General features: G+C 36.7%; 1 pseudogene; it reads right to left on the bottom strand.

Moving 5' to 3' along the window:
• Positions 1–55,197: 55,197 nt before the first annotated feature.
• On the bottom strand, positions 55,198–114,441 carry LOC140514683 (MTOR-associated protein MEAK7 pseudogene; annotated as a pseudogene).
• Positions 114,442–144,179: the final 29,738 nt, after the last annotated feature.

Here is a 144,179-nt window from a genome sequence, read left to right as displayed (position 1 = left end):
TGAATTCTTTCAATATTCATTTTACCCTCTCATTCCCAAATATCAGGGCAGGTTTCCTTGACAATTTAATGAAAGATGATGTATAGGCTCTTTTTTGATCATGGCTTTCAGGTAGTGCCATAATTTTTAAATTGTCTCTCCTGGATCTATTTTCTAGGTCAGTTGTTTTTCCAATGAAGTATTTCACGTTGTCTTTTATTTTTTTATTTCTTTCAATTTTGTTTTGTAATTTCTTTGTTTCTCATAAAGTCATTAGCTTGCATTTGTTTCATGCTAGTTTTGAAAGAAGTATTTTTTTCAGTGAGCTTTTGAACCTCCTTTTCCATTTAGTTAATTCTGATTTTTAAAGCATTATTTTCCTCAGTGGCTTTTTGAACCTCTTTTGCTTTTGAGTTACTCTATTTTTAAAGGTGTTAATTTCTTGTGCATTTTTTGGATTTCCTTTAGCAAGCTGTTGACTTGTTTTTCATGATTTTCTTGCATTGTACTAATTTCTCTTCCCACCTTATTTGATTTTCAAAATCCTTTTTGAGGTCTTCCATGGCTTGAGACCATTGATTATTTATTTTGGAGGTTTTGAATGCAGAAGCCTTGACTTTAATGTCTTCCTCTGATGGTATGCATTGTTCTTCCTCATCCAAAAGGATGGAAGAGAGTAACCCTAAGAAAGTAGCCTTCTATTGTCTTATTCTTTTTCCCTTTGGGGTCATTTTCCCAGTCTACTTTCCTTTTGGGTTCTTTGTCAAAAGGCATGTATACTCTGCAGACTTGTAAGTTCTTAGTTCTTCCAAGGTGTCACGATCAAGCGAGAGGAGCTTGCTCTTCTCCTGACCTGTGCTCTTGTCTGGGAACAACTACAAGCACTCTTTTCTGTGAATAGAATTCCTTCTCCAGAGCTTCCATCAGCTCCACCACGTCAGTCATTGCTCCTCCTCACCCCAGGGCCTCCACTCAGGGCCACAATCCAGATCAGGGACTCAATTCCCTCAGGGATTTTAGGCCAGCACTCCAACAATGGAAGCTGCTGCTGCCTGGGCCTGGGGTCACACTACTGCTTTCCCTTCTTATCCAGGAGAAACGGCTTTCTCACTGACCTTTGAAGTTGCCATTGACATTTGTGAGTTGAGGGATCTGAGACCCCATTGCTGGTGGTGGCACCTTGAAACCTGCTCCAGTCCTGTCCCTGTCATGGTGCAACCAAGGCTGGACTAAGTTCTGCTCCATGCCTGATGCAGTAAACCTTTCCTGTTGGCCTTCCAGGCTGCTTTGGGCTGGAAATCTCTTTCATTCTGTTGTTTTGTGACTTCGGATGCTCTAAAATTTGTTTAGAGTAATTTTTTTATGGTTTTTATGGGTTGTGGGAGGACAGCTTCTAGTGGTGTGTCCTTCTACTCTGCTATGTTGGCTCTGCACCCAACATGAACTTTCTAGAGATCTGCCCCCAAGCCCAGCCAAATATCTGTAAAAAATGTCTCTACACAAATTCTGAAGCCACAGAACCCACAGAGTGATGAAGTGAAGCAGATCTCCTGCCCAAGGCAGCCTGGAAGACCTCTGACAATTGTGTATTGTGACACGCTAGGGGCAGACAGCATTACAGTTTGGGCTGCGCTGGCACAGATAAGACCTGAGCAGGCCATGGGGGGACTGAATCTCTCTCATCTGTGGAAGTTTCCAAACTTCAGGACCCTAGAACAAGAAGGACAAATTAGAAGGTCAGTGAACAAAGCCTGTGGGACCAGTGTGAGAAAGTGTCAGCCCCAGGGCAGCAGAGGGGGAAGGGAGAGGAGGAACCTGTAGCATCCACAGCAGTAGCAGGGGCAGAGATAGCAACAGTTTCTAGAGCTCCAGGCCCACAGATTGTCAGGATTTGAGCAGCTGACAGTACACCCCCCACTCCCAATGGAAGCTGAGATCTATTTTGACAAAAGTGCTGAAAAGTCTAGTAAGTGGTTGGCTAAATGAACAAAAACTGAAAAAAAGAATCAGACCATAGAATCTAACTTTAGTGACAAGGAAGACCAAAAAAAGAGAACAGAAGACAACAAAGTCAAAACCCTTCCATCCAAAGCCTCCAAGAAAATTATGAATTGATCTCATGCCATGGAAGAGCTCAAAAAGGATTTTCAAAATCAAGTAAGAAAAGTAGAGCAAATATTGGGAAGAGAAAAGAGAGGGATGTAAGAAAATCATGAAAAATGAGTCAACTGCTTGCTAAAGGAGATGCCAAAAAATGCTGAGGAAAATAATATTGTAAAAAACAGACTAACTCAAATGACAAAAGAGGTCCAAAAAAGCCAATGAAGAGAAGAATGCCATAAAAAGCAGAATTGACCAGATGGAAAAGGAGGTTCAAAAACTCACTGAAGAAAATAATTCCTTAAAGATTAGAATGGAGCAGAAGGAAACTAATGACTTTATAAAAATCAAGAAATTGTATAACAAAACCAAAGGAATGAAAAAATAGCATTGCAAAATATTTCACTGGATAAATAACTGATCTGGAAAACAGATCCAGGAGAGAAAACTTGAAAATTATGGGAGTACCTGAAAGCCATGATCCAAAAAGAGCCTATATATCATCTTCCATGAAATTATCAAGGAAAACTGCCCTGATATTCTAGAACAAGAGGGCAAAATAAATTTTGAAAGAATGTACTGATGACCTCCTAAATGAAAACTCCTAGGAATATTGCAGCCAAATTCCACAGTTCCCAGGTCAAGGAGGAAATGCTGCACACAGTCAGAAAGAAAGAATTCAAGTATTATGGAAGCACAGTCAGGAAAATACAAGATCTAGCATCTTCTGCATTAAGAAATTAGCAGTCTTGGAATATGATATTCCAGGAGTCAAAGGAACTAGGAATAAAACCAAGAATCACTAGCAAAACTGAGTATAATATTTCAGGGGGAAATGGTCATTCCATAAATAGAGGACTTTCAAATATTCTTGATGAAGAGAGCTGAAATCAAAATTTGATTTTCAAACACAAAAATCACGAGAAGCATGAAAAGGTCAACAGAAAAGGGGAATTATAAAGAACTTACTAAAGTTGAACTGTTTATATCCCCACATGGAAATATAATATTTGTAACTTTTGATACTATTCTAAGTAGTAGGGTAGTTGGAGGGATTATATACTTATAGACAGAGTGCACAAGGTGAGTTGAATAGGAATGGATGATATCTAAAAATAAAATTAAAGAGTGACAGAGGAATATATTGGGAGGAGAAAGGGATAATAGAATGAGGCAAATTATCTGTCATAGAAAAGAGACAAAAAAAGCTTTTTTAATGGAAAGGAAGAGAAGGGACGTGAGAGGGAAAAAGAGAACCTTACTCTCATCACATTTGCGTTATGGAGGGTATAACATGCACACTTAATTTGCCACAAAAATCTGTCTTACACTACAGGAAAGCAGGGCAGAAGGGGTAAGTGGGGTGGGACTTGAGGGTAATGATAGACGGGAGAGCAAGTGGGAGCAGTACATGATTAGAAGTGAATACTTTTGAGGAGGGATAGTGTCAAAAGAGGGAATAGAATAAATGCGGGCCAGGACAGAATGGAGAGAATTGTAATTAATATTTCACAACATGAATTTTATGGAAGTTTTTGCATAACTACATATGCATAACCTATATCAAATTGCTTGCCTTCTCAGTGGGGAGGGAGGGAAGGAGAGAAGTTGGAACTCAGCATTTTAAAAATGAATGTTAAAAATTGTTTTTACATGCAATTTAAAAATAAGATATACAGGCAATTGGGGTATAGAAATCTATCTTGCCCTCAAAGAAAATAGGGGGAATGGGAATAAGAGTAGGGAGGATTGTGATAGAATGGAGGGAAAATTCAGTGCAAGGGATAATCATGATATGTGCTATCTTGGGGTGGGCAGAGATGGGAGATAGGGAGAAAATTTGGAACTCAAAGTCTTGTGGAAATGAATGTTGAATACTAAAAATAAATAAATTAGAAAAAATAATTGAAATAGTTTGTTTTCAGTGTTCTACAAAAACTTCCATATATCTTAGATTTTTTTCCACTCTCTCCCGCTTAATCCCCTCTCCCCCCTCCCTCCCTCCCTCTGATGGCCTACAATCTTACATAGGTTCTACACGTACATTCCTTTTAAATCCCTTTCTCAGAGAAGAATCAAAATGAATGAAGAAACTAGTAAACAAAATAAAACATAATACAGAAGAATATGGTCTGTTTCTATATGCAATCCAATTCCATAATTCTTTCTCTGAAGCTAGAAGGCATTTTGCCTCCAGAGTCTACGAGCCAAGATGGAGAAGTAGAAAGACATACATATACTAGCTCTTCACACAGAGCCCATAAAATACTTGTAAAGAAAGGCTCACAAGGAATTCTAATGCAGCAGAAGTGGAGAACAACAGAGTGGAGATTTCCAGCCCAGGGCGACCTGAAAGGGCATGAGGAAACATCTGTTCCATTGAATGCTAAGAGGAGCTCAGCACAGCCTTGGCCGCATGACTTGGCTCTGGGAAGAGGACATTAGCAGGCCTCAGGGGCAGGGGAAATCCCCAGTCCCAGTAGCAGTGGTTTGCAGATACCTCAACCCACAGGCACCAGAGGTGAGTAACAAGGTTTTTTCAGCTGGCCAAGAAGAGAGAAGGACCTTCCCATAAGTACAGCCTCAGGCAGCAGCCTAGGAGGCCACATCAGGCAGGTAGCAGCAGTTCCCACAGCAGCCCCTACAGCAGCCTGCATCCATTGTTGGACTGTAAAACCCCTGGAAGCACTGAGCAGCTGATTCTTACCTCAGTCCTGTGTAGAGGCCCTGCAGCAACTGATCTTTACCTCACAGTGAATGGTGGCCCTGCCCCTGCAGCTTATCTGAATCTCAGCCCCCAGTGCTGGCTTAGCAGAACTGGAGGCAAGGTGGTTGTGAAGAAGAGACTCTACTAAGATTCTTTGCAAAAAAATCTCTTCTTGCTCCCAGACCAGTGTACACACTTGATTGTGCCACGTTGGAGGAACTGATATCTTACAGATCCCCAGAGTATACCCTACTCTTGACAAAGGACCCAAAAGTCAAGTAACTGGTTGGGAAAATGCCCAAAAAAGGGGAAAAATGCCTATAGAAGGTTACTTTCTTGGTGAACAGATATCTTCTCCCATCCTTTAAAATGAGAAAGAACAATGCTTACCATTAGAGAAAGACATAAAAGTTAAGGTTTTTGTATACCAAACATTGAAAATAAATAATCAATGGTCTCAGCCATGGAAGAGCTCCAAAAGGATTTTGAAAATAAAGTAAGAGCAGTGAAGGAAAAATTGGGAAGAAAAATGAGAGAGATGCAAAAAAATCATGAAAAGTGGGTCAACAACTAGCTAAAGGAGACCCAAAAAATGCTGAAGAAAATATCACCTTGAAAAATAGGCTAACTCAATTGGCAGGAGAGGTTCAAAAAGCCAATGAGAAGAAGAAGGCTTTAAAAAGTAGAATTACTTTTTAAACAAATGGAAACAAATGGAAATGAGGTTCAAAAACTAACTGAAGAAAATAGTTCTTTAAAAATTACTGGAACAGATCAAGGCTAATGATTTTAAGAGAGATGAAGATATCACAAAACAAAACCAAAAGAATGAAAAAATGGAAAATAATGTGAAATATCTCACTGGAAAAACAACCGACCTGGAGAATCCAGGAGAGACAACTTAAAAATTATGGGACTAACTGAAAGTCATAACCAAAAAAAGAGCCTAGACATCATCTTTCATGGAATTATCAAGGAAAATTGCCCTGATATTCTAGAACCAGGGGGCAAAATAAATATTGAAAGAATCCACAAAACACCTTCTGAAAGAGATCCAAAAAGAGAAACTTCTAGAAACATTATAGCCAAATTCCGGAGCTCCCAGGTCAAGGAGAAAATATTGCAAGCAGCTAGAAAGAAACGATTTGAGTATTGTGGAAATATAATCAGGATAACACAAGATCTGGCACCTTCAACATTAAGGGATCCAAGGGTGTGGAATATGATGTTCCAGAAGTCAAAGGAACTAGGACTACAACCAACTACAACCTACCCAGCAAAACTGAGTATAATACTTAATGGGAAAAATGATCTTTTTTTTTTTTAATTAAATTTATTTATTTAACTTTTAACATTCATTTTCACAAAATTTTGGGTTACAAATTTTCTCCCCTTTCATCCCCTCCCCCCCAAACACCAAGCATTCTAATTGCTCCTATCACCAATCTGCTCTCTCTTCTATCATCCCTCTCTGCCCTTGTCTCCGTCTTCTCTTTTGTCCTGTAGGGCCAGATAGCTTTCTATACCCCTTTACCTGTATTTCTTATTTCCTAGTGGCAAGAACATTACTCGACAATTGATCCTAACACTTTGAGTTCCAACTTCTTTACCTCCCTCCCTCTCCACCCCTTCCCTTTGGAAGGCAGGCAATTCAATATAGGCCAAATCTGTGTAGTTTTGCAAATGACTTCCATAATAGTTGTGTTGTATAGGATTAACTATATTTCCCTCCATCCTATCATGTCCCCCATTACTTCTATTCTCTTTTGATCCTATCCCTCCCCATGAGTGTCGACCTCAAATTGCACTCTCCTCCCCATGCCCTCCCTTCTATCATCCCCCCCACCCTGCTTGTCCCCTTATCCCCCACTTTCCTCTATTGTGAGATAGATTTTCATACGAAATGAGTGTGCATTTTATTCTTTCCTTTAGTAGAATGTGATGAGAGTAGACTTCACGTTTTCCTCTCACCTCCCCTCTATATCCCTCCACTAATGAGTCTTTTGCTTGCCTCTTTTATGAGAGATAATTTGCCCCATTCAATTTCTCCCTTTCTCCTCCCAATATATTTCTCTCTCACTGCTTGATTTCATTTTTTTTAAGATATGATCCCATCCTCTTCAATTCACTCTGTACACTCTGTCTCTATGTATGTGTGCATGTGTGCATGTGTGTGTGTGTAATCCCACCCAGTACCCAGATACTGAAAAGTTTCAAGAGTTACAAATATTGTCTTTCCATGTAGGAATGTAAGCAGTTCAACTTTAGTAAGTCCCTTATGACTTCTCTTTGCTGTTCACCTTTTCATGCTTCTCTTCATTCTTGTGTTTGAAAGTCAAACTTTCTTTTCAGCTCTGGTCTTTTCATCAAGAATGCTTGAAAATCCTCTATTTCATTGAAAGACCAATTTTTCCCCTGAAGTATTATACTCAGTTTTGCTGGGTAGGTGATTCTTGGTTTTAGTCCCAGTTCCTTTGACTTCTGGAATATCCTATTCCATGCCCTTCGATCCCTTAATGTGGAAGCTGCTAGATCTTATGTTATCCTGATTGTATTTCCACAATACTTGAATTGTTTCTTTCTAGATGCTTGCAATATTTTCTCCTTGACCTGGGAACTCTGAAATTTGGCCACAATGTTCCTAGGAGTTTCTCTTTTTGGATCTCTTTCAGGTGGTGATCTGTGGATTCCCTGAATACTTATTTTGCCCTCTGGTTCTAGAATGTCAGGGCAGTTTTCCTTGATAATTTCATGAAAGATGATGTCTAGGCTCTTCTTTTGATCATGGCTTTCAGGTAGTCCCATAATTTTTAAATTGTCTTTCCTGGATCTATTTTCCAGGTCAGTTGTTTTTCCAATGAGATATTTCACATTATCTTCCATTTTTCCATTCTTCTGGCTTTGTTCTGTGATTTCTTGCTTTCTCATAAAGTCCTTAGCCTCCATTTGTTCCATTCTAATTTTGAAAGAACTATTTTCTTCAGTGAGCTTTTGAATCTCCTTTTCCATTTGGCTAATTCTGCTTTTGAAAGCATTGTTCTCCTCATTGGCTTTTTGAACCTCGTTTGCCAATTGAGTTAGGCTAGTTTTCAAGGTGTTATTTTCATCAACATTTTTTTGGGTCTCCTTTAGCGGGGAGCTGATCTGCTGTTCATGCTTTGACTTCATGTCTCTCATTTCTCTTCCCAGCTTTTCCTCTACCTCTCCAACTTGATTTTCAAAATTCTTTTTGAGCTCTTCCATGGCCTGAGCCCATTGGGTGGGCTGGGACACAGAAGCCTTGATTTCTGTGTCTTTGGCTGATGGTAAGCATTGTTCTTCCTCATCAGAAAGGAAGGGAGGAAATGCTTCTTCACCAAGAAAGTAACCTGCCAGGCCTAGAGGCCTGAGGGCTACCCGAGTCTTCTTACCTTACCTCTCGCAGGTCTTCGGCTGGCCAAACTGGATAGTCGTATGAGAGAAGAGACCTCCCAGAGTCGAACAAGGGTTAAGCTTTTATTCAGGGTTCTGTTTACAAGTGCAGGGGAATTCTTCCTTAGGAGGGAGCGAGGAATCTCCCAAGGAGGCAAAGATCTTACAATAAGAGATTGGAAACAGAAGTGTAAGTGGGGAGAGAGGGGGAGTGAAGAGCGAAGAGAGGGAAACGGAGGAGAGGCCTTCTGTCAGTCAGGGCCCCTCCCGAGCTAAGAGCACTTTCAGGCTTTCCTGATCCTAATTAAGCTCTGCAGCCGCATAGTTTGCACCTGAATACCGTGCCTGTTAGATAACAATAGGTGTGCCCAGATCCGGGACAATCTCGAGGGTGGGGAGAGCTCTCTCCCATCACGTTTCTCAGGGGAAGAGGCAGAAATACACGAGATTGCTCGGTCTCACTCCTCGATTCCCTGGTGTTTATGGGGGGCCTCGTGAGAACACTAAGATTTAGAAGTTCCCACCTTTACCCGCCCGAGACTGTCCACATGGAATTGAGCTTCCATCCCCGGCATCTCCCCTTTTTTGTTTTGCGCAACGCGCACATGGCTCTAGAGCAAATAGTGGCTGGAGGCTGAGTGGATTAGGAAGGCCTTTAGCATATGAGTACCCCACAACAAGAACTTCATTTACACAGAAATCTGCAGCTAGCACAACTGACAAAGAGAGGCATCCAACAAAACAAAGATGAAGCTAAATGGCTGAATTACAACAAGGGGAAGGGCAATCACTAATTCCAAAGCATATTCTAAGACAAGTAGCTAGTGCTGGCGCCTTACACATCACCACCCCCTCAGTCATGCAAATGGATCTCAATGGCCAAGCCTGAATGGCCAAGCCTGTGGTATTCAGGCGAAAGTTGGTCATCTCCAGAAAAGTTGGTCACCCCCTCCCCAAGTGTCCTGGGTTTGTGATGCCAAAGTACTCCTTCAGCCGCTGAAAGGAGATGCCTAGATGGAGTGGGCAGCAATGTCAGTGATTAGGATGAGTGCTGCTTCCTCTCTGGGAAGCAAGGTTAAAGCTGTCAGCAGCAGACTCAGGTGGTGCATGATCCTTCTCCGGGGTCTCCGGGGTCTCCGGGCTCGTCGCCTCCTGCATCTCCGTCGTTTCTGACACCGGTTTCCACCTATGGATCCTTCTAATGGGAATCCACGCATCCCCTTTTCCTGTGGAGACACAAACATACCCTGGACCCCATATTAGTGTCTCATATGGACCTTGCCATTTCCCTGAGGCCATATCCTTTACCATGGCCCATGTGTCCTTATTTCCAGCCTGGGTATTACTTTCCTTGCGGGGTTGTCGTGGAATAGTCACAAAATGTCTCATAGCTGGAGTAGTATGTGAGTTTTTTGAGATATGCAAAAAATTGTGTGTATACACAGCTGTATCAAGCTCTGATTGTATTAGGCAATCTCTTAATCTCCCCCTTTTTTGTTTAGCGAGGATCGCCTTTAAGGTGAAGTTGATAAGAATGCATAGTGGCTGTTTATTTTGGTATAGCTGCTGCCAGGTGCTTACAAATGCTTGATTAACATCTGTAAGGAACCTGAATTTTACGGATTTTCTCTTTATAACAAGCACAGGAGCATTCCAGGGTGCTGATTGCTCCTTAACCAGTATTTGTAATGCCTGGAGTTTTTCTGCAGTCAGGGGCCATTGCTCCACCCAAATTGGAGTGTCTGACTTCCAATTCAAGGGTGGGGACTCCAGTGCAACTGCAATGGCCCTTACTAAAAATTTGATAGCCTCATCCCCAGGCGGCTCATGATGTCTCTGCCCCAGATGTTAAAACTAAGTCCTGGAATCACCAACAGCCATACGGTCCCTTGGCGATCCTCTGGCTCCCACTTTACTGGGTGCATTGTCTCTAAGGTATTTTGGCACCCTCTTATTCCCCACACTGGTCTCTGATTTTCTTTGAGCTTCCAGTGCCGGGGTACTGAGCGACCGCTAAGGCAGGTCCTATCCGCTCCAGTATCAAGGAGGCCAGTCATCGGAATTCCATTGAGCTAGATTGTACACTCAGGTCTATTCTGTCCTATTTCCTTTAGTAACTGGATTTGAACTGAGTGCTTTAAGGGAAGGGCAATAGCTATGGGAAGCTGATCCTGGCCCCTCCCTGTACTTATTTCTTTCTGCCCAGGGGTAAGGCAGGCTCTGGCTAAGCTCTTCCAGTCATTAGGAGTCAGAACGAACTGACTACTGAGAGTCTCAAGCATGGCTATGACAAAGGGTGAATTAGGGCCGTGCTTGGTACAAGCCTCTTTGAGAGTCGCTACTCTCTTCCACTCTATGAGTATGTGGCTCCTCCTAACCCCACCGGGGACACTGGGGTCGGCTATTTCTAGCACAGGGAATGTCCCTACGTCTTCTCCATTCTCTATAGCCTTTCGTATTCCCTTTTCCAAACTGGACTGTGGCCCTAGACTGTCTGACCAATGGAGCATGCTATAAGGAGGTGCAGAGGGAAGACACGGTGTATGCTCCCCTGCCTTGCCTTTCCCATCTGCTAGATGGTGCTCCGAATCTATTTTTTCTCTACACTCCTTAACTTTCTGCTTGCCAGGGTTCTCCCCTCCCCTCTCTCCGCTTCCACTCTCATTCCAATCCTGCCCTGGTCTCTCCAGGCCTTCCAAAAGACTTTTAATCACACCAGATATCAGGAAATCTAAATCCTCCAGCTCCCCGGGGCATTGTTGTTCATAAGCGGTCATTTGTTCTCCGACCACTCCCCATCTTTCTCTTGATATTCCGGTCTGCTCGAGCCAAGGAGAAACCTTCCAAATCCTTTTACAAAATTCTCGGAGGTCGTTTAACTCTATAGTGACCCCCGCCTCCCTGCATTCCCTGTAAAGTATCTCAGCCCAGACCTCTTGTTCCTCTGGCTTTATTACTGGCAATTGATTCCCCATCCCTGCCCTTTTCCTATGGGTGTGGGAAGCTACTCACTCTTTCTCTCCTTCCAAATCTAGGATTCGGGACTCGTGTCTTTCACAGCCCCTTCCGGGTGTTCCCAAGCACCCAGGATATCTGCGGTCCTGTCCCTGTTTGGAGACGCCAACTGCCAGGCCTAGAGCCCTAAGGGCTACCCGAGTCTTCTTACCTTACCTCTCACATGTCTTCGGCTGGCCAAACCGGATAGTCGTATGAGAGAAGAGACCTCCCAGAGTCGAACAAGGGTTAAGCTTTTATTCAGGGTTCTGTTTACAAGTGCAGGGGAATTCTTCCTTAGGAGGGAGCGAGGAATCTCCCAAGGAGGCAAAGATCTTACAATAAGAGATTGGAAGCAGAAGTGTAAGTGGGGAGAGAGGGGGAGGGAAGAGCGAAGAGAGGGAAACGGAGGAGAGGCCTTCTGTCGGTCAGGGCCCCTCCTGAGCTAAGAGCACTTTCAGGCTTTCCTGATCCTAATTAAGCTCTGCAGCCGCATAGTTTGCACCTGAATACCGTGCCTGTTAGATAACAATAGGTGTGCCCAGATCCGGGACAATCTCGAGGGTGGGGAGAGCTCTCTCCCATCACGTTTCTCAGGGGAAGAGGCAGAAATACACGAGATTGCTCAGTCTTACTCCTCGATTCCCTGGTGTTTATGGGGGGCCTCGTGAGAACTCTAAGATTTAGAAGTTCCCACCTTTACCCGCCCGAGACTGTCCACATGGAATTGAGCTTCCATCCCCAGTAGTAACCTTCTATAGTCTTATTTCTTTTCCCTTTTCTGGGCATTTTCCCAGCCAGTGACTTGACCTCTGAATATTCTCCTCACACCCACCTCACCTCCTGATCCTCCCAGCCAGCATTTGGGGTCTGAGATTCAAATGCTCCTTCCAGCCTCAGGGCTTTGGGCGGGGACAGGGCTGCTATTCATTGTGAGATTAAGTTTAGGTGCTCAGGTCAGGGCAGGGCTGCCTCTCAGGCTCAGTTCCCTCAGGAGGTTTATGCACAGAACTTCCACAATGGATCCAGGCTCCTGCCCCCTTGGGGAGCCCCGGTCTGCAGCCTCCTCTCAGCTTCTACCTCCCGGGGAGGGCCTGAGTTTTGGGGGCACCCCACTCCCCTCTCGACCCGCCAAAGAGACTCTTTCACCGACCCCCGTCACCTGTGGGTGGATGGACTTGTGCGGCCGCTGGAGATTCCGTCCCTGAAGCTTGCTCCGATCTTTTCCTCTCGGTGCCACAACCGCGGCAGGGCTGCACTCAGCTCCCAGTCCCGGCGCCCAGTCTGCAGCGCGAAGGACCCCCCACAAGAGGTTTGCAGGTCTCTCCAGAACAGAAATCTCCCTTGCTCCAATGTTCCGTGGCCTCTGCATGCAGAATTCGCCGTGAGTTACTTCCCTGTAGCCCTTCTATGGGTTGTGGGTTCGGAGCTATGTGTATGTCCGTCTTTCTACTCCGCCATCTTGGCTCTGCCCCACCCCCCCCCCCCCGGGGAAAAATGATCTTTCAATGAAATAGAGGACTTTGAAGCATTCATGATGAAAAGACCAGAGCTGAAAAGAAAATTTGACTTTCAAACACAAGAATCAAGAGAAGCATGAGTAGGTAAACAGACAAGAGAAATCATAAAGGGCTTACTAAAGTTGAACTGCTTATATTCCTACATGGAAAGACAATATTTGTAACTCTTAAACTTTTTCAGTATCTGGGTAGTTGGTGGGATTACATACACACACACAGAGCACAAAGTGAGTTCAATAAAATGGGATCATATATTAAAAAATGAAATTAAAGGGCAAGAGAGGAATATATTAGGCAAAGAAAGGGAGAAGTGGAATGGGGCAAATTATCTCTCATAAAAGAGGCAAGTAAAAGACTTTTCTGTGGAGGGAAAAAGGGGGGAGGTGAGAGAGAAAACATGAAGCTTACTGTCATCACATTTGACTCAAGGAAGGATTAAAAAGTACATTCATTTTGGAATGAAAACCTATCTTACAATATAGGAAAGTGGGGGAGAAGGGGATGCGCAAGGTGGGAGGGATGATGGAAGGGAGGGCAATAGGAGGAGGGAGCAATTAGAAGTCAACACTCTTGGAGAGGGATAGAAGAGAATAGAAGAAATGGGGGGAAGGATAGGATGGAGGGAATTATAGTTAGTCTTGCACAACATGATTATTATGGAAGTCATTTGCAAAACCTACACATATATGGCCTATATTGAATTGTTTGTCTTCCCAATGGCAATGGGTGGGGGGGGAGGAAGGAAGAGAAGCTGGAACTCAACGTTTTAGGAACAGCTGTTCAGTATTGTTCTTGCATACAACTGGAAAATAAGAAAAACAGGTAAGGGGGTATAGAAACTTATGTTGCCCTACAGGACAAAAGAGAAGATGTGGATAAGGCAAGGGAGAGATGTTAGAAGGGAGGGATGATTGGTTATAGGGTTAATTAGAATGCTTGGAGTTTGGGGGTGGGGGGAGAGGAGAGATGGGGAGAAAATTTGTAACTCAAAATTTTGTCGAAGTGAATGTGGAAAACTTAAATAATAAAAAAAAAAAGAGTCCATTGGAAATTTTTTAAGTCCATGCATTTCAATGAAATACTAAGTCTACCAGAAAACTTCCTCACACATTGTGGTTTTTGCTGTGTACAAAGTTTTCCTGGTTAAACCTCCTTTCATTCAGCATCTGTTCATATATGTTTTTCGCAGCTTCTCTGAAGTCTTCCTGTTCATTGTTTCTCATAGTACAATAGTATTCCATTACATTCATATACCACAACTTGTTCAGTCATTCCCCAATTGATTGGCATCCCTTTGATTTCCAGGTTTGGCCACCACAAATAGAGCTACTATAAAGATTTTTGTACACAAGGTGCTCTTTCCCATTTTTATGATCTCTTTGGGATAGAGTCCAAGAAGCGATATTGTTGGGTCAAAGAGTATGTACATTTTTGTAGCCCTTTGGGCATAGTTCCAAATTGCTCTCCAGAATCGTTAGATCAGCTCAGAGCTCCACTTTTTTCACTGTGTTCATATTCTTTGAATATTTATCAATTAGTGAATGATTTGTATTCTTATAAATTTGGCTCATTTTTCAACATGGTTGACAAATAAGACTTTATCAGAGAAACTTGCTGTACAATTTCCCCTACTTTCTTTCTAATCCTGGCTCTCTTGATTTTGCTGTGTAAAAATAAAAATTATCCATTAATGCCCATAATGTTCTTTATCTCTTTTTTTGTTCCTAAATTATTCTCTTCTCCATAGATGTAACAGGTAAAGTTTTTTATGCTTCCTTAATTTGTTTAACATATCATCCTTTATGTCTAAATCATGTACCCATTTTGCTCTGATATTGGCAGGTGGCGTAAGATATTGGTCTATACATAGATTTTTACCAAAAAGCTTTCTAGTTTTCCCAGCAGTGTTTTGTATGTAGTGAGTTTTTGTCCTAAAAGCTTGGATCTTTGGGTTTATCAAACACTAGATTGTAATGGTCATTTACTACTATGTATTGTGTACCTATTACATTCCACTGATCAGTCACTATATTTCTCAGTACCAGATTGTTTTGATGATTACTTCTTTGCAATATAGTTGAAGATTTGATACTACTAGGACACATTTCTTCCATTCTTTCATTTATTCCCTTATTAGTCTTAATTTCTTTTTCTTTTGGATTATGTTTTCCTTCATCTATAAAATATTTTTGATAATTTGATTGGTTTGACACTGAATAAATAAATTAGGAAAATTGTCATTTATATTATATTGGTTCAGACTACTCATGAGAAATTAATATTTTTCCAGTTGTTTATATCTGATCTTATTTGTATGAAAAGTTTTGTTTTTCATGGTAGTTTGTTGACACAGTAGATAGAGCAACTGTTTGGGAGTCAAACAACCTGAGTTTAAATCTGGACTCAGACACTTAGTAGCTATGAAACCTGGGCAAGTCACTTAACTCTCTTTGCCTCTGTTTCATCATTTGTAAAAATGAACAGGAGAAGGGAATGGTGAACTACTCCAATATCTTTGCCAAGAAATCGCCAAAAAAGGGACATATGGAGTTGGACCAGGAATGGGGAACCTGAAGTCTTGAGGCAACATGTGGCCTTCCAGGTCCTTGGGTACAATTTTTGACTAAATCCAACTTTTACAGAACAAATCATTTTATTAAGTGGATTTCTTCTGCAAAGTTTGGATTCAGTCAAAGGACACCCTGCCCACCTAGCACAGAGTGAATATAATTACTAAATAGCAACTACTTCTCTTTTACCCAGGAACAGTAAGTGTCTTCCCCTCCCAGTTTGATTTTTTTTTATTAAAGGGGCCATCTCTTGAGTAATTACTTATAGAAGTCTATTCATTGAATGAGTGTGTCTCACTCAAAGGGGGAATGTGATAAGACATTAGTCTAAAAGGTCCACGGTCTCACATTGCATTCTGAGCCACCTCCAGTCATTATGATGAATATCAGGTCACTGAACCCAGATGACTTTGGAGAAGAAAGTGAGTGTGGTGACTGTGTGCAGCCCTCCCTCACTCAAATCAAAGTCAACTGCATGTTTTGTCATCATCTTGATGTCATGTTCATCTTTGAGAAAGAAGAACAAACACAACAACAATACAACAATGGTGTCACTAGCTTCTACTTGTCCAATTCTAAGTTTTAAGGTATTGTTTTCCTCAATTAGCTTTTGTACTTTTTTTCATTTGGACAATGGTACTCTTTAAGAAGTTGTTTTCCTGAGGAGCCAAGATGGAGGAGTAGAAAGAAGTACATATGCTTAAGTCTTACCCATAGCCCATAAAATACCTGTAAAGAAGAACCCTCAAAAAATTCTAGAGCAGTAGAAGCCACAGAATAATGGAGTGGAAGACATTTCTGTCCCAGGGAGAACTGAAAGACCAATGGGAAAGGTCTGTCACAAACCAGATAGGTTGCATTGGCCATGCAACACCAAAAGGAGCAGATCGAACAATCTACAGGGACAGAATCTCCAGGGGCAGTGCAAATCCCTCAACCCACAGGCTCCAAATATCAGTGAGAGGGTCTTTTTGGCTGGCCAAGAGGGGAGTGGGGTGTTCCCATAAGTCAGACCCTATCAGGAGGCAGCAATAGAGGCAGCAGCAGACCAGGCTTCCAGAGTGGGCAATAGCCCCCATCCATTGTTGAGGGTCTCATCAGAAAGCCCCTGAGAGAACTGAATCCTGTGGGGTGGCCCTGCCCCCACCTGAGCAGCTGATCTTAATCTCATACTGAATAGCAGCCCTGCCCCTGCCTAAAGCCCCTGAGGCTTGGGAGCAGCTCATTTGAATCTCAGCCCCCAAATGCTGGCCTGGCAGAATGGGAGGTGAGGTGGTTGTGGAGAGGAAACTCAAAAGTCAAGTAACTGGCTGGAAAAATGCCCAAAAAAGGGAAGAAAAAGAAGGTCACTTTCTTGGGGAACAGGCATCTCCCCTATCCTATCAGATGAGGAAGAACAAGGCATACTGTCAGAGGAAGTCAAGACCTCTGCCTCCAAAGGGAACGTAAACTAGACTCAAGCAATAGAAGACCTTAAGAAACAAGTTATCAGCTTACTAAAGGAGAATCAAAAAAAAAAAAAATGCTGAGGAAAATAACAGCCTTAAAAAGAGGCTAACTCAATTGGAAGAAAAGGCCCAAAAAGCCAATGAGAAGGAGGTTTAAAAAGCAGAATTAGCCAAATGGAGGAGAAGGTTCAAAAGCTCACTGAACAAAATAATTCGTTGAAAGAGAGAATTGAGTTCAGGGAAATGAATGACTTTGAGTTAAACCAAGCAGTTAGTAAACAAAACCAAAAATTTGAAAAAATAGAAGATAATGTGAAACAACTCACTGGAAAACAACTGACCTGGAAAATAGATCCAGGGGAAACAATTTAAAAATTATAGGAGTACCTAAAAGCCATGATAAAAAAAGAGCCTAGACATTATCTTCCATGAAATTATCAAGGAAAACTGCCCTGATATTCTAGAGGGCAAAATAAATATTGAACGAATTCACCTATTACCATCTGAAAGAGACCAGAACAGAGAAACTCCTAAGAATATTGCGGCCACATTTGAGAGTTCCCAGATCAAGGAGAAAATACGCAAGAAGCTAGAAAGAAGCAATTTGAGTACTGTGGAAATACAATCAGGATAACATAGGATCTGGCAACTTCAACATTAAGGGATCGAAGGGCTTGGAATGAGATATTTCAGAAGTCAAAGGAACTGGGATTGAAACTAAGAATCACCTACCCAACAAATCTGATTATAATACTTCAAGGGAAAAAATGGTCATTCAGTGATATAGATGACTTTCAATCATTCTTGTTGAGGAAAAGACCGGATCTGTATAGAAAAATTCGACTTCCCAAGACAAGAATCAAAAGAAGCATGTAAAGGTAAACAGGAAAAAAAATCTTTAAAGACTCTGTAAAACTGAACTGTTTACATTACTACATGGAAAGAAAATATTTTTAACTCTTGAATCTTTTCTCAGTATTTGGGTAGATGGAGAGATTGTACATACACACACATACATGCACACATACACATAGATAGAGAGTACAGGGTGTGTTATATCAGAAGAGATGATATCCATACAAAAAAAAATTAAAAATTAAGGAGTGAAGGAGGAAAGTTCTGGGAAGAGAAAGGGGGAAATGGAACAGGGCAGGCTATAACTCATAAAAGACATTAGAAAAATCTTATTCAATGGAGGAGATAAGGGAGAAGGGGAGAGGGGGTGAAAATACTACTCTCTCTACATTTGGCTGAAGGAGGGAATAACATCCTCAGTAAATTTGATATGAAAATTATATCACACCACAGGAAAGAAGGAGAAGACGTGACAAGTGGGGTGAGGGGATTGTTAGAAGTGATGGCAAATAGGAGAAGGGAGTCACTAGAAATAAACACTTTAGAGAAGGGACACGGTCAATTGTAGGGGGAAAAATAAGGAGGAATAGAATAGAAGAGAGGGCAATATAATTAGTACTACACAACACGATTATTATGGAAGTCTTTTGCAAAACAACACATATTTAGTCTGTCTTGAATTGCTTCCCTTCTCAGTGGGGCTGGGGAGGGAGGGGAGAGGGAGAGAAGCTGGAATTCAAAGTATCAGAAACGCATGTTGAGAATTTTTATTACATATAATCGGGAAATAAGAACTACAGGGAATGGGGTATAGAAATTTATCTTGCCCTGCAAGAAAGGAGAGAAGATGGGGACAAGGGAAGGGTGGGGTGTGATAGAAGGGAGGGTACACTGAGGGAAGGAGTAATCAGAATGAAAAGTATTAGAAGCAGGGTGGAGGGGAGTGATGAGGAGAAAAATTGGACATGTTACAAAGTAAGATAAAAACAATTAATATCAAAACAATTGACTGAATTAATTAGAATTAACTGAGAATAAATCAATGACATCTTTAGTTTGGGGGAAAAAATTTCAGCCTAAATTTCCTAGCAGAGGGTAGCCTCGGGTAAAATTTGGCATTTATGGAAAAAGTTTTAATGGTGAACTTGATTCTATGATTTCTATTTAATCAGGAACTAGAACATGTGTAGAAAGGCATGTAAGTCACTTAAGACTTGTCTCAAAAGCTGTTCCTTAGCCAAAGTGAAATTATAATCATATTTGAAACGTGGTTATTGGAACTTGCCATTTTTTAGATGCTATGGGACTATTAAGTGGCTGTTCTTCTGAGTCTAACTCCAGGTATGGGTAGAAAGAAAGGCAATCTGAGCCCTCAACCCATGACGTCAGTAATCTGGTGAGATGCTGGTATAAACTGTAAAAGGTGATCTCATGGGAAGGGTGAGAGAGCACCTGTTCAGCCTGGGCTAAGATAGGATTCTCCTGACACAATTTCCCCACTGACACCAGGCAGATCTTAAGCTTGACTGAATGCAAGTGGATAATCTAATTCTGCCAGGAACTAACATTAAGTTGAGGAGATATTGTATCCCTGCAATGTCCCTACACTTGGTGGCAATTTCCTATAGTCAAAAGGTTTGCAAGCTTAATACCAGATCTATTCAATTATAGATTATTGGTAGGGGATCATCCAAGGCTATGTCTAAAATTAAGCTATTAGGCATAGGACTTTAGACCAACAACAATCAGTTAGGGTCCTTTCATTCTTAGCAATACTGTGGAGACAATTAGGTCAAGAGCTTGTGAAGTTAGCAACTTAAATATTACTTGTGTCTCAGTTGATTAATGTTTAAAGCAAAAATTCTTTTGTGCTCCATAGTATAAATGCTTTAAAAAAGAAGTATCACCTGACCAAAAGTTTGAATTGTTATATCTATTACAAACTGTGTCAAAAAATGAAAAATTTAAAATTTAAAAAAAAAAATGTGTTTTCTTCTGTAGATTTTTCTATCACCTTTTCCATTGGGCCTATTCTAGTTTTTAAGCAGTTTTCCATTCTGTTGACTCCTTTTTTCATAATTCTCTTGCATCCCTCTCATTTCTTTTCCCCATTTTTTTCTTTTACCTGTCATGATTAACAAGCTCCTTTTTGAGTTCTTCTATGAGTTTATTTATTTTTTTTGTTTTTGAATTTGGGATGACTTTCCATTTTTCTTTGGGATTTTGTCTTATGTGTTTTTACGTTGTTGTCCTCTTCTGATTTTGTGTCCTGTTCTTCCCTGTCACCACAATTGCTTTTCTGAGCAGATTTTGTTGTTGTTGTTGTTGTTGTTGTTGTTGTTTTATGCTTATTCCCATCCCTGTCCCTATTTTAAGTTTGAACTTGCCTCCAAAAGTGGAAGTGGCACTATCTCTGACTTCTTGTACTGGTGACTGCAGGCCCTGATTTTAACCTGACCTGAGGTCCACAGAGGATCCCAGTGTCTGATTCTGCACTGCAGGGAGTGGGGTAGGGTTTGGCTTGTGCTGATAGGGGCTGTAGGGGTCTGGAATCTTGCCTGATGCTTAGCTGGGGTCATAATTCTTGTTTCATTCTCAATCTTTTTGAGAAAGTCTTTTAGTTTACATCTGACTACAGGTAATGTTTGCTGATGGTTTTTTGATATGTACTATTTATTTTAATAAAGACTAAATTTATTACTTTGTTTTCAATTGTTTTTTAACAGTAATGAGTACTGTATTCTGTCAAAAGATTTTTCTCCTTTTATTAAGACAATCATATGATTTCCATTACTTTTGTTATTGATATAGCCAATTATTTTGATAATTTTTCTAATGCTGAATCAGTCCTGCATTCCTGCTATAAACCCTGCCTGGTCATAATGTATAATCTTTGTGATGTTATTGCTGTAATCTCCTTGCTGGTATTTATTAGGGTAGTTCATCTATACTTTTCTTTCTCTGTTTTTGCTCTTCCTCTTTTAAATATCCTCATTCTATTTTGCCATAAAATAAATTTGGATAGGGCCTCCTTGCTTCTGTTTTTTTAAATAATTTATATGATATTGGGATTTATTATCCTTTGAATGTTTTGTAGCATTCACTTGTGAATCGATTTATTCCTATTTATTTTCCCGCCTTAGGAAATCTCACTGATGGCGTGTTCAATTTTTTTTTTTCTTAAGTATTCTCTTTCCTCTTCTGCTGATCTGAGCAATTTATAGTTTCATAAATATCCATCCATTTCACTGAAGTTGTCTGATTAATTGGCTCATAATTTCAAAAAATAGCCCTAATAATTGCTTTAAATTTGTCTTCATGAATGATGAATTCACTACTTCAATCTTTATTACTGGTGATTTAACTTTTTTCTTTCATTCAAAAAATCATATTAGTCAATAGTTTATCGATTTTATTGTTTTGTTTTTCATAAAACCAGATCCTACTTTTATTTAATACTTAAATTATAAAAAAAAATTTCAATTTTATCAATCTTTGATTTTCAGGATTTCTCATTAGATTTAATCGGGTATTTAAAAAAATTATTTTTCAATTAATATAAATCCATGCCCAATTCGTTGGTCTTTTCTTTCTCTGTGTTATTGATGTAAGTATTAGAGGTATAAATTTGTTCTTATGTACTGGTTTGACTGTATCCTACAATTTTTGGAATTTGTCTCACTTCTGTCATTCTTTTTAATTGAATTATTGATTATTTCTATGACTTGTTTTATGACTCATTCATTCTTTACTATTAAATTGCTTAGTTTACAATTAATGTTTAATCTATACTTCCATGATTCTCTATATAACTTAATCACATTATGATCTGAAAAGGGCACATTTGATATATTTCTGCTTTTTTGCATTTGACTGTGAGGTTTTCATGTCTTAATACAGAGTCAATTTTTGCGAAGATGCCATGTACAGCTGAGGAAAAGGTATGCTCCTTTCTATTCCTATTCAGTTTTCTACAGAGGCCTATGATATGCAACTTTTCTCAAATTCTATTGTTTTCCTTAACTTGCTGCTGCTGCTGCTATTGTTGTTGCTGTTGTTTTCGTTATATTTATCTTGTTCTGAGAGAGGAAAGTTGAAATTAACTACTAGCATATTTTTTTCTACTTCCTCCTGTAACTCATAAGAATTTGAATGTTATACTTCTTTGCGCGTATATGTTTAGTATTTATATTACTTCATTTTCTATACTACCTTTTAGCAAAATAATGATTCCCTGCTTGTCTTTTGTAATTAGGTAAATTTTTGGTTTTACTTTGCCTTAGATCATGATTGCTACCTCTGCTGCTGCCTTGTTGTTTAACCTTAGCTAAAGCATAAAAGATTCTGTTTGAACTCTGTTTTTATTCTGTCTCTGTTCCAAGTGTGTTTCTTGTAAACAACATATTGTTAATTTTTTTTAATTCGTTCTATTATTTGCATCCCTTTTATGGGTGAGTTCATTCCATTCATGTTCTCAGTTGGAATTACTATCTTTGTATTTTCCTTCATCCTATGTTTTTTTTTTTCTTATATACTTTTCTCCTTCTCTTTTCTCTGTCCTTTAAAAATATATTTTGCTTATAGCCACCTCTTTCTTAATTTACTCTCCCTTCTTTCAATCCCTTCACTCTCCATTCCCTTTCCAACTCTAATTCCCTTTGAGGTAAGAAATTTCCCCCTGCATGCCTCTTTCTCAAATCATAATTTTATTTTTTAAAATCATCCCATTAAGTGAACTCACATTTTGCCTTCTGTCTACGTATTATGGTAAAGAGTATTCCTTCTAACTGCACTAATAATATTTTTGTAGATTAAAAATATAATTTTTCCATATGAGAGTGTAAATAGTTTTAACTTATTGAATCCCTTATGATTTCTCTTTCATATTTAAATTTTATTCCTCTCTTGATTCCTGTATATGAAAGTCAAGCTTTCTATTCAGATTGTGTTTGTTCATCAGGAATGTTTGAAAATCTTCTATTTCATTAAATATGATTTTTCTCTTGAAGAATTATAATTTTTTTCTGAGTATACCACTTTAGGTTGTAATACTAGCTCTTTTATCTTCTGAAATATATTCTAAACCATCAAATACTATAATGTAGATGTTGCTAAATCTTGTGTGATTTTGTCTGTACCTCTTTGATATATGAAGCGTATGTTGTCCTGGAGTGGACAGTGGGGAGAGATGGAAAGAAAATTTGGAATTTAAATCATGGAAGTGAATGTTGAAAACTGAAAAAATAAATAAATATATACGTGTGTGTATGTATATGCACATATACATATATGTGTGTGTATATATACATATATACATATATATATATGTATATATATACATATATACATATATATATATATATATATATATATTTTTTTTAATTTTGGCCATGACATTCCCAGGTATTTGCATTTTCTGAACAAATGATCATAGGATTCTGTCAATTTCTATTTTACCTTCTGATTCTGCAATATTAGGGCCATTTTCCTTGATAATTTCTTGAAATATTCTCTCTAGGATTTTAACAATTATTATTATTTTAACTTCCTAGTAGTTTAATACTTCTTAAATAATCTCTCTGGGATCAATTTTCCAGGTTAGTTGTATTTTCAATAAGATATTTCACATTTTCTTCTACTTTTTTCATTGTTTTGATTTTGTTTTATTATTTCTTCATGTCTCATGGAGTCATTAGCTTCTACTTGTCCACTTCTAATTTTTAAGGAATTATTTTCCTTAGTGGAAATTTGAACCTTTTTTTTTTTTTTCCATTTGTTCAATTCTGGTTTTTGTGTTTGCTTGTTTTTAGGAATTGTTCCCGTCAGTGGATTTTTGTGCTCCCTCCCCTTCCCTTTTCTTTTGGTGTCATAGGGTCTTGTAGAATCCAACACTTCCTTTCAGGGAGCCAATCAGCCAATCCTCTTTTTAAGCTGATTCCCCCTCTGCATTTCACTCCATCTTTCTAGTTTTTTAGAGTTGATGTATAGACCATTTTTAGAAATGTTTAGGCCAAAAGTTATAGCTCAGGTGTATGAAATAGCCATGAATTTTTTCCTAATCGTGATGTCAAAAATGGTAGCAAATATATAGGACATTTCTCTTGGGATGCAAATCCACTCCATATCATACTTAACTAGCTCCTAACAAATGTATTTATTTTTCATCTTTGGCACAGTAGTCAAAATTAGCTCAAAGCAAATCCATTTAATGAAATAGTATATATAATAGATAAGTCATGGCAGAATGTTTGCCCCATTATCCTACAGATAAATCATCAGCAGAACAAATGAGCACATATAAGACTTAGGAATGAGAGGCACATATGTAAGGAGGATATGTTGTCATAGCACATATTTTCATTACTTTGGGACCAGTCATGTCTTTTGCTATTATGATCCCCATTCATCTTCTAGTGACTGTAGAGTGGTTATTCTACTGTGGTCATTGTTTCCTGCTACCAGTTTTGGGATTCATCTCCTCATGGCCAATTTTTGCCTACCTTAGCCTACTGGAGCAGAATAACCAGAAACTAGTGACTAGAAACTTTCCCTGAATATGGTTGGCTGAAAACTCTTTAATCATAGCTATATACCCAGTGAGCAACAACAAAACAAACAAAAACAGGCAGTGTGCTACCAGGCTAACATGGTTTATTATTTTTCCATTCTTATGTCTGGGCAGGGATCACAGTTCTTTGCTGGGAATAAGTAACTATTTTAAGATTAAACATTGCAAAAACCTCTCTAGTTTAAAACAAAGATCAGTTTAAACAAGATAAGTAATATGCTAAGGAGAAATGGTCATGCTTCTCTACTCATTCATATTCTTGCCTTTATTATGACTGCCGATAGAAAAGCCACTGGTTTTGTTTCTGTCTTTTTGTCATGAAAAATAGCTGTCTTCCTATAGGTACACACTGCTTAGTGAAGTTATTTTTACGAAGATTTATTGGGGCCTAGGGGTGGAAATGGATGTCACCCAAAATAGTATCTATGGGATGAGTACCTACACCAGTGAAATAATATGGATTATTCAGAGATTAAAGCATATGAATATTATTTATTGGCTGTTCTTTGGTCATCTTTGTGCCATTTCTCTTGTTTTCCATCCATCTGTTTTAGCTCTTATCCTAAGATTCTGGATACTGATTGATCAGACTTCTCTGTGAGTCTCTTGCCTTAGTACACAACATATTCCTGTTCTCTCACCTTTTTATTTTATGGTGTTTCATGATGCTCACTATGTACCCTTTCTATTTAGTTCTGGCTCTTAGAAGAGAAATAAATAAACACTACTATGTCTGGAAAGGACATGTCAATCAATTGATCTCTATAATGTCCCCAGTTTCCATTCCCTTCTATGTATTATCTTCCCTTATTAGAATAAAAGCTACTTAAGATCAAAACTAGCTTACAAAAATAAAATTGAATTGAACACTTTTGAGCTTTTGCTTATATGGGTTTATTTTCCTATATTTACTTTAGTAAACATTAAACATATTAGAATTATTGTGAAAATAGTTTTGATCTTATGGACCTGCCTGAAAACGTACTGAGGACCCATAGAAGTCACCAGACCACATTTTGAGGACTGCTGGAAAAGTAATATATTTGAATAAAACAATATGAGTTCACATGTTGGCTAGACACTTTACTTATGTGGAGTCATTACCTATCTTTAGGGTCTCAGTTTATCAGTTTGCTAAAGGAGGGGTTTGGAATATATGTGCTCTAAGGTTCCATCCAGCTCTAAAACTTTTGATCCTATGAATAGGACAGTTTATAATAAGGAACTGATTTTGGAGAGCCAAAAACAATTGCAAAAAAGAGTTGAGCAGGGTCATTTATTTTAAACCATGCTCTGAAACCATTTCTTTGCTGAAAACTTGGTTAAGATTGAGTGTATATGTCAGAAATGAATGGACCATAAAAACTCATCATTCTGATCATCTTCACATGTGATTTGGATCACAACAGTCAAGCTGGAGAAATGCAGAGAATAAAAAAGATCACTTTGTTGTTGCTGATTTATAGATGCACATAGATATAAGCTATGCCAAAGTTTAGTAGGACACATGACAGGACTTCTAGTACAGATTACTCTAAAATGAATTGTTAACACCTCATGTGAGGCTTTAGAAAGGAAGGAGCTAATAATTTAGATTGAAATTAATAACAACTCTTTACTAAATAACCTCATATATTTATTTATTTTTGAAGACAAGAGATGGTTACCAGACATGTTCATTAGCACAAAGCAGTGTGCATAACATATCTGTACTGCAATTATGTATCAGAGAAAATCTCTTATGTTACTCCTGTTGTTCTTTTCATTTGTGCTTGAAGAAGACCAAAGTAACATAATGGTATCAGGGTTGATGTAGAGTGTGTCTGGGTGTGGTTGATCGTGCCAATAAAATTATTGAATAGTAAAATAATAAATAAGTAAAATGGCAAAAGTGATGCCTTTTGACTCACATATAAATTCAATTTATGAGGCAGAGTTGAATGAAGTTGCCAGCCTCTCTCTCTTTTCAGAGTCATCAGAGCACACTGGCAAGTCAAGTCAGGATGACTGGCAATGACTGTGGATGCAGTAGATGATCCTGGGGTCTTCAGTGTCTGATCAAACCCTAAGTATTCCATAGTACCTAATTCACTGCCTTCATGGCCCATTAAAACAAAATGTTCTAATCCAACTATTGTGCCTGGGAAGTCTTAAAGTGCTTCAGGTAGACACCCTCCCTTAACTCAAAAGTGGTTTTGAGGCTCACTGGATACTCTCAATCTCATTTAGCCCATCTGCCAAGATGGTTTAATAGGGTGTGGCCACTGAACATGCCACAATTTCTTGGAGCCTCTGCTCTGGAATTTACATGATAAAATGAAAATTTATGGCAAATTGATCGCAGAGCCTCACTGAAGAAAAAAAAAAACAACTAAGAATGTTTCTTTTGTTTTGGGCTGACTCTCTGATTGTTAAAGTGTCCCACCTGCATAGAGCTACTAAAATATTTATTGCAGCTCTTTCTGTCAGTTGGAAAATGAGAGAATGCTCATCAGCTGGGGAATGGCTACACAAATTGCGGTAAATTCCTGTGATGGAATACAACTGCGCTATTACAAATGACAAAGGAGATGTTTCAGGATAAAAATGGGAAGACCTATATGAACTGATGCCAAATGAAGTGAGCAGAAGCACGACAACATTGTATGCAGTAGCAGCAATATTGTAACAATAAACTGTCAAATAATTAGCTACTCTGATCGATACAATAATCCAAGGTAATTCTGAAAGTGTCAGGATTAAACAAAAACAACAACAGTGCTAAATATCTCCAGAGAGAGAGAATTGGTGAACTCTTGAGTGCAGAATAAGTATATTTTTTACATCTATTTTTATTTGTTTTTTTTTTTACTTTTAAAATATGGCTAATACAGAAATGTGTTTTGTATGACTTTACATGTACAATTAATTTCACATTGTTTGCCTTCTCAGAGGGTGGAGAGAACGGTGAGAGGGAGAGCATTTGGAGCTCAACATTTTAAAAATAAAAGTTCTAAATAAATGAATGATGAAAAGGTTAACTGTCCCAGGCATTTTCATGTTCCTCTTCCATTGCCTCGACAACTCCCCTCATCCCCCCACCCCAAAATTCTCTGAAGCCCTTGAATTTGGCATTTTTTATTTTTAACATGGGCAAAAAGAATGTGCCTGTTGTGCTTTTAATCAGAATGAATAAAAGTGAGAAAAGATAGAAAAGGGTCAGATAATTTTTCCAATTACCATTTGAACTTTGTGCCTCTGATTCTGCTTCTGGTAGCTCTGTTCCTTTAACCATCAATAGGGACTCCTCTCATGACACCCCCAACTTCCTTATCAACCTTCTGTGAAAGTGTAAGGCTCAGAACAGACACAGCAAAGCATCACTGAGAGGTATGCTCTACTGATATTCCTGGCAATAGACAATTCCCACCAGTCTTTATCCTTTCCCTCACCTCAGTCTATAGACCTCATTTCTTTCCAGTTCAACAGGACTCGGTTTTGACTGAGCTTTGATTCAGACCACCACTTTATTAACCGTATTCCTGGTTCCCGTGCTTAGCTCTTCTCTCGATTGCCAAAAACTAGGACTTGTAACCTTTGCCTATCTGAAGTTCATTGATTGAACCTGACACTTCAACCATATCCTCTCTGAGCTACATACGTTTTTCATTCTCTGCTATGTGCCACATAAAACTTTGTGCCACATAAAACTAGAAAGGAGAATAACACATATGAAAGGGATACAGCAATTTGATGCCTAGGGGACTACAGCACAATGATCTCTAGCTCCACTCAACCTTTTTCAGTTTTGTTCCAAATGTGATTTACTTGGACTCAGACTGGACCATGGGCTTCATGGGAGTTGAAAGGAATTTCCTCACCAGAATTCTACCTAACTCTTTTTCATTATTCCTAAATGGAACCACTGGGATGATTTGCAAGGACCCACATTGGCAATTAAGAATATGACAAGAGTTAAAAGGAATTTTGTGATTATAACCCACAGTATATATGGGGATGTCTTTCTTGTTTTTCCCCTGTTATGTTTCATTAAAGGCTCCATTTGTGTTGTTTTTTTTTTTGTTTTATTTTGCTGCTTTGCTTTTGAATTATGTGTTTTCCAGTTAGCTACTTAAAATAAATATATCACTTAACATCTGTGAATCATGGTTTTGAGTAGATGTTGAGCTATATAATGTGCTTCCAATCTGAGGCAACATCTAGGGGATTTGTGGGATGAGGAGTTGGGGAGACGATACACAAGATGGCAAAATCGTGAAGTTTTTAACATATGTTCTCTTTAATTATATGAAAATGTTCAGATACATAAACATATGAGAGGCCATTGAAAAGTGCTATTTCTTGAAGTTTAGAAGCGTCTTTGTTCACTGGAACTAAGAATGAAAAGAGGGAAGAAGGAAGAAATTAAAGAAAAAATCTGTAGCTAAAACTTTGAAGTTGAGAAGGACAAAAAAGTAATATATTTGTTTAAGATATATAACAAAGCTCAATTTTAAAATCTTATGATCCTTCACTAGAAAAGGTCACTTTCCATACTTTACATTCTACCTCCTGCCATAGAGCAAGAGCTATTTGGACTCTTCAGACCTGTCTGACCCCATGCAGGAGGGGAAATCAGACCTTGAAAACCGCACTCCATAAACTGAACACAAACTGGTTCTTATCCTATCGTTGAGTCACAAGAGACCTTTTTGAAGACTGAGATAACCTAATCTTGGAAAGGCATCACTTGATTAGCAGTGCTGCACTGACAAAACATGCACATGCTAGATCCAATCACCTGTTTTCTCCTACTCCAGAATGATTTTTACTATACTACCATCCCACCCCCACCATTGACTGTGTCCAGTCTTTTCTGCTTCTACTCACACAGTTAGCCTACTTACTCTGTGATCTGTTCCATTTTTATTTCCTGTCAAGAGTTTGACCAGCATAATTTTATATAAACTGTATATAAAACCTATTAAATATTTCTGGTGGTCCTCTTCTACCTATCAGTGGCTAAAACAACTTTGCAAACTTCTGTTAAGGCTGACTTCTGCATAACCAGGGCACCCTACTTTGTGCCCCTGCTCACTTTCAAATTAAATCTATCAAATGATAGAGAGCCTTCAACAGTAACAAGTTTCACAGACTCTCTAATATCCTCCTTTGAAATCTTCATTTACTTGGATTTAAAGAGGTGCATTGTGCCATGTTATGTCCCCCACCTCCCAAAGCCCCCAAATAAATTAAATTCCTCTGTAATAGTCATTTCAATGATCCAAATATGTCTGAGGGATTCTTTAAGTAATAGCTCCTGTAGAAAGCAACTTTCACAACTTAAAAAAATCAGGTAGCTGAAACTATATGTCTTAAACATTAGGGAAATGAGTTCATTTAGACTAAGTCCCAAGAGGCTTAAATGAGGAAAACTAGTTAGGGACTGACTAATTTCATCTCCTTTCAATAAACGCAATTGAATGGAATAAGGCAACATCAGTCTTCTTTCGCAGATTGAGGACTTCTTGGCTGGAACAGTCCTGGACTCTGATATTTGAGCTTTCTCTTTCTCTTTCCTCTTTCTGTTTCTTTTACAGGCCGTAACCCCATTTTCCAGCTTTTTCTAATCTACTCCAATACCATTTACCCCTTTTTAACTTTCTTTTAGGTGTTGTCTTCCCTATTAGAATACAAGATTTTTGAAGCAAGGACTGTCTTACTTGCTTGTTTCTCTCTGTTTTCTCAGTGTTTAGCACAATGCCTAGTGCATAAGTGCTTCATTCTTTATCCACTCTCTCTCTGTCTTTATCTCTCTCAGTCTCACTGTCTGTCTTTGTCTCCACAACTCACCCCATCCCCAAGATAGTCCTGATATCCAATTGTGTGAAAAATATTATGGGCGTTTTGGTGAGTTATCAGTAATAATACTGTTAATTCATATTTCTATAACACTGTGCAGTTTAAAAGGTGTTTTATTGCTATTCTACTCTGAGATATGTTGGGAATATAATTCACCTGTGTAAATAAATTTTTTTCTCTCCAAAATAAATTATGTGAAAATTGGGTTTGATGTCATTTTCCTAAAAGTTGTCTTGCAACATTCAAATAGCAGAGTATTAGAGGACATTTGGGGCCTGTTAGATTTTTCCTGTATAATCATTTGCATGTATATGGGGCCATATGTGTCATACCCAATCATTTTAACTCAGTTCACTAATCTAGCAACTCAATAAGGCATTCTGCCTTGTGGTGTGTGTCCAATTAGCTAGGATCACAAAATGATTGAATGGTTATCCAGAAAAATTTAGTATGACAAACAGTTTTGAAAAGAAAGGTTTTATGCTAGAACTATGGGCAAAAAAATAAATAAAATATGATCACTGTCTTTGAAGAGCTTACAGTCTTGTAAGGATGTGTCAATTAGAAGATCCATAATAACTTGCCTTAAGAAGAAAGGTGTTAATGTGAAAGATACCTAAATCGTATCTAGTCCTTGGAATCTGGTCTTGCTCTGACAAAGACTTGCTATAGTGTTGTGAAAAGAGTGTTAGAACTGGAGTTATAGGAATTCAAGTTACGAGTTTGCAATTTACTATTTATATGACTATAGAAAAATACCTTAATCTTTCTGGCACATAGCTTTTTCTTCAGTAAAAGTGGCTACATAACTACTATTGACTTGAAAGTCCGATATTTGTAAAATGATATTATTGGTTAATTGTACTATTATTAACTAGGTTGAAGAGCACCATGCTTGTAGCAATGCTCTACATTTGTACTGCACTATTAAAAATTGCTTTCACATTATTTTTTGAGATGTGACTTTTGTTTTTCTTGCTATTTGGCAGGAAGGTATGCTTTTGTGTTAGGAGAAAATGAATGTTCTGATGGAAATATTCTGCGTTGTTTCAGAAGGATCAAGAAAAGGAGCCTGGGAAAAATTATGACACTGGAGGAGAGAAGATGTTGAAGGGAAAGGGAGAAGGGAAGAGGGGAGGGTTTTGTTTTGCTGTTTCAATCTGGAACAATGAAACAAGAGGTCAGTATGATGCAAGGAAGTTGAAGCTGGGACTATCACACTATGAAGTCTTTTTTTTTTTTAAAGTCAGACATCTTTAGCCACATGAAAGTCACTTTTGATAATGGAAAATGCTCTAAATCATTCTGGTCTCAAGCACTTAATGCTAAAGGCATTCATGCAAAGCAGGGGAGATAAGACTTAAAAGCTTGTGAGTACTAGTGTTGTAACCTTTGGGCACAATGGTGAGGCTGTCAGTAGACTGTAACCTAACAGTTACCCTCAAGTGTCCCTGTCTTGCCCTTTCTTCTTTGCTGCCTCCCATCAGCAACCACACTAAGTGCCTGTTTGAGTTGTGGCTACAGTTACATAAAGCTTTTTAGGAAACTTCACTTCAGACAGATGTTTAACCTCAGGGCCCTAAAGGGATAGCACTGCCAGTTGCTAGGCCTGTCGAATAATTTTACATCTACAATCATGCTAACGTAATCTGACACAAAAGAGAATTTTTACAGCTAGCCAGCCCTGTTAGATAAACAAAGTGCATCAGTCTAATTTGTGGCAAAACTCATTTTTTCACAGGATACAATCCAAGCTGCCACCAGAAAGAGTATTACCCAATTCTCTTGCTTGGCAAGCCCTCAGAAAGGAAAGTCATATAACTACTATTAAATAAACCATTCATTTATTTATGGGTTTTTAGCTTCCTGTTCTTTTAATAATGCAATCAAGAAATTAAAGAATTTCAAAAGAAGGATGATGGTAGCAAATCAGAAGCTATTTCTCACTTGTTATTTTCAGGGTTATTTAAAAAAACAACATTTAAGAACTTACCACTTTGGTGACTTTAGAGGCCATGTGGTTCAGTAGAAAGGGCATTGGTTTTGACCTCAGAAGACCTGGTTTTAAACCTTAGCTCTGCCACTTAGTACCTCTGATCTTTGGCAGATCATTTAATCCTTTTCAATCTGTTTCCTCCTCCACAAATTTTGTTCTCCATATTGCTTTTTGGACAATATTTAGGGATTAGACTAGATGACTATAATGTTAATGTATTTTAATGTATTTTTGCATAGTAAGAAGATCTTTCCCATCCATTAATAGACCCATGGGACCTTTTTGAGTCACATGGAAGCCTGAGACACATAAGCCTGTGGTAGGAGGAGCTCCCTGAATGGATGGAACAGGAATGGACAGAACAAGAAGGGTGGAGCAGGAAGAGATTGAACTAGAGCAGATCTGAGAGGAAGTTGGTCAGACTACTCAGAAAGAGAGAGAAGGCAACTAGCTTGAATGGGAGATCTTGTTTCTGATTTGGGAGCTGATTTGTGATAAGCCTAACAGAGGGAAGGTTTGGGCATGTCCTCTGCATTGTTATTGGACATAAATTTCTGTGTTGCTGTGAGAGATTCAGTTCTCTGGTCTTGGAATTCAGCTTTCTGGTGTTTCAATAAATGTTTTGGTTCTATCTTACATGTGGAAGAATCTGTTGCATTTTGCAATTCAGAACTGTGCTAGCATATTCATGACTGCCATAGGCACTATGAATATCATGTTGGTGATAAAATGACCTCTAAAGTCCTTTCTACCTCTAAATCTATGATATGATTTGGGGGGATTATTGATTCTGTGTATAATTTCAATCATGGAATATTAGTGCTACAATATACTGTAGAGTTCATGGTGTTCTCCAAAGTAAGGACTATGGAATTACCTCTAAGAGACCATGGATTAATCTTTCCAAGGATATGTAAACATCAAATTATAGAATGAGAAGAATCACATTACAGTCCCCCATCTCCAGTAAATCATGAATTTGTTTCCTACATTACCAACCCATTTCTTCAAGATTCTTCTACCTTTCTCTCTCTCATGACTGGTCTTATCTTGCTGCATCTGGAGGGGGACCCTGTGATCAAGAAGGATATATGCTAACTTGATCCAGATACCTGTCCCTGTTATAGTAGGCAAATTGCTACCACTTACTTACCCTTCCCTTACCCCTCAGAAAGCATTTGCCTAACCTACTTCTTGGATCTATTTATATCTTGGCTGTAAGACAGTCGGTATAATGTCCCTCTCCTAAGTGATTCACAAATACATCTTTCCTTTTTCAGTAGGAAATAGTAAATACTAGGAAGTAACTGTTAGAGATGGGCTCTGATTGCAGTATCATTCTCCTTCAAACCTATAGCTTTTCTGAATTTTCCTCTTTCTAGGGAGGGTATAACCATACTTACAGTAGTGTTCAAGGTTCTCCACCTCTTTCTTATCTTAACTCCTAATGAAATTTAAACTATTTCCCTCAAAATTATCAATTAATCTCTTAATTGCCATAGCTAATGGTCTTTTCTCAATCTTCATTCGCTTTAATATTTCTGAAGTATTTAATACTTTTACCACCCTTTCTTCCTGTATATTCATACATTACTTTTTCTAGGTTGTCCTCATACCCCATGTTCAAGGAGGACTGGTACTACTGGTGTAAAAACTTGACAAGACCTTTTCAGGGTTGCTCATGACCTTTATTATCTACCTGACACTCAATTCTCACCTGTGGCTCCAAGAATCTGTAGCATGTGTAGCAGCCACATCCTTGTAAACCATCTCAGCAGACAGGTTAAACCAGGTGGAGGACAACCAATTGGTCTCAAACCCATCGGTGAGTTAGTGGAGTTTCTACCACAAGCATGTGAAGATTGTTCCGAATGCAATGGGTAGATGACAACAATTTGTTCCAATGGCCATGGAGCAGGTGTTGTAGAGTGCTTAGAGCTTGGTCAAACATCAAAAATATCAAGACTGACAAGCCATCACTCCTTGTCTGAACTTTTTTTTTTTTTTTTTTTTTTTGCCACTGGATTTCAATGACTCTGAAAGGGCGAGTGAGGCTGACAACTTTATGCAACTCGGCTTCATTTAAATCTAATTCACTTGTGAGTCAAGACATCATCCCATGATGTTAGAAGTCCTCTTCAGAAAACAAAGGACAAACAACTCCTATCTGATCTTTCTTTCTTTATCTCCTTTGTTGGATAATCATCCATATCATGTCTCCTAGCAATCAAGTCAGGGCCTTCCAAAAAATCTGTACTCTATCCTCTTCTTTTCTCATTTGGTGACCTCAACATATCAAATGGATTTAGAAATTATCTTATTCCTATGACACATAATATATATGTGTTTGTGTACATGCATACATACACACATATACACATGCATATACATATATACATGCTTATATACATAAATGTGTGTGGATGTATGGTGTATATGTGTGTATACACACATACACACACATGCCCTTCAGAAACTATATTCTAGTGGAGAAAGAGCATAAAACAGCTAGGATGGGGTGGAGGGAGGAAAGTACCAACATGAAGGGAGAGGTGGAAATGTTTTATTGGTGAAAGAACGGAAGCTATCAAATTTTAAAATAAACAAATTAATATAAAATCTTGTCTGGCTTTTAAAACCCATCACCTCCTTGCCTTTTCCTACATTTCCAGTCCTTTTATACTTTACTTTTCTCCACATATTCTACATCCAAACACTGATCTCTGTAGTGTTCTTGGCATTAGACTCTCCATCTCCTGACTGTGTCTTCTTGCTGATTGTCTTCTATGCCAGAAATATTCTCTTTCCGTGCTTTGCTTATTGGTTGCCCTGGCTTCCTGACTGAGCTATTGCAATAAGTAATGCATGAGAAAGATGCAAGCCTGAACTAGACTGGTAGCAGTATTAGAGGAGAGAAGGGGAAATATTCAGGAGATGGTCCAGAAGGAAAAGCAGCAGGTCTTGGCAGCAGCTTGAATATGGGGAGTAAGAGACAGAAAGGAATTCAGAATGACTCCTAAAGCTGCAAAAATAAGGGATTAAGTGTATGGTGTTGCCCTCTTCAGTAATAAGGAAGGTGAAAGGGGGTTGAGAGTAGGGGCAAAAGCTTAAGGACAAGGATAATGAGTTCTATTTTGCACATATTGAATTTAAGAGGTTTCCTAGACATCCAATTTGATAAGTCTGAAAAGTAGCTAAAAATGTGCGATTAGAGGTCAGCAGAGAGATTGGGGAAAGAAATCAGATATTTCAAATAAACCAGAGAATCATCAGCATAAAGATGAAAACTAAATCCATGAAAGCTAATGAGATCACAACATGTACAGTGGGAAAAGTATAATGGGGAAAGACTACCTATGACAGCTTCTTGAGGGGCACCTATGGTTAGAAGGCATGACCTGGAGAAAGATTCAGCAAAGAAGACAGAGAAGTAATATTAGGTAGGCCAAAAGCCAGGAAAGAGTAGTGTCCCAAACACCTACAGAGAAGAGAGTAGAAGTATATACACACTAGGTGTAAGGTAATGGGGAGTGAGGATTGGGGTGAGACAAGAGGTACTATCATTTGATGTGGTTCATGAAAGGCTTCTCATGAAAGGCTACGCTTGAAATGAGATTTAAAGAAAAGCCAAATTGAAGAGGAAGAAGGGAGAATGGAGGGAATCCCAAGGATGAGGGAGAGCCTATGCAAAGACATGGAGACAGGAAATGGAATAATTTATGTGGAATAATAAGAAGGCCAGTTTGACTGCATGTTAGAAGGCATTGATGTGAATACTAAATGAATAGCTAGAAAGGTATGTTGGCACCAGATTTTGGTAAGCTTTAAATGCCTAACAGAAGAAATTATAGTAAATCTTGGAAATTGTAGAGAGCCACTGATTTTATTGAATAATAGAGAAAATTAGAACTATACTTGGAAAATGACACTGACAGCAGTATAAAGGAAATGTTTGGGTAAGGAAAATTAGGTAACTAGATGGGTAGATAGTTGTTGCTGTGTTTGTACTTCATCCTTGAAGAGAACCATGACATCAAGATGACATGACATGACTTGCAGTTGACTTTCATTTGAGTGAGGGAATGCTGTGCAAGGTCACCAACTTTCTTCTTCTGAACCATCTGGGTCCAGTGGCCTGCTATTCATCAGAATGACTGGAGATGGTCCAGGATGCAATGTGGGATCTTGGCCATTTTAGGCTAAGGTTTTATCACATTCTTTCTTTGAGTGAAATACACCAATTCAATGAATAGGCTTCTTTAAGTAGTTAATCAAGGGGTGGCCCCTTTAATAAAAAAAAAAAAAAAAAGAATCAAACTGGAAGAAGACCTTCAAGGATTTGGGGTAAAAAAGAAACAATTACTACTTAGTTATGCCTAAATTTGCATATGGATGTACAGATGCATATAGATACGCATATAGCAATGTTAACACATAGAAAATATATATGTCCATTAGTACATATAATATACTGTAACACATATATGTAATTATTGTTGCTTAGTCTGACTCTTTGTGACCATACTTGTGGTTTTCTTGGCAAATACACTGGAGTGGTTTGCCATTTCCTTCTCCAGCTCATTTTATAGATGAGGAAATTCAGCCAAACAGGATTAAGTGACTTGCTTTGACACAGCTAGTAAAGCTCTGAGGCTGGATTTGAACTTAGTTCTTCCTGTCTCCAGGCCAGCGTTCTATCCACTCTACCACCTAGCTACCCTATGTATATGATTCATGCTATTTATAATAAAGTATATAATATGTTCATATATATGCGTAGACATATGTATATGCATGTATGTAGATGGAGATAAAGAGAAGTGGATGAATATTGATATATTAGATGTAGGTAGATATACGTATATGTACATATAGATGTAGATTAACCCATATATGAATAAAATATATAATGTGCACAGGTTATACATACACATAACATATAATATACACTGTTGTTTATAACAAAATATATAACATATACATATATATATGTTGATAAAGTCATAGATCAATTATATACCTCTTATATGGAACCCACTATATTAAATGCTGAGAATACAAGATGCAAAATGATTCAGTCCCTGACATCAAGCAGCTTTCAGACCAATAAGAGGGGATTCTATTTATGTGTGTTTGTCCTTTGCTGCCGAAAAAGACCATGCCACTATATACACAATGAAGTATCATATGAGAGACTGAAATGCAAGAGGAGAGACAAAGTGATGCAGGCTAGATTGCAAGTGAAAAGTAATCATAGATAGTGTAGTGTGTAATTGTGTGTCCTTACCGAGTAAGACATCCCTCCTCGGGTCCTCCATAATATGACAGTTCTCAGCTTGCTACTCTCTGTTCACTACTGGCTCATCTTTTATCCTGCTCCTCTTAATCTCTCTCATCCCAGCCACTTAGTGTTGATAATTTGCACTGCTGCATACTGCCACCCTCTTCCCATGATTCTGAGAACCTCTGTTATTGAATAAATACTGTTCTCCAACCCTCTGGGCATGCTTCCTCATTTCCATCATTTCATTCTCAACATAGTACCTTCATTACCCCAATCTTGATCTACCCAACCTTCGTTCTATGATCTCCAAAATGTCTTCTAAGTATTAACTGACTGAAAGAATCAAAAGCCACAACATTCAATCAACATCATGAACAAGAAAAAGCAGAAGACTGAAAAAAATCATAGAATCTTTCTATGGGGATAAGGACCAAAACACAAACACCAAAGAGGTCAGAGCTGAGACTGTACTTCCATCTGAAACTTCAGAAGGGACTATGAACAACTCGCAAGCACAAGTAGCTCTCCTGGAACAGCTGAAGAAGGAAATAGAAGAAAAACTGGCCAATGATTTTAAAATTATAAAAAAAGAATTCACTGATGAGAACATCTCTTTGAAAAGGAAAATTGTACAAATGGAAAAGGAAGTTCAAAAATGAACTGGAGAAAATAACTCCCTAAAAGGAGCAGTTGGTCAAATGGAAAAGGAAACCCAAATCCTAATTGGGAAAACTGGTCAAATGGAAAAGGAAGCACAAAACCTAAATGGGAAAACTGGTCAAATGGAAAAGGAAATACAAAAATTAACTGGAGAAAATAACAACAACAAAAATTACTCTCACTTGATCCTACCATCTTTGCTAGCTATCATCCTATATATTCCCCCTCACCACTTCCTTGGCTAAATTCCTTGAAAAAGTCATGCACAATGGGTGTCTCCATTTCCTTTTTACTCAATCTTAACTATCTATAATATGGTTTCTGATTTCATCATTCAACTAAAACTTTCTGCTCCTAGTGACCATTGATCTCAAATGTAATGGTTATTTCTCAGTCATCATACTTCCTGACTTCAATTATCACAGTCTGAATTCACCTTTCAATTATCCAGAGACAACATTTACCCATAAAGAATTTAAGGACAAGATGTTGGCAAACCAAATACTCATAACCTCCACGTGGCATGGAACAAAGAACTTTCAAAATATAGAGAACTAGAAGAAATCTCTTCTGAATCACTGTCTTGTTGTAGCAGAGGGCCTTATGGAGCTCAGGGAAACTTGCTCAAGACCTAAAGAATATAGTACAGAGTTGTGACAAATGGAGATCCACTGGAGAAGAAAAGGGCAAACTCCTCTAGAATCTTTGCCAAAACAGCAACACATAAACAGTATTAAAATGATAAAAGATATGACTCCAAAAGATCAGAAGCTGGCCAACAAGATAAAAGGAAGCAGCAGAGGAAAACTAAAGAGCAGCAGTCTTGATGAAGCATCTGAAACAAAAGGAAGCTCAGCTACAGATTTTTCCCATGACAATAGGAAAGTCTGATGGAAAAAGATCAAAATTACATAGGAATGTAAGATTTTTGAACCAAAGTAAGCTGCATGTGGTCAAACAGGAGATGGGCATATTGGATATAGTCACCTTGGGTGTCAGTGAACGTAAATGCATGGAAATGTGCAAATTTAATTCAGGAAATCATTGCACATACTACTGTGAGTAAGAATTCCTTAGAAGAAATGGAGTGACACTCATGGTCAATAAAATGGTGAGAAAAGCAGTTACTGAGGTATAATCTCAAAAAAAAAAAAAATTAAACAATATCTGTTTGAATCCAAGCAAAGTGTAAACATCAGTGCAATACAAGACTATGATCCAACCACTGATGCTGAGGAGGTCAGAGTTAATCAGTTCTATGAAAATATATAATAACTTCTAGAAATAAGACCAAAAAAAATTGTATTCAACATAGTGGATTGGAACACTAAAGTAGGATATAAAAATATAATTTAAATAGCATGCAAGTTTGGTCTTGGAGTACAAAATAATGCAGGATAGAGACTAGTTTACTTTTGTGCAGATAACCTTCTGGTCAAAGGAAACATTCTTTTTCAACAACCTAAAAGGCAACTCTACATATGGACATCACCAGATGGTCAATTTCAAAATAAAATTAGGTATGTATTTTACAATCAGATGTGGAGAAGTTCTAAATAATCAGTCAAAACAAGACCTGGGGACGACTATGGCTCAGATCATGAACTCCTTTTTTTTTTTTTTTTGTAATTTAATTAATTTATTTAACTTTTAACATTCATTTTCACAAAATTTTGGGTTCCAAATTATCTCGCCATTTGTCCCATCCCCCGCCCCCAAACACCGAGCATTCTAATTGCCACTATGACCAATCTGTGCTCTCTTCTATCATCCCTCCCTTCCCTTGTCCCCATTTTCTCTTTTGTCTTGTAGGGCCAGATAACTTTCCATACCCCTTTACCTGTAGTTCTTATTTCCTAGTAGCAAGAACAGTACTTGACAGTTGTTCCTAAAACTTTGAGTTCCAACTTCTCTTCATCCCTCCCTCCCCACCCATTCCCTTTGGAAGGCAAGCAATAAAATATAGGCCATATCTGTATAGTTTTGCAAATGACTTCCGTAATAGTCATGTTGTGTAAGACTAACTATATTTCCCTCCATCCTATCCTGCTCCCTATTGCTTCGATTCTCTCTTTTGATCCTGTCCCTCCCCAAGAGTGTTGACTTCAAATTGCTCCCTCCTCCCATTGCTCTCCCTTCCATGATTCCCCCACCCTGCTTATCCCCTTCTCCCTCACTTTCCTGTATCATAAGATAAGTTTTCATACCAAAATGAGTGTGCATTTTATTCCTTCCTTTAGTGGAATGTGATGAGAGTAAAATTCATGTTTTTCTCTCACCTCCCTTCTTTTTCCCTCCACTAAAAAGTCTTTTGCTCGCCTCTTTTATGAGAAATAATTTGCCCCATTCCATTTCTCCCTTTCTCTTCCCAATATATTTCTCTCTCACCGCTTAATTTCATTTTTTAAAGATATGGTCCCATCCTATTCAATTCACTCTGTGCTCTCTGTCTCTCTGTGTGTGTGCGTGTGTGTGTGTGCGTGTATGTGTGTGTGTGTAATCCCACCCACTACCCAGATCCTGAAAAGTTTCAAGAGTTACAAATATTTTCTTTCCATGTAGGAATGTAAACAGTTCAACTTTAGTAAGTCCCTTATGACTTCTCTTTGCTGTTTACCTTTTCGTGTTTCTCTTCATTCTTGTGTTTGAAAGTCAAACTTTCTTTTCAGCTCTGGTCTTTTCATCAAGAATGCTTGAAAGTCCCCAATTTCATTGAAAGACCATTTTTTCCCCTGAAGTATTATGCACAGTTTTGCTGGGTAGGTTATTCTTGGTTTTAGTCCTAGTTCCGTTGACGTCTGGAATATCCTATTCCATGCCCTTCAATCCCTTAATGTAGAAGCTGCTAGATCTTGTGTTATCCTGATTGTATATCCACAATACTGGAATTGTTACTTTCTAGCTGCTTGCAACATTTTCTCCTTGACCAGGGAACTCTGGAATTTGGCCACAATTTTCCTAGGAGTTTCTCTTTTTGGGTGTCTTTCAGACAGTGGTCTGTGGATTCCTTGAATACTTATTTTGCCCTCTGGTTCTAGAATATCAGGGCAGTTTTCCTTGATAATTTCATGAAAGATGATGTCTAGGGTCTTTTCTTGATCAGGGCCTTCAGATAGTCCAATAATTTTTAATTTGTCTCTCCTTGTTGTATTTTCCAGGTCAGTTGTTTTTCCAATGAGATATTTCACATTATCTTCCATTTTTTCATTCTTTTTTTTGTTTGTTTTGTGATTTCTTGGTTTCTCATAAAGTCATTTTTCTCCATCTTTTCCATTCTAATTGTGAAAGAAGTATTTTCTTCAGTGAGCTTTTGAACCTCCTTTTCCATTTGGCTAATTCTGCTTTTGAAAGCATTCTTCTCCTCATTGGCTTTTTGAACCTCTTTTGCCAATTGAGTTAGCCTATTTTTCAAGGTGTTATTTTCTTCAGCATTTTTTGGGTCTCCTTTAGCAAGGTGTGGACCCGCTTTTCATACTTGTCTTGCATCTCTCTTGTTTTTGTCATGCTAATCTCTCCAAAGATATATCAAATATCTCTCTCGTTTCTCTTCTCAGTTTTCCCTCCACCTCTCTAACTTGATTTTCAAAATCCTTTTTGAGCTCTTCCATGGCCTGAGTCCATGGTATATTTATTTTGTATGTGTGGGATACAGAAGCCTTGACTTCTGTGTCTTTCCCTGATTGTAAGCATTGTTCTTCCTCATCAAAAAGGAAGGCAGGAAATATCTGTTCATGAAGAAAGTAACCTTCTATAGTCTTGTTTTTTTTCCCTTTTCTGGGCATTTTCCCAGCCAGTGACTTGACTTCTGAGTTTTCTTTCCTCCACCACCTCCACCCCCACCCCCAGCCTCCAGATCGACCCAAACAATGCTTGGGGTCTGAGATTAAAATGCTGCTTCCCAGCCTCAGGGCTTTGGGTGGGGGTGGTGCTGTCATTCAGTGTGAAATTAAGTTCAGGTGCTCAGGTGGGGGCAGGGCTGCCACAGGGGACTCAGTTCCCTCTGGGGGTTTATGTGGAGACATTCAACAATGGATCCAAGCTCCTGCCTGCTCTGGGAGCCCCTGTCCACCCCCGCCCTCGCTGCTGACTCCTGAGGGGACCCAAACCAGGGGAAAACCCCACTCCCCTGTCAGCCACCCAGAAAGACTCTCTCACCACTCCTTGTCACCTGTGGGTGCATGGCTGCTGGAGATTCTGTCCCTGAAGCCTGCTGGGATCTGCTCCTCTCAGTGCTGTGTGGCCAACGCAGGGCTGGGCTCCACTCTGAGTCAGGTGCACGACGGACCCCTCTCGTCAGGTCTTCAGGTCTCTCTGGAACAGAAATCTCATCCGCTCCATTGTTCTGTGGTTTCTGCTGTGCCAGAATTTGTTGGGAGTTCTTCTTTACAGATATTTTATGGGCTGTGTGTTTGGAAGTAGCACATGTGTGTCTTTCTACTCCACCATCTTGGCTACTCCCCTCCAAAATCAGATCATGAACTTCTTATTGCAAAATTGAGACTTAAATTGGAGAAAGTAAAGAAATTTATCACACCACAAATGTATGAAGTAAATAACATCCCATATGAATATGACACGGAAATGGTGAATAGATGTAAATAATTTGATCTGATAAATGGAGTGCCTGAAAAACTATGGACAGAGTTTAACAATATTGTATAAAAGGAACAACCAAAAAAATTCCAAAGAGAAAGTAGAGAGAGGGAAAGTAAAATAGCTATCTGATGAGGCATTACAAATAGCTGAGTAAAGAAAGAATATTAAAGGGAAAGGAGAAAGGAAAAGTTATACCCCACTAATTACACAATTCCAGGAAATAGCAAGGGTTTTCTCAAATGAGAAATGCAAGGAAATAAAAGAAAGTGATAGAATGAGAAAGATAAGAGATCTCTTCAAGAAAATTAGACATATCAAAAAAATGTTTAATGCAAAAAAGGGTTAATAAAAGACAAAAGTGCTAGGGTCATAACAAAAGTAGAAAAGATTAAGATGTGGCAAGAATACACAGAAGGACTGGTCAAGAAATATCTTAACATCACTGATAATGATGATGGTGTGGTTACTGATCTAGAGGTAGACACCCTGAATGATAAAGTCAAGTGGGCTTTAGGAAGTACTATTAACAATCAAACTAGTGAAGGTAATAGAATTCCAGCTCAGCTATTTATAATATAAAACAATGATGTTAAAGTGTGGAACTCAATTTGCCAACACATTTTGAAAATTCAATTGTGACCACTGGATTGCACAAGATCAGTTTATGTCCCAATTCTAAAGAATGTCAGTGCCAAAGAATGTTCATATTACCAAAAAATTTCATTGTACATGTCAGAAAGGTAATTCTTTAGATTCTGCAAGCTAGACCTGAACAACAATTGAACCAAGAATTACCAGAAGAACAGGAAGATGCAGAGAAACTAGAGACCAAAATGCCAATATTTGCTGAATTATGGAGAAAACAAGGACATTTGATCTACTTCTGCTTTATTGACTAAACTAAACCCTTTGACTATATGGATGAAAATAAAATTTGATATATCTTCAGAGAGATTAACATGACAAAACTGTGTATTGCCACCTTATTTAACTTATATGCAGAGTACGTCATGCAAAATTCCAGGCTGGATGAATCAAAAGCCAGAACTCAGGTTGCAAAAGAAACAAAAACAATCTCAGATATATAGATGACACCATCCTTATTCCAAAAAGTGAAGATTTAAGAAAACTTTTGTTGAGGGTGAGAGAGAAGAGTGTAAAAGTGTCTTGATGCTTACCATAAAATAAACCAAAAAAGTAGAATCTTAGCAATGATCCTATTACTTCCTGGAAAATAGAGGAAGAAGAAATGGAAGCAGCATCAAATTTTACATTCTTGGGCTCAAAGATCACTACAGATGGTAACTGCAGTCATGAAATTAAAAGACACTTGCTCCCTGGAAGGAAAACAAACCATGGCAAATCTGGACAGCATAATAAAAAGCAGATGCATCATCTTGTCAACAAAGGTCCATTTGGTAAAAACTAAGTTTTTGTTTGTTTGGTTTGTTTTTGGTTTTCAAATAGCAATCCATGCCTGTGAGAGTTGAACTATAAAGAAAGCTAAGCACCACAGATCAATGCTTTCCAATTGTGGTGCTAGAAAAGATTTTTGAGAGTCCCTTGGACAACAAGGAGATCAAGTCATTCAATACTTAAAGAAATATTTGATTCAGATTATTCACTAGAAGGTGAAATACTGAAGTTGAAACTTAAATACTTTGGTCACCTAATGAGAAGATAGGACTCATTGGAAAAGACTCTGATGTTGGGAAAGATTGAAGGAAAAAAGGAGCAAGGTACAGCACAGGATGAAATGGAAAGGAGCAAGAGCCACGACTTGGAGAGAATTGGGGAGAGAGTGGAGGATTGAAGAGCCTAGTGTGCTGTGGTCTATATGTTCCTTAAGAGCTGGAAGTGACTGAAAGAATGAACTATAACAAGTAGAAGAGATGAAAGTCAAGTGGAAATAGGACAAGGTACCAGAGGTGGAGAACCTGTGCCCTTTAGGCTACATATGATCCTCAATCCTCAAGTGCAGTCTTTTGGCTGAATCCAAACTTCACAGAACAAATTCCCTTAATAAAAAGATTTCTTCTGCAAATCTTGGACTCAGTCAAAAGGATACAGCCAAGGACCTAGAAAGTCACATGTGATCTCAAGGCTGCACACCATCTCTGTCATGCTTCTACTGGAGTTACTTTCAAGATGGTTTCAGAAGGCCTATCAAAAAGAGCTTATATCTAAATACTTTTTTAAACTTTGAAAAATTATTGTTTTATCCTCCTGTGCAAATCTGCAGTACATTATTTTTATAACAGAACTTTTCCTGTTTAACTTTTCATAGGACTTTTCATTCTATTGAACAAGATTAAAAACTTTTTTTTTTTTACCCTATGTTAATAATATTTAACATTTTTATATAGTGTCTTAAAGTTTGAAAGTTCTTTTTTATGCACTATCTTTCTTGAGCCTCATGATATCTCTGGGTGTCAGTACTGAAGGTATTATGACTCCTCTTCTACAGATGAAGGAAACACAGTGTAAGTGAGGTGGAAATATCTTGCCTATAGTCACAGAACTAGTCAGTGTTAGTGATTGAATTTGAACTCGTGGTGAATGCATTTAGATAAAGTGTAGCACTTAGTCCGCTGTTCTGGTCTGTCTCTCTGCTCTTTATATATTGCTTTAACATTTTGCATACATTGTCTCATTTGAACCTTATCTATAAAATTAATGAGTTGGACTATATGACCTCTGATGTTCCTTCCAACTGTTAACATTCTGTGATTCACTGATCATAATTTCCCTGTCTGCCAGATGCTTGCCCTTCTCTGAATTCACCTTCCAGGCTACATCCAGAAGTTACTAAACTTCACTATGGTTTGGATATTTCAGACTACTCAGATATGACCAAATGTCAAAAAATCCCAGTAGGAGCCTTTACATCATGAATAGTAGGATGACAGTGTCAAAATACTGTGGTTATGAGACAGGTGATGAAATTTGCCATTACCTTCTACTCCCAACTCACATAGCTTAAAATCTGTGTTGCTCCGTATAAGATTTACCCAGCTGATGTCCAAGTATCAAGTGGAAGATATTATAAAAAAATTATACTGCATTTTGCCTGGAACACTGAAATGAAAAGCTCCAGGGAAATTGGTACATATGCCTCCTAACCACCTAGGAGCAAAACCTAGAGTAAGTTTTTCTTTGCAGAAACTCCAAAGTGCTCTAAATTGAATGTGACAATTTGCTTATGGTAGAGGAAACTACTCTGAAACCTGACACTAATGTGAGTTTTTTTTTTTTTTAAGACAGTTAAACATACATCAGACTACTCACCAATTTCACAGAGTGGGGAACAAATAGTGTAGCATTAGACATCCAATGTCCCCAAGGCTATCATTAAAATAAAACTACAAGACTTAGAACAGTTTTGTAATGAGAAATTTCTTGTCTCTAAGTAGTAGAATGCTTATATTTGAATATACATTAATGCCTCTTTTTTCTGGCATTGTAAAGAAATTAACATTAAGCCAGAGAAGCGAATTTTTCAAGTTGTAGAAGTTTGCACCACATTTTTTAAGAAGTCAATCATTTTTTATCAAAATTTTTCTAAATGTATTACAGACTTCTTTCCCTTCATAAGGGATACTGAACAAATTCTAACCTTTTTTGATGACTCATGGTGGTTATTATGGACATCAGTTCTCAAGATAAGGAATTACAAATAACTTTTTATCATTTCATAACTGAAGAAACTGAGGCTCTGGTTGCAAGGAGCAGAATCAGAGCTCAAACTGAAATCCTCTGACTCCAAGCTGAGTGGTCTTTTGATTACATCATGTATGTAAGCAAATGGTTAAGTATTAGGAGGATAATAGTTATAGCATATGAGAGAGCTCATTTGGTCATCTAGTCAGCAAAAATGGAAGGAATTACATAAGGTCATTTACTTAATAGAAGTTGGGTCTATGGAGTGGGGCTGAGGTTATTCCACATGAATATTCTAATATGCTCTTTACTTTCAATTTAATGAATCACTTTCTTAATAATTCCCCTCTCACATTAATAATAGCAAGCAATTGCATAGGTCCTTAAAGTGTTCAGACCACTTTAATAAGCATCATCTCCTCTGATCCTCATAACAACCCTGTGAGGTAGGCGTTATTATTACACCCATTCTATAATTGAGGAAACTGAAAGAAAGAAGTGAGGTGACTTGTCTAGAATCAAAAATACAGTATCTGAAGTAGGATTTGAACTCTGCCTTTCTTAAGTCCTCCACTTAATCACTATGTCATCCAGCTGCTTTAACCTGCAGTTCCAGAAAAAGAGATACTATCTTTTCTCTGATTCTAATCTCCCTTCCACTCATACTCTGAATCTAATACTTTTCCACCTTACTGGGTCATTTCTCTGATGATCATTTCCTCCTTCTCTAATATCATCAGCTTCTCCCAATTTTTCCTTTTTCTTTTTTCTTGCTTTCAGATGTGGCATTATTTTATGTATTCATTGACTCACTCATTCATTCCTTTATTCATTCATTTGTTTTTTAGTATATCAACAAACAGATATTCCAGTTCAGTGAAGACCAATCATTTTAAATAGAACCATTTCAAACATACAAAATGGTACTTGGCAACACTTAAAATCAAAAGAAATTGACATCATATTAGGAAAAAAATACACACACAGATACTCATACACACCTTATAGACACATACATACACATATGCAATAATTGATTTTTCAAAATTGCCTTGGTGAAAATGATTTGGTAAATACTCAATTTGCTGCACCCTGTTTTTAAAATAAACACCTACATACACACAGTTCTTTTCTGACTCCATGGCATTTCTTTTCCTGTAACTTTAAATTGCATAATTCCTTTTCATTACCCTTGAGGAGCTTAGTACCTTGTGAGGAAAATAAGGTAAAAATATAGGCAAAGAATCAGTTCTTACTTCTGACATTTGTTATCTATGTGACTTTGAGTAAGTCACTTAACTTACTTAGGCTTCACTCTCCTGACATGAAATGAAGGAGTTGGACTACAATGCCTTTGAGATCTCTTCTGGCTATAGAGTATTGATCCTAGGTTTTGTAAAGGGAAGTCAAAACAAATTATATGTAAGATTAGAAGAGATAGAAGACATTTCCATTTGAGGTTGGAAGAGGATCCTTTAAAGACAGCAAGTAATTCAGCAGATATAGAAATGGGAGGAGTCCATTATAGGCAAGGGAATAAGTACAAAAGCAAAAGTGAAAAAGGACAGGATGGTAAGTAGAAATGGGGATTACTGTAATTTGACTAAACTACAGAGTGTGAAGGGAATTATTGTGAACCAAGATGCAAAAATTAAGGTGTGTGGGGAGGAGCCAAGATGGCAGAGTAGAAAGAATCACATACGCTTAGCTCTTGCCCCACAGCCCATAAAACACCTGTGAAGAAGAACTCTCAACAAATTCTAGAGCACCAGAAACCACAAAACAATGGAGTGGAGGAGATTTCTGTTCTGGAGAGAGACCTGAAAAATGGACAGGAAAAGTCTGGTGTGCACCAGACTTGGAGCAGAGCCCAGTCCTGCCTTGGCCACACAGCACAGAGAGGAGCAGATTTGAGCAGCCTTCAGGGACAGAATATCCAGTGGCAGTGCAGGTCCCTCAACCCACAGACGCCAAAAGACATTGAGAGGGCCTTTTCATCTGGCAAAGAAAGGAGTAGAGGTTCCCCATAACTCAGGCCCCCTCAGGAGGCAGCAGTAGATGCAGCAGCAGACAGGGGCTCCCAAAGGAGGCAGTAGCCCCCAGCCATTGTTGAAGGTCTCCTCATAAACCCCCTGAGGGAAAATGAACCCCGTGTGGCCATCCTGCCCCCACCTGAGCAGCTGAACTTAATCTCACACTGAACAGCAGCCCTGCCCCCACCAAAAACCCTTGGGGCTTGGGAGCAGCTCATTTGAATCTCAGCCCCCAAATGTTGGCTTGGTGGAACTGGAGGTGAGGCGGTTGTGGAGAGGAAACTCGGAAGTCAAGTAACTGGTTGGGAAAATGCCCCAAAAAGGGAAACAAAATAAGACATAGAAGGTTACTTTCTTGGGGAACAGGTGTCTCCCCCCATCCTTTCAAATGAGGAAGAACAAGGCATACTGTCAGAGGAAGTCGAGGCCCTTGCCTCCAAAGTGAACTTAAACTGGGATCAGGATGTAGAAGATCTTAAAAAACAAGTTAGAAGGTTACTAAAGGAGAACGAAAAATACGCTGAGGAAAATAACAGCTTTAAAAAGAGGCTAACTCAATTGGAAAAAAATCCAACAAGGAGAAGGAGGTTTTAAAAAGCAGAATTAATCAAATGGAAGAGAAGGTTCAAAAGCTCACTGAACAAAATAATTCATTGAAAGAGAGAATTGACTTCAGGGAAACAAATGACTGAGTTAAACCAAGAAGTTAGAAAACAAAACCAAAAATTTGAAAAAAAAATAGAATATAATGGAAAAATTCATTAGAAAAACAACTGACCTGGAAAAATAGATCCAGGAGAAATAATTTAAAAATTATAGGACTACCTGAAAGCCATGATAAAAAAAAAGAGCCTACACGTTATCTTCCATGAAATTATCAAGGAAAATTGCCCTGATGTTATAGAATTAGGGGGCAAAATGGATATTGAAAGAATTCATCAATCACCTGCTGAAAGAAACCTGAACAGAGAAACTCCTAGGAATATTGTGGCCAAACTTCAGAGTTCCTAGGTCAAGGAGAAAATATTGCAGGCAGCTAGAAAGAAACAATTTGAGTACTGTGGAAATATAATCAGGACAACACAGGATCTGGCAGCTTCGACATTAAGGGATTGAAGGGCTTGTAGTGGGATATTTCAGAAGTCAAAAGAACAGGAATTGAAACCAAGAATCACCTACCCAGCAAATCTGAATACAATACTTCAAGGGAAAAAATGGTCTTTCAGTGATATAGATGACCTTCAAGAATTCATGTTGAGGAAAAGACCAGATCTGTATTTAAAAATTTGACTTCCCAAGATGAGAATCAAGAGAAGCATGAAAAAGTAAATGGAAAAGAAAAATCATAAAAGTTTCTAAAGCTGAACTGTTTACATTACTACATAGAAAGAAAATATTTTTAACTCTTGAATCTTTTCTCAGTATTTGGGTAGTTGGTTATATTGTACATACACATAGACATAGATAGAGAGTACAGCATGTGTTATATCAGAAGAGATGATATCCACACACACATAGACACATATGCATACACACACACACACAAAATAAAATAATATAAAATAAAAAATTAAGGGGTGAAGGAGGAAAATTCCGGGAAGAGAAAGGGAATAATGGAATGAGGCAGGCTATAACTCATAAAAGAGATAAGAAAAATCTTATTCAATGGAAAAGATAAAGGCGAAGGGGTGAGGGGAAAAATAAAGCTACTCTCCCCATGTGTGGCTGAAGGAGGGAATAACATGCTCACTAAATTTGATATGAAAATTGACATTACACTACAGGAAAGTAGGAGAGGAGACAATAAGTGGAGTGAGGGAAATGTTAGTAGGGAGGGCAAATGGGAGAAGGGAGTCACTAGAAATAAACACTTTTGAGAAGGGACAAGGCCAATTGTAGAGGGGAAAAATAAAGGGGGATGGGATAGGTCAGAGGGCAATATAATTAGTATTACACAACATGATTATTACGGAAGTCTTTTCCAAAACAACACATATTTAGTCTGTGTTGAATTGCTTGCCTTCTCAGTGGGGCTGGGGATGGGGTGGGGGGAGGTGGAGAAGTTGGAATTCAAAGTATTAGAAACAAATGTAGAGAATTTTTATTGCAGATAATAGGGAAATAAGAACTATAGGGATAGGAGTATGGAAATTTATCTTGCCCTGCAAGAAAAAAGAGAAGATGGGGATAGGAGAGGGATGGGGTGTGATGGAGGGGAGGGTACGAGTAATCAGAATGCAAGATATTAGGAAGTGGGGGGAGGGGAGTGATGGGGAGAAAAATTGGACACGTTACAAAGTGAGGTAAAAGCAATTAGTATTAAAACAATAGAATGGATTAATTACTGAGAATAAATCAATGGCATCTTTAGTTTGGAGAAAAGAATTTCAGTCTAAATTTCCTAGAGGAAGGTAACCTCAGGTAAAATTTGGCATTGATGGAAAAGTTAAGATTTTAATGGTAAATTTGATTTTATGATTGCCATTTCATCAGGAACTAGAACATATATAGAATGGCATGTAAACCTCTTAAGACTTGCCTCAAAAGATGTTTCTTAGCCAAAGTGAAATTATAATCATATTTGAAACCTGGTTTTTGGAACTTGCCATTTTTAAATGTGATAGGACTATTAAGTGACTGTTCTTCTGAGTCTAACTCCAGGTATGGGTTACAAGAAAGGCAATCTGAGCCTCCAATCCATGATGCCAGTAAGCTCATGAGTTACTGGCATGAACTGCATAGGTGATCTCAAGGGAAGGGTGGGAGAGCGGCTGTTCAGCATGGGCTAAGGTGGGATTCTCCTGACTCAATTTCCCCACTGACACCAGGCAGACCTTAAGCCTGACTGAATGCAAGTGAACAATCTAATCCTGCCTGGAATTGACAAGAAGCTGAGGAGATATTGCATCCCTGTTATGTCCCTACTCTTGGTGTCAATTTCCTATAGTCAAAAGGTTTGCAAGCTTAATACCAGATCTATTCAATTATAGATTATGGGTAGGGGAACATCTGAGGTTGTCTAAAATTAAGCTATTAGGCATAGGACTTTAGACCAACAACAATAAGTTAGGGTCCTTTAATTCTTAGTAATAGTCTGGAGACAATTAGGTCAAGAGCTTGTGAAGTTAGCAACATAAATATTATTTGTGTCTCAGTTGGTTAATGTTTAAAAAAATATTCTTTTGTGGTCCATACAGTAAATGCTTTAAAAAGGAGTACCACCTGACCAAAAGTTTGAATTGCTTTATCTGTTATAAACTGTGTTAAAAAGAAATAGTAAAAAAAATTAGGGTGTGGACTCATTTCTCACACCCTCACTAGGGGTTTTACCAGGGTCAAGTCCAGGGGAAGCAATTTGACAGCTTGTAAAAGTCTTAGCAGGATCATGTGCAGTAAAATTTCCATTAATTAAGGAACAAAACCAGATAGTGATTTGTTCAAAGCAACAGTCATTTCTTACAAGGTAACAACCAGTTAGGGAAAATAGATATGAGAAATATCCAAGATTCAGAGTTATACTTTGACAGTGTTGGAATTAAAGGATTAAAGCAAACAAACATAGTTTAAGGTTAGGCAAAAAACCTAGAAAATGGGTGACTAAATACATCTGATCTCATTTCAGATAAATAGTTTAAAGTATGCCTTGCTTAATGTATTAATTGCACTAAATATTCTTTTGAATCCTAACAGTCAAAACTAGAGTGAGGCTACTGATACTTTGTTCCTGAATACTTCCTTCCTATGTTGGTCCAGAGATGACTCTGTACCTCACAATCCCTTGTCAATCTGTGCCACCCAGTAGAACTTTACTTCTACAATCTGGCCACCAGAATACAATTTTAATAGTGTGTCTTTTCAAGGGATGGTGTCTGGACTGTTTCTCGTGCCACAACACCATTAGAGTCAAAGATTTCTGGAACAAGCCCACTCTGTCCCAGCACAACATCTATCTTCAGATGAACCTCTATCTCTACACAATATCTTCTCTCTTTGACACCTCAGCAAGGCACTAAGTTGGGTGCTACAGAGCTTATGGAGCAGTAGAAAATCTAATCCCTTCATTCAAGGAATTTCTTGTCTCACTAAGGAATAAATATTCCACTAAATATAGAACTAGTAACATATTCAATGAGCTGTCCACCCCTAAATGTATCACCCATTTTGTCATACTTTTCCCCCTTTTCCCTTCCAATTGGAAAGTTTTGAACAGATGAACTCAGTGCTATTTGCACATTTAATAAATGTGTTGCTGGTCTAATTTATTGGCTTGCTTTCTGAAGTCACCCTTGTTAAGCCTTTTCTTTTTGAGTACCTGCTGGGTAACTGTCAGAGACTGACACTGTTGAAATACAGAAGATGTTTGAGACCAGTAACAGGATACAAAATAAATCTACAAAAATCATCACCAGCTGTCTGCTGAACTCCTCCTCTCCAATGCAACATCCAAGAGATATCTCAAGCATAACATGTGTCAAACAGAATGCATTACCTCCCCCCCCAACTTTATAAACCCTTCTCTCTTTACTCCTTGCTATTATTATTCTTTCATTTTTCAAATGATCTTGTATTTATTTATGTTTACCATTGTATTCCTTAGTGGAATGTAAACTTTTGGGGAATGGGCTTTTTAAAACACTATTGGAAGTCCAAAGATGAGAGAAGAAATATTTCATTAATATTATTTTCATTATTTTTGGTGAAGAGGATAGAAATAACAGATGAAAGTGAGAAGCAAGCATCTTATTTCCTTCACTTTTTTTCCCCTTGAGACTAACAAGGGTAAAACAAACAGAAGAAGGGAATGAAAATGGGAAGAGAGACATTAAGAAAATATGCAATTGATCACAATGAGTTTGTCACTAGGACTAGATAAATGATTTCTTAGGATATTGAAATAACTGTCAGATATGATTATAGGGACTCTATCAGTAATCAATGAAAGACTGTAGAGTAAAGGGCATGTGCTGAAGGACTGGAAATAGATAAATCCTATTTTTATTTTCTAAATAAGGGAAGAATGCTGAGTCTGTAAATTTGAATTTATTTCCTAGTAGAGTTAATATTCTGTATTATTCTCTTATGGTCAATCTTGTTGCATTTCCATGTCTGGTTTCCAGGGTTCTGTCAGGGATCTTAAATTTTTCCTCTCGAATACTATTGGCTAGACACTCCCCCCACCATGTGGTTATATTGTCTTCAATGTCAACCTTAGATATACCTACTCATTCAAGATAAATTGGGATTTTTTTAAATATCCAATCATTTTCAGCTCTAAATTCTTTTTCCCATCTTCTCCCACTCCTTCGTGAGAAAGAAAAAAGAAAAAAAACCCAAACATTACAACCTTTTGTAGTTAAGAAAAATAAATTCTAGCATTGGCCATGTCCAAAGAGAAATACACTTCAATCTGCATTCTTGAGTTCACTGCCTCTCTATCGGAAGGTGGGGATATTCATGATGTTTCATTTGTATTAATTGTTGGTCATTATACTGCTCTGAATTCCTAATGCAAAACTAACTGTCTTTACAATATTTTTATTATTGTAAAAGTTGTTTTCCAGGTTGCCTTACTTCACTCTGCATCAGTTCATTCAAGTCTTCCCAGATTTCTTGGAAATCATCCCTTTCATCATTTCTTACATCCATTTCAAATATTAAAACTTGCTCAGTCTTTTCCCAGTTGATGGATACCCTCTCAGTTTTCAATTCTTTGCCACCTCGTAAAGAACTATTACCTTTTTGTACATATGAGTCCTTTACCTCTTCGATCTCTTTGGGCTATAGATCTAGTATCATTTTCCCTATAGCCTCCCAGTAATGTCATTTTCCTTTTTATCCCCTCAAACTTGTCAACCTAATGGATGAAAGGTAGAACTTTATAGTTCTTTTAATTCATATTTCTCTTATTATTAGTGATTTAAAGCATTTTTCCATATGGTCTCATTTTTTTCCCTCTGAAAACTGCCTATTTAAACCCTTTGGACCTCATATATCTTTTAATTTGAGTAGGTGAAATCAGACATCATAGTTCAACAATGTAGACATCTGTATAAAACTATGTCTGGGATTCATAAGTTACAGCTGAGCCCAGCTTATAGGGAAATTCTATTGGTGCTTCTATTAAATGCTTTTGTTGGAAGACAAAACTGATGCTCTGCAATAGGGCAATTTCATGCCTTTGTGAGTCATGTTACAGTAAGGTATCCAATTGTTCTACACCTATGTCCACATTGCCAGTACATAACAATGCGGTATTTTGCCTGATTGACATTTCCCATTTCTAGGACTCAGTGTTTCCATCTGGAAAATAAAAATATTGTGAATAAAATTTTTAAAAGGCATAATTAAAATACATCTATTATGGTTTTATTATAAAGGAAGCAAAAGGTTGGACCCACTGAACTTTAAGGTCACTTCAGGCTCTAATATTCTACCAGTCTCTGAGTAATAAAAGCTTAGGTTCAGGGGCTGAATGAGCTCCTATAACATTTTATTTAGTAGCATCAACCACCTTGACGTTATCCCTAAATAAAGATACTCTAGAAATGCAAACTGTGCTTACTGTACTGAATCAAGGCTTGAAAGCTTGGATTAATGGCAAATATTTTTAGCTGAAATATCAAAATCTTACCATCTAATGGATTTTTTATATACTTAAATATAGCCTATTTATAAAAAAAAAAACCTTCTCTAATTACTTCAATAATTAAGATCTCTATTAGAAACTTCTGAAATAACCATAGGCTATACAGCAGAGATAGAAAGGCTATCATTTTACTCGTCCAGTCGACAATCTTCAATTCCAGACAGTTATCTGAATTTAGATGAGGCAGCAATGGGAAATTTTTCATTACATATTGAATGTAAGATAGAGTAGAATAAAAACTTAGTCACAGGATGACCAGATTCCAGTTATTAAGAATTTGCAGTTAAGGATCACACCTTATTCTTTTGTTTCCTCTTCCAGATAGGGATCTATGGAACATTCATCTTACTGGTTGACTTCTCATTTGTGAAATCTCCAATATCCCATACCTCTAAAGTATCCAACTCAAAGTTTTCCCTGGCTGATAGCTGAGGTCTATTATAAGTAGAACATCTAGGATTTGCTTTGCTGTGTCCTTTCCTAAAATCGTAAATAATCCAAGTCCCAAAATAATCAAAATAACTTCCCATGCCCAATTTATTCAGCAGATTTTATTGCCCATAATTCAAATGCAGGTAATGATCATTAGTGTATGTGTACACTGCAACGTTGGGGGAAATGATAAACAAGCTCCCCTTGAAACTGACCCTTTACCTCTAAGGAGTGAGATGAAAACAACCATATATATATATAGATATAGATATAGATATATATAGATATAGATAGATAGATATAGATATATATATATATCTATATCTATCTATCTATATCTATATATATCTATATCTATATCTATATCTATATCTATATATATATATGTATGTATGTATGTATGTATATATCCATCCCTGTCCTTTAACACTGATTAGCAGAGACCCTTACCTATAATATTCACACAAAGTTTTGTGAAGCTGTAGCCATAAATTTTAGAAGAAAAAAACGGGTTTTCATATGTGCTGTGGTTTTGTAGGCAGGTACGAGTTGATGTATATGATGGCACCACTATTGAAGAGGTTCATGGACTCTTCGCCATTTTTACACTCTAGGATAAAACTGGCAAGCTCTATATGAGAATGCAAAACAAGAAATCCTTGTCTGAGGATCACATTTAAAAATGTGGAGATCTGGGGCATTTTAGGAAACCAGTCTTCAATCAAGCTGTAGTCACAGCACCAACTGTGTGTCTTTTCAACTTGTGTGTGGGGCGGTGGGATCAAGGGGGAGAGAAGAAGAGTGTGTTTTATTACTGAGAGCTGTTGAATAACCAATGCCTTTGCACTGGAAGTAAAATCTGGACTGTTCTCCACATTCCAACCTTTCAGTTCATTGCTGTAGTCCATCACCTGTACTACAGAGGTAATCAGATTCTCTGTAAACTCTTGCATATAACTTACTTTCATATTTTCAATGGATACATGCAATGTCATCACGACTATGTGGCACTTCTCCCCTGAATTTCCTTTTTATAGCTCTGACATCAAAATTACAAACTGTTCTTTGATGACTAGAACCCAGGCTAATCCCTGTCAGGTCAATATTTCTCCTTCCTTCATAGAGCCTGACTGTCATTTTCTCTGTATGCTTGTTATGGAATCTTGAAGCCCCTGACTCACCTCAAGTTGAGTCCTCCAGCCTGGTCAGCAATACTGAGCTCCAATGTAAGACTTTCCAGCCCTAACAGCGGTGCCCAGGCACAGTAGCCTTCCTTTACTCATGCAGTTGCACTGGAGATAAAACAAGAATAAAGGTACAAAGATCTTCACCCAAATGTTCAAAAGTACAATCTCCCATAAACCACCTAAATCTCTGGAGAGTATAGGCTATGACTTAGTATTGTTTCTACCTAATTTTGGTGCCACTACCACAACCACCATCACCAAACAACAACAATAAACAGTAGTTTATATTGCACTTGAAAAAGGACAAGATGCTTTGCAAATATTAAATCATTTTGCCTTTATAATAACCCTGGTAGGTAAATGCTATTATTATTCCCTTTTTACAGATGAGGAAAATAAGGCACATAAAGGTTTAAGTGATTTTCCCAGGATCAAACAATTAGAAGGTATCCTAGGTCATGTTTAAAGCCTTCCTGCCTCTAGGTCCATTCCTCTCTGCACTGTGCCACTTATCCACCTCCAAGTTACACCATCTTCGTATCAAGATAGTGGTTGGACAGCACAATGAGTCTTTATATCAACTACTCCTCACATTGATCCAATGGTCACATTTTCTTCCTTTCCACGTCAATGCTGGACTGACTACAAAATCTAACATGAACTCTGACTCCTGGACTGTGAATTCCCAGACAACAGGAGATTTCCCCTCTTGACCTTTTAGAATTCTCAACCTTAGATCCTCCAGATTAATTTTTCACCTAAAATAAGTAAAAAGCACCAAAATCTCTCACCTAACTGCATTGCCTTTTGAAAAATGTTGTCGGGGGTGGAGCCAAGATACCAGAGTAGAAAGACGCACATATACATAGCTCTGGACGCACAACCCATAGAATATCTGTAAAAAGGAACACACAGCGAATTCTGGAGCAGTAGAGGCCACAGAACAGTCGAGCAAAGGAGATTTCTGTTCCAGAGGGACCTGCAAATCTCTCGCAAAAGGTCCGTTGCGCTGTGGATGCGGAGCCCAGCCCAGCCCTGCTGAGGCTGCAGCACGGAGAAGAGCGGGTCTGAGCTGGTTTTAGGGACAGGATCTCCAGTGGCTGCGTGGGTCCCTCCACCCACAGGTGACGGGGGTCGGTGAGAGGGTATTTTTGGCAGGTCAAGAGAGGAGTGGGGTGCTCCCATAACTCAGGCCCCCTCGGGAGACAGCAGCTGAGGCAGCAGCAGACCAGGGCTCCCCAAGCAGGCAGGAGCCTGGATCCATTGTTGAAGATCTCTACATAAACCCCCTGAGGGAACTGAGCCTGAGAGGCTGCCCTGCCCTGACCTGAGCACCTGAACTTAATCTCACATTGAATAGCAGCCCCGCCTCCACCCAAAGCCCTGAGGCTGGGAAGCAGCATTTCAATCTCAGACCCCAAGTGCTGCCTGGGAGCATCAGGAGGCAAGGTGGGTGTAAGGAGAATACTCAGAGGTCAAGTCACTGGCTGAGAAAATGCCCAGAAAAGGGAAAAGAAATAAGACTATAGAAGGTTAATTTCTTGGTGAACAGGCATTTCCTCCCTTCCTTTCTGATGAGGAAGAACAAGGCTTACCATCAGGCAAAGACACAGAAGTCAAGACCTCTGTATGCCAGCCCACTCAATGGGCTCAGGCCATGGAAGAGCTCAAAAAGAATTTTGAAAATCAAGTTAGAGAGGTGGAGGAAAAGCTGGGAAGAGAAATGAGAGACATGAAGTCAAAGCATGAACAGCAGGTCAGCACCCTGCTAAAGGAGACCCCCAAAAAATGCTGAAGAAAATAACACCTTGAAAAATAGGCTAACTCAATTAGCAAAAGAGGTTCAAAAAGCCAATGAGGAGAAGAATGCTTTCAAAAGCAGAATTAGCCAAATGGAAAAGGAGATTCAAAAGCTCACTGAAGAAAACAGTTCTTTCAAAATTAGAATGGAACAGATGGAGGCTAATGACTTTATGAGAAACCAAGAAATCACAAAACAAAACCAAAAGAATGAAAAAATGGAAGATAATGTGAAATATCTCATTGGAAAAACAACTGACCTGGAAAATAGATCCAGGAGAGACAATTTAAAAATTATGAGACTACCCGAAAGCCATGATCAAACAAAGAGCCTAGACATCTTCTTTCATGAAATTATCAAGGAAAACTGCCCTGACATTCTAGAACCAGAGGGCAAAATAAGTATTCAGGGAATCCACAGTTCACAGCCTGAAAGAGATCCAAAAAGAGAAACTCCTAGGAACATTGTGGCCAAATTCCAGAGTTCCCAGGTCAAGGAGAAAATATTGCAAGCAGCTAGAAAGAAACAATTCAAGTTTTGTGGAAATTCAATCAGGATAACGTAAGATCTAGCAGCTTCTGTATTAAGGAATCAAAGGGCTTGGAATATGATATTTCAGAAGTCAAAGGAACTAGGACTAAAATCAAGAATCACCTGCCCAGCAAAACTGAGTATAATGCTTCAGGGGAAAAAGTGGTCTTTCAGTGAAATAGAGGACGTTCAAGCATTCTTGATGAAAAGACCAGAGCTGAAAAGAAAATTTGACTTTCAAACACAAGAATGAAGAGAACCATGAAAAGGTGAACAGTAAAGAGAAGTCATAAGGGACTTACTAAAGTTGAACTGTTTACATTCCTACATGGAAAGACAATATTTGTAACTCTTGAAACTTTTCAGTATCTGGGTACTGGGTGGGATTACACACACACACATGCACACGCACATGCACACATACATAGAGACAGAGTGCACTGAGTGAATTGAAGAGGATGGGATCATATCTTAAAAAAATGAAATCAAGCAGTGAGAGAGAAATATATTGGGAGGAGAAAGGGAGAAGTTATATGGGGCAAATTATCTCTCATAAAAGAGGCAAGCAAAAGACTTATTAGTGGAGGAATAAAGAGGGCAGGTGAGAGAAACACATGAAGTTTACTCTCATCACATTCCACTAAAGTAAGAAATAAAATCTACACTCATTTTGGTATGAAAACCTATCTTACAATACAGGAAAGTGGGGGATAAGGGGATAAGCAGGGTGGGGGGGATGATGGAAAGGAAGGCATGGGGAGGAGGGAGCAATCTGAGGTCAACACTCACGGAGAGGGACAGGAGCAAAAGAGAATAGAAGTAATGGGGGACAGGATAGGATGGAGGGAATTATAGTTAGTCTTATACAACACAACTATTATGGAAGTCATTTGCAAAACTACACAGATTTGGGCTATATTGAATTGCTTGCCTTCCAAAGGGAAGGGGTGGGGAGGGAGGGATGAAGAGAAATTGGAACTCAAAGTTTTAGGAACAACTGTCGAGTAATGTTCTTGCCACTAGGAAATAAGAAATACAGGTAAAGGGGTATAGAAAGTTATCTGGCCCTACAGGACAAAAAAGAAGATGGAGACAAGGGCAGAGAGGGATGATAGAAGAGAGAGCAGATTGGTCATAGGGGCAATTAGAATGCTCGGTGTTTGCGGAGGGGGAGGGAATAAAAGGGGAGAAAATTTGGAACCCAAAATTTTGTTAAAATGAATGTCAAATAAATTAATTAATTAATAAATTTTAAAAAAAGGAAGAAAAATGTTGCCAACATTTCTGTTCAAAGCATTTCCATGACATTTCACTGTAGATTATTCCACAAGAGGAGATTGCATCAGTCAAGCACACAGAATGTGCTAGTCCTTTTTTACATTGACAAAAATACAGAATTATCAAGATATTAGGGGTCTCCCTGTCTTCCAGAGCTAAGGCCCAGCAAGCAACCTGTGCCTTGAGTTTGGCATTGCAACAATCCTTTCCACTGACCCTCTTCATGATCGCAGCCATAGCAAAATCCCCGAATAGTATCTGGTCAAGAATTTCTGCTATGAATGAAATGCTGTATATTGCTGCTTTTACCCCTTCTTGTCAGGACTTTAGCTCACTGTGTAGCCATGAGTATACATATGGAGATCTTCCCCACTTCCTAGGGCCCCCGCTAGGAGTGGGGCTCCACCACATGTGTCCTTGCTTGCAAGGCATTTCCCTTACTTGGAAATTAAATTTCTGTTTGCTTCCTAACTTTTGTCTCTGGTCTGCTTTTTCTCAGCTCATCATTCCCAGATCAGAGGCCAGTTGACAGAAATGTTTCTGGTTGAGAGAACATATTATAAAGGATATGGCTTAGCAGTATCCATAAAAAATGATCACTAAGAGCAAAACAACAAGAATATATTCAGTCAGACTGTCATTATTTTATATTTTAGACAAGAGATAAAACAGCAAATGAGAGGAAAGTTGTAGGTATAGTATACCTCAATTTTATCAAAGCATTGAAAAAGAAAACAACAAAACTCTCCCATGCTGGGACTGTGGGCAAGATGGAAAGATATGAACTTTGATGACTATACATTCGATTGAAATCTATAGGAAAGGATTCCAGGGTTCCATCATAGGCCTTATACTATTTAATAATTTTATCAGTACATTAAACCGAAGTTCAGACAGAGTACTTTTTAAATCTGCAAATAATATGCAATTAGGAAGAATGAACATTCTGAATCTGAAAAGGATCTTGACAGACTAAAACAGGACACATTTAATATGATACTGCAGGCATCACTATCTCCTTTCCACCACAGTACTTGATTCTGTCCATGGAGTCCCAAGATTTAGTAGGGGAGTTATTATGTTGCTAAAGACCAGCCCTCCCTACAATTTCTCAAGGCATACTTATGCCACTTTCCTTTACCTTCTTTCCATCTCTTATCCATATGTTATCTTTCTTTAGCAAGATATTCATTTCTTAAGGGAAGGGGCTGTGTAGCTTTCCTTTATTTGTAACTCTGGTGGTTAGAACAGTGCTTATACATGGTACACATTTAATAATATTTTTTCTATTTCTATCTCTATCCATCTATCCACCTATCTATTTTTCATTCACTAGGAGTTTACTCCTGAATTTCTGGACTTCAAAACTATGCCTCTTAAAAACCATTCTTTGAAAACCAGCTGTTGTCTCATCCTACAATTTCCCTCAGTTTCTGCAGATCCTTTCATTCTAGACTATCCAGTCATCTTGATATGATAGCCTCTCTCACACAATAATATCTCTCTGCCAGACCAATCTTCTTCTTTCTTTGTTGATTTCCTCTGGAATCTCCATTTTGTGAAAGTGCCTACTGTCAGTCAGTCTCCATCACCTTCCAAGTCTGCTCCTTACTTTCTAAACTTCAAAGCCATAGCAAGTCATTTTTAGTACCCTTTTGTGTATTCTCTTCCATGAAGGGGCAATCTGTTCTTTTGCTTCTATTGATATCCCCAGTACTTGGCATGGTTCATAGCTCAAAGTAAGTAGTTGATAAATTAATGTTTCCTTTTTCCAAATATATACATTTATAAATACACATATACATATGAACATACACATATACATACATACATGTGTATGTATAGAAGTATATACACAAACACATACACCACACAGTTGTCAGTCCATAGATTTTCCCCGTTTGTTTTTTTACAAAGTTATTATTTTACTTGTCTTCAGTTTTCAACATTCCCTTCCAAAAGTCCCAAATTTTCTCTCCTCCCTTACTCCTTCTTCCCCAAGTAGGCATACAATCTTATATGGGCTCTACACATTTTCACAATAGTCATGTTGCATAGAAGAATTAAAACAAATGGGAGAACCCATTAGAAAAATAAAATAAAAAGAAACATAACAAAAGGGAAAAGAGTATGCTTCATTTTGTGTTCTGACTTCATAGTTTTTTTCTGTAGATGTGGATAGAATTTTCCATCATGAGTCCTTTGGGAATGTTTTAGGTCCTTGCATTGCTGTGAAGGGCTAAGTCTATCAAAAACACTCCTCATGCACTGTGGCTGTTACTGTATATAGTGTTCTCCTGGCTCTGCTCACTTTATTCAGCATCAGTTCATATAAGTCTTTGCAGTTTTTCTGAAGCCTGCCCATTCGTCATTTCTTTTAGTACAATAGCATTCCATTACATTCATATACCACATTTCTTTCAGCCATTCCCAGATTGATGGGCAACCCCTTGATTTCCAGTTCTTGTCCACCACAAGAAGAGCTGCTATAAATATTTTTGTACATGTGGATCTGTTTCCCATTTTTATAATCTCTTTGGGATACAGTCTAAAAGTGGTATTGCTGGCTCAGAGGGTATGCACATTTTTGTAACCCTTTGGACGCAGTTCCAAATTGCTCTTCAGAATGGTTGGATCAACTCACAGCTCAACCAACAATGAAGTAGTTTTCCTACTCTCCCACATCTTCTTCAACATTTATCATTTTCCTGTTTTGTCATGTTAGCCAAACTGATAGGTGTGATGTGGCACCTCAGAGTTATAATTAATAATGATTTAGAACATTTTACGTAACTATAGATACCTTCAATTTTTTCCAATGAAAAATCTGTTCATATGCTTTTACCATTTATCAATTCGGGGTTGACTTGTATTCTTGTAAATTTGATTCAATTCTCTATACATTCTGAAATAAAGTCTTTATCACATACGCTAGTTGCAAAAATTCTTTTCCAGTTTTCTACTTCCCTCCTATTCTTGGTAGCATTGGATTTGCTTGTGCAAAACTTTTCAATATAATATAATCACAGTTACACATTTTACATGTCATAATGTTCTGTATTATCTTGTTTGGCCACAAATTCCTCCATTCTCCATGAATCTGACAGAAAAGCTATTCTGTACTCCCTTAATTTGTTTATAATTGCATTTATATGCTGATCATGTATGCATTTGGACTTTATTCTGGTAAACGGTGTCAGGTGTTGGTCAATGTCCAGCATTTTCTGGTTTTCCCAGGAGTTTTTGCAAGTAAGTTCTGATCTCAGAAACTGGGATGTTTAGGTTTATCAAACAGTAGACTGTTATAGTCATTGACACTGTGTCTTATGCAACTAGTGTATTCCACTGATTTACTCCTCTACATCATAGCCAGTTCCAAGTGGTTTTGATGATTGTAACTTTATAATACAATTTCAGATCAGGTGTGGCTAGGCTGTCTTCCCTAGCATGCCTTTTCATTAGTTCCCTTGATATTCTGAACCTTTTTCTTCCAGATGAATGCTGATATTATTTTCTCTAGCTCTAGAAAATATTTTTGGTCATTTGATTGGCGTGGCACCGAATAAGTAAATTAATTTAGGTACAACTATCATTTTATTATATTTCCTTGGCCTGCCCATGAGCAATTCATAATTTTGAAATTATTTAGATCTGTCATCATTTGTGTGCAAAGCATTTTTTAATTGTGTTCATATAGTCTCTGGGTTTGTTTTGCCAGGTAGATTCCCAAATATTTCATGGTGTCTACAATAACTTTATTTTTTCATTATTATTATTTTTTTCTTTTTTGTTTATTTTATTTTATTTTCAGTGCTCTACAATCAGTACAATATAACTGAAAGTTTTCCCCTTCCTTCCCCTCCTTCCCTCCTCCCTTCCTGAGATCGGATACAATTTTGTATCATTTCTACACATACATTCCTATTAAATACATTTTCACCATAGTCATGTTGCACAGAAGAATTAAAATGAATGGGAGAGATCATATAACAAACCAAATGGTAATACAAAAGAAGATTATCCCTTACGTTCTGCGACTGAATTCTACAGTTCTTTCTCTGGATGTCTACCAGAAAAAATCCTCTCACACTGTGGTTGTTGCTGTGCACAAAGTTTTTTTCTTTCTGCTTCTTTCATTCAGCATCAGATCATGTAAGTCTTTCCAGGCCTCTATGAAGCCTTCCTGTTCATCATTTCTTATAGTAGAGTAGTATTTCATTAGATATATATAGCATAGTTTATTGGTTTTTTCATAGAACCAACTCTTAGTTTTATTTATTAGTTCAATAGTCTTCCTAATTTCAATTTTAATTTCTCCTTTGGTTTTCAGTATTTCTAAGTTGGGATTTTTCTGGTGTTTTTCAATTTGTACTTTTTTGAGCTTTTTCAACTGCATGCACAATTTATTGATCTCTTCTTTCTCTACTTTACTTATGCCGGAATTCAAAGATATAAAGCTTCCCCTAAGAACTGCTTTTGCAGTATCCCATAAGACCTGGTAGATTGTCTCATTATTGTCATTCTGTTAAATGAAATTATTAACTGTTTTTATGATTTGTTGTTTAATCTGCTCCTTCTTTAGGATTAGATTATTTAGTTTCCAAATAATCTTTGATATATCTTTCCATGGCCTTTTATTACATATAATTTTTATTGCATTATGATTTGAGAAAAATGCATTGACTATCTCTGCATTTCTGCAATAGATTGTGAGGTTTTTATATCCTAGAACATGGTCAATTTTTGCATATGTGTCATGTACTTCTGAGAAAAAAGTTTATTCCTTTCTACCCCTATTCAATTTTCTCCAGAGATCTGTCATATCTACCTTACCCAGAGATTTATTCCCCTCCTTAACGTCTTTCTTGTTCATTTTGAGGTTAGATTTATCAAATTCAGAGAGGGGGAAGTTGTGGTCCCCCAGTAGTATAGTTTGGCTGTCTATTTCTTCCTGTATCTCCTTTAATTTCTCCTCTAAAATTTGAATGCTATACCACTTGGAGCACATATTTTTAGTAATGAAATCACTTCATTGTCTATAGTGCCTTTTAGCAGGATATAGTTTCCTTCCTTATCTCTTTTGATTAGATTGATTTCTGCTTTTGCTTTGTCTAAGATTAGGATTGCTATCCCTGCTTTTGTTACATCACCTGAAGCACAAAGTATTCTGCTACAAACTGTTACCTTTACCTTGTGTGTATACCCCCGTTTAAAATGTCTTTCTTGCAAACAACATATTGTTGGATTATGGCTTTTAATTCATTCTGCTGTCCATCTCCATTTTATGGGAGAGTTCATCCCATTTACATTCACAGTTATGATTACTATCTGTCTCTTTTCCTCCATCCTCTATCCCACTCTTTGTGCTTTTAGTTCTTGCTTCGCCTCCACAATAGAGTTTTAATTTTTTACCAACACATCCTGCAGTCTTCCCTTTCTTCTCACCTTTAACTCCCTTTTACTCCCCTTTACCCTTACTACTTCTTCTCTCCCTTTTAGCTGCCCCTCCCCTTTCTTTCCCCTTTCCCCTCCTACTGTCTATAGAGTTAGCTAGATTTATATACTTAATTAAGTTTATTGTTCTCTCCTTGTACCAAATCAGATGAGAGTACCTCTCAGACAATGCTCATCTTGCTCCCCTGTCTCCCTCTACTGTAGTGCAATTTTGTACTTCTTCCTGTGATGCAAGTTACCCCTTTCTGCTCCTTCCTTTCACATCTCCTGATACAATTGTTCACATGCTTAAATCACATTTTTATCATCATATCATTTTCTTTATACATGCTCCCACCATCTACGTATATCCCTTCTATATTTCCTAATAGCATACAATTCTCAAGAGTAATAAGTATCATCTGCCCATATTGGGAGGTAAGCAGTTCACCCAAATTGAGTAACACGTTTTTCTTTTCCCCTGTTTACCTTTTAATGCCTCTCTTGAGACCTGTGTTTGAAGACTGAATTTTCTATTGAGTTCTGGCTTTTATTTCAGGAAGGTCTGGAAATCCTTTATCTCATTGAATTTCCATCTCCTTGCCTGAAATGTTATGCTGATCCTTGGTTGTGGTCCCACCTCCTTTGCCTTACAGAAAGTCATATGCCAATTCTTCCAGACTTTTAATGTAGATGCTGCAAGGTCCTGTGTGATCCTGACTGTAGCTCCTCAATATTTGAATGGTTTCTTTCTGGCTGCCTGTAGTATTTTCTCCTTCACATCATAGTTCTGCAATTTGGCAGCAACATTTCTTGGTGGGTTTAGTTTGGGATTGCTTTTTGGGAAGTGAATGGTGGATTCTTTCGATGACTATTTTGCCCTCTGGAGCTAGCACTTCTAGGAAGTTTTCGTAGATTATTTCTTGGAAGATATTTTCCAGGCTCTTTTCTTTCATCATGGCTTTCTCATAGGCCAATAACTCTTAAATTTTCACTCCTGGATCTATTTTTCAGGTGAGTCATTTTGGTCCTTTTCCCCATAGGAAGATTGTATGGTCTTTTCCTTCCTCCTTTGCTTCTTATTCATGATGGTGAGGCTTTGTGTGTTGTGGCCTCTGGTTCTTTCAGTTAGAAGCTAAAGAACTTAGTGCTGGGCTGGCTGGTGTCAGAAGCAAAGGCTGGTGAATTATATTTGTGTTTCCATGGATTCCTTGGATCTAGGTTGTTAAGTGGTGGGGAGGGGTGGTCAGGTCACTGGAGATGTCCTCAGCTGAGCTAGAGCAGAGGCAAGCTCAGCACTTGGTGATACCAGCTGCTGTAGTGTCTTCCCATTTCCCCTGGAGACCTGAGGCACCTGGGTCCTGTTGTTGGTTGCAAGGCTCCACCACCCTGGAGCTCTGTTTCTCTGCCACAGTAAGAGGAATACTCCTTAGCAATTTTTGTAGCCTCGGGTGTTTTGAAACTGTTTGCCCCTTCTGCTGATCCCACTGATCCAGAATTTTTCTGAGGAAATATTTTATGGTTCTTTCAAGGTTAGCTTGGGGAGGAGAAGAGAGCATTTACTGATCACTTGGCGATTTTGGCACCTGGAAGTTCAAGTAGGTGACTTACAGATATTTAATCTGCAGGCTGAAAATGTCAGGCACAGCAACTGCTGATACCGGGGGCTCCTTCCACAGCTTTCATTCCCTTGGCTCTGCTGGACTCTGGCCCGAACCTGCTATCCTGCCATGCTGCCATTTCCTCAGACTGCCCCAGGGCCATACTGCTCAGCCCTGTGCTGGTTGAAACATGCTGCATTATATGCTGTGTGCTCCTCTACCCCTGTGGAACATATTCTTCCCGTTGATCTTCCACTCTGTTCTGGACTGTGAATCTGTCACAGTCTGTCTCCTATTAGATTCTGCACCCCCAAAATTTGGTCAGATTCTCTTTTTAGAGGTATCTGAAGGAGTTTGTCTAAGAGATTAAGTGAGTAGTTGCTCTTACTCCATCATCTTGGCTCCACCCCCTACAGTAACTTTAAATGAGATTTCTCTTTCTATTTCTTGCTGTTGGGTTTTGTTAGTAATAAAGAGAAAGACAGATGATTTATTTGGGTTTGTTTTGTATCCTACAACTTTATTAGAGTTGTTTAGTGCTTCAAGCAAGTTTTTGCCTTATTCTTCAGAATTTTCTAAGTAGGGCAGTTTTCCTTGGTGATTACTTGGAAGATATTGTTTGCATTCTTTTTTTTCATCATGGTTTTGTGGTAGACCAATAATTATTTGATTTTCTCTTCTGTATCTATTTTTCAGTTCACTTGTTTTTACAATGAGATATTTTACATTTTCTATTTTTTCATTCTTTATGTTCTCTTTGACTGATTCTTTATGTCTCATAGATTCATTTCCTTCTACTTGCCCAATTCTAATTTTTAATAGATTTTTTCTTCAGTTAACTTTTGAATCTCCTTTTCCATTTCCCCAGTTATTCCTTTTAAGAGGTATTTTCTCCAGTTAGATTTTGTCCTTTTTTTTCCATGTCTCCATTTTTACTTTTTAAGAAGTTCTTCTCTTCAATTATTTCTTTTCTTTGCATTTTTTAAATTATTGGTCAATTTTTCTTCTGTCCCTGCATTTTGGCTTTTAAAATCCTTATTCAACTCATCCAAGAAAGCTTTTTGGCCTTGAACCTATTCATATTCCCTTCTGAGGTTTCAGATGTGAGTACAGTCTCATTGCTGACCACTTCTATATTCGTATTTTGGTCTTTTTCTCTATAGTAAGATTCTATGATCTTTTCTGGTTTGCATCTTCTTCATGATGATTGCCTTTTTCTTGCCTTTTAAAATGGATCTCTGCCCCTGGGACACAGGGGGCACTCTCCCACAGTTTTCGGGACGAAAAATTGGGACTTTGTGTGTTGTGGACTCTGATTCTTTAAGCTAGAAGTTAGAATGCTGCAGTTAACCTAACACTGAGCTGGCTGGTGTGCCAAGGCAGAGGCCAGGTGAATTCTTTCTGAGTTTCCCCAGGAGTTACCCTGAAGATTTCTAAGTGAGGTGTGAGGGAGGGGTGGTCTGACTGCAGGAGGTCCCCTCCCCTGAGCTAGAGAACAGATAGGCTCAGTAGTTGGTGAATCCACATCTGAGAAAGCAAGCAAGTCAACATAGGTCATACATGTGTAGTCATGATAAACTCTTCCAAAATGGTTATGTTGCAGAAGACTAACCACATTTCCATCATTCATATCCTGCCCTCAATTTATTCCATTCTCTCCCCTGACCTGTCCTCTACATTAGTGTTTCCTTCAGATTATCCCTTTTCCCAATTTGCCATCCCTTCTATTATCTTCCCTCTCCTTCCCCCTGCCTTTATTCAAGATAAAATAGATATCCATATGCAACTGAATGTGTGGTTTTCCGTCCTTAAGCTAAATCTCATGAGAGTAAGGTTCACTTATTCCCTTTCATTTCCTCCCTCTTCCCCTCCATTGTAAAAGCTTTTTCTTGCCTCTTTTATGTGACATGATTTGCTTCATTCTACCTCTCCCTTTTTCTTATATTTAGTACATTCCACTCAACAGTAAGTAAATTTTATTTATAGGTATTCTCCCTCCATATTTAGCCTACCGTGTGCCCTCTGTCTATGTATACATGTACGTGTACATACACACTTGTCCCTATATATACCTAAACATATATAATATACACAAACGTACATACCCATACACACCTAAATATATATATATATATATATATATATATATATATATATATATATATATATATATATATATATATATATCCATATATACATGTGTGTATATGGATATATATATATCCATATATACATGTGTGTATATGCATATATACATATATACACATAAATACATATAGAAATATATGTACGTATATATGCCCTCTATCTACCCTAATACTGAAAAAGGTCTCATGAGTTACAAATATCATGTTTCCATGTAGGAATGTAAACAGTTCAATTTTAATGAGTTCTTTATTGCTTCTTTTACCTGTTTACCTTTCAATGTTTCTCTTGATTCATGTAAGTGAAAGTCAAATATTTTATTCAGCTCTGGTCTTTTCATCAGGTACACTTGAAAGTTCTCTATTTCATTGTGTGACCATTTCCCTCCTAAAGTATTAAACTCAGTTTTGCTAGGTAGGTGATTCTTGGTTTTAATTCTATCTCCTTCAACCTCTGGAATATTATGTTCCAAGTCCCTCAGTCCATTAGTGTAGAAGCTGCTAAATCCTGTGTTATCCTGTTTATATTTCCACAATACTTGAATTGTTTCTTTCTGTCTGCTTGTAATATTTTCTCCTTGACCAGGGATCTCTGGAATTTGTCTTCATTATTCCTAGAAATTTTCCTTTTAGGGTCCCTTTCAGGTGGTTATTGGTGAATTTTCACCAAGAAATTAACCTTCTATAATCTTATTTTTTTCCCTTTTGGGGGCATCATCCCAGCCAATTATTTGACTTTTCAGTTCTTTGTCAGGTGGAAGTTATATTATCCAAGGCTTCTGAGGTTTTGTGCAGCTTTTCTCTGAGATATCTCTAGGGACCTGTAAGTTTTCAGTTCTTCCAAAGTGACATAGTCAAGTTTTTTTTTTTTTTAATGTAGTCTTTCTTTTCCTTTCATGCTGTATTATTTAAGCCATTCACATTTAAATTCTTGATTGTTAGGCTTTTGCTTTTTTCAGTTTTTTTCCTGCCAGTTTTATTCCTTTCTTTTAAGTTTTTATCTCTGCAAGTAGTTTTGGTTATACTATTTTAAAGTCATGCCATTCCCACAAACTCTCCCAGGGATCTTATGTGACTATGCTATCCTAAGTTCCTAAAGTTTACTTGAAATGATTCTTTCTTTTGCTTCTTTACTTCTATCACTTTTATTACTTGCTTTCTTCTTTCTACTTCCTCCCTTTCTTCATCCCTTAAATCTATTTCTTTATGTATCAATTTACCCCTTTCTAACTCTTTCCTTAGCCTGTTTAGCTAATCATGTAGTTCAAAATTTTCTGCTTTCCTCCACAAACTTCTTATAGCTTCTTGTTTTAAGTTTATTTCCTCTATTGTACTTGTCTCCAAGAAATTTTCCTTTATTTTTTCCCATGTTTTCCTCTTATTTAAAAAAAATCTTCACGGGATATTTCATCATTTACACCATCTTTATTTTTACTGCATCTTTTATAATCAAACAAAGAAATATAAAATTTGAAAAAAATTCTCTACCCAATTTGAACATTATCATATTTGTAGACATTACCCCATCCTCCTTTTTTTTCTGGTGTGTTTCTAGCATAAAATATAAAATCACAGTTCACAAAGATGCAATGACAAACAGAAGAAATATCTTATGATAAAGAGAATTCCAGACATGAAGATCATTTAATGAAAATGCCTTAAATAAAAAGTTGGTGAGTCTTTTGTGTGAGAAACAGTAAAGTGAACAAAGCTACTGGGTAATAGAATTCAAAGAGGAGGATTAAGTTATTGAAAATACTGGAAAGGTAGAAAAAAGCCAGGTTATGAAAGACTTTGAAAGACAAGCAGAGGGTTTAATAATTCATGCGAGAGGTAATAGAGAACCCCACTAGTTTATTGTAAAGGGAAGTGATATAGTCAGTCTTGTCATTTAGGAAAATCAGTTAGACAGATGGATAGATGATGGAGTACAACCAAGAGACGCTTAAGTCGGAGAGACCAAGCATAACATTATTGTAATAATCCAAATGTGGCATGATCATTGCCTGTAGTAGAATGGTTGAAGTGTAAGATGAGAGAATTATGTATATATGAGACATTTTTAATGGCATGATTTGACAGCTAACTGGATTGGGAAAAAGACAGTGTCAGCAAGAGTGAAGAGCTGAGGAAAGCACCTTAGTTATGATCCTAGAAAGATGGTGCCACACTTAGCAATGGGATAAGGGAGTTAGAAAGAAGGGAGGATTTAAGAATAATGTAATGTTTTGGACATGTTGAGTCAAAGATAACAAGACATTCAGTTTTTGATATCTTGTAATAGTTGTACATGTGAGAATAGAGATCAAGAAAGAGGTTAGGGCTGGATAAATAGATCTCAGAATTCACTTCTGTAATGATAATTTAAATGGAAAGATCTTTCCCATTCACTTCTAGGCCCATGTAACCTGCTTAAGTCACATGAAAGCCTGAGTCACAAAAGTCTTAAGTCACATGGAACAGGAAAGGGTGGAGCATGAAGGGTGAAACAGGAAGAGGTAGAGGTAAAGTAGAACTGAGAGGAAATTTGATTAGAGCAGTCAGAACTAAGGATGCAGGCAAACAGGCTAGTGTGAGTGAGACAGCTTGTTTGTGATTTTCTTTAAGGGAATTGGTTTGTGGGAAGCCTAGCAAGAGGAAGGTTTGAAACTGGTGCTGCCCTCTGCATTGCTATTATGTATAGCTTATCATGAATTTTGCTCTCTGGGGACTGAATAAATATTTTGGTTCTAAATTCCATGTGGAGAATCTATTGTATTTTGCAATTCAGAACTGTGCCAGGATATACATGACCTCTGTAGGGGTTGCGAATATCATGTTGGTGCTACATCTTCATAGAGGTATAATTGAATACATGAGACCTGATGAGATTACTTAATGAATAGTTCTTGTTCAACAGCTTTTCAGTCATGTCCAATTCTTCCTGGGGTTGTCCTGGCAAAGATACTAGAGTGATTTGCTGTTTCTTTCTCCAAATCATTCTATAGATGAAGAACTGAGCAAAGTTAAGTGACTTTTCCCGAGTCCCATAGCTAGCAAGTGTCTGAGGCCACATTTGAACTCATGCAATGAGTCTTTGTGACTTCAAGCCCAGCCCTGTATCAATTGTGCCACCTTGAAACTTATAAATGAAATAGTAAAGAAGGATAAAATAGAAGATTCCAGACCAGAGTTTTTTGAGACACTCATAGTACAATCAAGAAGAAGTTTCAACAACGGAGAATAAGAAGGAAAAGTGAGACAAGTAGGAAAAAAAAAACCAAGAGTGAGTAGTGTCATAAAAAATTTAAAAAATAGTGACACCAAGGAAAACAGCATGATAGTGTCAATAGCTTCAAATTTTTCAAGAAGAACGAGAATGAAGAGAAGGCCATTAGATTTAATAGTTAAAAGATCAGTTGTTGTAAGAGGTTTCAAACTCTCAGGTTATCAGGGTCATGGGGTCCTTTGGAGAAATCTCTTGGGACATCATGTCCTTGTATGACTTACGTGATGGACCACCCGTAAGCAATAACCCACCTTCAGCAATTATGTTGAGCAAGAGCAGCAACAGCCAAGCATGTAAGCTAAGCACACAATGTATACAAGCTTCTTGAATGCATGGAAGTAGAATGCCTATATACACTCTGAGCTAGCTGAGAATAAACCGAATGCATACCATCCTTGCTCCCACCTCATTCATTCATGCCCAGAAGAAAGATCTCATGCAGGCATAGATCTTTGGGGGACTCAACAAGTGGTAACTTTGGAAAAAGCAGTTTCAGTTGAATGACGAGTTTGAAAGACAGACTGCAGACTGAAAGGAAAGAAATTAGACACACTGATAGTGGAGAGCTTTTTTAAAAAAAAAAAGTTTAGTCATGTACAGGAGTTGAAATACAGGATTACAGTGAGGTCTTTCATGAAATAACATCTCTTCCGGATCTTCTATCTTTCTGATTGAATCTTCCAGATTTTCGCTAGCTAATTAACCATATCACTTCTCCTAATTATTCATAACTCAAAGGTTCTACACCTTTTTAGTTACATCATCAATTCCCATGGGTTTCACTTTCATTTCTACATAAACCATCCTGTGATAGATATCTATCGATATCTATTATCTATCATGCATATGTATCTATCATGTATATATACATGTAGACAGATAGATATATACATGTAGACATACATGGATACACATACATACATGTATATTTGTGTGCATACACATATATATGCATATGTGTGTATATATGCATGCATGCATGGATGGATGTCTCAGTCTCTTCTCTGAGTTTCAGTTCAGCATCATCAATTGTCTTTTGGACCATTCAAAGGGGTTGTTCTAGGGACATCTTAAATTCAAAATGGTGCTAATTCTCTTCCTCTTCTCCCAATTCCCCTAACTTACAAACTTCCGTACTCCCACATGAGCAGCATCATAATTCTAATGACCTTGACGTTATGCTCAACTCTTTATTCTCCCTGTCCCATATTTGTCATCAGTTGCTAAATTTTACAGTTTCTACCTCCATCACATCTCTTTCTTCTGATCCCTTCTTTCTACATAAAAAAAGTACTTCCTTAGACAAGGTTATGCCTTGATCACCGCAATATCCTCCTAATTGGTCTACTACCTCACATCTCTCACCAGTCCAATGCATTCTATGTAGTACTGACCGAGTGATTTTTATGTGCAGACTTTACCATATGAGTCCCCTATTCAGTCAGGTATAGTGGCTTAATATTTACTCTAAGATAAAATATAAAATGCTCTGTTTAATATATCTTTCCAGCTCTACTGGACATTACTCCTCTTCCTGCACTCTGTAATCTAACCAAATTGGCTTCCTTACTACAACACATACAACATTCTCTGTCATTCCTGATTTTTCCTTTGTACTCACTTTCCATGCCTGGAATCCCTCTTTCCATCCATGTCAAAAGATCATTTCTTCCTTTAAGTTGATGCTCAAGAACCATCTTTTGCATGAATTTTTTTCCTAAATCATCCCCAACCTCAAGTACTTCCCTTCCTCAATTACTTGTATTTAACTTCTTTGTATATGTATTTTTTTCACTTTTTATTTACATTGTAAATATTTATATATGTTTTCTCCTCCAGAAGAACCTAAACTCCTTGATTATTCATTCAGGGACTATTTATAAGCTTTGTACTTGTATCCCCAGTTCCTTGCATAGTATCTGACACATAGTAAGTACTTAATAGATACTTACTGATCGATCAATTGATCTTCTGTCTATAATCAGTTAATTGCACTTATCCCATAACCATAGAAAACAATATTTGTGTCTGTATCACTTTAATATACCATAGCGTGTCACACTCAAAACACCATTAGCAACTATCTCAAGATGCTCAATCAGATCATATGTTTCTCTGAGAACTCTGAGAAGATTTACTCAGTATGTCAAAGGGCAGTACCTTAAAAGCATAGCACCTTACAAATTATTATTTTTAATCTATAACACGACTAGCACATAGTAAGCATTTAAATATTAAAGACAAATTCAAAAATTCCTTCTTTCTTAGCACTGACCACTTTGTATACCACTCTATGGTTTTTGAGATAGCCTCCTTGTTAGAATGTGATCTCCTTGAGAACAGGGACTATTATTTTTTATCTTCACATCCTCAACATCTAGCATAGTGCCTGAATATGGTGAATGTTTAATAAATATTTTTTTATTCTAATCTGAATATATATGTGGAGCAGGATGGAGACTACTTAGATTAAAACATAATGTGGGTTTGAATTTTGAGAAATACAGTTGCTCAGATAGCTATTGTTACACCAGCTTACGCATAAATTTGAAAGTCAAGTACTGGAATTTGGGCTTCATATGGCTGACAATGAGTTGTTTTATGTTCATGAGCAAGACAGTGAGATCAGAAAACTGATTTAATATTTTTAAACAGTATTTGAGAAAGATTAGGCTGAAAAAATACTTTTACAATACTAATCCAATCATGAGTTGATAACCACATGGACAGGAATAGAAGCTTTCCCATGATGTCTGATTATTCTATTCAGAAGGAACAGACAGAATGTTGCATAGACTTATAGAACATTCTATGTATCATATGATTTTTCAAAGATGATTTTCCCATGAGGGTAGAGAATATGGAAAGAGGAAGTTGGAAAGACATAGGGCTTAGTTGACTATAGCACCACTTTTAAGTTTAGGAATTTTTGTATTTGTTTTTGAGAATCAGGAGCAAGGAGAAAAGTCCAGAACTATGAAGGAAAGGAATTGACCCAGAACAGCTGATGTGATTGGAATCTGTTTGCACAGCATGTATCTCTGAGAGAATGATTCTTCATGGGGCAGGCAAGTGGTCAACCTCTAAAGTTATCCAAATAGCTTTCTGTACTGGAGTGAGTCCAGTCTGGTCAAAGCTTCCACTCAGGATGCTGAAACTAGGCTGAGACAAGATACAGAATAATTGAATCTGCACCATAGCCTATTAAACAAAGCAAGAGAGGCATTTTTTTCAATCTCATATGTGAGTTTTCTATGTATTTTCCCCTTTTTATTCATTGGTATGCAAGCCAGGAAAGTGGGAGCTAGACAAATTTGTGTGTAGGGCCTCAGGATGACTTCATTATTCAATTTTCCTTTGTTTTTTACCTTGTTACTATATCTCAGGTAAATATTTTGATATTTGATTTAAAATTCTTAACTGCCCTGGTGGAAGGAAATGTATTGAATTGTGACACAAGTTAAATATTAGTCCTCACACTAAACCAAGTAGTGCTGCAATGAAGACTTAAAAAGGACACCCATTAGAAATGAGTGATTAAAAAAGTTATTCAAACTTATCTAGAGAGATCTGCCACAAAATTGGAAAGGAAAGGAGAGAAGAGGAAAAGAGAGAAGAGGAGAGGAGAGGAGAGAAGGGGAGAGAAGCGGAGGGGAGGATGTTTTCCTTGATATTAAAAGGGGAACATCAATAGCCAATGACACGGCTGGTGGTCCCTGCCCTTTTGCTTCTTGATTTTATATGGTTTTCCACATCTCTGAACATCTATCTAGCAATTAGTCTTTTCACCTATAGTTGTCTGACTGACACTGATGTATTCCCTACTACTATCAGGTCAATTCAAGATATTCATAATGGGAGGCCTGCAAGATAGGAACTTAATATCAAGCTATAGCACCAGTCAAGCAGTTAGACTTTGATTGCAAAATTCAAGCTTTAAGATTCACAGTTGCTGAGAAGAAGTTAACATGAGCAAAGTCTTCAGCTTCAGTAATGTAAAAGTCCCAATCTTCTACTCTAAAGACTTTGATTGGCCCCTATGACTTACTTAAATACTAACTAAAATCCCACTTTCTTCAAGAAACTTTCCCTAACTTCTCTTAATTCCAGTGCTTTTCATTATTTCCTATTTATCTTGTATATAGCTTTCTTTGTATATATTTCTTTGTATGTTGTCTCCCCTACTGGATTATAAGCTTCCTGAAGGGAGGGACTGTCATTTGCTTCTTTTTGGATCCTCAGGGCTTACCATAGTGCCTGGTAAATGTAGGAAATTAAATAAATGTTTATTGATTTTTTGATTGATCTGGACTCTCTTGTTTGTGTTAAATTATCTCACTCCCATTGGGAGAGCTTCTACATTTTGTAATCTCTGTTACATATTCTTATATGCATTCTTTCTATGATTTCCCTTTTGTGTATGAGTCATCCTTCTTGTTTTGTTATCAACTTAGGTACATGGATTTCTTTTCTCTAAAAGAACAAAGCTTCATGGTATCATTGAAATGGTACAGGACTATAGTCAAATATCTCAGGTTTAAATCCCCAGCTCTGCTGCTTTTTTACTTTACTTTTTACATTGGACAGGTTATTTAAGTTCTCTGAAGTTCAGTTTCCTCATCACAATGAGGCAACAGTGTAAGATTTAGAGGGCAAATTCTACAACTTTTGTAACAATGGAATTTAACAACATGCTTTTCCAACTGTATTTTGTGCTGTGTATTGATTGTGAGTTGTCAGTCCAAATGCATGTCACAATCTAAACAATACACTTTTTTCATCCACTTGACTTTTTCTATGATATTGTCAAATCAAATTCCTGATTGATTATAGCTTTGCAAAGCTCTAAATCTTGGTGAAAACAAAAGAATATCATCCAGAAGAAGGAGAGCCTGCAAAAGCTGATCATCTCCAGAAAATCCATCTACAGTTTCATTCTTTACTGGTTCTCCTTTTTCACAATTGTATATACCTTTGGAAAACATAAAGTTCTTTTTTTTATACCTCTCCTGGTGTTTTTAATGAGAGTTGTTGAATGAGGCTATTTCTGTTGTTATGTCTTACAAAAGGTTTTGAATAATCTTGATTTCCCTATTGCATCTGGTTACATCCCAACAAATGACCATGCAAGTTTTCATTCTCCATTGGGTCATTCCTTAAAGCTAAGACCTGATTTTTTTTTTTTGCTAACTTTGATTTTTTGCCATATTTACCATAATACAATAGTACTATCTAAATAAAGTTGAATAGGGGAAGGATACAAATGCAAAAAAAGAGATAATACTAAGAATAAATCATAGAGATAGATACGTCACCACTTAAAAGTAGTATTGAGTCTCAAACCAGAGACTATCTATCAAAAGTTTCACAGATTTGTGCTGAATAGGTCCTAAGATTTAAATCTAAAATAAGCATTAGAGTTCCTCTAGCACAACTCCCTGATTTAGTAGTTGAGGAAAATGAGGTCCAAGGAAATAACATGATTTGCCTAAAGTCAAATCATTAGTAGGAGAGATATCCATCCTCCTAAACAACCATTTATCATGTCACTTCTGGACAACTCTATAGCCTATCTTAGGTTTCAGGTCTTGATAAGATGCAGATTCCCTGGTGTAAACCGGGACTGCCTATTGGGTTGCAATTTTCACTTTTCCCAATTTTTACATTGCATTTTGGCCCTAGGACAACATTACCCTTCATCATGTTCCGTTACTGAAGTTATTGTCACCTGTTGACCTTGCCTCACGAGGGTGGGAGGGAAGTTGGATAAAACCTAAAAGGATCAGGGTGGGAAGAGTTCAGTGGTGGACCCAGATGCTGCTCTTGGGTTGACTGAATCAGCAATGTTTTCTCCCATCTTCTCTTTTTCTGAATGCCACCAGAGTGAGGAAAAAAAAAAACAAGTTGCCAGAAACTAACACTTTTTTCTCTACCAAGATATGGAGCCAGTGAAGCATTTTCTTGCTCAAATCAACCTTAAGAGGAGAGAGAATAGTTAAACATTACTTGCTTGGATGGGAAAGTGGAAAAATCAGGGCAGATGGCACGACAGATGGAATCAACTGTCACCTAATTCACTTTTTTTTTCTTCTATTTTTTGTTTCTTTGTTTGTTTCTGATGCAACAAGGTCCCTTCCTACTTTAGCTAACCAGCTGGCATGGTAATGGAATGGTTGTATATACAGCAACTTATTGAATCTTCAATCTTAAATTTCTTATAGATCTATTCCTTGCTTCTTTCTTCAAAATTGCACATTTCTTTCTTTATTCTTTAAATCATAGCCTAAGTATCAGAAACAAACATTAAGGAGAATGCTTTTATTCTGTTTTTGATTAGAGTGATGGAAAGAGGTGTCAAATTTATTTTCTGTTAATCATGTCATTTTAAATTTACAATTTTATCAGTTTTCTTTTCAGGTGAATTTCACATGAACTGATCCATAATATATTTGAATCTATACAGTAAACTCTACAATAAGTTCATTTATTAGCTTACTGATTTGCATTATTTATTTTCTTTTGAAAATATTCTACATGGACATCCCTTTAATCCTTCAATTTAATATCATTGAATTTTCTTGTTCAGGTCCTTAAAAACAAGGGTCTTCCATTATATGCTGTATTAAGCTGAGTATATGAATAATAAAGTATTTATTGATAGCACTCATGATTGAATGAATGAATGAATGAATGTGTAAAGTTAAAAAGTCTAGGGTAGTATTAAAAAGTATAGTATATTTTGTTTTTAGCATTTTTGGACCAGACAAATATTTCTTACTAAAAATATGTTACTTATATTTTCCAGAAAAAGAAATCTACCCCAAGAACCATAAAGATATGTATGCAAATCCAGCATCTGACACATACTGGCTATATGATGACCCTGAGCAAGGGAGTACTCTAAGACTTTAAATTACAGAGATAGTCCTGACTTACATTAGTAAATAGAGTTCCTGTATCTAAGAAATCATAAATATTTTTTATACACACTCAATGTCTTAGAAGAAAAAGTTAACATTTTAATGAATTGTACATAATATGAAGTTTGAAAATGTTAATTTTTCTAAATAGTAATAGTAACAGTAGCAGTAGCAGCAGTAGTAGTAAGAGTAGTAGTGGTAGTGGTGGTAGTAGTAGTAGTAGTGGTGGTGGTGGTTGTAGTAGTAGCAGTAGTAGTAGTAGCAGCAGCTAAGATTTATAGAGTATTTATTGCATGCCAAGTACTATGTTAAATGCCTTATAAATACTATATCTTTTGAACCTCACAATGATGTAATATTATCCCCATTTTAAAAATAAAACTGAGAGAGAAAGAAATTAGGCTTGACTAGAATCACATAGCTAGTAAGTATCTGAGGCCAGATTTGAACTCAATTCTTCTTGATTGACTTCAGACCTACCTCTCTTCCAGGAGGGGGGAACATGCAGCCTCGAGGCCATATGTAGCCCTCTAAGTTCTCAAGTGCATCCCTTTGACTGAATCCAAAGTTTACTCAGCAAATCCCCTTAATAAAAGGATTTGTTTTGTAAAACTTGTACTCAGCCAAAAGGCCACCCCCCAAGGATACAGAAGGACACATGTGGCCTCAAGGCTGCAGGTTATACACCCCTGTGGTTTCTTTGCTCTGCCAGCTAATTGTGAAGAAAAGTATTAGAAAATTGTTCATTAGAAAAGTATCCATGAATTATATTTTTATTCAATGATTAAGAATTAGAAATCTTGAGAAAATTGCTAAGAGACAACTTGGAAACATCTATATGATTTTTGTTTTGAAACAAAATCACATCTCCATGTCCAGTTGGATAATTGCTTTGGCATTAGATTCTTTTCCTCCCCACGCATTGATGTGGAAACCTTCCCTCCAAAAGAACGGTCATCCTGAAGGCAATTCCAAGGAATTCCAATTTCTGAAAGTACTGAAAGTACTATGATAGAATTAAGTTGCGTATCTTCCCCAAAATAGATCGAGTTTATGTTTGAAGGCTCAACCTTGAAAATTTGGAAGATGTTGCTTCATTATCAGAAGGGAGGTCATGTAAGTATGAAATATTTGGCTGCAGGAATCCATAAAATAAGGGTAAAAAAGAATAATAGACTTTAGAACTGTTTGCTCCTCCTTCTTCTGTAGTGGCCAGTGGCAATTTGACCTTGGAAGAACCAATGAGTACTTAGAATCCTCCAGCTTTTAAAACTACAAATTTTGAATCTACAAATTTAAATGTAGCTTTTTGTATGCTAAAAATGAGTTCCTTATCCAATGATCTACCAGAGATAGAACTGTATTACACCACTATTCTCATTTTTGCCATAAATAACATTTTTACAAAAGAAAAGACAATTTGAACTAAATGAAAAAGTTAAGAAAAAATAAGGCAATTCTCTAAGATGTTTGGAACATTGGTTTTCCCTAGTGTTTGCTGCAGAGAATAAAGAAGTAGCTATAGTTAATCAAAAGATTATAAAAGTTCCAAATTAAATAAGCATCCACTTTGGTACTGAAGTTAAAAAGTAGGAATATTTGAAGATAGTGAATACTATATTGATAAACATGGGTGAAGATAAAAGAATGAAAGAAAGCAAAGAGAGATAGACTAAAATGAAGTAATTTCACAATGGTGATTATGAGTACTTTCTTTGACAAAATAGTTATTATGTGATGGGTATAAGTAACAAATTTAATTACAAAAATTTTAACTATTTGAAAATAATCCACTGCTTACATGAAAGTTATTCTTATGTGAAGGTGGGTGTCCAACACAACCCAAAAGAGCAGAGAAAGCCCAGACTGTCGATTAATTAATTTATCAAATATATAAACTAGATGAGAATAATTCTTAGAGATGCTTATTAAATAAACTAAAGACATAAACTATATATAAAAGATATTGAATTGCTTTGGAAGGATTGAAAGGCTTTCAGCTACCAGATGAAATGTGACGATAGCAATTGAAATGAGATTGGTGAGGGATTCATTTATGCCTTGTGGGAATTGAATATAATAGCAACCTGGCTTGAAATAGAATTCAAAAACATTCCAGTCTAGTGGTAGAGAGATTTACACAAGCACTTGAGAGAGTATGATTTGACATGGGGGAGGGAAGAAGAGTGAGCCTCTGTCCTGCACATCTTGATCGTAGTATGATTTTGTGAATTTTAAAAGATCTAAATATTTGGAGTTTCTCATTGAAAGCAAAGCAGTGTCTCCAGAATATATCAAAATCTGACATTAGTATCTGCATTAAAAAACTAGTACAAGTGAGAAGCAAAGTATGAAGGATGCTTCTTGAATGATATTTAAGAGCTTCATGAGGATCCCACTAAGAAAGAAGAGAACTTCCTTCCAATCAGTTGCTGTGAGTTACCCTTTGTCATATGTGCTGGTGAACCTTTAAACCATTTACCTCTGGATGATACATTTGTGGGAGAATGCACCCCTAATTTGGAACATGTTTTGTAGCAATTATTCTTATTATATCACATTAGCAAATAGTGATTACTAAAAACTAAGTAACATTGGCTGGCTAATTTTTTATTAACTAATAATCAAAGAGGAATATAGTAATGTGGGTTCATGAGTAATAATACTACAGAAACTACCCCTATATTATCAGAGTTACCTTTAGAACACTGGCAAGGAGGGGGACAGGGAGATGGAACTGTCCTTATTTCAAAAGTTGAAGAGGAAATAAAACATATTCTGGATCTAATTCTCACTGCAAGAATTAATTGTGAAGGAAAAAAATTATTGAAACTCTGGAAGAAAGTAATCAGTCTCTCTTAGATTTTCCAATAGATGGAAAGAAATTCAAGCATGTCTGACACCTTACTCTAGATTTTGGGAAAACTGGTTTCAAAGAGTTCATAGGAAAGAAAGGTAGATTCTCATCATCTAAAATGCTACAAGAAAAGTCATACTTAGAGAGATATATGCTCAAGGATGATATTCTGAAGACATAAAACAAAATAATTCCATTGATGAGGAAAAATGGATGCAAAGAAATGTAACATATGAATGCAGCAGGAATCACTTAATCCAGCAAGATTTTAAAAATACACAGAAGACAGGCAAAACAATAGAAAATAAAAATAACAGTATGACACGATTCCATCAGTAAAGCTAAGGACATCAAAAAGAATTTTTTTGTTTGTTGATGGTGGTTGTGGAGATTTTGGAGGGGATTTTTTTTTGTTTATTTTTTCTGTATTGTGGGAAAATGGGATCAAAGAAGAGATAAGTTCTTTGCTAAGGGTGGGTAAGATAAGGATAACTGAAAAGAGAAAAAAAAAGACTAAATTCTTATTTTGTTTCCATTTTCTCTCACAAAGCTAAAAAAAAAAAGCAGCCACACAAAAAACTTTGTCCTGGTGATGATGGAATAAAATGACTAATAAGGAGTTTATTCACAATATAAATAAAACATAGTAAGGCTCATGAATAATAATGTTAGAGAAACCAAATTCTCATATTCTCAGAGTTACCCTTAAAACCTTGAAGAGGAGAAATATTTTTCTTTAATTCAAAAGTTGAAAGAAATAAGGAAGAGAAATTTTACTCTGGGTGTAATTTCTCAGTGAGTAAGTAAGTTGTGGCAAAAGAAAAAAATGAACTGGTTGAATAAAAGAAACATTTTCTCTGAAAGTTTGCAACAGATGAGAAGAAATTCACGTTTAGTCTCACACCTACCTTTGATTTGGGGAAAGTGAATTTCAAAAAATTCATAGAAAACAGAGATAGCAACCACGATTAATTTAAGTCATTTGGTCCAGATGAATTATATCAAGTACTAAAAGAAGTGACAGACCAGATAACAGAAACAGTCAGTTATATTTCAAAAATCATGAAAACAGGAGAGTTACAAAAAATCAAAAGAGAAAATTTCCTGATTTTCATCTAAACAGGGAAGTAGGAGGGAAGGGACTAAAAGAAATGGTGTGGTTGTGATAAGAGGGAGGATGACAAAAGGAAGCAATGATCAGGAAAAAATAAAACAGGCTTTTGAGGAGGAGTCAGGTAAAAGAAATGAAGGGGATAAACAGAAGATAATAGGATAGAGGGTATAAACAATTAGCTATCACAATTATAAATATAAATAGGGTAAACTCACCCATATAATTGGAAGAGGATTGCAGAATAGATTAGTAGCTAGCATCCAATATTATGTTGTTAATAAGAGGCACACTTGAAAAAGAAAGACATTTAAAATAAAGGAATGGAACAGAATATGTTCTGCATTATGTGAAGTTTAAAAAAAAAATTATGATCCCTGACAAAAGACAAGCAAAAATAGACCTAATTAAAAATGATAATCAAAGAAATTTCATATTGCTAAAAAGAATCATAGACAATGAATTAGTATCAATAATGAACACATATGCACCAAAAAGCAGAGCATCTGAATTCTTAAAAGAAAAGTTAAGTGTGTTATTGGAGGAAATATACATTAAAACTATACTGGGAGGGGGCATTTAACTGTCCCCTCTCAGAACTATCTAACCTTATAATAAATAAGAAAGAAAAGGTGGAGCCAAGATGGCAATGCAGAAGGATTGTCCTGTAAAAGCTCTCCCCCACTGCCCATAAAATACCTGCAAAAAATAACTCTAAACAAATTCAAGAGCAGCAGAAATCACATAAAAACAGGGTGAAAGAGATTTCCAGCCAAAGACAGTGGAGAAGGCAAAACAGAAAGGTCTATCCCACATGGCACAGAGCAGAGCACAGCCCAGTCTTGGCTGCGTGCATGGCACAGCACAGAGAAGATCTAGCAGACCTCAGGGGGCTGAATCCATGGCAGTTCCTAGATTGCTCAGTCCACAAACACCAAAGACAGCTTCAAAGGTCAGTGAAAAAGTTCATCACCTGGGTCAGAAGAGAAGGTGAACTGGCCCCTCCTGTAGCTGCCAATGCAGTGGGAATGTCCATTTTTGGAGTCCTCTCCCTAAACACCGTGGGAGAATTGAGGTGCTGATCTGGATCTCAACCCTGAACGGTGGTCCTGGGATGAGGAGGAGTATTGACTTGGTGGAACTGGTGGAAGATCTGGACAGGGAATTCTACTCAAAGATCCTGGGCAGAATAACTTGTAGTTGTTCCCAGACCAGAGCACAGGCCAAGAGAGGAGTAACTCCTCTACCTTGATTGTGCCATCTTGGAGGAACTGAGAACTTATAGGTCCCTAGAGTATAGTCTCCTCTTGGCAAATGACTCAAAACTCAAGTAAGTGGCTGGGAAAATGACTAAAAAAGGGGAAAAAATAAGACAATAGAAGGTTACTATATTGATGAACAGGTGTTTTCTACCATCCTTGTGAATGATAAAGAACAATGCATACCATTAAAGGAAGAGTTAAAGCAAGATTTGTGCATCCGAAACCTCCAAAATAAATACACAATGGTCTCAAGCCAAGGAAGAGCTTAAAACAGATTTTGAAAATCAAGTAAGACTGGTGGAGAAAAAATTGGGAAGAGAAATGAGAGCAATACAAGGAAATCATGAAAAGTGAGTCAATAGCTTGCTAAAGGAGACCCAAAACAATGCTGAGGAAAATAATACCTTTAAAAATAGACTAACCCAAATGACAAAAGAGGTCCAAAAAATCAATGATGAGAAGAATGCTTTAAAAATCAGCATTGGATAAATGGAGAAGGAAGTTCAAAATCTCATAGATGAAAAATAGCTCTTTAAAAATTAGAATGATGCAGACAGAAGCTAAAAATTACAAAACAATATGACAAGAATGAGGAGAAAAATGCTTTAAAAAGCAGAATTAGACAAATGGAAAAGGAGGTTCAAAAGCTCACTGAAGGAAACAGTTCTTTAAAAATTAGAATGGAACAGATGGAGGCTAATGAATTTATGAGAAACCAAGAAATCACAAAACAAAACCAAAAGAATGAAAAAATTGAAGACAATGTGAAATATCTCATTGGAAAAACAACTGACCCGGAAAGTAGAACCAGGGAAGATAATTTAAAAATTATGGGACTACTTGAAAGTCAGAAGGCACAGATTGAGTTGAATAGGAAGGGATGATATCTGAAATAATAAAATTAAGGAGTGAGAGAGGAATGTTTTGGGAGGAGAAAGGGAGAAATGGAATAGGGCAAACTATCATAAAGGAAGCAAGAAATAGCTTTTTCAATGGAGGGAAAAGGGGGGAGGTGAGAAGGGAAAAGTGAAGCTTACTCTCATCACATTTGGCTTAAGGAGAGAATAACATGCACACTCAATTTGGTATGAAAATTTATCTTACGCTACAGGAAAATAAGGGAGAATGAGATAAGAGAAGTGGGGGACATGATAGAAAGGAGGGCACATGGGAGGAGATAGTAATTAGAAGTAAACACCTTTGGAGAGGGACAAGGTCAAAAGAGAGAATAAAATAAATGAGGGGCAGGATAAGATGGAGGGAATTATAGTTAGTCTTACACAACATGATTATTATGGAAGTCTTCTGCAAAGCTACACATATATAACCTAAATTGAATTGCTTGCCTTCTCAGTGGTGATGGGAGGAGAGCATGGAAGGGAGAAAAGTTGAAACTCAAAGTTTTAGTAACAAATGTTGAGAATTGTTCTTGCATGCAACTTGGAAAAATAGAAATACAAGTAATGGGGCATAGAAATCTATCTTGCCCTACAAGAAAAGATAGAAGATGGGGATAAGGGAAAGGAGGAGTGTGATGAAAGGGAAAGCAAATTGGGGGAAGGAGTAATCACAATGCATAGTGTTTTGGGGTGGGGACAGGGAAAACATGGGGAGAAAATTTGGATCTCAAATTTTGTGGAAATGAATGTTGAATACTAGAAAGAAAGAAATAGACATTTAAAAAAATAAATAAGACAGAAATTAAGGAGAGAAACAGATTTTAGAAAGATTAAATATGATAGACCTTTGGAGGAAACTGAATGGGGACAGTAATGCAAGTAAAATTACTTTCTGAAAAGTGACTTGGAAGCATAGATTAAAAATTATTAGGAGACAAACTTCCATGGGCAGAGTCCAAATGATGGAGTAGAGAAAGCACTTAGCTGAGCTCTCCCAATGTTCCCCTCCAAACAACAATCAAATTCTAAAGTGATATAGCATACAAAAAGGAGAAATAAAAGAGAGGAGAGAGAGAGAGAGAGAGAGAGAGAGAGAGAGAGAGAGAGAGAGAGAGAGAGAGAGAGAGAGAGAGAGAGATTCTTGTAGACCAAGAAAATATAACAGTTAGGAAAAGGAGTCTGAACACAGAGCAGGACGCTGACCTGAATCCCACATGAAGGTAACGCCAGAGATTGAACTAAGTGATGATAGAGGCTACACCAGGTTTTGCAAGTTCTCAAGTCAGAGAGGGAGGAAAGCTGGCAAAATAGGGGACTTATGTGCTAATACTGGATGTGGGACTACATGTTTGGTAACTCTACTGAATATATCCAATTGTGGGCCATAATTCAAAAGTGGAAAGGAGCATTTTTAATCAATAAGAAGTGGTAGCCCTGCAGAAGAGTATCATTTCTAGTCCCAGTGGAGTAGAGGCCCTTCCTGGACAAAAATCAGAGTGCAGTTCTTTAGCGCAATGAGCAAATCTCTCCCAAGATCACATCATATTAAAGAATCAAAAACTCTCAAATCTCAAAAACTAGCTCTGAAAACAGCAGTGTGAAAAAACCCTAAAACTTCAGAAAGTCCCCTTTCCTGCCCCCATGCCAGGAACAGAGTCTAAATTTAGCATAAAGTTCAAAGTAGAAATAATGAATCAATGAATGAATCAATGAATGAATGAATGGAAATGTTCAAACAACAAAAAAGAATCTAAAAAAAAGCTACTGTGGTGATGGGTCAGATAAAGGTACAAATATAGGAGGAAAGAAAAATGAAATGAATACAGAAAAGTTTCAAAAGGAAAAAAAAATGAATGTGCATAATCCCAATAAGAATTCCTGGAAGAGCTCAAAAAGCTTCTTCAAAATCAAATAAGTATAGTAGATGCAAAATTAGGAAAGAAGTAAAAAGAAAGGAAGAAATTTATGACAACAGCTTGGTAAAGGATGCAGTAAAATACTAAAAAAAAATAAAAAAGTTAAAAAACAGTGCTAGCCAAATGGAAAAAATAGTACAAAAACTTGATAATGAAAATAATTCCTTAAAAAAGCAGAATTAACCAAACTGGAAAAAAGTTACAAACGTTCACTGAAGAAAATAAAAGATATTAGACATTAAATTTCAAAAATTGTGTTGATATCCTAGAAGCAGAGGGTAAAATAAAAATAGAATATATTCATCAATCACCCCTGAATTGAAAATGCCCAGGCGATATACATACACACACACACACACACACACACACACATATGGATGTATACATCTATAAATATCTCTCTCCCTCTCTCTCTCTCTCTCTCTCTAAACACCCACACACACCCATATATATGGATGAGGATGTGGGTATGGGTGGGTATGGATGTGTATTTGTGCATATTTGTGTATGTATGAATATATATATGTGTGTGTGTGTGTGTGTGTGTAGGTATTTATTTAAGTGCATATGTATATATAATAGCCAAACTCCAGAATTCCCAGAACAACAAGAAAATAGCTCAAGTAGCCAGACAAAATCCATTCAAAAACTTGGATCCAAAGTTAGGATCACACAAGATTTAGCAGCTATCATTTAAAGAAACAGAGCACCTGGAATACAATATTCTGGAAGGCAAAAGATCTAAGATTATAACCAAGAATAATTTCCCAGCAAAACTGAGCATGGTCTTTCAGGGGAGGGGGGAACATTACATTTAATCAAATAAAGAATTTTCAAACTTTTCTGATTTACAAAAAAAGAACGGACCTAAGTAGAGAATTTGACAATAAATTCAACAAAAATGCCCATTATCACTATTATTATTCAATATTATACTAAAAGTGCTAACTATATCAATAAATTAAAACTGAGGGAATAAAAATAGGCAACACAAATAGAGAAAGAGGAGGTCAACTAAAAATGCTAGAAAAAGAACAAATTAAATATCCCCAAATAAATACCAAATTAGAAATACTGAAAACCAAAGGAGAGATTAATAAAACTAAAATTAACAAAATTATTTAACTAATAAATAAAACTAAGAGCTGGTTTTATGAAAAAAACAATAAAATTGATAAACGCTTGGTTAATTTGATTTAAAAAAAGAAGAAAATCAAATTTCTAGTATCAAAAATGAAAAGGGTGAACTTACCACCAATGAAAAAGAAATTAAAACAATAATTATGAACTATTTTTCCCAACTGCATGCTAATAAATTTGATAATTGTAGTGAAGTGGCTGAATGTTCATGAAAATCTAAACTGTCCAGATTAACAAAAAAGGAAATACAATACTTAAGTAACCCATCTCAAAAAAAGAACTTAACAAGTCATCAATGAACTCCCTATGAAAACAATCCCCAGGGTCAGATGGATTTACAAGCAAATTCTATCAAATATTAAAAAAAAAACAATTAATTTCTGTAGTGTACAGACTATTTAGGAAAATAGGTGAAGGGTTCCTACCAAATTCTTTTGTATGATAAAAATATTTTAGTAATACATAAAGTAGTAAAATTCAAAACAGAGAAAGTCAATGATACATCAATTTATCTAATGAATATAGATGCAAAAATTTTAAATAAAACATTAGCAAAAAGGCTACAGCAAATTATCATGAGAATAATACAATATGATAAGGTAGGATTCATACCTACCTGCAAAGTGGTTCAATATTAGGAAAACTATCAGCATAATTGGTCATATCAGTAACAAAACTAACAGAAATCATATGATTGTCTCAATAGATGCAGGAAAACCATTTGACAAAATACAACATCCATTTCTATTAAAAATACGAGGAAGCATGGGAATAAATGGGGTCTGCCTAAATTAATTTACTTATTCAGGGCCATTCCAATTAAACTATCAAAAAGTATTTTATAGAGCTTGAAAAATAATAACAAAATTTATCTGGAAGAACAAAAGTTTCAGAATTTCAAGGGGATAAATGAAAAGAAATGTTAGGGAAGGTGGCCTAACCATATCAGATCTTAAATTATGTTTCAAACAGCAATCATCAAAACTACTTGGTACTGGCTAAGTAGAGTGGTGAGTCACTGGAATAAAGTAGGTAGACAAGACATAGTAGTTGATGACTTTAGTAATCCACTGTCTGATAAACCCAAAGACCCCTGTTTCTGGAATAAGAACTCAGTACTTAACGAAAACGACTGGGAAAATTGGAAAATAGTACAGCAGAAGCTGGTCATCAACCAATATCTTACACCCTACACCCAGAAAAAGTCAAAATGAATACATGATTCAGATATAAAAGCTGATACTATAAACAAACTGGGAGAAAAAGAAATAGTTTACCTCTCAGATTTATAGCAAAATTGAAGAATTTATGACCAAACAAGAGATAGAGAACATTATGAAAATAAAAATGGATAATTTTGATGACAGGAAATTGAAAAGTTTTTGCACAAAGCCAATGCAATCAAGATTAGGAAGGAAGCAGAAAACTGGAAAAGGATTTTTACAACCAATTGTAGCAATAAGTAACGCAACATACACAGAAGGGCCTGCTGCACAGGTTCTTAGATGTGCTTTTCTAAAAGGAAACCAAATTTTGAGGGGTCAACTATCGCTTAAATTAAACACATATGCCAACAGAAAAAATACAAGCAGGGCCAATAGACAGGGCTTCTACCTGTCTGAACACAGGCAATACATACATCATTACCAGAGACAGAAGAACTGGGTTTACAAAGTCAGGGGATTTCTTAAAACAGTTGCCTATAGTCTCATCAGGCACAGGAACCTTCTTCTAAAAATGAAGGCCCAAAGCAAAACCTCACCTGAGAGGTGTGTACACACACACACACACACACACACGCAAACAAACACACACATGCATAGACCTACATATACATGTAGGTATAGCTACATATACAGATATATATATGTATATATGTGTGCGTGTGTGTGTGTGTGTGAGAGAGAGAGAGAGAGAGAGAGATAGGTGGGGAAGAGTTTTAATTCCCATTATATCAATATCTCTGTTAAAGGCCTCATTTCTTAAATATATAGAGAAATGAGTCAAATTTATGAGAAAACAAGTTATTTCCCAATTTATAAATGGTCAAAGAATATGAACAGGCAATTTTTAGAGGTAGGAATTAAAGCTATCGATACTCATATGAAAAAATAATCTTAATCTCTATTGATTAGAGAGAGGCAAATCAAAACAAATCTGAGGTACCACATCACACCTCTCAGATTGGATAACATAACAAAACAGGAAAATGATAAACGTTGGAGAAGATAAGGGCAAATCGGAACACTAATGAGTTGAAGTGGAGTTATGGACTGATCCAACCATTCTGGAGAACAATTTGGAACTATACCCAAAGGGCCATAAAACTGTTCATGCTCTTTGACCCTGCAATACTGTTTCTAGGGCCATATCCCAAAGACATTATATAAATGGGTAAAGGACACACATGTACAAAATATATTTATAGCAGCTCTTTTTTGTGGTGGCCAAGAATTGGAAATTTAGGGGATGCCCTTCAATTGGGAATGACTGAACGAGTTGCAGTGTATGAATGTAACGGAATAGTATTGTGCTATAAGAAGTGTTGAACAAGCAGACTTTGTAAAACCTTCAAAAGACTTAGAGAAGCTGATGGTGAGTGAAAGGAGCAGAACCAGGAGAACATTGTATTCAGTAACAGCTCTAATGTATGATGACTGACTTTGAGAGACTTGTCTCTTCTTAGCAATACAAGGACCTAAGACAACTGCAGAAGAGTCATGATGAATAATGCTGTCCACATCCAGAAAAAGAAATATGAATCTGAATGCAGATTGAAACATAATTTTTGTGCATGCTTTCTCTCTCTCTCTCTCTCTCTCTCTCTCTCTCTCTCTCTCTCTCTCTCTCTCTCTCTCTCTCTCTCTCTCTCTCTCCCTCTCCCTTTCTCTCTCTGTCTCTCTCATATTTTGTTTCTTCTTTCTCATGGTTTCTCCCATTGGTTCTAATTTTTCTGTACAACATGACTAATGTCAAAATAGGCTTAATATGAATGGACATGCTGAATCTATATGAATTTACATGATACCTTGGGGTGAGGGAGAGGAGAGAGTTAGGGAGAAAATTTGGAACTCATAATCTTATGTAAGTGAAAGTTGAAGAATAAAAATAAATTAAATTTTAAAAATAGGCAACACAAAACAAAATCACAGGTCATTGGAGATGATATGTTGGCATAATTAGAGAATACTGGAGAATCAACAACAACAACAAAACTGGTTGAAGCAGCAAAGTTATCAAAGTTGCAGGATATCAAATAGACTTATAAAAGTGATCAGCATTTTTGCATATTACTAACAAAACCTAATAGGAAGAAATAGAAAGGGAATTTTTTTTTAAATATCTGTATGGAGTATAAGACACCTTGGAGTCTATTTGCCAAGACACACACTGGATAATTATATGAGCATAGTGACAAAATGCTTCACACAAATAAAAGCATCTAAATAATTGGAAAAATATTAATTTGTCATAGACAGACTGAATCAATATACAAACTGCAATATTACTTAACACTTAAACTAATATAGAATTGCTTTATAAACCTAGAAAAAAATAATTTACACATTGATTTGGAGTTTCAAAAGGTTAATAATACCAAAGAATTCAATGAAAAAATATGAAGGAATGGGTAGGAGAACCATGTCTCTGTTATAAAGCAGTAATCAGTAATTTAATGTCGGCTAAGAAACAGAGTGATCAATCAGTGGAACAGATTTGATACTTTGTATGGGGAAACAGATGAGCACAGCTATTCAAGCAAGAACTCAAAATTTCACAAAATTGCTCCAAAAACTGGGAAACAATCAGGCAGAAACTAGACATAAGCCAAAACAAGCTTAAAATTGGTGCATGATTTAGACATGAAGTTTTATATCATAAGCAAACTGTGGGAACATGGAAGAAATTACTATGACTTATGGATAGAGGAATGATCAGTGACCAATCAAATGATGGAGATGTTCACAGGAGGAAAAATTCCTATTTTATTACAATAAATTAAAAAGATTTTGCAGAAATAAAACTAATGCAGCCAAAATTAGAAGAAAAGCGGGAGATGAGGGAAAAATTTTATAGTAAGCTTACCTGATAGAAGTCTCGTTTCTCAAATATATGGGAAACATAGCCAAATTTATTTTAAAAAAAAGCCATTGCCTAATTGCTGGTCAAAAGATATGAACAGGAAGTTTTCAGAGGAATAAATTAAACCTATAGATAGACATGAAAAAATGTTTTCTGTCACTAACAATTAGAGAAATACACAATAAAATAACTCCAAATTACCACTTCATTCTTATCATGTTGTCTAACATGACAGAAAAAAAAATGAAAAATGCTGGAGGGGATATGGGAAAATATATACACTAATACATTGTTGGCAGACGTGAACTAGACCATCCATCACAGAGAACAATATGGAGTATGCCCAAATGGCTGTACACCAGTGCATATGACTTGACCCAAAAATACAAGTAGGTCTATATCTTTTAGATTTTTTTGAAAACAGAAAACAATCCACATGAACAAAAATATTTTTAGAAGCTCTTTTTGTGGTAGCAAAGAATTGGAAACTGAGGGGATGCCTATCATCAAGATAATGGCTGAACAAGTTTTTGAATATGAGTGTGATGGAATTCTATTGTGCTATAAGAAATGTTGAGCAGGATGCTATCTCAAAAACCTTGAAAGACCTATTTGAACCTATTTGAATGAAAAGTAAAGTGACCAGAGCCAGGAGAATAATTTATACAGTAATGGCAATATCATAAAGAAAATTAATTGTGAAAGATGTAATGACTCTGATCAATATAATAATGCACCATAACTCCAAAAGACTAATGGCATAAAATTATATCCACTTGTAGAAAGAGAACCAATGGATTCAGAGTATAGATTGAATCATATATTTTTCTTCATCTTTTAAAAATGTGGGCAAAGTAAAAATATATTTTACATAATTACATGTGTATATTGGGTATTGTATTTTGCCTTCTCAATTCAGATGGTAGGGGATGGAGAGAGGGAGAAAATCTGGAAATAAAAATAAAATCAGAAAAAATATCAATTCAGTGGAAATGTTAGCTTATTTCTTGAACAGAGAAGACTAAATAGACGTAATCTAAGTTTATACATGTGATACAAAACTGGATTGAAGAAAAGACACATTTGGTCAATATTTTGCAACTAGTTTTAAGCAATATATAGAAAGTCTTCTTTGTGCAGCCACCTTCACAGTCACATCCCATTGAGCACATATATTTTTCTTGTACGTATGCCCAACCTCGGTTTTAATATCTGTTTCTGTAAAGAATGTCCCCTAATAATATTCCTTCCCACTTGATTGTCGTTTAAAGTGTTTAGAAGAAAGCATTTTCTTCCTCATGTTAGAAAAAAAAACAAAACAATGTTCTTGGAGTTGATATATGAAGACTTTTCTTCTCCTTTCTCAAATGTAGAGAATTGGAAGGGAGTGATACTTTGTGGTTTCTGTTGAAAGTGAAATAATGCCCCTGAAAGCTGTTTGCGCAGTTACCAAAATGTGTCATGTTGACTCTAACCTTTTCAAAAGGAAATGCTTTGAGGAGTTTTGATTATAAAAACAGTTTGCTCCATCCAAACATAGGGAGCGTGAAAGAAGTAGAGAAGATGTGAATTATAAGTCCTACTACAGAATATAGCAACTGGCTATTAAAACCAATGAAATCTTAGTATGGTATTCGTTTACAGTATTTGTTCGTATCAAAAGGGTGACCTGTTTTCAGGGTTACTTTTCCAAAAAATCACAATATATCCTATTCAGTCATGATTGTGGCTATGCATAAGACTCACAAATCATCATATAAATGAAAAATAAAATATAGATAGTAATAGCAGTTATCTTATAGAATTGTTGTGATGGTAGGATGTCATAATATAGGCAAGACAGCCAATAAACCTAAAAACCATATGTAAGTTGTTATTATTATCTTTTTCATCTTGCACAATGACACGGGCAACATAAAGTTGTAATTTTGATGTTATTATTCAAAATTAGGTAGATAAAATAGTTATTTCATTGTTGGTAATATTAGGTAGAAGCACATAGATTGTTTCAGATGAAAATATCATTTTACACAGCCTCCTAATTTTATGGATGAGAAAATTTTGAGTAAGACAATTTAAATGACTTGCCCAAGGACACATAACTAGTACACGGAGAACCCAATACACCGATCCAGTTCTACAATGAAGTAAAATATTTTGCCTTTACAATGCAAAAACTTTAGATGCTTGATAACTTTTGTTTGGACTGAATTTTTAAGACTTTCATTCTGACACTTTATAGGAGGAAGGAAATAAGTTAAGGAAATAAGCAGTTACAAAGTGCCCACTATGTACTAGGCACTCTGGTAACGCGTTTACAAATATTAACTCATTTGATCCTCACAACAACCCTGGCAAGTAGGTGCTACTATTATCTCTACTATACAATTGAGGAAACCAGGACAAGAACCATTTATTCCTCACCTTTATGTAATGAGGGTATTTGAGTGAACTCCTCTATCAATCTGCTCCAGTTAAACTTACCTTATAGCATGGTGATGAGTCTCCTAAGGCATTTGCCTTAAGGGAATAGATATGTTCAGCAATGACAGAATTCAGAATGACAAAATGATCCTTGTCCAGAAGACAGCATCAAATGAGTGAGGAGAAAGAGAAAAGAGGAAGACATCAAAAAGAACTGGACAAGTGGAATAGGTTAGATATCTAAGACACAGTAGTCAATGGCTGTAGTCATGTACTGTTTGATAAACCCAAAGACTTCAGCTTTGTTAAGGGACATGTCCAGGATTATATAGTAAATCTCTGACACTGGATTGGAACTCAGGCATTCTTGACTTTAGGCCTACTTCTCTCTGGGCTACTCAACTGAAAGAAGAGGATAAGGCTGGTGTATTATTTTGAAGAATCTTTAATAATAAGCTAAAGAATTTAGATTTTATTTAGGAAAAAGTGAGGAAGTTTTGAACTATTACTTCTAGTTCTGCTGGTAGTTTTCATTGTTAACATTAATTTAAATTTTTAAAAAATATATTCTATTTTTAATTTATGGAATAAAACAAGAATTTCTATTACACAGTACAATAAAAAAGTTGATTGCACATGAAACTCCAAAACTGCTATGCACAAGTCGATATTCGTTTCAAATGTGAAACTAAAATATTTATTTTTTCTCTTCTGTTTATTCTTCCCTGCCCCTGACACAAAGATGGCTACCATCATACCTAAAAAGCGTATATATGTGTGTGCATATGTATATATAATATTTATAGCATGATATACAGATACATACTTGTATATAGATATAAAATTATTTTATACAGACTTCTACTTATCAATTCTTTTTAAGGATTCAGATAATACCTCTTCATATGTTCTTTATAGTTAATTTGGTATTTATAATAGATTAAATAACATTCACTTTAAAATACGATTTAAAATTTAAAATATGGTATTATTAGTACTTTGGTTTTGTGATACTGCTCTTAACAAAAGAAGAGGAAGAAGCTGAAGAAAGGGAAGCTATCACAAATAGGATCCTAGCGTTTAGAGGTAGGAAGAACCTTAAAAATCATACAGTTCAGCAGTGTCAAATTCACATAAAAAAGGATCAATACCACATATTGACATAGAAAATGACAGATTAACATTATCTACAATACATCATATTTTATCTCTTTATCTAGCTAATTAGTTAGCTAAACATTTCCCAATTTCATTTGAATCTGGTTCAATTATATGTGAGAGTTTTGCAGCTGCTTGCTGCCTATTGATTGTGAGTTTCACACCTCTGTTTGGTCCAACATTCTCTTTTAAAACCGAAGTTTCTAAAGGTTGTCATTCACTAAAGTCGTGCAGGTTTTAAGTAATAGAACTAGAATACCAAATCTGGGATCCCATGAAAAATTACTATAAGATGTTGGAGCTAAAGACATTAATCTCAGAGTTTTCAGGAAAGGGACTCCAAGAGAAGATGGAGCAAGAGGGAAGATAGAACAGAATGGTTTTTTTTTTGATTAATTAATCAATTTAACTTTTCAACATTCATGTCCACCAAATTTTGGGTTCCAAATTTTCTCCCCATTTCTCTTCTCCCCCTACCCCAAAACACCAAGCATTCTAATTGCCCCTATCACCAATCTGCCCTGTTTTCTAACATCCCTCCCTTCCCTTATCCCCATCTTCTCTTTTGTCCTGTAGGGCCAGATAACTTTGTATACACCATTATCTGTGTTTCTATTTCCTAGTTGCAAGAACAATACTCAACAGTTGTTCCTAAAACTTTGAGTTCCGACTTCTCCCCATCCCTCCCTCCCCATCCATTTCCTTTGGGAAGGCAAGCAATTCAATATAGGCCATATCTGTGTAGTTTTGCAAATGATTTACATAATAGTTGTTTTGTGTATGACTAATTATAATTCCCTCCATCCTATCCTGCCCCCCATTGCTTCTATTCTCTCTTTTGATCCTGTCCCTTCCCAAGAGTGTTGACTTCAAATTGCCCCCTCTTCCCACTGCCCTCCCTTCCATCCTGCCCCCCACCCTGCTTATCCCCTTCTCCCCCACTTTCCTGTATTGTAAGATAGGTTTTCATACCAAAATGAGTGTGTATTTTATTCCTTCCTTTAGTCGAATGTGATGAGAGTAAGCTTCATGTTTTTTCTCTCACCTCCCCTCTTTTTCTCTTCACTGAAAAGTCTTTTACTTGCCTCTTTCATGAGAGATAATTTGTCCCATTCCATTTCTCCCTTTCTCCACCCAATATATTTTTCCCTCACAGCCTAATTTCATTTTTTTAAGATATGATCCCATCCTATTCAATTCACCCTGTGCTCTCTTTTTCTCTGTCTCTCTGTCTCTGTCTCTGTCTCTGTCTCTGTCTCTGTATCTCTCTCTCTCTCTCTCTCTCTCTCTCTCTCTCTCTCTCTCTCTCTCTCTCTCTCTCTCTCTCTCTCTGTATGGCTGTGTCTGTGTCTGTATCTGTGTCTGTGTGTATGTGTGTAATCCCACCAACTACTGAGATACTAAAAAAAGTTTCAAGAGTTACAAATATTTCTTTCCTTGTAGGAATGTAAACAGTTCAGCTTTAGTAAGTCCCTTATGATTTCTCTTTGCTGTTTACCCTTTTACGCTTCTCTTGATTCTTGTGTTTGAAGGTCAAATTTTCTTTTCAGCTCTGGTCTTTTCATCAAAAATACTTGAAAGTCCCCAATTTCATTGAAAGACCATTTTTTCCTCTGAAGTATTATACTCAGTTTTGCTGGGTAGGTGATTCTTGGTTTTAGTCCTAGTTCCTTTGACTTCTAGAATATCATATTCCACACCCTTCAATCCCTTAATGTTGAAGCTGCTAGATCTTGTGTTATCCTGACTGTACTTCCACAGTACTTGAATTGTTTCTTTCTAGCTGCTTGCAATATTTTCTCCTTGACCTGGGAACTCTGGAATTTTGCCACAATGTTCCCAGGAGTTTCTCTTTTTGGGGCTCTTTCAGGTGGTGATCAGTGGATTCCTTGAATACTTATTTTGCCCTCTGGTTCTATAATATCAGGACAGTTTTCCTTGATAATTTCATGAAAGATGATGTCTAGGCTCTTTTTTTGATCATGGCTTTCAGGTAGGCCCATAATTTTTAAATTGTCTCTCCTGGATCTGTTTTCCAGGTCAGTTGTTTTTCCAATGAGATATTTCACATTATCTTCCATTTTTTCATTCGTTTGGTTTTGTTTTGTGATTTCTTGGTTTCTCATAAATTCATTAGCCTCCATCTGTTCCTTTCTAATTTTTAAAGGACTGTTTCCTTCAGTGAGCTTTTGAACCTCCTTTTCCATTTGGCTAATTCTGCTTTTTAAAGCATTTTTCTCCTCATTCGCTTTTTGAACCTCTTTTGCCATTTGAGTTCACCTATATTTAAAGGTGTTATTTTCTTCAGTATTTTTTGGGTCTCCTTTAGAAAGATTTTGATTTACTTTTCATGATTTTCTTGCATCTCTCTCATTTCTCTTCCCAGTTTTTTTCCACCTCTGTAATTTGATTTTCAAAATCTTTTTTGAGCTCTTCCATGGCCTGAGACCACTGAATATTTATTTTGTATATTTGGGATACAGAAGCCTTGACTTTTATGTCTTTCCCTGATGGTAAGCATTGTTCTTTCTCATCTGAAAGGATGGGAAGAGATATCTGTTCACCAAGAAAGTAACCTTCTATAGTCTTATTTTTTTCTCCTTTTTTTAGGGTATTTTTCCCAACCAGTTATTTGACTTTTGGGTCCTTTGTCAAGAGTAAGGTATACTCTGGAGACCTGTAAAATATCAGTTCCTCCAAGGTGGCACAGTCAAGTGTGTACTGGTCTGGGTGCATGGAAGGATTTTTGTGCCCAGAATCTTAGCAACATTTCCTCTCCACAGGCACCTGACCTCCAGTTCCTCCAAGCTAGCACTGGCGGGGGGTGAGATTCAGTCAAGCTGTGGGAGCAGAGCCACCATTCAGTTTGAGACAAAGACCAGCTCCCTCAGTGCCCTCAGGTGTTTTTACAATCCAGCAATGTTCTCAGGCTGCTGTAGGGGCTGCCATGAAATTTCCTGCTGCCTGCCTGATGTGAAGGCCTTTCTCCCTTGCTGGCCAGCTGAAAAACCCCCTTCACTGACCTTTGGTGCCTGAGGGTTGAGGGATCTGTGGACACCCTGCTGCTGCGACTGGGGATTCCACAACTGGAGATTCCGCCCTGGAGGGCTGTTCATGAGCCTTGAGCCACATGGCCAGGGCTGAGCTGGGCTGCAACTGACATTTCCTGTGGGTCTTTCAGCTCACCCTGCACTGGAAATCTCCTCCACTCTGTTGTTCTCCACTTCTGCTGCTCCAAAATTTGTTGAGAGTCCCTCTACAGGAATTTTATGGGCTGTGTGGGGAAACTCTGCATATGTGTGTCTTTCTACTCAGCCATCTTGGCTCCACTCCCGAGAAAGTTTTTAATATAATAACCTTAGGATAATCTATATTGGTGAGGTAGCAGTAGCACAGGGAGGAAGAGAGTCATGGATTTTTCAGAGATGTAGGAGAATAGTTAATGTTAATACTCCATCGCAACATTTGAGGCTGATAGATTTCAATTGCCTCTCTTAGATTATCACTGGGTGAAACATAATTCTAATCTAATAGAGCAAGTATCTCTCTCAGTATAGCATTTATTACCTTCTTTTGTTCTTCACAGGAAAAGGCAGTGTTAGTTATAGTGGGTAAAGACCTTAGAGTCAGAAAAACCTGGGTAAAATCCTTCCCCTGACACACATTGTCCCTCTGATTGAAAAATAAAATCACTTAACCTCTAAGTGTCCTGACAAATGCCCTAAGGTTCTAAGCTACAGAAAAGTTGCTTATCTACCTTTAGAGAGAAAACTTCTCACCAGGAGATTCCTACACAGATGAAATCATTGGTTGGGTTAAAAAAAGATGATGCTTCAGAAATGACTTTTTATGATGATTAAAATGACATAAATGGGAAGACATACAAGCCATCACCTTCCTTAATATTTTTGCAGATACTGATTCATGGCTTCCCTTTACCTGACAGTGAATGGTAACTGACAAACCATTAGAAATAAAAACCAGATGCTTTATCAACTAATTGTGGACACAGACCAACAAAAAGGGAGGATTGTGGAGAGCCAAGAGTATAAAGAAAGGCTATAAAACTTCTTATCATCTAGGGAATAGAACAGGCTGGAATTTTTGATAGGAATCCAAAATTATTGAATGTTAGTCTTCTTCCCTGTCCAACTAGGAGTCAGTGAGACACATAGGAATGAGCACAAAAATTCTGCCACACACTTACTTTGTGATACTAAAAATGTCTTTAAATATCTCTATGCCTTCTGTAAAATGGAGATAAGAACATTTGATTTTCACTCATTTCAAAGGGACATTCTGAGAAAAATGTGATTACAAAGCATTATATTAGAAACAGTAAATAAGAATAAAAAACCAGAAATTATAGGAAATTAGTAGTGGAGCTTCAGATGGTGGATATCATCTTTAGGATTAGAAGTTATAAAGGTTTCAAACAAAATTAAAGGTTTAAATTGAAGTTGTGAGCTGATCCACACTTTCTGGAGAGCAATTTGAAACTATGCCCAAAGGAATATAATACTGTGCATACCCATTGATGAAGAACTATTACTATTAGCTCTGTACCCCAAAGAGATCAAAGAAACAGGAAATGGAACTATATGTACAAATAAACCTATAGCAGGTTTTTTTTGTTTGTTTGTTTGTTTGTTTTTTTGTGGTGTCAAAGTATTGGAAATGGAGGGGATACTCATCATTTGGGAAATGGCTGAACAAGTTGTAGCACATGGTTGAGATGGGATACTATTTGGCTGTAAGAAATGACAAGTAAGATGCTTTCAGAAAAGCCTTGCAATAGTTACATGGACTGATGCAAGGTGAAATGAGGAAAATCAGGAGAACACTTCACAGTAACATCAAAATTGTATGATAATCAGCTGTGAATGACTTAACTATTCTCAACAATATACTGATCCAAAACAATTCCTAAGGACTTATAAGGAAAAGATACTAGAGAAAAACCAATGATATTTGAATACAGAATGAAACAAGCTTTTCAAAATTTTATTTCTTATTCTGGTTTTTTGACCTGTGTTTTCTTTTGCAACATGGTTAATATGGAAATGTTTTGCATGAGTACAAATGTATAATCTATGTCAAATTGTTTGCCTTTTCAAATGAACGGGTAGGAGAGGGAGGGAACAAATTTAAAACTCAAACTTTATTTAAAAGAATGTTAAAAATTTTGGTGTATGTCAAATTGAGATAAATATAAAAATTAAATTTTAAAGAAAATGTTTTGTTTGGGCACTTTCACCTGCATTCCCTAAAGTTTATAACCTTTTATTTAATTAACTGAGAAAGAAACATGAGATGTGAAGAACATGCAGAGTATTCTAATGTAATATTTGCATAGTGTACAGGACCTTTTGGTCATAATTTCATATATTAAGGTGTCTTACATTTATGAGATGAATCAGCAAGAGATTTCAGGGTTCTAGTATAGACCCTAGCTCAGGACATCAGTTAATCAATCAATATTAATTACCTACTCTATGCCAGGCATGATGCTACATTCTGAGGATACAAAATGAGGCAAAAAAAAGCCTGCACCCTCAAGGAATATTTAATCTAATGGACATAATAATTCTACAGTATCATGCCCTAGTTGGCCTACAATTGGAGTATTGTTTCACTCCCCAACACCTATTGTGGTAGCTAGAAAATAGTACTTTCTTAATAAATGCTTTTTTGTTAACTGGAAAAGACAGAATGGCATGGTATATGGGAAACCAGATGAAAAGTTCAGAAAACCTGAGTGCCAGTCCTCCTTTTGACCTTTATTGGTTACATGACCGCAGGCAAATCCCAGTCTCACAATTCTATTGGTCAAATGTTTGCAAACTGCCAAATCCAAGAAAAAAAATGTTAAAAAAAAGACATTCTTACCGTAAGGGCCATAGAAAAGCTGTATGTTGGATTTACCTACATCCTCTAATTTGAGACCACCTGATCTAGGCAATTCTCTGAGCCTTTAAATGGAAGAGAATGCTTGGTTTGCAGTGTGAAAGAATGTTTCTTCATCAGAGTGATATCTATAGGAATTAAATAAAAGGTCCTGTCCTTGTCCTAATCCTCTCGTTTGAAAGCTGATTGAATATGTTTTAAAAATAAGAGCTCTTTTGAAATGATACAGGGATCTGGTAAACAATCAAGGTATTGTAACATTTTTATCAAGATTTGAACAAAGTTTGAATAATCAGATTTATGGAGACCACAAAACATAAATGGACAGCTAACACATTTTGGAGGACAGAGTGAATACCTAAAAAGATCTTGACAAACTAGAAGACTGGGTCGAATCTAAAATTCATCAAGGTTGAATTCTTTTTTTTTTTTTAATTAAATTTATTTATTTAACTTTTAACATTCATTTTCACAAAATTTTGGGTTACAAATTTTCTCCCCTTTTTTCCCCTCCCCCGCCCAAACACCAAGCATTCTAATTGCCCCTATGACCAATCTGCTCTCTCTTCTATCATCCCTCTCTGCCCTTGTCTCCATCTTCTCTTTTGTGCTGTAGAGCCAGATAGCTTTCTATACCCCTTTACCTGTATTTCTTATTTCCTAGTGGCAAGAACATTACTCGACAGTTGATCCTAACACTTTGAGTTCCTCCCTTTGGAAGGCAAGCAATTCAATATAGGCCAAATCTGTGTAGTTCTACAAATGACTTCCATAATAGTTGTGTTGTATAGGACTAACTATATTTCCCTCCATCCTATCCTGTCCCCCATTACTTCTATTCTCTTTTGATCCTATCCCTCCCCATGAGCGATGACCTCGAATAGCACTCTCCTTCCCATGACCTCCCTTCTATCATGCCCCTACCCTGCTTGTCCCCTTATCCCCCACTTTCCTGTATTGTGAGATAGGTTTTCCTACCAAAATGAGTGTGCATTTTATTCTTTCCTTTAGTGGAATGTGATGAGAGTAGACTTCATGTTTTTCTCTCACCTTCCCTCTTTATCCCTCCACTAATGAGTGTTTTGCTTGCCTCTTTTATGAGAGATAATTTGCTCCATTCCATTTCTCCCTTTCTCTTCCCAATATATTTCTCTCTCACTGCTTGATTTCATTTTTTTAAGATATGCTCCCATCCTCTTCATTTCACTCTGTGCACTCTGTCTCTATGTATGTGTGCGTGTGTGCATGTGTGTGTCTGTGTAATCCCACCTAGTATCCAGATACTGACATGTTTCAAGAGTTATAAATATTGTCTTTCCGTGTAGGAATGTAAACAGTTCAACTTTAGTAAGTCCCTTATGACTTCTTTTTGCTGTTCACCTTTTCATGGTTCTCTTCATTCTTGTGTTTGAAAGTCAAACTTTCTTTTCAGCTCTGGTCTTTTCATCAAGAATGCTTGAAAATCCTCTATTTCATTGAAAGACCAATTTTTCCCCTGAAGTATTATACTCAGTTTTGCTGGGTAGGTGATTCTTGGCTTTAGTCCTAGTTCCTTTGACTTCTGGAATATCCTATTCCATGCCCTTCGATCCCTTAATGTAGAGGCTGCTAGATCTTATGTTATCCTGATTGTATTTCCACAATACTTGAATTGTTTCTTTCTAGCTGCTTGCAATATTTTCTCCTTGACCTGGGAACTCTGGAATTTGGCCACAGTGTTCCTAGGAGTTTCTCTTTTTGGATCTCTTTCAGGCAGTGTTCTGTGGATTCTTTGAATATTTATTTTGCCCTCTGGTTCTAGAATATCAGGACAGTTTTCCTTGATAATTTCATGAAAGATGATGTCTAGGCTCTTCTTTTGATCATGGCTTTCAGGTAGTCCCATAATTTTTAAATTGTCTCTCCTGGATCTATTTTCCAGGTCAGTTGTTTTTCCAATGAGATATTTCACATTATCTTCCATTTTTCCATTCTTCTGGCTTTGTTCTGTGATTTCTTGCTTTCTCATAAAGTCCTTAGCCTCCATCTGTGCCATTCTAATTTTGAAAGAACTATTTTCTTCAGTGAGCTTTTGAATCTCCTTTTCCATTTGGCTAATTCTGCTTTTGAAAGCATTCTTCTCCTCATTGGCTTTTTCAACCTCTTTTGCCAATTGAGTTAGGCTAGTTTTCAAGGTGTTATTTTTGTCAACATTTTTTTGGGTCTCCTTTAGCAGGGAGCTGATCCGCTGTTCATGCTTTGACTTCATGTTTCTCATTTCTCTTCCCAGCTTTTCCTCTACCTCTCTAACTTGATTTTCAAAATTCTTTTTGAGCTCTTCCATGGCCTGAGCCCATTGCGTGGGCTGGGACACAGAAGCCTTGACTTCTGTGTCTTTGCCTGATGGTAAGCATTGTTCTTCCTCATCAGAAAGGAAGGGAGGAAATGCTTCTTCACCAAGAAAGTAACCTTCTATAGTCTTATTTCTTTTCCCTTTTCTGGGCATTTTCCCAGCCAGTGACTTGACCTCTGAGTATTCTCCTCACACCCACCTTGCCTCCTGATCATCCCAGCCAGCATTTGGGGTCTGAGATTCAAATGCTGCTTCCAGCCTCAGGGCTTTGGGCGGGGGCAGGGCTGCTATTCAGGGTGAGATTAAGTTCAGGTGCTCAGGTCAGGGCAGGGCCGCCTCTCAGGTTCAGTTCCCTCAGGGGGTTTATGCACAGACCTTCCACAATGGATCCAGGCTCCTGCCCCCTTGGGGAGCCCCGGTCTGCAGCCGCCTCTCAACTTCTACCTCCGGGGGGGGCCTGAGTTATGGGGGCACCCCACTCCCCTCTCAACCCACCAAAGAGACTCTCTCACCGACCCCTGTCACCTGTGAGTGGAGGGTCTTGTGCAGCCGCTAGAGATCCCGTCCCTGAAGCCTGCTCAGATCTGTACCTCTCGGTGCCATGGCCGTGGCAAGTCTGGGCTGGGCTCCTTGTCTGCAGCACAAAGGACCTTTTGCGAGAGGTTTGCAGGTCTCTCCAGAACAGAAATCTCCCTTGCTCCAATGTTCCGTGGCCTCTGGGTACAGAATTCGCCGTGAGTTACTTCCCTGTAGCCATTCTATGGGTTGTGGGTTCGGAGCTATGTGTATGTACGTCTTTCTACTCTGCCATCTTGGCTGCGCCCCCCAAGGTTGAATTCTTTCTCTGTGCCCTAGGAGCTTAGATACTAAAAGATCAACAGCATCCACTCTTTCAGTCTGGACCTTCAGGGAGTTCTAAATATACTATCATATAGTCCACAACCCTTCATTTTTTTCTCAAGACTAGCAAGAGAAATTTGATCCAATAGTGCTAAAATCTAGGCAAACTCTAGCTGCAACAAAACTATGGTCTAAAAATAACAAGGGTAAGGAAACCTGCAAACTTTTGCTTAGAGTCAAAATGGCCTATTGCATTGATCAAAAGTTGTTTTGCTCAGATTTTTTTTTTTTTTTAGTAATGAAAATAACTGGCCCTCTATCATATTATTAGACTAGAACTCTTCTTCTTTTAGAATTAGACTAATTAATAACAGGAACAGAGAGATTCATTAAAGCACTCCCGTTGTCATGAATTTTTCTGCAGAATAGAGGGGTGGGTTATTATGACTGCCTGAAGTATAACTAATCTCAGAGTCAAAAGGGAAGCAGAAAAAAAGTTCAGTTTAAAAGTAACACCTAACAAGGCAATCTTGAAATATACAAATTATAGTGAAGAAACCATGTGGTCAGGCTCTGTTTGTTCGTTTTGAGGAGTGAGACAATTTCTCCTCTTGCATTTCACACATTATCTAAAATGTGTGAGAACCATGTTTGGAAAGGGCATGAAAACAGTTGTCTTTCAGCCATAGCAATTTCCACAACAGACTGTAAAGGGCACTATACATGTGTGTATATGTATATATTTGTATATATATATGGGTATGCATATGTATGTATGGATGCATATGTATATATGTATATGTACATATATGCATGTATACACATGAATGTATATGTGTGTACATGTGTGTATATGCCTGTTTATGCATGTATATATTTGTATAATATATGCATATGGGTATATGTATATATGTACATGTGTGTGCATATATGTATGTGTGTATATGTGTATGTATATAGATAAATATACGTATCTGTCTATCTATCCATCTATCTATCTGAAAATCCTACTCTAAATTGTATTGTAAATGAACTCAGAGAGCAGAAATGTGTTTTTTATTTAAGTAATGCAGTGGCTAGGAATACCAGTTTTAGAGTTTTAAAAGTGATTTCTCCAATCAAAGATTTTTTTCTACTCAACCCTGATTTCTTTACTAAAATGACTTCTCAAAGATTAGCTCTCTGGGGCCCATATATATGAATGTGTGTATGTATATAGGTGTGTGTGTATACATATATACATATATATGTATATGCATGCACACATGTACACACATATATGTGTGTATGTATATATAGTGTTTAGTCTATATCATTTGGATTTAGCAAAGGAAATTGCTTCAGATATTTAGACATCAATTTCAATATTAAGATGCATATGTCAATATTAGATTGCATAGTGTATACAGAAAAACAAACAATCTGCAGAGATTGGCTGGTCATGTTCACACAAGTCCATTACAGGACTTCATCTGAAAGATCAGCAGTTACTACGGAATTTCTTCATCTTTTTATACTACCATGTATTGTATTTTTAGATTCATATACTAAATACTGGAAGGTCTCTTTGAGGTCATATAGTCAAATCCCTGTATTTGACAGATGAGGGAATTAAAATATAGAAACATTAAATAACCCAACATCCCATGAAGAAGAATTTGCAGGCTTCAAATGCAGTTTCAAATTCCTAACAATCCACTTTTTCATTCTGTAATTGTGAAAACTTTTTATTGACCTCCTATTAGCCCATAAGCTCCATGAGAATAGGGAACATGTCTTATTCATTTGCGATTCTAACCATGCATGCCAGTATGCTGAATGTAAGCAAAATATCAGCCATGGTAATGGAGGAGCAATGCAGAAGTGCTGTGATGTAAAACCAGGGAGAATGAGGAACAATAGATGAATAACCCACATGCCCAATTGCTGAAGGAAGCCTCAAAATTAAGTAGACTTTCTAAGGCAAATTTATGGAAAGGAATGAGTCTGAGTTTCATAGAGCGGGCAGACATGGGTGAAATCTATAATAGAAGGAATGACATCAATGAGAATACTAATCTACTAGGGCTTCTCTGCAAGGGCCAACCTGAGTACTTTCTGCATACAGTAGGAGTCTCATAAATGTATTGAACCAAATTGTAATAATTTTGCAAAATAATTTATTTGGACTAAGTAGTCGTTAAGGCCTTTTGTAGTTCTTAGTCTGAAAGGCAGCTTCGTGATGCAACAGACAGAGTGCTGGGCCTTAAGTCAGAAAAATGAGTCTTCTTGAATTCAAATCTGGCCTCAGACAGTTAGATGTGTGACCCTGGTCCGAGTCACTTAACCCTATTTATGTCAGTTTCTTCATCTGTAGAATGAGCTGGAGAAGACAATGACAAACCACTCCAGTATATTTACCAAGAAAACCCCTAATGGGGTTATGAGGAGTCAGAGAAGACTGAACAACAAAGCTCTTAATCTATGATCCTAAAATAACTAAATGGTTACCAAAAGATATATTTTTTGGTAAAATACTGGGACATCTCTTCTTCCATCCCTAATATTTATTGGCTTTTATTACCAGCCATGTTAAAGATCATTCCACTTCTTTCAGAGTGCATAGTGGTTGCATCATTCCATTTACTTATTTTAAAGATATCTGAGTGTCACAATCCTATGCGAAAAATGCTTCCATCCCTAAGACGTAAATTGAGCTTTAATTAAGGAAGAACTGCACCAAAATAAATATTTTCCAATCATGTTTGATGTAATTGTTTCCACAGAGTAATGTTGCCTGAAATCAACTTTAGCAGGCTTGAGATATGTTGGTATTTAAATGCGATCACTGCAGGCTCACTCTTAAATTAGACATGGCATTTGAAAAGTACATCTCACTTCTGTGTCCTTAAACATAGATGAAAACTTGTGTCTCTATTTAGACTTCCCACAGTGCTTCATTAATTCATCCCTTCCTTGCCTTTTCCCCCTCTAGAAGGCCAGTACTGTAATGTTGAGATATATGAGATATATGACCCAAATGAACATCCTACTTTGCAACCTGGCAAACCACCTATAGTAAAGGAGAAACAGCTTATAGTTCAACCTTAATATGTAAATTTTGATGCTTACCTGAATGAAAGACTTACAAATCTGTTCACCACCAAATATGTAAATATATATATGTGTGTGTGTGTGTGTGTGTGTATGCGTGCGTGCGTGTGTGTGTGTGTGTGTGAGAGAGAGAGAGAGAGAGAGAGAGAGAGAGAGAGAGAGAGAGAGAGAGAGAGAGAGAGAGAGAGAATTTGTGTGTGTGTAAAATTTCATTCCTTCCTGGTTTGAAGATTAGGACTTCTAAAATTCGAAAGTTTCATTTTCTCATTTCTTACAACTTTTTTCTCCTTTTCCCTCTCCTTTCTCATTCCTTTCTGACTCTCTCTCTCTCTCTCTCTCTCTCTCTCTGTACTCTCTGTACATATATATATATGTATTATTTGAAACATTTACACTTGATTTTCTGAATCTTGTCCAGATATATTTTTTCAACTTAATAGTAACTCAGTTCCTTCCCATATCTATGTTTTCACTTTCTATCAGTAAAATGATGTCTTGAAGATCAAGGTGACTTAGTACCTGAGAATCTGGAAAAAAAAATACTGTTTTTTTGTATTTGTGAAGATCTACTTCTACTTTAGAGGACTCTTCAAGATATCCTTCCTCTATGAAGCTTCCTTGGATATGACTAATTTAAAAAGATCAATCTTCAAATATCATTTCTATTCACAGTTGAGAATCACATAATTTACAAACTGGGAAAAGGATCTCTTGAAGCCATGTAAGCAGATCCATATTTGAAAGAAATCTCTCTATAATTAATAATATTAATCTCTCTATAATTAACAATAAAGAAGTCTCTACTACAACATATCCAAAAAGTAGTCATCCAACTCCTGCTTGAAGATTTCTACAAAGGGAGAAACTACTGCCACTTGAGGCATTCCAGTTTTGGACAGCTCTATATGTGAAAAGAGTTTCTCTGACATTAAGCCTAACTTGTCTTCTTTTCAATTTCCATTCATTGCTCCAGTTTCTGCTTTGGGGAACTGAGCAGAACATGTCTAATCCCTTCTTCATGTGACAGCCCTTCAAACATTTGATGAATTATTATGCCTCCGCTGAATATTCATGTCCCCAATCTAAGTATTCATATTTCCTTCAGTTAGCTCTCATATATTTACCTGTAAAAATAAAGACCCTTCATAATCCCAGTTGCTTTCCTCTAGACACTCTCTAACATATAAATATACTTGCTGAACTCAAACTATTAAGAGTGAAAGGTTAAAAAGAGCCACAGCTGATCCCTTAACTGAAAATAACTTAATGTTTGTTGGTACTCTGTCTGGCATACTCCTAGGTCATCTCCAGTCCTCCTGACTTTTCTCTTCCTATTGGACTTTGATGCCTTTGGACGAGAGAGTGGAGCTGATGATTTTGGGCAGCACTGCTTCCCTTAAATTCAATTCATACACAAGTCAAGGCATCACCTTCATAATATCATTGGTCCTCTTTAAGAATGAGGAATGAACAACAAACTAAGGCAACCAGAAATAATCATACCAACTCAGATGGAGTTTAATGAGGGTTAGCATGAATTGGGATGATCATCTCTCTATTCTTAGAAGCTATGACCCTCTCAATATAGTCAAAGATCACATTTGATTTTTTTATCCAGATAATTATGCTGACTCATATTGAATTTGTATACTATTATAATTCTTAGATTTTCTTTCAGAAAAAAAAATTGTTGTCTAATCATACCTTCCCTACTTAATACAGGTAAAACCTGTTTATTCTTGTCTAATTAAAATACTTTTGCTTATAACTCTTGAATAATCAGCTCAATGCTATAAAATTATTTGGGATCCTGTCATCTAGTTCATTAATCTTCATTCTGTAGGTTTGTATCATTTGAAATTTAAGGGAGATCCTAACTATTCCTTTCTCTAAATCACTGTATGTGTTAATTGTTGTTTTTAAACAACAGAGGGACAAGGACAGAACCTTGGAGTATACAAGTACACCTCTTGCCATGTTGACATTGAACCATTTGAGTCTGCCTATCTAGCCATTTCTAAATCCATCATATTCTATTATAGTTTAATCTATATCTCTCCTTCTTCACAAGAATAGTATGTGATACTTTGTTAAAATCTTTGCCAATAGGTGAGTTGTCTGGCAATTATGTGAATGATATGAGGAAGGGAGAGAGAGAGAGAGAGAGAGAGAGAGAGAGAGAGAGAGAGAGAGAGAGAGAGAGAGCAAGAGAGAGGAGGGGAGAAGAGAAAGAGGTAGAGGTGGTGGGAGGGAAAGACAGAAGAAAGAAAAGAAGGGAAAGAGAGAAGGGAAAGAAAGACAGGAAGGAAAGGGAAGGAAAAAGGAAAGGGAAGGAAAAGGGAAGGAAAGTAAAGGGAAGAGAAGGGAAGGGAAGGGAAAGGAAGGGAAGAAAAAAAGGAAAGAGAAAGAAAGGGAAAGAAAGGAAAAAGAAAGAAAGGGATGGAATGAGATTAGTCTGTCCTGACTTATTTTTGATAAAATCATACTAGCTCTTTGTAATCAACAACTCTTTTTAAAATGTTCACTAGCTCTTTTTTTCATGATGTATACCACAACTTCCCCAGGAAGTAAAGTCAAGCTTGATGGTCTATAATTTACAGGTTCTGTGCTTTTCCCTTTCAAATAAAAACAAGACTTCTGTCCTTTTCCAGTCTTGTAATACTTCTCCTGTTTTCTGTGGCTCAGAAACACATCTGCCAAGCTTCTATTACACAAGGATGTGGTCCATCTGGGCCACATGATTGGAATTTGTATGGGGGTAACTAGTGTACTCTTGTAATTTCCTTACTTGTCTTTGTTTCAATTTCCTGTTAATCATTTTTGTTCTTTCATTTCTAATATAAAGGTCATTCTCCTTTGCAAAGAAAACAGAAGGAATATAAGAACCCAACAACACTGGCTTCTCTATTTTTGTCAGTTATTTTCTCATTCACGCTAAGCAAATGTCCCATGACCTCTAAAGTGTTCACATTATAGTGGGGGAGACAACAGATACATAATTCTATACATACAAGAGACCAAGTCACCAGTACTGGACAACTGTAAAGGGCCTCTTAGAAAGGTAGGATTTGACCTGTATCTTGAATGAAACCAAGAACGAAATATGCATAAGTGCAAAAAGGGAACTTTCCAGGTATGAGATACGACATGCACAGAGACTGGACCAGAGGGCATGTCATGTGTGGTTCACTGGAAGAGGGCAATATAGCTTGATGTTAGAGAGTATGAAAGAAAGTAGTGTCATGAGAAAAGATTTAAACAATAAAAGGAATGACTGGGCCATGCTATGAAGAGCTTTTGATTCTAAACAGAGGACTTTATATCTTTTTTTTTAATGTTTATTTATTTATTTTTAGTTTTCAACATTCATTTCCACAAAATTTTGAGTTCCGAATTTTCTCCCCATCTCCCCTCTCCCCTGGGACCCCACAACCCCTTGCATTCTGATTACCCCTTCCCTCAATATGCCCTCCCTTCTATCATACCCCTAACTTCCCTTATCCCCTTCTTCTCTGTTTTCTTGTAGGGTGGTAGGTTTCTATATCCCATTACCTGTATTTCTTATTTCCCAGTTGTATGCAAAAACAATTCTCAACATTCATTCCCAACACTTTGAATTCCAACTTCTCTCCCTTCTTCCCTCTCCACCTATCCCCACTGAGAAGGCAGGCAATTCAATATAGGCAGCATAAGTGTTGGTTTTGCAAAAGGCTTCCATAATAGTCATGTTGAGAAAGACTAACTATATTTCCCTCCATCCTATCCTGCCCCCATTTATTCTATTCTCTCTTTTGAACTTATCCCTCCCCAAAAGTGTTTCCTTCTGATTACTCCGTTCTCCCATTTGCCCTCCCTTCTATCATCCCTCTCACTCCACTTGTCCCTTTCCCCCACCCTTCTGTAGTGCAAGATATACTTTCATACCAATTCCCTCAAGCCAAATGTGAAGAGAGTAAGCTTCCCTTTTCCCCTCTCACATCCTCACTTTTCTCCTCCACTGAAGAAACTTTCTCTTGCCTCCTTGATGTGTGATAATTTACCCCATTCCATGTCTCCCTTTCTCCTCCCAATATCTTCCTCTCTCACACCTCAATTTTATTTTATGCTTTAAGGTATCATCCCTTCTTATTCAATTCACCCTGTGTTCTCCATCTATGTGTGTGTGTGTGTGTGTGTGTGTGTGTGTGTGTGTGTGTGTGTGTGTGTATAATCCCTCCAACTATCCAAATACTGAGAAAAGTCCCAAGAGTTGCAAATATTATTTCATGTAAGAATGTGAACAGTTCAACTTTAGAAAGTCCTTTATGTTTTCTCTTGCCTGTTTACCTTTTAAGGCTTCTCTTGATTCTTGTGTCTGAAAGTCAAATTTTCTTTCAGTTCGGATTTTTTTCATCAAGAAGCCTTTAAAGTCCTCTTCATCACTGAATGAACATTTTTTTTACCTGAAGTATTGTACTCAGTTTTGCTAGGTAGATGATTAATCTCAGTTCCTTTGACTTCTGGAATATCCTACTCCAAGACTTTCAATCCATTAATGTAGAAGCTGTCAGGTTCTGTGTTATCCTGATTGTATTTCCACAACACTCACACTATCTCTTTCTGAGTGCTTGCAATATTTTCTACTTGGCATGAGAATTCAGGAATTTGACTACAATATTCCTAAGAGTTTTCCTTTTCAGATCTCTTTCAGGAGGTGATCTGTGGATTCTTTCGATATTTATTTTGCCCTCTAGTGCTAGAATATAAGGGCAGTTTTCCTTGATAATTTCATGAAAGATGATGTCTAGGCTCTTTTTTCGATCATGGCTATTAGGTAGTCCTATAATTTTTACATTGTCTTTCCTAGATTTGTTTTCCAGGTCAGTCGTTTTCCAATGAGTTGTTTCACATGATCTTATTTTTTTTTTCCATTTTTTGGTTTTATTTTGTAATTTCTTTGTTTCTCATAAAGTCATTAGCTTCCATCTGTTCCATTCTAGTTTTAATAGAACTATTTTCTTCAGTGAGATTTTGAATTTCCTTTTCTACTTGGCTAATTCTGCTTTTTAAAGCTTTCTTCTACTCATTGGCTTTCGACCTCTTTTTTTCCAATTGAGTTAGCCTATTTTTAAAGGCGTTATTTTCTTCAGCATTTTTTTGGGTCTCCTTTAGCAAGCTGTTGACTCACTTTTCATGATTTTCTTGCATTGCTCTCATTTCTCTTCCTAATTTTTCTTCCACCTCTCTTACTTGATTTTCAATGTTCTTTTTGAGCTCTTCCATGACCTGAGACCATTGCATATTTATTCTGGAGGTTTTGGACACAGAAACCTTGAATTTCTCTGATGTTATTCTTTGTTCTTCCTCTTCCAAAAGGATGGGAGAAAAATACCTGTTCACCAAGAAAGTAACCTTCTTTAGTCTTATTTTTTCTTCCTTTTTGGGCATTTTCCCAGCCAGTTACATGATTTTTGAGACCTTTGTTGAGAGGAGGGTATACTCTAGGGACCTGTAAGTTCTCAGTTCCTCCAAGGTGACACAATCAAGGGAAAGGATTTTACCCCTCTCCTGACCTAGACACTGCTCTGGGAACAACCAAAAACTTTTCTGCCCAGAATCTGCAGTTGAATTTCCTTGCAATATTTTCTCCTTGACATGGGAATTCTGGAATTTGACTACAATATTCCTAAGAATTTCCCTTTTCAGATCTCTTTCAGGAAGTCATCTGTTCAGTCTTTCAATATTTATTTTGCCCTCTAGTTTTAGAGCCTCCATCAGCTCCACTGCCAGTGCTCTTTCTCATTTCTGGGTGGAGCTCAGGGTCGAGATTCCATCAGACCTTCAATTCCCCCAGGAACTCTAGGTGGGGAGTTCCAAAAATGGCAGCTGCTGCTGCAGTACCTGCTACTGGAGGTTCAGAGCAGGCTCTCCTCTCCCGGATGAAGGAGCCCTCCCACTGACTTTTGAAGCTGTCCATGGTGTTTATAGGTTGAGAAATCTGGGAACTGATGCTGCTGGTCTCCTGAACCCTCTTCAGGGTCTTGCCTCTGCTGCTTTGCACTGGTCTTCACTCCACATTGGTCTCTGCTCCACGCTGGTCTGGTCTGCACTTGTCACTCTGGACTTGCCTGTGCTCCAGAACTTTATATCTGATCCTAGACTAATAGGAATTCATTGAGGTTTATTTATTAAGAGGGAGACACAGTTAAACATACATTTACAAACACACACAATTTCATAGTTGAATTGAAAATTGTAATGGGGAGAGGTTTGAGGTAAGAAGAGCAATGAGATAGCTATTGGAATAGTCAAAGTTAAACATACATTTACACACACACAATTTCATAGTTGAATTGAAAATTTTGTAATGAGGAGAGGTTTGAGGTAAGAAGAGCAATTAGATAGCTATTGGACTAGTCAAAGTTAAACATACATTTACACACACACACACAATTTCATAGTTGAATTGAAAATTTTGTAATGAGGAGAGGTTTGAGGTAAGAAGAGCAATTAGATGGCTATTGGAATAGTCAAAGCAGAGGAGGCAGCTGGTGGCTCAGTAGACAGAATATTGGGTCTGGAGAAAGGGAGACCTTAATTCACATTTTACCACAGACATTTATTAGCTATGTGACCCTGAGTAAATCTCTTAACTTCTATTTTCCTCTATTTCCTCATTTACAGAATATGTCTGATAATAACACCTACCTCCTGTGGTTGTTGTAAGGATCAAAAAGAGATAGTATTTATAAAGTGCTAATCAGAATGTGTGGCATATAATAGGCACCATATGAATGTATTTTCCCTTCCTATCCACTGATGTGGGCTTTAACTAGAATGGCAACTTTGTGAGTGTGGAAATATATGAGAGATACTATGAAAGAAGAAATGACAAAATTTGGCAATGATTTGCAGAAGTAGGGTAAATGAGAATGAAGAGTTAAGAATGATACTAAGATTAGAAGTCTGGGTAAGTGAACAAATGATGGTGCTGTTGAGAAAAATAAAAAAAAAACTTATGGATGAGGGGAGTGTGAGCATGAGGGGAAGAAAGTGAATTCTATTTGGGCCATATTGAGTTGGAGATGCCTATGGAGCATCCAATTCATGACAGCAAAAAGATAGTTGCTGATATGGGGCTATAACACAAGAACCAGATTATGTCCGGTAAAACAGCAAAAAGATTAACATTGGATTCCTAGAAATTGATGAGCCCTCCAAGTAAGTTGATATAGAGGAAAAACAGAAGGGAGTCAATGACAGAACTGTAGGGATACTCATGATTAGTGGGCACATTATTAAAGAACAAGCAAAAGACACTAAGAAGTAGTGCTCATGAAAACACATGAAGAAGAGAATCTCCAAGAGAAGAATCTTACCATTTTCAAAAACTGTAAAGAGGTCAAAATAGATGAGGATTAAGAAAACAACATTGTATCTACAATTATGAGTTCATTGGAAACCTTAGATCAGACAACTTCAGTGGACTAATGAGGTCAAAATGAGATTTAAAAAAAAATTAGTGAGAGAAGAGGAAGAGGTGGACTATGACTTTGTGTATCATATTAGTAATCCATTAGCCCCAAATAGGTCAATAATACTTACATTTTTAATCAAGGAGATTAATTTAAAAGAAATGAATTCTGGGAATATAATGAAACTAAGACATGGAATGTTAGTAGTGGTGAAAGACTAATTTGGACTCTGTCTCTATCTCTGTCCTTTCCCTCCTCCCCAAGAGAATAATAACTGATACTTTATTTTATGTAAAAATAATAAATTGTCATTTGAAATCCTTCAGAAATGAAGACAAAGCTTTTTATTGTTTCTGCTCTCAAGAAACTTTCTAACTATCAGGAAAGCTATGCTACTTCCCTTAATAAATTATGTTAGGAACTAGAAGACACCAAGCATGCAAGAGAGCTAAAAAGTTCTTTGAAAGCTCAGAAAAGAAAGATTGTTTCCAGCTGTGGGCATGTTTCACATAGGAGAAAGCATTTGACCTGGGTCTTGAAGAAGGGATTGGATTTTGCCAGGCAAGGATGGCTCCTGGAAGAAAGGTATTACAGTTGTAAAGAAAAAAATGAAAAAAAAACTTGAGCAACATTAGAGTCAAGAAGGCAAAATTAGTTTGGTAAATGGTTGGTATTCCAACAGATTATGGACCATAGGATGTATAAAACAGCATATGTTGGGGGAGGAGCCAAGATGTCTGAGTAGAAAGATGAATCTACTCTAGCTCTGTCCCCATAACCCATAAAACACCCATAAAAATGACTCTAAACAAATTCTAGAGCGGCAGAAGCCTCAAAATGGAAAGAGATTTCCAGCCCAAGACAGCCTCAAAGGCCAACAGGAAAGGTCTATCACGTCAGGCTCAGAGCAGAGCACAGCCCAGCCTTGGGGCACTGTATGGACAGGATTGCAGCAGGCTTCAGTGCACAGAATCACTAGCAGCAGCTATAGTTTCCAGATTTCTCAACCCTCAAATGTCAAAGACAGCTTCAATGGTCAATAAGAAAGCTCTTTCAACTGGGTGAGAGGGGAGTGCAATCTGGTCCCGGTCCCTAAGTGTTGGCAGTCACTGCAACAGCAGCATCCACTTTTGAAATCCTCAGTCTAAATACCTTGGGGGAATAGAGCAGCTGATTTGGGTCTTAGTTCTGAGTGGCTGCCCTGGAATGACGAAAAGCACTGGCATGGTGGACTTGGTGGTGACTTTAGGGAGGGAATTCTACTCACAGATCCTGGGCAGATAAGAATGCTTGTCTTTGTTCACAGACCAGAGGACAGGTCAAGAAAGGAGTAGACTCCTCTACTTTGAAAGTGTCACCTTAGAGGGACTGAGAACTTACAGGTACCTAGATTGCACCCTCCACTTGACAAAGGACTCAAAGTAAAGTAACTGGTTGGGGAAATGCCCAAAAAGGGGGAAAAATAATACTATAGAAGGTTACTTTCTTGGTGAACACATATTTTCTTCCATCTGTTCAGATGAAGAAGAACAAAGCAGAGCATCAGAGAAAGAAATAAAAGTCAAGGCTTCTACATCCAAAACCTCCAAAACAAATACACAATGACCTTAGATCATGGAAGAAAATGGATTTTGAAAATCAAGCAAGAGAGGTGGAGGAAAAATTGGAAAGAGAAATGAGAGCAATGAAAGAAAATCATGAAAAGTAAGTCAACAGCTTGGTAAGGGACAACCAAAAATACTTAAGGAAAAAGCAGTTTAAAAAATATACTAACCCAAATGGCAAAATAGGTCCAAAAATCCAAAGAGGAGAAAAATGCTATAAAAAGCAGAATTTGCCAAATGGAAAAGGAAGTTCAAAAGCACACTGAAGAAAATAGTTCTTCAAAAATTAGAATGGTGCAGATGGAAGCTAATGACTTTATGACAAACCAAGAAATTATAAACAAAACCAAAAGAATGAGAAAATAGAAGACAACATGAAATATCTCATTGGAAAAAACAACTAACCTGGAAATTAGATCCAGGAGAGAAAATTTAAAAAATTAATGGTCTACCTGAAAACCATAATCAAAAAAGAGCCTAGACATCATCTTCCAATTTTTCTTCCTGATTTTCTTCATCTTCCATCTTCTTGATTTTCTAGAACCAGAGGGTAAAATAGAAATGGAAAGAATTCACCAATCACATCCTGAAAGAGATCCCAAAAGGAAAACTCCTAGGAATATTGTAGCCAAATTTCAGAGTTCCAAAGTCAAGGAGAAAATATTACCAACAACCAGAAAGAAACAATTTAAGTGTGGTGGAAATAGTCAGGATAACAGAGAATTTAGCAGTTTCTACACTAAGAGACTGAAGGACTTGGAATATAATATTCCAGAGGTCAAAGGAGCTAGGATTAAAACCAAGAACCACCTATTCAGCAACACTGCGTATAATACTTTAGGACAAAAAATGGAATTGCAATGAAATACAGGACTTCCAAGTACTCTTGCTGAAAAGACCAAAGCTGATTAGAAAATCTGACTTTCAAACACAAGAATCAAGAGAAACATGAAATGGTAAACAGGAAAGAGAAACCTTAAGGAACTCATTAAAGCTGAAGTGTTTACATTCCTACTTGGAAAGGTGTTATTTGTAACTCATAAGACATTTTTTCAGTATTAGAATAGTTAGAGGGAATGAATATCTATGTATCTATCTATGTATCTATGTATGTATGTATGTACCTATCTATCTATGTGCATGTGTGTATACATAAGTATAAGCATATGTGTATATACATATGTGTGCATGTATGTACATGGCTATGTATGTATTTATACATTATATACCTGTAGGTTTGCTTATGTACTTGGGTGTATGTGCATATGTATATATTTATATATAGACAGGCAGAGGGCACAGGGTGATTTGAATATGAAGGTGGAATACCTTATTAAAAATAATTTAAAGTTGAGTGGTGTGTACTAGGAGTAAGAGAAAGGGAGAGGTGTTATGTAACAAATCATCTCACATAAAAGAGGGAAGAAAGAGCTTTTAATTGTAAAAAGGGAAAAAAAGGGATGAGAAAAGGAGGGAGATGAAAGGAAATAATTGAGCCTTACTTTCACAGGATTAGGCTTAAGGAAGGAATAACATACTTAATTGGATGTAAAAATCTATTTTACCCTGCAGGAAGGCAAGGGGGAAGGGAATAGGAAAGGGAATATAATAGAATGGACAGCAAATTGGGGAAAGGGATAATCAGAAGCAAATGCTATTGTGAGAGGACAGGTCAAGGGAGAGAATGGAATAAATGGAGGCAGGATAGGACAGAGGGAAATGTAGTTAGTTTTTTGTAACATAACTATTATGGAAGCGTTTTGCATTATTGCACATGTATGACATTGCTTTCTCAATGAGGGTGGGTGAGTAAGGAAGAAGAGAATACGGAACTCAAAGCTTTAAGAATGAATGTGAAAAATTGTTTTAGCATGCAACTGGAAATTAGGCTGTATAGCCAATGAAGTACAGAAATCTATTTTGCCCAACAGGAAAAGAGAGGGGAAGGGGGATGGAAGGAGGCTGGGTAATAGAAGGGAGGACAGATTGGAGAGAGGGGTGGAAGGAGTGCATACTGTCATGGAGTGGGAGATGTGGAGAGATAAGGATAAAGTTTTGAATTCAAACTCTTGTGTAAGTGAATGTTAAGAACTGAAAAATAATTAAACTATATATTAAAAAGTTAAAAAAAAATAAAACAGCATATGTGAAGATAAAGCTTGATAGATAAATTGGGGCCATATATTCAAGTCTGAATGCTAGGCTAAGGAACAGACAAAGGAAGAAAATTCAAGGTTTCTGATCAAGGCAGTGAGATTTTCATTGTAAACCTTTCTTGGAAATGATTCTTTGTCATTTTGGACATGGAGCTTTTTCTGAGGTAGAGAGAGAGGTCCTGGCTTTCAAATATAATTACAAGGCAAATTGAGTTCATCCAGTAGATGCCATGGGTCAAGTTAAGGCAGATTTAGTCAGATCAGCTGTCAAAGTAGACAGCCTGATTGTTTCTTTCTTTACTCTCCAGACCAGCTCCATTTGTTTTCAGGACCTATCTGACTTTTGCTAAAGATAGATAAATTCCAAACAAAACTGTATTATTCTCTGCCGACTATGCCACTTCACAAATAGCTGTGTTTCACTTATCCTCCTACCTGTCTCTTTTTTACGGCAGCTTCTACATGTGATGTCTTGGCACTAATGAATGTTCTGACCTAAAGAAATCTATGAAAGAAAAAAAAACGTTTTTAAGCAGTCCACAAGGAAAGCGTACCAAATGCTAGACATAGGATATTTTTAGATAACGTCTCCCTCTTGTGTAAAAGATTTTTTTTTTAGATAGAGGAAAACTGCAATGCATGATAAAAGATATTCACAAACAACAACTACAAGAAAGAAAAAAAGTCATTATAGGCACACTTACAAAGTTTTGTTTTGTTTTGTTTTTTGAAATAGCAGGGCAAGTATTAGAATTAGAATTAGAATTCTTGTGAATAAAGAGGGAAACTGGATGACCCCATATTATGAATGACTACTATATTTCATGGTAGTCACCCGGTATATTCAATGTTGTACCTCATATGATATCTTATGTAAGGAACACATGCTACCTAATGGATCTTTCAACTGGAGAACTGACCAATTAACAGAGGAAATAAAATTTTCCATAGTCTTCTGTAAATGTAGATAGCATTTGGATTCAAGGGGCCACCATGTCAGCAAACCCTGCCAAAATCTGTGGGCCTGTAATTACATGACATTTGTCATTCACGCACCAAATAAAGGAGAAAAATGTCTCCTCTGGGGTTATGTAGTCTGCAAAGTGACGTTGATTTCACTACTGTAAACCATCATTTTGAGTAGTGATATGGATAGCCCAATTGGGCTGTTTCAAAATTAAATTATAGCACTCCTCACCATTAGAGTTTAGCTCTAAAGACTCCATGATAAAGGTCACATTTTTTTAAACATTCAAATAAGTCTTCATTTTAGTTTCTCTTAAGGACAAAAAAAATGCTTAAAACATTACTCATTACAAGTACCACAAGATTTCATTTCAACTTTCTTCTACCAAAATGAAGTATTGACTTCTAAATGAATATTTCAAAAAGAAATATTTTAAACACATAGACATATACACATATGCAACACACACATATAGACATATAGTTAGCATGCTTAATATCCCTAGTTACTATATATAATATATAGATATATATCATATTATTTATCATCCCTAATGTCCCTATTACTCTATATGTGTATTTGTGTGTGCATGCATGCATGTGTAATCATCTCTAACATATCTAGTTACTATCATGCAGACATATACTCACATATACATTAATGTAGGAATATGTATATATGTTTGTTAGGAATAGAAATTCATTGTTAAAGGAAATCCGAATGAGGTAACTCCTTCTATAGTTTCAGAAAGCTATCCAGAACATTAAGAGGTAAAATCATTTGTCTAGAATCACATAACTGGCGTGTATCAGAGCAAGAACTTGAAACAAGACCAACTTTGTTTTAAAATCAACTTTCTAGCCATAGGGCCATGATGCCTTTCAAATAGACTATGTTATTTGTAACATATATGACAAAATGATTTAGAAGGGGAAAAGGTGAGTCTATCAAATTTTGACATCATCTTGAAAATGAACAAAATGGTAGATTTTTATTCATAGATTGATTAGATAATCCTGTAGTCTAAGTCCGGGGTTTTTCATTTCCTACTTACTCCAACACCCTTCCCTGCCACAAAGATAGGGGAAATCAAGTTGTCATTTTTTGTTGTCTGAATGGCAGACACATTTTTGAGCAAAATGGTGGCATTACATAGACACAAAGATTTCAGTTTATCTTCAGTGAGCCAAAGAATGGTAACTTTTTATTGAATCTTATCAAATACAACCCCCAAATATTCCATGCTGATTGCTGAAAATGCAAAGACAAAAAGAAAAAGAAAGTAATCTAAGTCTATGAGAAACTTATATTCTATTAGGATAAGTTGTAGCGGAATGTGACATGCAAAGATGTGAGTTCATACATGACAATTTAGAGAAGTGAGAGAACATTAGCAAGCATGCCTCAATTACAGAATATTATCTCCATACTATGCATCAATCTGGATTTAAATTTCTCTTGTAAGGAAAACTTAAATTCTGAGCATATTTGCATTTGAAAGCAAAATATATGAAACCACATTTTCCAAATGTCAGATTTAGAAAAAAATTCAAATAAGCACATTCTGATTCTCAGCAGAAAATTTAGGGTCAAGATCTCTTAGGGGTACTTCTTCCAGAAATCCCTTTGTTTCTTTTTCCTATGCCCCTATTTCCCCATCTGTAATTGGTTGAAAATAAAGGTTAATTTAGAAATGCCAGCCTCCTACTATTTATACAATGAAGCTAAACATGGAATGAAGCACACTTGTAAAAACAACAGTGGCCTTTTACTTGTGCAATGTGGGATGTGGTCAATCATTTAGCAATTCAGTTTTGGCACATCATGAACTATTTATTTGTTAAATCCAGTACTTGGAGGCTGCAAAGGCTCTGGGAGGATTTTTTTTTCTTTACTGGAAACTATTAAATTTACAGAGCCAAATGTTTATTTCATAGTGAAACATGTCGTATTGTATTGATAAATATTTAATGGCACTGGAGCTCAGTGGTTATAGTCTAGAATGTTTCATTTAAATGGTGTTTTATTACTTTGAGAATGCCATGTGGTCAACTGAGGAAGAATAAGAAGAAAAAAAAAGAAACTACCCATTCAGGGATGACACAGAGATCAATTTCAATTTGGAGCAAAGAAAGAAGGAAAAAACAATCAACCATTTTTTTCCTGAGGCCCTAAAAGCATGTGGTATAACAAAGTGTCCATTCAGAAGGGGAAAAAAAAGAAAGAATACACATCTGGAGCTCTATAGAGAGACTGTAGAATTGTATAGGTTGAAAGGCCCTTATAATAAATTGAGTAATCTTACTTATTGAATAGACACAAAATTAGTTGGTTGGCAGGTGATATGGTTAATACTGAGGTTTTTCAGGATGACATCAGTTAGTGGATCAAGTGGAGAGAATAAAAGTAATTTTATAAAGCAGCTACCACTTTATAACGGATGAGTTGAATATACCAATAAGACAACATGTTTATAAATCTTTAAATGAAAAGAATCCAGATATAAGTTAATAGAATTGCAAGTAAAAATGAACCACAAGGTAACAAAAATAATATAGTAAAGTCCTTATGAAGAATCTCAAATGCCAATTCAAGTTCCTGCCTCATATGTACAGATGCAGATCTGTATTCAGATGAAGATGAGTAGGAGTAACTTTATCTGTGTGTGGTATATTTTGTAGCATAAAAACTATTGCTTTACATTTGAATCATTGCCAAGTCATTTTATCAGGAGCATACATTGGAAAAGAACATGGCTAAGTGTCAAAATTTGGAAACAGGGATTCAGACTAGCTTCTTTTTCACTTTACAGTGTTTTATATGAGGAGGAGGAAGAAAAGAAGCCATCCACTTCTGACTCGCCCCTCATTGCTCCTGAACAATCTTTTTATTTATCATGCTTCCCCAAATCACAACTCCAAATCTGCCAGATTACTGTGAGTCAGGAATATGTAAGTTTATTTAAAGCCTGCTTCTGATACTTATGAGCTTTGTGACACTGGAAACATCTCAACCTCCATCAGCCTCAAATTTCACATCTGTAAAATGGAGTGAATTACAGGATCTACCTCCCAGATTTGCTATGAGGATCAAATGGGATAAAATAAAAAGAGCTTTATAAACTAAACACCCATTGTTATTACTGATAATACTGGTTATTATTAAAAACAATCAATTTTAATTATTATTCTTTCATGCTTACACCGCAACTCTTTCCCAAAGGCCTTCTATTTACTTTTCTTTTATATTTTTTACTATTAATTTTCAACATTCACTTCCGTAAGGTTTTGAGTTTTCCTTTTTTCCTCCTCGCTCCTCAAGGGGGTATGCTATTTGACATAGGCTCTACTTATACATTCATATTAAACATGTTTTCACATTAGTCATGAGGTAAAGAAGTATTAGAACCAGTGGGGGAGAATTAAAACCATGAGAGAGAAGAAACAAAAAACAACAACAAAAGACAGAAAGAGAGCAAATAATGCACCTCAATATGTACTCAGACTCCATAATTCTTTCTGTGGATGTGGACAACATTTTCCGTCTTGAGTCTTTTGTAGTTGTTCTAGATCCTTTTATCACTAAGAAGAGCCAAATCTATGAAAGTTAGTCATCACACAATGTGGCTGTTGCTGTGTACAATGTTCTCCTCGTCTGCTAATTTCATAGCATCAGTTCATAGAAATCTTTTCAGGTTTTTCTGAAGTCCACCTGCTCATCATTTATCAGAGCACAATACTACGTCACTACATTCATATACCAAAACTTGTTCAGTCATTCCTCAAGTGATGGGCACCCCCTCAATTTCCAGTTCTTGGCTGCCACACACAAAAAAAAGTTGCTATAAATATTTTTGTGCATGAGGGTCCTTTTTTCATTTGTATGATCTCTTTGAGATGCAGACCTAGAGGCAGTATTGCTAAGTCAAAGGTTATGTACAGTTTTATAGCCCTTTGGGCATCGTTCTAGATTTCTCTCTAGAAGAGTTGGATCAGTTCACAACTCCACCAGCAATGCCTTAGTGTTCCAATTTTCCCACATCTTTGCCGACATTGATCATGTTCGTGTTTTTTTTCATGTTAGCCAATCTTATAGGTGTGATGTGATACCTTGGATTTGTTTTGATTTGCATTTCTCTAATCAATAGTGATTTAGATAATTTTTTATGTGACTACATACAGCTTTAATTTCTTCATCTGAAAAATTCCTGTTCATGTCTTTTGACGATTTATCAATCAGAGAATGACTTGCATTCTCATAAAGTTGACACTATTCTATTTTTAGGAATATATATTTTACATATATGCTAGGAATGAGGTCTTTATCAGAGACACTGGATGTAAAAATTGTTTCATAGCTTTCTACTTCCCTTCTAATGTTAGTTACATTGTCTTTATACAAAATCTTTTCATTTTAATGAGATCAGATTTATCAATTCTGCATTTCATGATGTTCTCTATATCTTGTTTGGTCATAAATTCTTCCTTTCTCCATCAAGCTGAGAGGTAAACTATTCTTTGCTATTCTAGTTTGCTTATAGTATCACTCTTTCTTTATAAATTATGTACTGATTCTGACATTTTTTTGGTGTAGGGTGAAAGATGTTGGTCTATGCCAAACTTCTGTCATACTATTTTCCGATTTTCCTAGCAGTTTTTGTTAAATAATGAGTTCTTATCACAGAAACTGGAGTCGTTGGGTTGATCTACCACTCGATTTCTTAGCCAGTAGTAAGTAGCTTTGATGACTGTTTCTTTACAATGCAATTTAATATCTAACACAGTTAGGCCAATTTTCCTTGCATTCTTTTTCATTAATTCCCTTGATATTATGGACCTTTTGTTCCTCCAGATGAGTTTTGTTATTATTTTTTCTAGCTCTAGAAAATAATTTTTAGTAGTGTGATTCAAATGGCTCTGAATAACTAAATTTATTTAGGTAGAATTGCGATTTTTTTTTATTATATTACCTCAACTTACTCATGCACAACCAGTGTTTTTTCCAATTATTTAGAATTGACTCTATTTGCCTGAAAAGTGTTTTGTATTGTGTTCATATGGTTCCTGGGTTTGTTTTGGCAGGAAGACTCCCAAATAATTTATACTATCTATAGATAGTATACTATCTATAGTAACTTTAAATTAACATATTTAACAAACTCTTTTTCATCATCAAGGCTGGTGAACCCATTATATTTAGACTAATATATGATAGTTTTTTACTGTAAGATGAAGTAGATGTGGTATTACTAGTGCTATTACTACTGCTACTACTCTTACTACTACTGCTACTACTAATACTTATTATTATTGCTATATCTAAAACTTATATAGTTAATGTACTTCTTGCAAAATGCTATATTATTTCCTTTTCTCCAATATACCACATGAAGATGAGTGTAATAGTTGGAATATTACAGCTATACAAAAAAGATAGTATACTTGTGCTTGTACTCACACAGTTTTGGCATTTTGAGACATTGATCCTTTACACATCTGAGGAAGATACCAAAATAAAAGGGAAAATCTCAGAACTTCTCTTTACATATATATGTATTTACATATGTACATATGCATATATATACATATATACAACATAAACATATAATATATATAAACATAAAAATAAGTTATAAAAATTCAAATATAAATATAATTAAGGCAATGTTAACAATTAGCACATAATCCTACAATTTTTATGATCACTTAACCTTTACAATGCACTTATTATTACACTAGGCATAGAAATACAAAGTATGAGATAAACTCTTCCCTCAAAAACCATATATGTCTTAGGTTGTGACATTGTGTGAATACCAATGAAGCAGGTCAGCTGTCACTAAGGTATTTTATCTCTTTTGATATAATCAGATCATTATCCCCACCCACCATTCACTGGTTTTTATTATGACTTCCTTTGCACAATTTTTCTTGTGCACATCCTTATTTGTACTGTAAAATAGACAAGAAATAAAAATGCAATATTTCTACTACTTGCTATCCTAATAGCATTGAATAATCCTCAACTTCAATACTTAAGGGACTGAAACATTTCATTATTTGCAGGCATACATTGTTAGGAAGGAAGGTAATAAGCATTTATTAGGTGCATACTCTGTACCAGGAAGTGTGTTAAGCACATCACAAGTAATGTCTCATTTGCTCCTCATAGCAGCTCTGAAAGATAGATGTTACTATTGTCCCCATTTTACAGATGAGGAACCTAAGTTCAACAGATATGTCAAATTGCCCAAGATTTCATAGCTAGTAAGTCCTAGAGGTCAAATTTGAACTCAACTCTTTTTGGATCCAGGTCCAGTCACCTAGCTGTCATCACTGGAAAGATATTGATTTTAAGAAGATGGACCTATAGGTTTGGGTTATTAAAATATGTGAACTGATCTGGTTCCTAAAAATCAACGTAGTCCATTCTCTTCTTGTTTACTTCTGAGATTAGATTAACGTTCGTTTGCAGCATTTATCAAATATATATACATATATATGTATATATAGATACATATTTATATCTATTTATCTTTCTATCTATATCTATATATCTATATCTATCTATCTATCTACCTATGTATATGTATATATACACACACACACACACACATATATATATATATATATATATATATATAGAGAGAGAGAGAGAGAGAGAGAGAGAGAGAGAGAGAGAGAGAGAGAGAGAGTAATTAACTAGTTTTGTGAATGTCCATTCAACTTTTAAAGAGACTGGAGGTAGGCCCTAAGCATGATAGGTAGAAATTTCCTCTGGTAGATTTAAAGGAGGGCACAAGCAAGATTCAGACAGAATAGATGAGACTGCATCACTGGAGATAATATTATATTGAAGAAATCTCAGATCCATTGAACTATTGAATTAACTATACAATTTCATGTACTAAATATATAGTCAGGACTTTAAAGGACTCTAATATTCATATTAGAGCTCATTTGTGGAGAAGCACTCATTTGAAAATCAATGATTCAGCATTTGTCAAATGTGTGTTACTTCCAACAGTCAGCAATTTTATACTCTCACAGTTGTGTTCAAATTTCTGAAAAGAAAAAAAATAAAAATGATTTTATTTAGGAATTTTTTGTAAAGTTTTTTTCAAAACTGTGACAGATGTCTGATATTTTATGTTTTTTTTTTTTCTTTCATGATGATTCAAGAAGAAGAGACATTGAAATTTGGGGTTAGTCATTTGCTTTAAAAGTTATATTTCTTACTATTTCTTGCTCTTTTTCAAGTGACTGATTTCATATAAGCATAGATTCACAATTGGACAATACCTTGGAGATTATTGAGTCCAATGGACTCATTTACACATTAGGAATTTGAATGTGAGAGAAAGGAAAAAAAAAAGATTGTTCCAAATTCCACAGCTAGTATGTGGGAGAGCAATAATTTGAAAGCACATCCTCTGACTCTAGAAGTTTAGCAAACTTTGAGATGGAAAGTTTTGGTAAAAATTAATATGTAATGTTTGTTTTTGCAAACTGATTTAGTCTCTATTTTTGAAGGGAGGCAGGATATTTACTCTTCTAGACACATGGGGTGGAAATGTATAAAAGTTATTTAATTGTTTTAGTTTTCAAATATGCCATATTTTTTGTTTTACTTTAAATGAACTTTTAATTTTACAACCTCTATCAGTATTAATTATGGGTTTCTTTGATACTGCAGCATAGCTTCTATGAGAGAATTTTTTTCTAATGTCTAAAAACTAGGGATTGAATTAGTCATTTACACCATTTAGCTTGTTGTCTGTTCTTGCCATTCAATGATGCCTCCCATTTATCTGACATTATCAAATATTTCTCTAAAATGTTACCCACATAGTTTTAAAGCAACTATTATTATCTGCCTCCACTATAACTAGTCTCTTCAATGGAAAAAAATGTTAATCAAACCAAGTCTGTTTTTAATCATAGGTCCTCAGTGATGCCAAAGAAATGTGGTAGGGCTCTGACCTTTTTACTTCTCATATATCATGATGGGAAAGGCAACTGAAGTATTGGTCAACAACTCTGAGGGTGAATAAGGAGGGCAATTAGATGATAGAATATACCAGTTGCTGACTAAGTTCACCAGAGTGACCACAAACACAAGTTCTTAGTTCTAGATATGGGGATACAGAAATCATAATATCCCAATGCCAATATAAATCAGTCCTTGGTAAGCATAAATGAGGAATTTGTTGACCCTCTGCACAAAAATGTCTGGCTCATTTATGGAATTTTAAAATTTTCAACCAGGATTTTTGGTGTTTCTGGATTCTACATAACCCAGTTATACATCAAACAAAGCATACTGTTTACAGAAAGGCAAATGGGAAACAGTTCTATTCTAAGTGCTAAGTTGTAGTGGGAGAGTACATTATTAATAATGCCTAATATTTATTTAGCTCTTTAATATCTTCAAAATACTTGAAAAATATTATTTTTGTCTCAAAACAACCCTGGGAGAGTGGTATTATTATTAATCTTATTTTGCAAGTGAGTAAACACATATAAATTAAGTCACATGCCAATTACCTGAGGCTGGATTTGGACTCAGGTCTACCTTACTCCACTTACAAAACTCTGTACTCTCTTCCTCCTAATTACTTCTTTAAAAAAATGTTTTCTATAATTTTTTTGGAGTGGAGCCAAGATGGCTGAGTAGAAAGATGCACCTACTCTAGTTCTTCCCCACAGCCCATAAAGTGCCTGTAAAACAATTACTCTAAACAAATTCTAGAGCAGCAGAGGTGAAAAAGCGACAGAGTGAAAGAGATTTCCAGCCCAGGGAAGCCTGAAAGGTCGATAGGAAAGGTATATCACACAGGGCACCAAGTGGAGCAAAGCCCACAGTGCCCAGCCCAGCTTTGGCCACATAGCACAGGCAGGAACAGGATCAGAGCAGGCCTCGGGGGTGGAATCCTAGGCAGAAGCTGAGATTTCCAGATCCCTCAAACCACAAACACCAAAGACAGTTTCAAAGGTCAGTAAGAAAGATTTTTTCACCTGCGTGAGAAGGGAACAGGATCCTACTCTAGCCCTGATGCCACAAGGTGGTGGCAGTAGCAGCATCCATTTTTGGAGCACTTGGCCTAAAGAACCTGGGGCACTGAACCACTGAAGTGGATCTCAGCCCTGAGTGACAACCTAGGGTAGGAAGAGTACTGGTGTGGTGGAGCTGGTAGAGGCTCTGGAAAGGGAATTCTACTTGCAGATCCTGACCAGGAAAGCTTTGGCAGCTCCCAGACCAGAGCCCAGATCAGGAGAGGTGTAAACTCCTCTCAATTGATTATGCCACCTTGAGGGAACTGAGAAATTACAGGTCCCCAATGTATACCATCCTCTTGACAAAAGACTCAACAGTCAATTAAATGACTCAGAAAATTCCCCAAAAGGGAACAAATAAAGCTATAGAAGGTGAGTTTCTTGGTGAACAGGTATTTTCTTCCATCTTTTAATGTGAGGAACAGTGCTTACTATCAGAGGAACAAATAAAAGTCAAAACTTACAAAATAAATTTACAGTTGACTCAGGATGGGGAAGAGCTAAGAGAGGATTTAGAAAGTCAGGTAAGAGAGGTGGAGGAAAAATTGGGAAGAAAAATGAGAGTAATGCAAGAAAATCATGCAAAGCAAGTCAGGAGCTTGCTAAAGGAAACCCAGAAAAATGCTGAAGTAAAAAGCACCTATAAAAATAGACCAACTGAAATGGCAAAAGAGACCCAAAAAGTCAATTAAGAGAAGAATACTTTAAAAAGCAAAATTAGACAACTGGAAAAGGAGGTTCAAAAACTCACTGAGGAAAGTAATTCTTAAAAAATTCTAATGGAGCACAGGGAAGCTTAGGATTTTATCAGAAACCAAAAAATTACAAAACACAACAAAAAGAATGAAAAAAATAAAACATAATGTGAAATATCTCATTGGAAAAACAACAGACCTGGAAAATAGATCCAGGAGAGACAATTTAAAAATGATGAAACAACCTGAAAGCCGTGATCCAAAAAAGAGCTAAGATATCATCTTTCATGAATTATCAAGAAAAACTGCCCCAATATTCTAGAACCAGAGGGTAAAATAAATATTGAAAGAATCCACAAATCACCTTCTGAAAGAAACATGAAAAGAAAATCTCCTAGCAATATTGTAGCCAAATTCCTGAGTTCCCAGGTCAAGGAGATAATTTTGCAAACAACCAGAAAGAATGTTGTGGAAATATAATCAGGATAACATGAGATACAGCAGCTTCTACATTGCGGAATTGAAGGGCTTGGAATAAGATATGCCAGAAGTCAAAGGAACTAGAATTAAAACCAAGAATCACCTATCCAGCAAAACTGAGTATAATACTTCAGGGGAAAGAATGGTAATTCAATGAAATAGAGGACTTTCAAGAATTCTTGATGACAAGACTAGAACTGAATAGAAAATTCGAATTTCAGAGCAGGCCTCGGGGGTGGAATTTCAAACACAAGAATCAAGAAAAACATGAAAAGGTAAAGAGGAATAATAAGGGACTTACTAAAGTTGAACTGTCTACTTTCCTACATGGAAAGATAATACTTGTAACTCTTGAAACTTTTCTCAATATTTGGGTAGTTGGAGGGATTATACATATATATATATATATATATATATATATATATATATATATATATATATATATATATATATATATATATATATATATATATATATATATATATATATATACACACATACACACATACACACATACATATATAGAGAGAGACAGAGACAGAGAGAGACAGAGGGGGCGCAGGGTGATTTGAATAGGAAGGGATAATATCTAAAAAAATAAACGTGAGAGAGAAGGGAAGAAATAGAATGGGGCAAATTATCTCTCATAAAAGAGGCAAGAAAAAACTTTTTCAGTGGAGGGAAAATCATTAGAATTGGAGGTGATAGGGAAAAAGTGAAGTTTACTCTCATCACATTTGACTTAAGGAGGGAATAACATGCACACTCAATTTGGTATGAAAGTCTATCTTACACTACAGGAAATTAAGGGAGAAGGGGACAAGTGGGGTGGGGATAATAGAAAGGAGGGCAAATGGGAGGAGGGACTAATAAGAAGTAATCACTTTAGGGGATGGACAAGGTCTAAAGAGAGAATAGAATATATAGGGGGCCGGATAGGATGGAGGGAAATGTAATTAGACTTTCACGACATGACTGTTATGGAAGTCTTTAGCAACACTACACAAATATAGCCCATATTGAATTGCTTGCTTTCTCAGTGGGGAGGGACGAAGGGAGATAAGTTGGTACTCAGAGTCAAAGGAAAGAATGTTGAGAATTGATTTTGCAAGCAACTGGGAAAAAAAAATATAGATAATGGGGTGTAGAAATCTATCTCGCCCTACAAGGAAAAAGAGAAGATGCGGATTGTTATATATAAGTGGGCAACTTATATTTTTATAAATATTCATCCATTCACTTAGTCAAATTTGTTGGAATATTAAAGAAGTGAAATAGATCCTAATAATTGCTTTAATTTCACCTTCCCTGGTTGGACATTCATGCTTTTTGCTTTCATTACTGGTATTTTCTTTTTTAATCAAATTAACCAATGGCTTACACAATTTACTAGTGCTTTTTCCCCAAAATATCAGCTTTTAGTTCTATCTATCAGATAAATAACTTTCTTACTTTAATTTTATTGATCTCTCCACTCATTTTCAGGATTTGTAATTTGGTGTTTAATTGGGAATTTTTAATTTTTAAGTTAATATAAAAATTAATTTAATTTAAATTTAATTTACTGTTTTTCCATCTTTTGTAGTGGCATACCCAATTGATTGATCAGTTCTTTTTTATCTTTTGTTGATGCATGAATTTAAAGATATATGTGTTCTCACACGTACAGCTTTGTCAGCAGCTCAAAATTTTGGTTGTCACATTGTCATTCTGTTTAATATATCACAACTCCTTCTACCATTCCTCAATTGGCAGGCATTCCCTAATTTCAGTTCTTGGCCACCAAAAAGAGAGCTACTACAAATATTTTGTACATGTGGGACCCGTTCCCATTTTTATGATCTCTTAGAGATACAGTCCCTGACAGTTCTTACAGTTCCACCTGCAATGAATTGCTACATATTCTTCAACATTTATCATCTTCCTGTTTTTTCATGTTAGCCAATCTGATAGGTGTGATGCTATACCTCAGATTTGTTTTGATTTGCACCTCTCTAATCAATAGTGATTTTTTCATATGATAAAAAGCTTTAATTTCTTCCTTTGAAAACAGCCTGTTCATATTCTTTGAGCAATTATCAACTGGGGAAAGACTTGTATTCTTGTATATTTGATTCAGTTCTGTATAGAGAGAAAGAAATGAGAAATTAAGAAATTAAGAAATGAATCCTTTATCATAGATACTTCTTGCAAAAATTCTTTCCCAGTTTTCTAATCCCTCTTAATCTAGATTGCATTATGTTTGTTTGTGAAAAACTTTTTCAATTTAATGTAATCAAAATGATTCTTTTTGCACTTCATAATGATCTCTATCTCTTGTTTGGTCATAAATTTTTCCATTCCCCATAAATCTCAAAAAGACACTATTGTTTGCTCCTATAATTGACTTATATTATAAATCCTTATGCATTTATATATGTGTGTATTTATGTATATATACATATATACATATATATTGCGGATTATGAATCAACTTGGACATTATTCTTGTGCACGGTGTCAGGCATTGATATATGCCCAGTTTCCACCACACTGTTATCCAGTTTTCCCAGCAGCTTTTGTCAGACAGTGACATATTATACCAGAAGCTGGGTTTATCAAACAGCAGATTGCTGTATTCACTGACTACTGTGTATTGAGTACCTAACCTATTTCACTGGTCTACCCCTCTATTTCTTACTCATTACCAAGTAGTTTTGATGATTGCTGCTTTGTAATACAATTTGGGACCTGATAGGGCTAGGTCACCTTCCTTAACATTTCTTTTCATTAGTTCCCTTGATATTCTTAACCTTTTGTTCTTCCAGATTAACCTTGATATTATTTTTCTAGCCCTAGGAAATAGTTATCTGACAGTTTGATTGGTATGACACTGAATAAGTAAACTAATTTAGGTAGAATTGTCATTTTCAGTGTATTAGTTCAGTCTACCCATGAGCAACTGATGTTTTCCCACTTACTTACATCTGACTTTATTTGTGTAAAAAGTGTATTGTATTTGTGTTTATACAGTTCTTGGGTAGTTAGACTCCCAGATATTTTATACTGTCACCATAGCTTTAAATGAGATTTTACTTTCTACCTCTTCTGTTAGACCTTGTTAGTAATGTATAGAAATGTAGGTGATATATATGAGCTTACTAACCAGTAACTTTGCCAAATTTGTCTATCATTTCAAGTAGTTTATTTTTTTACTTAATTCTCTAGTATTCTCTTAAGTATATTGTCATACCATGTGCAAAGAGTGATAACTTAGTTTCTTCTTTGCCTATTCTAATGCCTTCAATTTCTTTTTCTTCTCTTATTGCAAAAGCTAACATTTCTAATACCATACTGAATAACAACTGGGGTGATAATGGAGATCGTTGTTTCACACCTGATGTTATTGGAAATGCACCAAGCTTATCTCAATTACAGAGAAAGCTTGCTGAAGGATTTATGTAGATACTGCTTATTATTTTACAGAAGGGTCCATTTAGTCCTGTGCTCTCCAGTGTTTTCAATATGAATGGGTGTTTTTCTCAAAATTTTATTCTGCATCTATTGGGATAATCATGTTTTCTGTTAGTTTTGTTGTTGATGTGATCAAAAATGTTGATAGTTTTCCTAATTTTGAACCAGCCCTGCACTCCTAGTATAAATTCTACCTGACCATAATGTATTACTCTCGTGATAAGTTGCTGTATTCTTTTTGCTAATATCTATTTAAAATTTTTGTATCAATATGCGCTAGAGAAATTGGTCTATAAATTTCTATCTCTTTTTTGGCTCTGCCTTCTTTAGGTATCAGAATCATATTTCTATTATAAAAAAAATTTGGAAGGACTCATTAACCAATTTTCTCACATGGTCTCTAGAGTATTAGAATTAACTGGTCTTTAAATATTTGACAGAATTCACTTGCAAATCCATCTGGTCCTGGAGATGTTTTACTAGGGAATTCAGTGTTGCCTTGTTCAATTTCTTTTTCTGAGATGGGGATATTTATGAATTTAATTTCCTCTTCTGTTAATCTGGACTATATATATATAGTCCAGATTATATATATATATATATATATATATATATATATATATATATATATATATATATATAAAATATTCATCCTTCTCACATAGTCAAATTTATGGGGATATAGTTGGGCAAAGTAATTTGTAATTATTGTTTTAATTTCCTCCTTGTTGGAGGTGAGTACATCCTTTGCATTTTGGTATTGGTAGTTTGGTTTTCTTCTTTCTTTTTTTAATGAAATTGACCAAAGATTTATCAATTTTATTGGTTTTTCATAAAACCAATTCTTAGTTGTATTTACTAGTGCAATAGCCTTTTTAATTTAAATTTTACTAATTTTTCCCTTCATTTTCATTATTCCTAATTTGGCCTTTTCTTGGGGATTTCAATTTGTTCCTTTTCTAGCTTTTTTGGATCCATGCCCAATTCATTGATCTCTTCCTTCTCTATTTTATTCATGTAGGATTTCAATGATATAAAACTTCCCCGAAAAACTGCTTTTGCAGTAACCCATAAATCTGTCTCATTATTGTCATTCTCTCGAATGAAGTTGACCATTGTTTCTATAATTTGTTGTGTAAAATACTTGTTTTTGGTTTAGATTATTTTTAATCAAATTTAGATTATTTATTTTCCACTTAGTTTTTGGTCTATCTTTTTATAGCATTTTATTACGTTTAATTTTATTTTCGTTATGATCTGAATAGGATTTATTGAGTATCTCTGCCTTTTTGCCCCTGACTGTGAGGTTTTTATGTCCTTGTACATGGTCAGTTTTTGTATATGTACCATATATTGCTGAGAAAAAGGTGTATTCCTTTCTATCCCCTTTCAGTTTTCTCCAGAGATCTATCATATCTACTTTATCCAGAGTTCTATTTACCTCCTTAACTTCTTTCATGTTTGTTTTGAGGTTGAATTTATCAAGGTTAGAGAGGATGAGATTAAACTCCTCCATTAGTATAGTTTTGCTGTTTATTTCTTCCTGCAACTCCCTTAACTTTGCCTCTAAGGATTTGGATGCTATACTTCTTGGAGCATATATGTTTAGTAATGATATTGCTTCATTTTCTATGGTGCCTTTTAGCAGCATATATTTTCCTTCTTTGTCTCTTTTGATTAGATCTACTTCTGCTTTTGCTTTGTTTCAGATTAGGAATTCCACCCCTGCTTTTTTTTTTTTTTTTTTTTTACATCAGCTGAAGCACAACATATTCTGCTCCAACCTTTTACCTTTACCCCTTGTATATCCCCCTGTTTCACATATGTTTCTTGTAAACAACATATTGTTGGATTATGGTTTTTAATCCATTTTGTTATCCACCTTCGTTTTATGGGAGAGCTCATCCCATTCACATTCACACTTATTATCACTATCTTTGCCTTTCCCTCCATCTTATTGCTCCTCATTTATCCTTTTGGTTCTCCTTTCTGCCTTCTCTTCCACAAAAAAGTTTTAATTGTTGACCATCACCTTCTTCAGTCTTCCCTCCCTTCTATCAGCCCCCTCCCTTTTATTCCCCTTTTCCCTTACTACTTCTTCCCTCCCTTTTTGCCTCCCCTCCTTTTTCTTTCCCCTTTCCCCTCCTACTAGCTATAGAGCTAGTAAGATTTCTAATTAGATTTCCCTTTCTACTGCCTACAGAGCTAGTTACATCCCTCCTTGAACCAAATCACATGAGAGTAAATCTCAAACAGTACTCATCCACCTCCATTCTTTCCCTCTATTTTAATATGGTTTTGTGCTTCTTCCTGTAATATAACTTACCTTTCTCTGCCTCTTCCTTTTCACATCTACCATTACAATTTCTTTGCACCCTTAAATCACATTTTTATCATCACAATGTTTAATTTACGCCCAGTCTACCCATCCATCTATCTATCTATCCATCTATCCATCCATCTATCTATCTGTCTATCTATCTATCTATCTATCTATCTATCTATCTATCTATCTATCTATCTGTCTGTCTGTCTGTCTGTCTGTCTGTCTGTCTGTCTGTCTGTCTGTCTGTCTACATCTACCTACCTTTAAATACACAATTCTCAAAGTTAACAAGTATCATCTTCCCTTATAGGGATGTAAACAGTTTTCCCACATTGAATAACAAGGTTTTTTGTTTATTTGTTTGTTTTCCCCATTTACCTTTTTATGCCTCTCTTGAGACTGTTATTTGAAGATCAGATTTTCTATTGAGCTCTGGCTTTTTCATCAGGAAAGTCTGGAAATCCCTTATTTCATTGAATGTCCATCTCCTTGACTGAAATACTATGCTCAATTTTGCTGGGTAGTTGATCCTACATTGTAGTACGAGCTCTTTTGCCTTACACAATATTGTATTCCAATTCCTCTGATTTTTTAAGGTAGAAGTTGCAAGGTCCTGTGTGATCCTGATTGTAGTTCCTTGATATTTTAAGTGTTGCTTTCTCACTACTTGCAGTATTTTCTTCTTCATTTGATAGTTCTGGAATTTGAGAGCAATTCAGTTTGGGATCTCTTTCAGGAGCTTATTGGTAGATTCTTTTGATAACTATTTTGCCCTCTGGACCTAGGACCTCGGGGCAGTGTTCCTTGATGATTTCCTGGAAAACTGGTTCTTGAAAGATTGGTTCTGTCTACTAGAAGCTAGAATGCTGCAGCTTGCCTGACACTGAACTGGCTGGTGTGCCAAGGTAGAGGCCAGGTCAAGCTTTTCCTGAGTTTCCCCAGGAATTACCCTGAAACTTTCTGAGTGGGGTGTGGGGAAGGGGTGGTCTGGTTGCAGGAGGTATTCTCTCCTGTGCTAGAGCACAGGCATGCTCAGTGGTTGGTTAACCCTCAAAACCCTCATCTTAGCTGGCATCTTCCTGATTCCCCTAGCTGTGCTAAGGCACACCTAGGGTCCTAGTGCTGGTTCTTATGGGATCCAACCTCTGGGGGCTCAGAATTTCCTCTTGGTTTGCTGAAGTGGGGCTGTCTGGTATGGTGCCAGTCCTGCACTGTTCCCCTTAAGCTCAAGCAGCAGGGATTCCCCCTTTGTGATTTTTCGAGCCTCACAGGCTAAGAGACTGTTTAGTCCCTTGGCTAATCCCTCTATTCCAGGATTTTTCTGGGGGAAATATTTTTAGGGTTTTTCAAGGTCAACAAGGGAAGGGGGACAGCATTTACAGATCACTGCACCATCTTGGCTCCTGGAAGTTCAAGTCTACATTAATTTAAAATATTGAGTTCCTTCACTCACGTTTCTACCCTATTCTATCAAAAATGTATTGATTGGACAAGTTATTTGATATAGGTTATACAACTGCAGTCATGCAAAATATTTGAATTTCACATTGTAAAAAACAACACACAGACAAAAACATCAACAACCAAAAATACACAAGAAACATGAAGTAAAAAAAAAAAAAAAATTGTATCGATTTGCATTCCGACTCATCACTTCTTTTTCCTTAGGTAGACAGCATTTTTGTCATGATTCCTATGGAATTATCTCATATTTTTTTTGCTGAGTATAGCTAAGTCATTCGTAGCTGATCATCATACAATATTGCTGTTACTGTGTAATAGTTCTCCTGGTTCAGCTCACTTCACTTTGCACAAGTTAATCTAATGTTTACAGGTTTCTGTTGTTTTCTTTTTTTTTTTTCTGAAAGTCTCATGCCTGTCATTTCTCTTAGAATAATAGTATTCCATCAAATCATGTTGTGCAACTTTTCAGTCATTTCCCAAAAGATGTCTATCTCTAAATTTGAAATTCATTGCTACCACATAAACATTTGTGTGTGTGTGTGTGTGTGTGTGTGTGTGTGTGTATCCTTTACCTATATTTTTTTAAATCTCTTTAGGATGCAGACTTAGTAGTGGTATTGCTGGGTCACAGGGTATGCACAGATTTATATATCCTTTTTGCCATAGTTACAAATTACTCTCTAAAATGGTTAGATCAGTTCACAACTCCATCAAGAGTGCATTAGCTTCCCATTTTTTTCAAATCCCCTTCAGCATTTGTCATTTTCTTTTCTATCATATTTGCCAGTCTAATAGTTGTAAGATAGTACCTCAGAATTGTTTTGTTTCTCTTATCAGTAGTGACCTTGAGCATTTTTTATATTACTATAGATAGCTTTGATTTCTTCTTCTGAAATCTACTTGTTTGTATCCTTTGATCATTTATCAATTGGAAAATTATTTGTGTAGAGTCTATGAGTCTAGAGACTCAGTTCTCTGTGTATTTGAGAAATATGACCTTTATGAAAAACTTACATTTTCTAAAGTTTTATGCTTTCCTTCTAATATTTTCTGCATTGGTTTTGAATGTGCATACACTTTTAAATTTAATGCAATCAAAATTATCCACTTCAAATCTCATACTATTACATGTTCCCTTAATTTGTTTAAAATATCACTATTTATGTGTAAATCCTGTAATCTACTCTTCTATACTTCTCCATTTTATGATTGAGTTGATCCCATTCACATTCCTAGTTATGGTTGTTGACTATATATTTCTCTATTGTGCTTTTTGCCTCTGTTTATATTTCTCTCCCTGTTACTCTGACTCTCCTCAAAAGGATTTTGCTTCTGACCACTAACTATCCTAATCTTTCCTCTCTCCTATCAGCCCCTTTCTCTTATTCTCCATCCCTCTTATTTCCCTGTAGGGTAAGATAAATTTTCATACTCAAATTAGGGTTTATGTTATTCCCTATTTGATCCTTTAAGGGCAAACATTGACCCACCATCCTCCTCATGCTCTTCTCTGTAATACTAATGAGAGTTAAAGATCTTCCCCACCCCTTAATGGGCCTGTCCATTAAGGGAAGCTTGATTAGGGGAGGCCCACACCTTTCATTAATTTCTAATGCACTGATTCTCAGGGGTTTTGATGCCCTCTAGCTTTGAAAAGTGTATAAATACTCTAACGTGAGATTTTGCTTTGGAGCTTCCTCATTGGAAGTGTTTGTTTAGCCTGATGAGACTCTTGGACAGCTGATAAGGAACTCTCCAGCTTTGAAAACCCAGATGTTTGTGTTTCTCTGTCTGGTAACCATGTATGCGTGTAACGGTCAGACAGTTAGATCTGTCTGTTGATCTGAGATGTATGTATTGCTTAGGGTCAGACAGTTGGAAGCCCTGGTTTCTTTATCATGGCTTTCAGGTTAGTTTGATGATTCTTAAGTTATCTCTCCTCAATATATTTTCCAGTGATATATTTCATACTTTCTTCTATTTTTCATTCTTTTGACTTTGTTTTATGGTTCTTTTTATCTCTCATGGAACCATCATCTTCCATTTGACTAATTTCAGATTTTAAGGGGTTATTTGTTGTAATGATCTTCTGTATCTCTTTTTCCATTTCGCCAATTCTGGTTTTTAAGATATTATTTTCTTAAGTATTTTTGAGCCTCCTTTACCAAGCTACTGATACTTCTCACATTGCTTTTTGTGTCACTTTTATTTATTTTCTCAATTTTCCACTGTTTGTTTTATTTGAATATTAAAACTCTTTTTTCTAACATTTTAGGAAATTTCATATGACTTTTTTCCAGGTCCCATTTTTTTCTTTGAGGCTTTTCTTTTGCCTGCTTTGACATAAATGACTTATGAGTCTGTTTTTTTTATCTTCTCTGTCACCATAGTAGATTTTTATGGTCAGGTTCTTTTTCTGTTGTCGTTTGTCCATTTTTTCAGTCTATTTCTTGACTTTTAAATGTACATTAAAATTGGGCTGTCCTCCTGGAGTAGAAGCAGGTGTACTGCACATTTTGAGGTTGTTGTTTGTTTTCATTTTTGTTTTTTTACATTACTATTTTCAGAGTCAGTTTCAGTGTGTCTCAAAACTTTCAGGACTTCCAAGATGGTATGATCAAAGAGATGTGAGGTCACTATTATTCTGACTTATGCTCTGGTCTTTATCTAGGAAGAGGTCTTATATCCCTCAAGCAGCAATTGTAGTGTTCCTCTTGGTCCTGGGTTTCTTGCTTTCCTATAGCCAGAAGTCCTAGTGCTTCCTTCTGTCTTAAATGTGAGATGAGCCCCTACTGCCTTGTGAAATACTGATACTCTTTACTTTCATGGAACTGTGACCAGGGCTTCTGTTCTCTTGCATCTGCAAGAGCTAATGCTGTTTTCTGTCTTAGGACTATGACCAAGGCCCCGGCTACTTTGTGGGTGCAAACACTTATGCTAATCATCACCCTGGAACTGTGTATGGGCAATGAAACATAGTTCTTTACCAAGTTCTAGCAAATTCCCTCCTCTAATCTATTTCTTATCCCTTAGTTCCTTAGGTAGAGAGCTACTGAAGCTAATGCTGTCATCCCAATCACTTCCAAGTCCTGCTGCTGTTGTTGCCACTGCATGGATTGTACTCCAACCTGGTCCCTATCCTGGTGTTACTGACCTCTTCTGTTGACCTCCTAAATTTCTATTAAAAAAATGTTTTACCCTGACCTTTCATTGACTCTGTTACTCCAGAATTTGATTTAAAATTTTAAGTTGTTAGTAGGGGAATATTAAGAAAGTTCAACTGAATTTCTGCCTGTACTCCATCATCTTAGCTTCCTTTGTACTTTTTTTTGTTCATTAGAGGGCTTTGAGAAGAGGATAATATGTTTATAGGGGGGAAAAATATGACACCAAATTGAAGGACACTTTTGTGGCTAGTGAGACTAGGGGCCAAATGAATTGCAGGCTATTGCAAGAGTCTGAGAGGTTGAGAGTAAGGATCCAAACTAAGGTCAAAACACTGGGAGCAGAATAAATGAAATGAATAAAAGTGGTGTTAGATAAATAGAATCAACACAACCTGGTATCCAAGAGGCTGTAAGAAATTAGAGCTGAGTCAATTATGACATCAAAGTTTTGAATGTAGCAAAACTTGGTGAATGACATTGCTACTGAGAAAAATCATGGCAAATAAAACCAGAAACATGTTTTAGGAGAAAGATAATGTGCTTGTTTTGAGATGATATTAATATGTAAATGTAGTGATGGGATCCTATGACTTAAGAAAGGTATCAAGGCTATAAAAATAGTTTTGAGAATTATCTGTGGAATTTTGATAGAGTAAATGCAACATAAAAGAATGGTATTCATAAGATTCTCAAGAGTGCAGAGAAGTGAAGCAAATTCAGGACAGAAACTTATTGAACATACTTTAAAGAATAGAAAGAGGATAAAGAGCCAATGGAGATAGAACATGAAGAGTTAATAAGGTAAGAAAAGAAGCAGGAGAGTATTATATCTCTGAAGGGAAGGAATAAAAGAAGTACAGTGTTTTACAGTGTCTCATGTTTCATAGAGTTCAAGCAGTACACATCATTTCATCTATGGAGAATAAAACACTGCCCAGAATTCCAATTAAATGGGTGGAGTAGAATTTTGTTTTTGTTTTGACATGCATTTTGATTTTTATCCTATACTTTACCCCACCAGAATGATGCAAGTAATGAGAGAAAAAAATCCCATAGAACCTAAGGAAGAAAGTGGCAACAGTTAAGAGTGGCAAAATTAAGAGTGGAGACAGTAGACAAGTTGTACAACTAAAAAAATAGGTTCCATTTTTTTTTAAATCATCAGTTTTATTGGTTTTGCTCACTTTTTCAACAAAAATTTTATGTTCTTGTCCAGCTCTAGAGGAATGCAGTTGTACTAATCAATTTCTGTAGGGTACAGAAGAAAGAGAGGCAGCATGTTGAATTGGCTGTAATGATGGCCTTAGAATCAAATCCACTTGAGTTCATATTCCACTTCTGACACTTCTTAGCTGTGTTGACCTTGCCTGAAGGAGACAAATGTTATTAAGTTTGGAGAGTTGTTCTGGGGATATTTGACCAATATGACCTTAAAGTTCTATCTTTCAAAAATTGTAGCTCCCCAAATGGTATTTCATTTTAGCAGAAATGAAAACATACATGGATCAATAGTCATTGAAGAGCTCTGATGCCATGAGCTCAGGTGTCAAGAAAACTTACAAATAGAAACTAGGGAAATTAAATACTGAACATGCTCTTCACGTTAGTCATGACATCCCTGTTTTCTCAATCCATCACCCTTGTTTTTCACTTTCTTCTCTTTACAATTTGACTCCAGAGTAAGCCCATTCAATGAAAATCATCCTCCAAATTTCACCCATATGCCTTTCTTTTATTGCTTTCCAGATAATTCCAAACCTTCTGCTTTTCCATTCCTAATCTCTATAGCCACAAAGTGAGATTTAAGGAAGCCAGAAAACCATACCAGCTAGGTCCACTACAAATTAATGCTATCTATTCTCAACTATACCCTGTTTAATGCATGATTTTATTCATCTTTGACAGAAACAATCATTAGCACAGGAATGCCTGGACAATTGATCTGTGAAGTGAGAAGGCAGTTGTTTTTACCAATAACACTGATGAGAGTACTAAGCTACTTGAAATCAATATATAAAAGCAAAGCTAGTCCAAACTTCTGGGTGTGTTTCCACACTAGTCTTCTCTCTCTTAACAGCATTGTCAGAAGGGAAGGCAAAAAAGCAACCAAGTGGAAACACTACATTAGTGGTATCAACCTCAAATCCTTGCTAGTGACATATTAGCTTAGAAAACTACAAATTAACATTATCTGTATTATATTTTTCCTTATCTTGTTAAAAATTTCATAATAACATTTTTACCTGGTTTGGGTCATACTCAAGCATAAGACTTGATACCTCTACTCTATGTTATACAACCCTGCAGCTCTGATGAAGCTGATGAACTGTGTGGCTTCCCATCTACATCCATGTTTGTGTTCCCCATTTTTGTCTTAAAGGACTGAAGTTTTAACATGTCCATATAATTTCATTATGGCCACAAGTCTAGTGGGGAAGCAAGAGTATTCTTGATTTTGAGCCCTGTGATTCTGACTACTGCCTACATGGAGGGAGACCCTTGAGTCACTGAGAAATATTGGAGATTGAACATAGAAGGCATTCAAAAGTTCTTGCCTTGCTTCTCATCCATTTCTCCTGAAATCCTTTCCTGAAGCTTTTTGACCTGAGTCAAGATCCTGGCTCAGATATCTTTAAGCCAATTAGAAGTTCTAATTTCTTAGATATATAAGGTGGTCAGCATCACAGCACAGCCCTTCAAGAAACCTCCAGAGTCAGGGTAGGATTACATAAATACTCCTCAAAGACAATCTCATGCAGTGTTCTCTGCTCAGAACTACTGGAAATTTTAAGGAACAGGACATACTGATGAGCCTGGGTAATAAAAGTATCATGAGGTCAGTTATGACCTCATCCTGACATCTTCTGAGCCT

Source organism: Notamacropus eugenii, chromosome 7 (genome assembly GCF_028372415.1).
Source record: "Notamacropus eugenii isolate mMacEug1 chromosome 7, mMacEug1.pri_v2, whole genome shotgun sequence".
Taxonomy (NCBI): domain Eukaryota; kingdom Metazoa; phylum Chordata; class Mammalia; order Diprotodontia; family Macropodidae; genus Notamacropus; species Notamacropus eugenii.
Note: the sequence above shows the minus strand (reverse complement) of the source record. Positions and strands in the feature narration are given on the sequence as shown.